The sequence below is a fragment of the Barbus barbus genome (genome assembly GCF_936440315.1).
Source record: "Barbus barbus genome assembly, chromosome: 18".
Taxonomy (NCBI): Eukaryota; Metazoa; Chordata; class Actinopteri; order Cypriniformes; family Cyprinidae; genus Barbus; species Barbus barbus.
Window position 1 is genome coordinate 11,979,937 of NC_136746.1, and position 131,950 is coordinate 12,111,886.

At 37.9% G+C, this 131,950-nt stretch overlaps 6 protein-coding genes across 15 annotated transcripts; 2 read left to right on the forward strand and 4 right to left on the reverse strand.

Moving 5' to 3' along the window:
- Positions 1–1,977: 1,977 nt before the first annotated feature.
- kiaa1109 (KIAA1109) lies at positions 1,978–68,178 on the reverse strand. 10 transcript variants are annotated; one of them, XM_079439775.1, is made up of 86 exons: positions 68,044–68,178; positions 63,017–63,119; positions 61,925–62,041; positions 61,769–61,847; positions 61,550–61,614; positions 61,198–61,372; positions 60,644–60,725; positions 60,284–60,477; positions 58,911–58,990; positions 58,652–58,799; positions 57,822–57,978; positions 57,583–57,661; positions 57,309–57,400; positions 56,593–56,710; positions 56,359–56,514; positions 55,342–55,439; positions 55,022–55,203; positions 54,804–54,910; positions 53,430–53,623; positions 52,997–53,206; positions 52,683–52,820; positions 52,374–52,550; positions 51,480–51,608; positions 51,273–51,392; positions 49,918–50,198; positions 49,582–49,826; positions 49,310–49,505; positions 48,092–48,887; positions 47,451–47,521; positions 47,186–47,359; positions 46,852–46,972; positions 46,624–46,770; positions 46,382–46,503; positions 46,113–46,297; positions 45,714–45,935; positions 45,401–45,612; positions 45,140–45,291; positions 44,592–44,742; positions 44,316–44,468; positions 41,211–41,451; positions 40,969–41,114; positions 40,666–40,891; positions 39,486–39,650; positions 39,142–39,320; positions 38,855–39,030; positions 37,132–37,847; positions 34,651–34,896; positions 34,467–34,560; positions 28,560–28,766; positions 28,245–28,474; positions 27,908–28,137; positions 27,670–27,775; positions 27,241–27,338; positions 26,974–27,159; positions 26,679–26,847; positions 26,369–26,580; positions 25,979–26,177; positions 25,833–25,892; positions 24,988–25,214; positions 24,531–24,749; positions 23,159–23,289; positions 22,945–23,068; positions 22,745–22,860; positions 22,520–22,589; positions 21,820–21,867; positions 20,152–20,384; positions 19,862–20,065; positions 17,675–17,855; positions 17,180–17,363; positions 15,727–15,888; positions 15,470–15,609; positions 15,193–15,385; positions 14,839–15,042; positions 14,555–14,731; positions 13,891–14,028; positions 12,074–12,289; positions 11,841–11,991; positions 11,590–11,747; positions 10,459–10,648; positions 10,155–10,372; positions 9,813–10,064; positions 9,515–9,718; positions 3,805–3,999; positions 3,564–3,698; positions 3,309–3,477; positions 1,978–2,421 (listed from the first exon to the last, which is right to left on the reverse strand). In XM_079439775.1, exons 2-86 carry the CDS (start codon positions 63,105–63,107, stop codon positions 2,202–2,204), a joined length of 14,961 nt encoding a protein of 4,986 aa, XP_079295901.1. In that variant the 5' UTR covers positions 63,108–63,119; positions 68,044–68,178; the 3' UTR covers positions 1,978–2,201. The 10 variants fall into 10 exon arrangements, with proteins under 10 accessions (XP_079295901.1, XP_079295900.1, XP_079295899.1 ...); XM_079439774.1 differs by lacking the exon at positions 24,531–24,749 and having other exon boundaries at positions 14,555–14,725; positions 17,267–17,363; positions 20,152–20,258; positions 61,198–61,387; XM_079439773.1 differs by lacking the exon at positions 24,531–24,749 and having other exon boundaries at positions 14,555–14,725; positions 17,267–17,363; positions 61,198–61,387.
- Positions 68,179–68,894: 716 nt separating this feature from the next.
- On the reverse strand, positions 68,895–76,821 carry LOC306884469 (guanine nucleotide exchange factor C9orf72-like). The gene is made up of 10 exons (XM_079440348.1): positions 76,740–76,821; positions 75,884–76,443; positions 75,699–75,794; positions 74,461–74,525; positions 74,289–74,361; positions 74,096–74,212; positions 73,712–73,947; positions 72,209–72,266; positions 71,992–72,101; positions 68,895–70,071 (listed from the first exon to the last, which is right to left on the reverse strand). The coding sequence occupies exons 2-10, from the start codon at positions 76,328–76,330 to the stop codon at positions 69,885–69,887; spliced, it is 1,389 nt and encodes a 462-aa protein (XP_079296474.1). The 5' UTR covers positions 76,331–76,443; positions 76,740–76,821; the 3' UTR covers positions 68,895–69,884.
- Positions 76,822–87,040: 10,219 nt separating this feature from the next.
- Positions 87,041–88,864, reverse strand: lingo2b (leucine rich repeat and Ig domain containing 2b; the record flags this gene model as incomplete). Its single annotated transcript, XM_079440373.1, has 1 exon — positions 87,041–88,864. The coding sequence occupies one exon, from the start codon at positions 88,862–88,864 to the stop codon at positions 87,041–87,043; it is 1,824 nt and encodes a 607-aa protein (XP_079296499.1).
- Positions 88,865–111,735: 22,871 nt separating this feature from the next.
- Positions 111,736–115,395, reverse strand: LOC306884462 (eukaryotic translation initiation factor 4E-1A-like). The gene is made up of 7 exons (XM_079440334.1): positions 115,262–115,395; positions 114,348–114,463; positions 114,155–114,250; positions 113,985–114,048; positions 113,077–113,190; positions 112,830–112,969; positions 111,736–112,747 (listed from the first exon to the last, which is right to left on the reverse strand). Exons 1-7 carry the CDS (start codon positions 115,277–115,279, stop codon positions 112,633–112,635), a joined length of 663 nt encoding a protein of 220 aa, XP_079296460.1. The 5' UTR covers positions 115,280–115,395; the 3' UTR covers positions 111,736–112,632.
- A 2,506-nt stretch (positions 115,396–117,901) lies between these two features.
- LOC306883884 (alcohol dehydrogenase 1-like) lies at positions 117,902–126,112 on the forward strand. The gene is made up of 10 exons (XM_079439386.1): positions 117,902–117,956; positions 120,553–120,691; positions 121,502–121,603; positions 121,693–121,834; positions 122,052–122,139; positions 123,320–123,539; positions 124,490–124,750; positions 125,173–125,305; positions 125,406–125,544; positions 125,636–126,112. Exons 2-10 carry the CDS (start codon positions 120,674–120,676, stop codon positions 125,664–125,666), a joined length of 1,134 nt encoding a protein of 377 aa, XP_079295512.1. The 5' UTR covers positions 117,902–117,956; positions 120,553–120,673; the 3' UTR covers positions 125,667–126,112.
- fam241a (family with sequence similarity 241 member A) lies at positions 117,914–120,234 on the forward strand. The gene is made up of 2 exons (XM_079439387.1): positions 117,914–118,123; positions 118,665–120,234. The coding sequence occupies exons 1-2, from the start codon at positions 117,995–117,997 to the stop codon at positions 118,938–118,940; spliced, it is 405 nt and encodes a 134-aa protein (XP_079295513.1). The 5' UTR covers positions 117,914–117,994; the 3' UTR covers positions 118,941–120,234.
- Positions 126,113–131,950: the final 5,838 nt, after the last annotated feature.

Sequence of the window (131,950 nt, forward strand, 5' to 3'; positions counted from 1 at the left end):
AAGTTGTCCAGAGTAAAAGCGGACCGTTTCACTGACGTAATGACGCAATAACGTGCACTTGCTAGCCTGCTCCATTTACGTGTTCTCCGAATGCTTAAGAGGAGCCTCGCCTAGCCTCTGAAGGAAGTGACTTGGAAGGACCAGTCCTGCCAAGGACGTATCCTTGACATTGAGAAACACCTGGCTATTGCTCGCCCACTTGTGGGTTTGAATGAAAATGCAAATTCATTCTTTGCCACTAGGTGGCGCTTTTGGAGCGTAAATAGCGGTTTCCCCGGCTGAACACAAAGCAGCACCTCGCTCACAAACCCTGCTTTATCAGGCATTACAAGCATGAGGAAATCAAAATGAGACCAATAGGACCAATCACCACAGATTAGCGTCACACGAAGGAGGGATTTGAAAAAATGAATCGTTCAGCGAATCGTTAGTGTTTTTTTCGACGATCAAATGAATGATTCAGTTAAGACAGTGACTTCCTGCCACTTATTGGCGGTTTCAGTTTAATTTTTAAAGTATAAATTGAGTCGTTTAATATTTCTATATTTAAAACATTAATTTCATAACATTGTTATTATGAAATGCATTAATACCACCTCTGAGTCTTGTCAAAAAGTCTGTAAATATTCATTAATGCCACATTTGTGCTCTTCTGTGCCGTGCAGAGATGAATTGATGCAGATTTCATTTGACTAGTAACTTATTCTTCCTGATTGCATATTATTTTAATTGAATTTATTGTTTAATTAAAATTTTCAATATAGGGTTTATAAATCATTTTTTTTTGGGACAAAAGATGACATTTAATAAAGTTAGAGGCATTACAAAGGTGAAAAAAGGAGTCAAATATCGCTTTGGGGAAGGTTAATTTCTGTCATTGATCAGGTGTTCATTATTTATTTTGTAAGTAGAAAAGAAATGTAAGCGGCGTAGATTCCATAGAATGTAAAGTTACCTTTTAAAAACGAATTGAATGTAAAGTTACCTAATAAAAGCTAAACTATCTTTAATTCGGCCAGAATTGCAGGTGCCTGTCTTAATATCCAAGAAGGTTTAGAGAAAATCCCCCGGTTTCACAGACATGGCTTAACCCTAATGCCAGACTAAAATCTAAGTCTGAGCGGTTTCAACTGAAAGAAACTTGCTCTGACTGATCTTAAAATATATCAGTGCCTCCGTTTTGTCTCAAAATGCACACCAGTAATGTTGTTTTCCATTTCCACAGCAATCAATAAACAAAACAGATTCATCTTGTTTTTTGTGAATAATTAGGAGGAACAAGTCGTCGCCCGCAAATATCATTCATTTTAGTAGTAATGATTTTATTCAGTTAAGAAATCAGCACATTGAACATATTTACCTCTGTATATACAATGGTCTATTGCACATTATGAAAAAGCAAAAAAAAAAGGAAAAACACTATCACCACAGGCCTAACATGGGTAACAGCTTCTGCATTTAAGATATTTACATTTTGTCTATTTAAGTTAGAGCCTTGCTTTATAGGCCAATTCACATTGCACAGCACAATCTGAGGTTCTGATGTATTCACAGGAATATCTGAGGCATTTCTACTATATCATCCCTCAAAATGTGTTGTTAACCAGGCATCAGAAAATTTGGTCACTCTCAAAGGAATAATTAGGCTTAGGGATGTTCACACTTCCTCTGCTGGCTGAAAGAACACTTTACCACCCAGTCAGGGGTGGCCTGTATCGTTTGCTCTTAAAATGTTAAATAAAACCATTTAAAAAGTCTGATTGGCAATAGTCAGCAGTACATTCACCTCAGAGAAAGAACAGAGGATGCTTACCGCTCCTCTGAACTCATGTAAACCGATTTCAAGAGCACACCTGTACACTGTAGCTTAAGATCACTGCTCATTTGTTAGTGTCAGTGACGTGTAAGTGCATTTAATTCATGTTAAAAGTCCAAATGGCCTTCAGCAGCAGGTATTTGACGTCTATGTGATCTGTAAATTAAAATGTAAACAAAAAAAAAAAAAAACACTTTCCGTCGTTCAAGAGCTATGGCCATATGAACCAAGGCAAACATGAATGTTCACACAGTATAGCAATGACTGTAACGTGTTTGTACAGTAGTTTGCAATAAATCCAGTGGTTTCAGACAAGGTAAAAAAATAAGGAAATTCACATGAATGGCTCCAGATAGCGGAAATTAATACATTAAAGTGTTTCGAGTTAATGCTCGTCTTTGTCTCTTTGACCTTTCTTCTCTTTCTCATCTTGTAGTGCCATGCCAAGTTTCTTAATGATAACAGAAAGAACTTTATCCAGAGGGTCCATCACTCCCCTCTGCAGCCACTTGGGAATTGTAGTCCTGGCATGGTGGAATCCCAGCTTCTGCAAGATGTAGTCCACCCCCACCGGATCGATCTTACGGCCCGTCCACGAGATCAACCTGAAACATATCACGTCAAATTAATTCATTACCGGCATCAAATGCATGAAAAGTTTGAACTGTGCTGATGATGGTGAAGCACACATTTTTACGGAGAAATTACACCACAGTTAAACATGTCCTAGCAACACCTAGCAACTATTTTGATTTATAATCAATGTTGGAAACAAAGTTGTGCTGCTTAATATTTTTTGTTTCAGGATTCTTTGATAAATAAGTTAAAAAGAACTGTGTTTATTCAAAATAGAAATGCTGTTTTACAATATACACTACTGTTAAAAAGTTTGGGGGCAGTCATTTTTTTGTCTTTATTAGGACAGGACGCCCAGAGCGCGATGGCACTATATGTCGGCGCACTGCCCACGAGGCTTTTTTTTTTTTAAAGAAATTAATACTTTTATTCAGCAAGGATGTGTTAAATGGATAAAAAAAATGATAGTAAAACCTTATTTATTCAAAATATTTCAATTTTTATCTTTGTATTCATCCAGGAAAAGAATCAAAGAAAAAGTATAACAGGTTTCAAGAAAATATTAAGCAGCACAACCGTTTCAACACTGATAATAAATCATATTAGAATGATTTCTGAAGAATTGGTGACACTGAAGACTGGAGTAATGGCAGCTGAAAATTCAATGCTGTGTCTCAGAAATAAATTACATTTTAAAGTAGATTAAAACAGGAAACCCATTTTAGAAATTGCAATAATATTTCACAATATTACTGTTTTTCTGTATTTTTGATCAAATAAATACAGCCTTGTTGAGCATGAGAGACTCAATTAAAAAAACATTACAAATCTTACTGATCCCAGACTTTTGAACGGCAGTGTAGATGTAACTGAACTTAGAGGTCAGAAGGGCCAGAGGTCATGTGATTGCAGTTACCGTAGTGTGGGCTCCAGGTGCCATGTGTTACAGAGGAACTCTCTCCAGTCCACTGTAGTGTAGTTCACTCCTTCTTCCTTTTCCTCCTTCTCAGACGAGGCCTCATCCTGCTGCACCGTGGGGCTCTTCTGACCGGGTCGAGACGCAAAGATGCGCGGGGCAAAGAGAGCTGGAACACGAGGGACATGCTTCAATACAGTGACAGGACATGTATGAAGAAAGGAAATAGGGCAACTCTTCATTTCATTAGCTCACCTTTCTCCTTTTCTTTCAAGTATGCCGACACTAGGTCATGCAGGAACATGATGAGCTCTGCATCCATGGTGACGCAGATGTGATCGGTGAACTCGGTCACCACACTGCACTCCACTTTGGGCTTACTGCTGGCATCTGCAACACAGCTCAGAGTCAGCGAGGGTCCCATACTCACTTTCAGACTATACAAGCTGCCAGAGGCTGCTAGAATATTAAATTGGGGCAGTTTATAAGTCTGTACCACTGAGAGAAGGTTCCTCAGGGTCTTGTACGTGGATGGATTTGAACTGGAGCTGCATTTTGGGAAGAGCGAAGATGGTCTCGGTTTCATGGTTGTAACTGGAGGCGCCCCTGAAGCTGCTCAGGAGGCTGGAGCTCTTTGCTGCTGCGCTGCTCTCAGAGTTGTTTGCATCCACGTTACGCAACAAGTTCAGCTCTGACAAGAAAAAAAGAACAGAAAATATTGTATATACAGGTGACCGTGTTTAGGCAACAAGATGGCTTTACACTGGCTCTGTTCCAGAACCTAGTGAGCTGCCTCTATAAACCGTTTTTAAGGCATAATAGATGTGCTCACCTAACTCTAACCCATGCAAAGGCTTTTCCACAAGACAGAACATTTTTGATCTTTTGTTTTTCTCAATTCTAAAGCATCATACTGTATGCATTTTGTGGAGAATGCACCCATAATGCACTGCAAAGAGCTAAGTGGAAAACTTTATTCTAAACTGAAAGCAATGTCTATTACAAATATACCGTTCAAATATAATCACTTCTGAAACGTATAAATAAAAGTGGTTTAAATCTAATTAAAAACAGATGTCTACACAATGCTGCTGTATGCTGCGTTTTATGCTTTTGATTTTCAAAATCTTTAAAAAATGGATTTAGAATATAGTCTCCTGCATTAGGATAACATACCTGAAACAGTTAAAATTATTTAGGGAAATTCTGATATTAGAATAGAACTGTTTAGGCATCACATTCTTGTGAAACAACACCAATGAATATTGTAACATCCTAACTGTAAAATACAAGTTTTGCACAAGTTTAAAAAAATTATGAACTTCACATTCCAGTGTAATAAATGATTTTATGATATATTTACATTTACATTAAGTCATTTAGCAAATGCTTTTATCCAAACTTACAAATGAGGATAACGGAATCAATCAAAATCAACAAAAGAGCAATGATATGACAAGTTTCAGTTAGCCTAATGCAGTACATGTAGCTGATTCTTGAAATAAATAAATAAATAAATATATATAATTGGTATAAACAAAAACAGCAGACTGAGCTAAAAAAAACAATGCTAATTCACTGACAGTAAATGGCACTTGTGTAAAAGAAATACATTGGTTACTGTAAACAAAGCAGATGCCTAATAAAGTAGTTTTTTTTAAGCGCATCAGAAAAGTTTCCACGGCATTTTAGGAAGACAGATTATCATGGCCAAACGAAACCATGATGATAATATTGTGATATCTCAAGAAATGTAGGGGGAAAAAATGCTGTCAAATTCGTGTTTACCTAAGAAAAAGATAAAAAGATTGACACAATATGAGTGTAGGGAGATGAAAAGAGATTTTGTAACTACAGCTGTACAAAAACATACAACAAGAACATGTTGACAACAAAAAATGCTGATTGGCAGTTCGTGCAGACTAGGGTGTCTACAGCTTGTCTTTTTTACGGAATCAATGGGGTTATGGGTCGAGTGTCTAGCTTTCGTCTGTCATCTTTGATTGCATGATTTTGTGTGGCAGTAGTAGTAGTCTTTTTTATACCACTTGATATTATGTTGGAGTGTCAATCAGACACATTTACGATACAATTATTTACGATAATTACGGGGGGGCCCTGGGCGGAGAGAGAGAGAGAAATTGCAAGCTCGTAGACAAGAGTGTGTTCGACCAAAGTCCCTTTCTCGGTTCGACTTGAAGCAGCAGAGTGCAGAACGATCGCTGTATGACATCAAAGCACCGCGAGAGCTACAGAGAGCAGACGGCTCCGCACGCTTTCGAATCACTGTCGTGGTACTTTGATGTTAAACGCCGATCGGTCTGCGTGCTGCTGCGTCAAATCGAATACACCACATCTCACGAGCTCGTCACATTTACGCTCACATCCGCATGTAAACATGTCGTTGGTGTAAACTTCTTCATCGTGAGTGAGGCAGACACAAAGTTTGCAATTTGGAATACAATATTTACTGTTTTTGCTCACGTTCGCTGACAAAGTTTCAATCAAAGCCACAGCAGAACTGTTTTGTATCTCCGTGCAACACAGCAGGGTTTCGTTATTGAATGAATCCACGTTTTTGAACGAATCAAATGAGTCAATGATTGAGGAGCATCTGGCTGCAGCCTGCGGTGGACATTCAACCCCGCCCACATCCAAGAGTGACGTCACAAGCCACGCCCGTGTCCAAATACGTCACATTATTATTGTTTTGAACCTGGAAGAAGCATCGATAAGAAGATAAGTCGATTTGTTTGCCAATCGCTAAAATTAAGACGGTTGCTGTGTTGGTAAGTAAAAAAAAAAAACTTTGGTCTTTACGAAGACTTAAGATTTTGACAACTGAATGTGTGCGTCGTTTGTGTGCATGTGTATAAACAGTTCGGCATGCTTAGTATGTGTTTTGAACTGCACACAGGCACATTATTACTTAGCTAGCAGCAACATATAAATATGTATGTATATGTGTGTGTGCCTGTGTGTATGCGCGTGTGCGTGTTATCCAGCAAGACAGTGAAATGATGCGGTTGCTCAACCAAGATACTGTGGAAGGGTTCTGTGATCAGTGTACATCATTAAAATATCATGTGTGTGGAGAGAGATAAATACATATGTGAGAGGGATAAAGTGTGTTTATGAGTAGGTGAGTGTTATGTATTATTAAAAAAAGGGTTATTAAAAAAAATTGCACATTCAGTCAGAGTAAATTTTATGCTATAAGAATCAGTGCACTATACATTTATTAGTGCACTGATTCTTACAACATAAAATGAATGCTGACTGAATGTGCAATTTTCTTTTATAACACTCATCTCACACACTTCATCTCTCTCACACATACATATGTTTTTAATGATATACACTGATCACAGTACCCTTGCATAGTAACTTGGCTGAGCAACCATCATTTCACTATGAATTGCTGGATACCTGTGTTTGTGACAAATTATCTTTGTATCATTCTATATTAATGGAAAGATCACGTAATGATTGTCAATGTTTGTTTTTCGTGTTTTACAGCATTCTACGCATTTTTGGTCCTAGCCTGATGAAGAGCAGTTCTGCCGGGTTGAGGGGTCCCTGCTGCAGTTTCACCAGTAAAGAAAATTACTCATTACAGTTCACTTGGAGGACCACATAAGCCATGCAGTGGTGCATGGAGGTATGGTGGGAGCATTTCTCTAGATATTGATTGATTGATTTTTGTGGTTTAAAACATTCTTGTATTTAGAATGATGAGGTAAATACTATTTAGTGGACAAATGTGCCCCCCCCCCCCCCCCAACACACACGTATTCTCTATTTTTAACAGGAGCGCCAAGAGGACATAAAGTGGGAGTTTGTAAGGGACATTGGTCGTGATGCTGGATACAGAGTCACCATGAGTTATTCTGTGGGCAGGTGAAAGGGCCTGTCTTACTCCAGATGGACTGTAAAAATCAACAGAATGCCATCAAAGACTACCTGGAGTTGAATCGGATGAAGCAAGAGATGTCTTTTTATCCATCTCTCAGGACCTGAAGTGGGACATTCACATTGACTCCATTGTTAGGCCCAGCAGAGGTTGTACTTCCTTCGGCAGCTGAGGAAGTTCAACCTGCCACAGGATCTGCTGGAACAGTTCTGCTCCGCCATCATTGAATCCGTCCTCTGCACGTCAATAACTGCCTGGTTCAGCTCAGCTACCTAAATTTACCTCAGCTAAATCTGACCTCAGAAGACTACGGAGGGTAGTCCGGACTGCTGAGCGAATCATTGGTACAACCCTCCCCACTCTCCAAGAACTGTACTTATCCAGAGTGAGAAAAAGGGCTGGTAAAATCACTCTGGACCCCTTACATCCAGCACACTCCCTCTTTGAAGTGTTACTGTCTGGTCGACGATACAGAGCTCTGAAAATCTAATTGTCCCCTTTAAATTTGATAAATCTAAAAGGTGTCTTAGGTAGTTTAAAATCAATCATAATAAATGTGAATTTATCTCATTACATGAATGAATAAGGTAAGATTTAGAGGATTTATTACAATCAGCCTAATTTAATCAACCAATGCAAGTGTTTTACAGGCTGTTGTGATGATGAAATCAGCTCTGTACATGAGACATATTCAATATATTAGATTTAGGTTGTGCCATTTTAGCCTAGACATTCTCTAAAGAAATAAGAAAACGTGTATTAGTAAAACAAAACAGCATTATTTTGTTTAGATCTCCAAAACAGCACTAAATTGCTTTGACATAACGTTACTTCCGGGTTTCCCCAGTACCAGGATGGGGAATCACAAGAGGTGACGTTAGGATAGGGGCGTGGCTGTATTTGGTATGCGCGTGGTATATGACATCACAATTGGATGTGGGCGGGGTTGGATGTCCACCACAGGATGCAGCGAGCCCTACTTGGACAATGATTTAGTAACCCATTCATAAAGACAGTAGTCACTTGACTCGTTTTTGAATGAATCAGGTGTTTGAATGAATGACTCGCTCATTAAAACCGCCATCTACTGGTGCTTTGGTTTCATATTTAAAAGTATTGCATTTTCCCCAACACTTAACTTGTTCAAAAATATTTAAAACATTAATCTTATAAAATTATTTATGCATCTGAAATTTTGTGGTGTAAATGCATTTATGGCACCTCAGCTTCATCATACAGTCATAATCATACTGTGTAAATACATCTAATGCCACTTCAGATGCAGCTTCTGTTTCCTCTGCAATGAATCGATGTAGTCTGCTGATAGTATGCACACTCTAATGGGAACATTCAAATTTGCAAAAATAAATTACAAAAGAGAAGTATGAACACCGATGACAAGAGAGTTGCACTGTCCAAAACGTTTGTTGTATAAATGTGCTTTTTTTACTTGAAGCATATGTTGTCTTTTTCCTTTATTTTGTTGTCAGAGTGCACCAGAATGCTTCATTTACATGTTAAATTCTCAAAAAATTTCTTCTGACCCCGCTACAAGGGTTAAATTACGAACGATGTCACCTTTTACACCTCCAGAGTGAGGAAAAGGGCTAAGAAAGTCACTCTGGACCCCTCACACCCAGCTCACTCTCTCTTTGTACTGTTGCCCTCTGGCCGGCGCTACAGATCACTGAGCACCAGAACAGCCAGACACAAGAACAGTTTTTTCCCCCAGGCCGTATCCCACCTGAACAACACATAACACACCTCGGTACTGTACATCTGTAAATAACCCATCAAACCTTCATCTGCACATAGGACACATGCACATTCACAGTTCTGTCTATGGTCATGTCTCTTTTCTGTATATTTTTATTACTATTGTTATTCTTAATTATTGTATATTCTCTTCATTAGTGTTCTTTATCACCTTAATTATATGTTGTCTGCACTATGTTTGTACTTTCTGTACTGGAAGCTTATAACACCAAGACAAATTCCTTGTGTGTGCAAACACACTTGGCAATAAAGCTCTTCTGATTCTGATTCTGATTCTGATTCTTTTTGACCTCTTGTGAGTTTGCAGGAATGTAATAAGATGTGTGTAGTGTTAACATGATATCACCTCATATCATGTCATTTCATGGTCAATACATATTGCAACACCCCTACAAGAGAAGCACTGTTTACTTACAGATTTGCTCTGTAACTTCTGAGATTCTGTTTCATGCCTTAGAAATCGGCTGCCTATTGGGCAATAGACAGCAAAGCAGCTCAATGAGTGTGCAATGTTTACCTTCGTTCCTCATGGCAGTGACATAGTTGAACCATTCTTTGACTGTAGCCACCCCATGTGGGGGGTTTTCATGGCGGCGGCGGGTAACCTTAGTGATGGTTGCCATTGGGCTCTCCAGAGCACCGCAAGGCTTGGTTACCATTGTATTATGCCCAAGGTGAAAGTCAAGGGTTTGAACGATGTATGTAGAATCATCACTGGAGCCTAGAAAAATAACAACCTGTAAATCTCAATTTATGAAAGCTCCCTAAAATGATTGGTTGAATGGATGGATGGAAAGTTAGCACTATGTCTGTACCATCCTCCCAGATCTTCTGTGCTTCAGTCCAGAAGGCAATGTTGGGCTCTTCCAGATGGAACAGCACCCAAGACTTGGAACGAAAGTTGGGCCCGTGGAAACAAGCCAGAGTCATGTGATTGCCATGAAGACTCATGGAACCACCTAGCTGCACAGCATCCTCTGGAAGAGGCATCTGGAAGAGGGAAATGTGACATCCTGCCACCATCTTCAACACACTGGGCCAATGCCTGTGATGAGCTGCATCCATATCTAAAAGAAACAGACATTTATTTTGGTCTTTATTGTCATTTTATTAACACAATTTTACGTTAAATCTAGAAGAGTCAAAAGCACACTAACAGAGTTCAGCTGCTCCTTTGTCCGTGTTGATGACCGGGGTTTTGGGAGGCATGTAGGGCCCCGGGCCCCAGGTAGACAGGGCTCGCTTGCTGGTGTCAAACTGCAGTGTGAAGAACTCCTGCAGCTTCATGCCGATCTTTATCAGGTCAGGGGTTGTGGAGCGGGAGATGATCACTTGGAATATGTCCCACTGCAGGTCTCCATGTACAAAGATCTCACTGGAGGAGATACAAATCAGTGAATGTTTGTTACAGTTGTGGTCATCTTTTATATAAACTTCACTAAAATGATTGGCAGTTCTTACCTTTTTTCAGAAAGACTGGCTTCAGCCGTGCAGAGGTTCACCTTCCACTCGTCCTGGAGTTGCAGGTCAGCATTACTGAAGATGCCCATCAATATGCTGGAGCCCATGTAGTCCAGCCGTGCCTCTGTGGAGCCCATGGTGATCTGGATCTTATGACTGGGCTGCTGATTTGGATGTTCTGAAATATGAGCTAAAAGAACAACCAGTTATTAGTCACTGAACAGGATGACAAGACCCCAGCATTGTGTGAAAAGGCCTTTTCATTTCCAATTCAAATTCTGAATATCAATTAAAGTCAAATTAAAATGGAATGAAATGAAATGTATACAGCTACAGTTGTGAAGTATGAGCAGATCTTTTCTTCTGTATTATAACATACATCCAAATGCAACAGATCACTAAGAAAGGAAAAATGTAGGGGAGGGACTTTTATCTATTGGTTGTTGATTTAATGGAGGCAGATCTGTGCTTGCAGTCAAGTAAGAGGTAGGGGTGGTGTTTAAGCAGACTAAATGATTGGAGTCCTGGGGGTAAAGTCCTGCATGTCACCAGTGACATTTTTATACAAAATTGCAAGGTCAATAAAAAAAGAAATATATGCATACAGTAGATGACTCGTCCACAATAAGCATTTAGAAAATTGAGTTGTTTTTTTTTTTTTTTTACACATTACCCATAAACCTGTTATCATACACAAAACATATGCTATTACCATAAATGCCCAGAGATTCACCTATAGAAATAAATACTTAAATTATAAAACAATTATTAAACTATTATACTAATATTGTACCATTATACTATTTAAGTTTATATTAAATCATTGTATGGACCAAGGAGAAACACCATTAAAAGAACGTAATTTACTAAATATATAAAACCAATAGATTCAGTCGATAGCAATATTTACTTTTATAAACTTATCTAAAATCAACAAGGTGGATATTTTTTGTGGTGGTGAATGGGAAAACGAAAGTCTGTTTTGATAGCCATTGCAACTGGTTTAACACTATAACATTATTAGAATTATGTGTAATAATTAGAGAAAATATGTATTCATGAAAAATCAGATTTAGAGGGAGTAACTTCTTTCTCTTAAAAATAAAAGTAAATAAATAAAAGTATACTTACAGACCATCTTGAGTGTGTTGACATCAATGTTGCCACCCACCACTCCTCCTTTGGAATCCAGTTTGGAGCGGCCCAGTCCAACAGACATGCTGATCTCACGATCTCTATTACTGCCCACTGACAGACGGCCCTGACTCTTCAGCCCACTTGTTGTCCAACTGTTCAAACACACATTCATAATTAGACATCAAAGAAATATTTAGCACGTTAACAGCTCCACCAATCAAATCGTTTCTATATGTCTCTCATACGTATTGTTGCCCATGACGTTGCTCATGTTCATCTGGACATTAAGCTGTTTAAGGTTGATGGCGAACACCACCAGCGTCTCCCATGGCGAACCCTGCTGTGCTGCTGCTTTTCCGTTGCGGAATGACGGGGTGGAGGTCTTGGTAACAGAGTCTGTAGAAGCACACAGACACATATATGTGAGCCCCAGAGCAGCACATCATCAACAGAGCTCTAGCAGCATGTACATGTGTACCTCTGCGCGGTGCTGAGGAATCGGACACGCTGCGGGAACGTCCGGTGGCAGGTGATTTGAGGTGTGCGTGGCTTGGAGTGGCATCAGTGAAGACGGAGGAGGAGGGGTGTTGAGTGGACTGGCCATCCCATGTCCTCCAGTATGCTTTACGGCTGGACTCAGGAGACAGGTGCTGCGCGATGCTCTCCACAGAGTCTGGCGTGGCAGGACCTGAGGCTACAACACAAATACTGCTCTTAGTATCAACACTTTGCGGCATTCATCTGGAGATGTAAGATGACTGGAAACAGGTGAGCAGAAATCCATTACTGTTAAAAATTTTCTGAAGCACGTCTTAAAGGCATAATTCACCTAAAAATGAAAATTCTGTCAATCATAACAATCAGAACCAATAAAACTTTGGTTAATCTTCAAAAACATTAACATATAACATATTAACATTAACAAAGATATTTTTAATGAAAGGTTTGTGTCCCTCCATTAAAAGTCCAGGTAACCAAAACCTAGAAGATCTAAAAAGCTTATAAAGGTGTCGTAAAAGTAACCCATTTGAATCTAGTTTCATTGGTTTAATCCAAGTCTTGAGAAGAGATGCTATCACCTTATATGAGGAAGAGATTTAATTTAGGCTTTTATTCATTTAAACCACACATACATAGAGCGCATCACATATGTCAAATATGGAAGCTTGTTTGTGCATCACATCCTAGAACAAATCCCATTGGTTCTCAGTCATCTAACAGCGTTGCATTCCACTCTCCCCCAACGCAGTCTCTCATTGTATCGCAGATTAGTCTCTGCTCTGACAGAGTTTTGGGGAGGCGTGGCTTTGCAGAGTGATTATGCAGGGTGGGTGGGGATATTGCTTTCAAAGCTAACTTGCTATCGCTAGCCTTTCCGAAATCGCCTACCCTAACTTTAATGATCCCTTTATGACCTTTTTGGATTTTTTACGTTTTGCTTATCTTGACTTTCAATGGAGAGACAGAAACCTCTCAGGTTTCATTAAAATATCTTAATTTGTGTTTTAAAGTTTAACCAAAGTTTTATGGGCTTGGAATGGCATGAGGGTGACTACAAGATGGCAATTTTTATTTTCAGGTGATCCATCTCTTTAAACCACTCAATACCTCAAACCTAGATTCATCAATTCATAATGCTATTTTCCTTTTGACTGTTCTACCCTTTTTCTCTTATTTTCTAGTTTTATATGCAGCTTTGACAATGACATTCTGCCTAAAAGGCATCTTTTCACTGCTGCAGATGAAACTGTTGTTTTGGCATGTACGGTTAAATGAAGCTGCCAGCTGAACACCAGTGAGGGGTCTGTTTCTCAAACTAGAAACTCTGATGTGCTTGTTGTTGTCCAGCAGGCATCTGTCATGGTTATATCCAGTTTGCTTTCTTCTTTCCAGACAGCAGTTCATGAAATAGCCTCCATCTCTCCAAAGAACATCTGATGAAGTGTGTTTTTTTGTTTTTTGTTGTTCTTTTTTTTTTGGTTATTTCTGAAACCAAAATTGGACTTCAGAAAAGAAGTGTGCTGAATACTCCACAACTGAAAAAACACACTGTCTTGTGATTGCCACACTTCAGTAGCCCAACTTTTTTCAACTCAGATGATAAGGCTTTATATAAAAAAATATATGAAAATATATAAATAAGAAAATATACACAAAATACATAAGAAAATATATTTTTAAAAAGTATTTAAAGACCTATTTAAAACAATAATTTACAATATTACAATTACTTTTGTGAAGAATCTCTGCATCAACTTAATAGTGATTCCAAAGATAAGAGTGTACGTGTATAACCTGGTAAGTTAATGGTCTGGTCTCCTAAAAACAATCTCCTGGCGATGCTTCTGCGGTACCAAGCACGGGGAAACGCAAGAATCTCACTCAGACGCCTCATGTCATACTTGAAGGATGCAGAACCGATATCACACACCGCTAGTAAAAAAACACACACACATTGTGTCATGAATTAGTTATTGAGACAACAGAGATTCCCTTTCATTGCATTTCATTATTAAACAAACTACTGTTCAAAAGTTTGGTGTTAGAATTTTTTCTTATGCTCACCAAGGCTGCATGTATTTAATCAAACAGTAATACTGTGAAATATTATTCCAATTTAATATTTCTTTGGGGATCAAGCAACATTTATTATTATTATCATCAATGTGGATATGAAAATGTGATAAACTGTTTTAGGATTGTTCCATGAATAGAAAGTTCAAAAGAACAGCATTTATTTGAAATACAAATAAATATCTTTACTGTCACTTTTGATCAATTGAATGTATCCTTACTTCAAAAAAAAGCATATTACTGACCCTAAACGTTTGAACAGCAGTATAACACTTTAGCATTCATGCATAATGCTTAAGTATGAGACCTATAGAAAAAGCTTTAGTAGTGTGAAACAATCAGACATCCTGAAGAAAACCCCAGTACTTTATTTTGAATTCCTCACCTGAGATGTTGATAAGAGTTGTGTCCATCTTCCCACCCTTGCTGGCAATGAAAGTATCAATAAATGCTGGACATCCTGTCCGTCTCATCCGCGAAAGACTGACTTTTACAAACTCCAGGTTGATGGAGAGAGAGTCTTTCCTGCCCGTCACTGAAGAGGCCTCCTCGTCGACTGCTCCTAAACAAACCAAAGTCCTCTTACAATGTTCTTTAGAGTAAACAAGCTGATGTTACATATAAACAGTCTCAATATTTCTGAGTATTGTCTCTGCATGGGGCTCTCACCCAGAGGTCCTGGTCCAGGTGGGAGGCCAGTAACTGCAGACTTCTGTTTGCCGGCTCCATAAGGATGAAACACATACAGTGAAAAATCTGACATACAGGCGGTGAAACTCAGACCTGATGAGTTTAAGGGTGGGCCTGTTAGATCTGACTGGCTGCTGTGGTGGCGACTCCGGCCTAGAGGACTGCCTAACCCTGTGGATGGACCTGAGGGATGGAAGAAGTTTCAGTGGTTCCATTAGTCAATCCACCCCCAAACTAATAAGAACTAAAAGAAACACCCCACCCCAAAAAATGGAATGGTAGTTCATAAGAGATTATTACATAAGAGAGGTTTTCAGTACAGTACATTCATACCTTTGCTTCCAGGCACTCTGTTGACATTGTGTACCGATGGAGGTGTGGAGGACGGTGTGTGTTGTCCCTCAGATGGATGGGTGGTGGGCTCAAGCTCACCCCTATTGGATGAGAACACCAGGTCTAGAGAAGGAAGTTTTAACATGCACTCAACTCGAGACATGGGCAGACAGCTGAACCGGATCTGAGATGGCTGAGAAGCAAACAAGACAAAATTAGCCAACCACTTTGAGATGGTTACTACTAGTGAGTATTGCCTGAAGGAATGCTGGTATACCTGCACCCTGACATAAACTACCACATCCACAGGGAAGGAAGAGTATGAAGATGTAGCAGAAGACACAAGAGACACCTGAGACTCCTCCAGAGGCTCCACAGAATCAAAGTGACCTACATCCTCCTCAGGAACATTCAGAGCTACACAAACACACATGAATATCAGCATAAAATATGCACACAGAAACACCTGACAGAATTGTGTTTTGTTATTTTAGAAAGCAAAGTGACAAATGTTAAATCAAAAAGCACACTGACTTGTGTAGTTCCTGTCGACTGGTGTGATGGGAATGGTCTCCAGCGCTTTCTCCAGGAAGTCTAGCAGACATGGACTGATGACCATTTCCTCTGGCAGTGTCTGCAGGGCTACCCATGCATACAGCTTAGCCGTCTTCACCCCTACATTTGTTTTACCTTTAGCTGCTCACGCAAACACAAAAACACAGAAATAAAGTTAAAAAACAATCCTCCTCTGTTGCCAATTTATACAATTTTCATACATTTAAAGCAACAGATTCCTGTTCAGGATGCAAACATGGCATCTAATGCACCTCTAGCATGCACGCAATATGCATGATGCTCAGTAACGCAGCCAAAACACCCAGAAATTGTTTAACACAAGCATAAGATGCAATGAAATGACAGAAAATGGTTAAAAAGTGCAATCAATGAATAGCAGTGTCCAGAACTATTTACAGCTTGTAGTTTAAACCACCACCCACATTCATTTGTATGGAAAAGAGAAGCTTGAACATTCAACCTAAAAATCTCATTTTGTGTTTCAATGAAACAACATGAGGTGGAGTTATTTTTTTCCTTCATTTTTTGTGAACTATTCCTTGAAACAATTGCTGTGATACTGAATGATATGCATTTAATTACATTTATTAATTTAGAAGATGACTTCAGGGGATTTAATTTAATATATATTGTTGTATTTTTTTACTACTGTTCAAAAGTTCAGGGTTGGTAAATATTTTTAAATAAATAAATACATTTATTCAGCAAGGAATTCAGTTGAAAATGAATAAAAATTAAACATTTTTATTTCAAATATATGCTGTTTTTTAAATTTCTATTCAAAGAATCCTAGAAAAAAATATCAGTTTCTATAAAAAAAATAAATAAATTAAAAAAAAAACTTTAGCAGCACAGCTGTTTTCAAATTCAATAATCAGAAATGTTTCAAAAGAAAAGCATCAAATCAGCATATTAGATTTCTTAAGCATCATGTGATGCTGAAGACTGGAGTGATGACTGTTGAAAATTTAGAAATTTCATTAAATCACAGGAAATTATATAAATACATTTTTAAAATATAAAACAGAGAATATTAGAATATTACTGAAGTATAGTCGTCTCTTTTTACTGTATTTTTTTTTATCAACCAACCCCAAACTTTTTGACAGTATTGTATACACGTTTCAAATTTTAACTGATGTCAGAAAGATGAACAAACGGTGAAAGAGGACAAACAGAAACTGTCGCCAATTATATTATAAAAACAACTAATAACAGAATGACTTGTCTCAACCCAAGCACATAAGCAGCAGAAAAAAGGCCCTGCGGAGGCAACTGTGAACCCTGATCCTAGATAGTCATGCGCTACAGTGGAGCTCAGAGCTGTGGGCCATGCTCCAGTGACAAGAGACGAGGCTGAGCGCATGCAGGAAGCCAGCGGTAGACGACGAGACAGGAAGAGAGAGTGTACCTGAAGGGAGAGGAGGGGGAGGGGGGGGAAGGAGTGTGTTAGTCTTGCCAGGGCCTGAGGCTGGTGGTGCGGGTGCGTCTCTCATACCATACAGCTTGGACTCTTTGGAAAGGTTTCTGGGCAGGGACGATCCACGCGAGGCATTGGGCGACTCCGTCTTCAGCATTTTAGAATTGTAATGCAGCTGTAAAAGAAATAGCGAGGGGGGATGAGGGGATTAACTTTTTTTTTTTTTTTTTTGCAGTGGTTGAGCACTGTAAACCATCAGACTGGTTGCTGATTCAGATGCATTTAAATAGGTCTATAGACCTATGGGTGTATTTGGGTGTTTTACACATCAAAATGAGTGCTGATATAACATCATCTGACACTCAAAAATCTCAAAATATTAGAAAAAAATTGCCAAAAAGTTCTGCGGTGTGAACCTGACTTTTACTTGAACCGCAAGAAAATACACATAGCTGTGTGAAGCATGTCAAAAGACCCACAGCAGACCTTAACATCCACTCCAGGAATGTAGAAAACAGTGGTCTCAATATCACTGCTCTTGCTCTGCAGAGAGGTGGGCACTCGCTTAGCAGTCAGTAGTTGGGAGCTGGAGGCAAAACTGTGCTGCTGCTTTCGCTTCTTAGGAGGAGAGTCCTGATCCAGACTCCTCGAACTCTGCTCACAACTCCTAAACAACAGAACGAGAAGGAGAAAGACATTTTACAGGAGCACTTTGCAGCCCTGACCAAAATCCAAACCAATAGAGTGATTCAGGGATGACGTTTTTGTAGACCAAAACATGGAAAGTTTTTTTGGTTTTGATTAAATATCTGAAATAAGGTCGTTGGTTGACACGAGTATAAGATATTTTCATGTTTTTTTCTATGGCACAAAATACACCAGCAATACCCCCTATTGATTTTTTTTTTAAAGCTCATCTTGAAAAAGGCAGTTGCTAACAAGTGGACATCACACACTTATGTAAATCATTCTAACTCAAACTTCCACAAGATTTATTTATTTATTTTAAATAAAGACTGAAAGAGTTTCTTGAAGCTTAATTGTGGTGTTTCAATAGCCATATGACCGTAGTATAGTTTGTCTTTTTACTTCAGACGATTGTATTTAGGGTTTAAAGTTCACTAAAGTTGTGTTCATTTGTGAAGATTATCATTATGAACATAACGTGCAAGAATCATAAACTTGTTGGTCACAGAGTTTATTTTTTGCATTAATCCAAAAGCCAATGGAAAATCCTATTGAGTTTTTGTCGAGGGAACCAGGGTGATTCTAACTTCCAACAAATTGCATGTTATTGTTTATTTAATACTGTCCTGAATAAGCTATTTCACATAACAGATGTTCATATATTCTTCACAAGACAAAATAACTGAATTTGTAAAAATGTCCCCGTTCAAAAGTTTACAAACCCTTGAATCTCAATACTGTGTCTCGTTTGCTGGATGATCCACGACTGTTTTGAGATAGTAATTCATGAGTCCCTTGTTGGTCCTGAGCAGTTCAACTGCCTGCTGTTCTTTAGAAAAATCGTCCAGCCTCAGCACATTCTTTGGTTTTTCAGCATCTTCTGCATATTTGAACCCTTTCCAACAGTGACTATGATTTTGAGACCCATACTCATACATAACTATTACATAAGGTGAAAACATTTACTGATGCTCAAGACTGCAACACAAAGAGCTTTTTGGGGGGGGGGGGGGGGGGGGGGGGGGCTGTGTATGAGTAGCTGTGTAGTTGTGTATGAGTGTACAATAGCTGTGTATGAGTCCCTCAGTTGCCCTCAGTGTGAAAAGATGGATCTCAAAATCATACAGTCACTGTTGGAAAGGGTTCAAATATGCAGAAGATGCTGGAAAACCAAAGAAAGTGTAGGACATGCAGGATTTTTATGAAGAACAGCAGGCAGCTGAACAGCTCAGGACCAACAAGGGACTTGTGAACAACTATCACAACACAGAAAAACAGTCGTGGATCATCCAGGAAACAACACAGATTATTAAGATTCAGGGGTATGTAAACTTTTGAGCGGGGTCATTTTTTATGAATTAAATTATTATTTTGTCTTATGGAGTATATATAAACATCTGTTATGTAAAATAGCTTATTCAATACAGTAATAAATAAACAGTAACATGCAATTTTCATGATTCCTCTCATCTTATACTCAATGATATTATGCAGCGCCTGAAAGTAGTCCCCAGCTATATCATAACTAGTTACCCAGCTGAGGACTACTTCAGGCACTGCGTAATATCATTGTGCCTGCTGCACCCATGGTACGGCAGCAAAGTTTCTTGATTATTACGCCGGAATGAGAGTATAGTTAATACTCTCATAGTTAATACTCTCATCCTCTCATTATAGTATCATAACTATAATACTATATTTAATACTCCCATAATCAGATTCAATGATCTATGCTATGCTACGCTAAAAGTGCTACCGCCAGACCAGGAGATCGGCTGAATGGATTCAAAAATGATAAAACTCAACTGTTTAACTCTTGGGGAGTTCGAAAACGAGCCTATTTTCAAAAAAAGCAGTGTTCCTTTAACATTTTGCATATTCTGCAAAGGGCATGTAAATATGAGCACAACTGTATGTCATCACTGTAGTGCTTGATTCATTAAAGACAACATGAGATAGTGTGTCCATTTTGTTGCATCTCTTCACCTCCTCAGTGCGAGATCTTCATGCTCGGGCGGCTGGGTACTGGGATGCAGCACACACTTGCCGCTGTCGATCTCAACGCGCACATCCAGCTCAAAGTCAATGTTCCGCTCAGTGGGCGGGGCTAACGCTCCACGCTGAGGGGGTGTGGCAGGCCAGCGCTCGCTGAATAATGCAGACAGCGCAGATGACTTTCTCTGAGAGCCCCTGAGAAACACAAACATAAAGACTGTCAGTTCAGTGGGTGTAATTGTGTTTGTGGAGGGTTTACATGTGCTGTGTGTTCAACACACCCTGGTCTGCGATAATAGCTGTGTGGTCTTTCCCTGTCAAACTCGTCGTCTTTGTCCGAATCCTCTGAAGAAGTGGAGGAGAGGTCGTCACGGCGACTGTCATCAGGCTGGAAGGGAACGGTTGGTGAAAAGACTGTGGGTGTGCCAGGGGCACTGAACACTGAGCATGATGGGTAATGGGCAGGATCATCAATGGTGACAGACAACAGGTCCAACTCTGTCTCCTCCGGGAACTTCAACAACCAGTGAAAGCCAACAGTCAGATGATTGGTCTATATATCTATCCATCTATTCATCGATTTATCTCTCCTAAAGGATTTTCAACTACATGAGTGGATCTAACAAAATCAAAAGAAAAAAAAAAAGAAAAAGGGGGGGGGGGAGAAAAAAAAATCAAGCGTATTTTAAGGATCATGATATTAGTGACTTGTTAAATTTAGCATTATCTCCTAATATTGGATGTTTAACTAACAAATCTCAAAATGAAACTTTCATACTTTCCATTTTTAATGTTAATGTTATGATGCTTACATTTATTTATAGTATTTAAAACAACTACTATTTTAGTAAATTGCATTTTTTGCAAAATAAATATATAATTTTTAACAATCAGATATTTATCAGGTGTCAGCCATCAAAATACGGATATTGGTATTGGACAGAACTTGAATATCAATGCATCACTACCATCATATATCTGGACATTTTACCCTTTTGGGTTTGTAATTACCATTATATTCAATAGTGATCCTTATTACCGTAATACAGAAATGTTTACTTAATTTACTTGCATATCGTTCCAATGCAAATAAATAAATAAATAAACAATAAAGCCTTCATGTTATTGAAGCAAAATGCAATTTCTATTTTTTTTCTTGTGATTTTGTGGTAAAATATAACCCTGGCATGTCTAAAAGCTCAATGGCCACTAAGGTATTATATTGGGTCTGTTAGATTAATTCTCATCAAGATTGCAACTGAAATAGAAGCCCTTTTATCCAGCTGTCTAACATTTACAATTTTCTCCTCAACTGGGCTTCGGTTGAGATAATGGAGTGGAAAAGTGCTACAATATTTCCTATAGTATTATATTATGACACACTTACTTGAAATGTCAGTTTATCTATCCATCCATCATTCCGTCACTCTATCTGTTGATGTACTCAAAACCTAAACTGATCTGATTCTGACTCAGTCAATTCAAACTGTATCTGTTGGCTGATCGCTCATAACCAGTGAGCACTTTTAAGAATGCTTTTCCTTTTCCCAATTCATGCTTTCCACTACGACCCAGCGGAGGAGAGAGGGATGAGAAATTAAAAGATGAAAAGATGGACAGATGACAAGAAAGACGTCATGAGCAATGCAATGGACAAAGATCCAGACATGCTGAAGAAACAAGAGTTGATTAGTTACACCAACACAGCACAAGAGCAGCTTCAACATATGGAGTGAGAGTGTGTTAATGAATGTGTGAGTAGAGAAATCAAAAGAAAATAAGACCACCCTTCAGCCTAAGATCCAAAAAGGCTTAAATCATTCAAGTCGATGATGATTTTTGATTGGATTTTGAACAGCAGATTTAGATTTAGCGATTTCACACCACAAGACTTTCATGCATTCATGAGGTGATTTTAAGATTTGATTTGAACCGTTTTTCTCCAATACCTTAAAAACAGAGTCAGCTGGACTTGGGATTGGGTTTGGGGTTTCCATCTTAAACACAAACAGACTTACTGAGCTATACACTACATGAACATGTCTTCAGTACAGTATGTGTATATACATATGAGTGAAGCACTTGCAGGTGAAACCATAGAACCAATGAGTGCATGTATATGTGCGTATTTGTCCAAGTACAACGCTGTTCAAAAGTTTGGGGTCAGCAAGATATTTAATATTTTTTGAAAAGTCATTCAAAAAGTGCATTTATTTGATCAAAAATACAGTAAAAACAGCAATATTGGTCATAATGCTGTTCAAAACATTTATTATCAAATGTTGCAAATAGTTGTGCTGCTTATTATTTTTGTATAAACTGAAGATAATTTTTTTGTGATTCTTTGATGATTAGAAAGTTTAAAAAATAATGAAATGATCTTTTGCAATGTCTTGACTGTCACTTTTGATCAATTTCATCCTTGCAAAATAGCAAATTTAATTTATAAACAAAATCTTACTGACCCCAAATTTTTGGAATGGGTAATGTAAAAAGCAAAGCTTTATTTAACTTTACAAACATTGTTGACACAGAAACACTGAACATGTAGATGGAACCACAGAATGATGACAAAAAAAGATGCATACAGTATTTTAAATGAACAAATGTATAGACTCAGGCACACACAAATGTACACGTGCACACTACCGTGTCAATGTTGAAGGTAACCCTTGGTGCTGGAGATGCTGCATCCACTTTAATGTCTGGCAGATCTTCCCTTTAGAGAGACAAAAAATAAAAAAAAATATTTAAAAAAATGAATGAACAAACTAAGGGCGTGTAATTGAAATACATTAACCCATCTGTGATTAAATTTGAGTGTGTGTGTGTGTGTGTGTGTGTGTGTGTGTGTGTGTGTGTGTGTGTGTGTACCTGGGTCTATCCGACCTCTTCATTGGTGGTCTGCCTGTTGCCGAAATGCTCTTCGACCTGCTGTTGCTGTAGCTTGGCTTGTACCCTAAGCCCCACTTATCTTTCAATGACGCAGCCTAAACAAAGCACAAACTCAGTTAATGCAACATTTTATCTCCACCACACTTTCAATGTAGTGAGCTGAACCAAGTCTTTCTCACCCGCATGCTGGAGCGCCGTAGCTTCTTGCGCACATCCCGACGGATATCATTGACAGCGACAGATTCCAAATGCTGATAGCGCTGAATTTCCTGGTTTATGGTGCCTTCACTTGCTCCCAGTTTCCTTAGAGAGAAAAAAAGAATTATAGGGATTTCTTTTAGACAAAAAAAACAGATTGAGGTATATTGCTTATTATTGTCAGGTTGACATTACTTGAGATCGTCAATGACTTTGGCTTGCTCATTGAGTTCTCTAATATCCACCAATCGCTTCGAGAACTTCCGTCCACGAGCGTCGATTATCTGATTGCTCATGGCTGCCTGTCTGCGCAGGTCAACAGACTCCTGTAAGAGGGAAAACAACTGTCAAAATAATACATTTAAGATACGAGACACACTTAGGGGTGGGCGGTATGACTAAATCTGATATTTTCTTGTCATTGTATGAGTAATTTAAAAACGGCATATACACCATATTATTTTATTTTACAAATATTAAAATATATATTTACACTGCCATTCAAATTTTTTTATTTTTTTTTAATGATTTTGAAAGAAGACTTGCTCAAAAAGGCCGCTTTTTTTTTTTTTTTTTACTAAAAATACAGTACAAACAGCAATGTGAAATATTATTACAAATTAAAATAAATGTTTTCTAAATTTCAACTTTGTTTTTTTTTTTTTAAATGTAACCTCTTCCCGTAATGGAAAAGCTATTACACAGTCTTCAGTGTCACATGATCCTCCATAAATCATTCTAATATGCTGATTCGATGCTCAGAAAACATTTCCTTTTATTATCATTATGCTGAAAAAAAGCTGGGCTGATTAATATTTTTGTGGAAACTTTCAGGATTCTTTGATGAATAGAAACTTCAAATGAACAGCGTATATTTGAAATTTAATTTTTTTTCACATTGTAAAAGTCTGTACTGTCACATTTGCACTTTTGATCACTTTAATGCGTCCTTGCTGAATCAAAGCATTAATTTCTTTAAAAAAGTTATTTTTATTTTGCAGGAAATTCAATAAAAAATTGGTTATTTGTTATTTTGTTAATTTGATAATACAAATAACCAAGTTAATTTTAAAACAAAAAACATAGCAAAATCACAACATGTTGCCATATTTCAACTGTTGCCCAGTGTGTACCATCATTCCGCCCAGCCCTACGTACATAAGAGTTCCAAAATCACACTGACTGCTGAACAGTCAAAACAAGTGTAGTTCATTCCAACACATCAGAAACACAAAAATCACAACACCACCCCAAAAAATTATTACTGAACACAGCTCGTCCATGAGAAATGCTTCCTTTGGAAACGGGAAATAAGAGAAGTCTAAGATGTCACTGGCCACTCATTTCTCATGGAGAGGAATCAGACAAACTAAAAAGCAGCAAGAAATTGTAGAATTCAGACTCGCTCGACGTGTTTCAGTTCTAGGCAAAATTCAACAAGGTTTTGAGTGATGTGACTGATCTTAAAAGCAACTTCCACCCTGAGAGCATGAACAAGATGGAGAGAAAGAATGTGACAGAGAAACAGAGAGGACTGAAAAGCAAACGGGAGCTCTGAAGTACATACACAGCCCCAGGACAGGGGTCTGGGATGTTTAGTTCGTTCTGCATTGGCTGTGGACGACAGGCGAACACTTCTCGACTTTAGCCGAGTGATTGTGGATGATGGAGAAACATTACGACACTCAGAAGGTGACAGGGGAGGAGGGCTGGGGCTAATGCCCAGAATGCTGTTCACCAGCCGCCTCCTGAACGAAAGTCTGGGACTGAGATCCCCTTCAGGACACTGCAAACATGGGCCGGTTTAAAACAAACACAAACACACACAACTACACAGACAGAGTACAAATGAGCACAAAGACACATTTCCTGCTCTAAACATGAAAATGACATTAATATACATGTACAAAAAAACAAGAAACCAAAGCAGCATGTAAAATTAATTTACAATGTAAATAAAAAAAATTAAAAAATAGCTACAAAGACATTACACCAACATTAAGAAATGTTGCGTGAGCTCTGACCGTGTGTATGGGGGGAGACATGCCGTCGCTCTCGTCCTCGTCTGATAGGTCAGCCATGTTGGCCGAGTTGTGGTCTGTGATGTCATCATTGTCCTCTTCACCAGTCAGAGAGGTGAGCGTGTTACCCAGAGCATTCAGACGCTTGCCGATGTTGGGATCCATGTGTACATCGATACCACACATCTTCCACAAGACATTTAGCGTCCACGTCCCCGCGCTGCTGCTTTCTGGAGTATTGAAAGATTTTGTTATTAAACACAGGCAAAGATCAAATATGAAGTCAGTATGAAATCAAATTGACAATGTTTTCTTCCTTAAATGTTAATAAATTAATGGTCTTGTTTTGTGCATTTCATCAATGTACACTACCAAGATAATTTTATTAAACAAGAAACGATTAAAGCAACTGTTAAGACATTTATATTGTTATTTATAATCCATTTCAAATAAATGTTCTTTTGAATCTTCTTTTATTCAAAGAATCCTGGAGAAAAAAAAAGTATCACAGTTTCCACAAAAAGTGGCACAACTGTTTTCAACAGTAAAATAATGAAATATTACTTAATTATCAAATCAGCATATTCAAATGATTTGTGAAGGATCATGTGACACTGAAGACTGGAGTAATGATGCTGAAAATGTAGCATTGCCATCAGAGAAATAAATTACATTATAAAATATATTGAAATTAAAAACAGCAATATTGTGAAATATTATTACAATTTAAAAGAAATGTTTTTTTTTTCTGTATTTTTGAACAAATAAATGCATCCTTGGAAAGCATAAGAGAGAGAGTCTTCTTTCAAAAACATGAAAATTACTGAAGAACATTGTTTTACTCAAACCTGCAGAGGCCTGGCCTGTCGTTCTGGAGCAAACCTCATAAGTACCATCAGGGACAACACCTAGAAAGCCACATTGAGTATTTCAATAATCATGGAAGCGTTATGGGGCCAAATAAAGACACAAGTTAACTTTGAGTGTTACTCACAGGCATTAATGACCAGGTCACCTCTGACCTCAGGTTTCCAGTCATCCCAAGTTGTCTCAAACCCCTCAGCAAATCGAATGCAAAAGTTCTTGAAATGGCCTTTGCTGACCAGAGATTCGGAGGAGCAGGCTGTGATTAGCGTACTCTCGATGGTTAACACCAGTGCTGAGCCAGTGTCAAAATCAATACTGTGATTGGCCTAATGTACAGCAGAAAGAAGGACACACATTTAACATCAAGCATTCTGACCCACAGAAATGGAAATATTTCATGTGTATAAAGTGGGAAATACAAGCCTACAGTATACAGTTAAAAGCCTGTTCACATCAATCTGATGAGTCTAAACATTAAAAAGAAGGAAAAATAGATTGTGTATCAGTGAGTATCCACCTGTGTGGCGCTGGTGATCGGCAGGCAGATGCCCAGGTCATTGACAGTGAGCTGCAGGAAGAGAGTGCTGAAGGCCTGAACGCTGGTCTGCTGTATGGCTGGCAATTTGTCCACCACCTCTTTGGTGGCCATATGAATGTCTGAGTTGAGAGCCAAGCGCTGTTCCTTCCAGTTATCATAGGCAGCCTTATAGTTCAGCCAGAACAGAACAGCTACAACAGACATACAAATACACAATTACATAAAAAATAAAAAAAAAAATCCACCAATGGATGCACATGAAAAAACAAAAGGCTAAGTGTGGCCTGACCTCTGTCAAATGCTACTGGCTGAGCAAAAACAATAGGACGGTTGAGTGTGATTAGGACAGCCTCTTTATCAGAGCTAACACTGATCTCCTCCTGCAGAGCATTGCGCAAACCGATTCGAGTGCGGAAATACGCCACCTGGTGGAAATCTGACCCCGCCTCCTCATACACCTGCAAGTCACGACAACAGTGATTAATTGATAGTGTGCACCACCCTATCAAAACCTCATGCATCTACACGAAAGTATATTGAGAGCAATGAATAACAGCGCTCTTTATGTTTCTGTGATTAGCTACCTGATGTTTGACTATTTGTCCCAAAGCCAAATTGAGATCCACTTGACATTTCCCAAAGAGCTTCAGGTAGTTACTTCCTGTGGGTGTAGTCTTGCACTGAACCCGATTGGACAGTTCAAGCTCAATCCAGCCCGTCTCAAAGCGCACCGCCCTCATTGAAGGAGTGGTGGCTGTCATTTGAATCCCCTACAACAGAAAAAACATACTGAAGAAGTCTAAAAAGTCTGCAAGATTCACTTAAAATTAATAAATTTTATTAGTACAAACCTTGAAAGTCAGATTAATAGAATAAAGCAGGATTTTAGGTTTGTCGCCATCTGTTGACACATCGTGTTCATTCCACAGTGGGATTGGCTGTTCGCCTCCTATAGAAACATGTACTTAATATTATAATAACAATAAATTATGCATAATTAACATGCAAGTAGCCCTAATCCTAACCCTGCTCATATAGTAAATACATGTAGTTAATTAATATTACTCAGTACTTAAATATAAAATTACACTGTAACAAGGACACCTTAAAATAAAGTGTAACCAAAAGATAAAATGATAGCAAAACAAAATACAAAAAAAGGTAATTAAAAAAAAAGTCAAAAACTAAACAAAATCAAACGAAAAAATCTAAAATAAATAAATAAATAAATAAATTAAAAAGTAATCCATTTATGCTACCTGTTCTTAAATCAAACATACCTGACACCTTCTGGATGACCTCATTGACCTCCTTCATGAAAACCTTCTGAAGGAAGACTAGATGGTTGAGTAAATCTGTGGTCAAGTTGTGTTCGAAAGACCCAATCTAAAAATTAAGAAACCAGTATATTGTATATTAAAACCAATCCATCCATCCATCTGCTGAAACAAACTTGACTGATCTAATAATTAAGCAACCCATTTAGTACAATATCTCATTGCTACATCAATGACACACCTCAGCTACACAGCGCAAGTAGTTTCCCTGAAGATAGTTGCTGTATCCTGGGGCCCAGGCAGTGTCGCTGTGGCCCTCGTGCTCCTGTATGATGTACTGTCCAGACATGGTGACGGGAGGCAGCGTCAGGCTGGCAGAGGGTGGCATGGCCGACACATCCACAGGGGAAACCTTCGACTGGAAACACAGCTTATGATTGGGTAGTTCAAAAGTGAACCGTGTCTGAGCACCTGTGAGAGGGAGACACCAAAACGTTAATCACTTGTTATTGTTGCATCTGTTTTTCCAAGGGGACTGTGAAATAAATGAACAACTGTGCCAGTGGAATTGTGGGTACCTGTCATGCCATGGCTCTTCATGCGACCCATCTTGTATTCTGCTTTGAGAGAGGGCAACAGGGCTGCACCAATAGTGATCCCATCCAGCATAGCGCTGAATTTCAACACGATTGGCTTCTTCTCCAGTCCTTCAGGCAGCTGAGGAAACTCAATGGCCTCCACCGGAGTTTGATTGACATTCACTTCAGAAGGCTGTGGAGTAGGCGTGTCTTCGCGGTTGGGCGGTGGGCTGATAATAAACAGATTTGAATTTAATATGTGCAAAAAAAAAATTATTAAAACTTATGAAAAGAAAGTGCAGAGGTTTTCCTCACATGTTGGAAGGCTGACGGATGAGGTCTGAAATCTGTTTTGAGAGCTGGTGGGAGCTGCGGACCATCATGCTGTGCAGCGTTGCTGGGTGTTGCGGGATGTTGATGAAGATTGCACCAACTTTTAATACGGCAGCGTTATTGGTCTTCAGCCCACGCTGTGCGCTATATAAAGCCTGGGACTTTGCGATGTTACACTTCACCACCGTCCTGAGATACAAATACACACAAACAAAAAGGAACTTACTACAAGTGCTCATTTTGAAATCGCAGCCTGGATTTAATATTGAACAGTAACATAAAACAATGTCTGTGAAATATGTACAGACAGATACTGGCAAAATGTACAAATGAAATGTTCATGTGACTGGAAACGATGCCTTTTTTTAGATGTAGAGAGAACAAATGGAAGGAGAGAGATCTAGATGGATTAATAGAAAAGATGAAAGGGAGAATTTCAGGCGCTGACGGTATGACAATGGACTGTCCATCTGATTCATACTACACACAAAATTGGCAAACACTTGCCAAAATGTCAGGATCAATCAGACTGATTGATGGATATGCAACTTCCAAGAGTCAGGGTGCACCAGAAAACTAGATTACCAAGCTGCTGCAATGAGCGCCTTTCAGGAGGAACTAATCATTGGATTTGACAACTTTTTCCAGGACAGAAGCATCAAGTATTTAAAAGATATTGGATATTTAAAAGATAAGTTGTTGGATAGTCTTCACATATTTTCTGCTATGTTTCTGTAAAACTGCTCTCAAAGACTACTTTGCCATTAAAGATTTTTTTTGTTCATGCAAAATTTTATCATTGATTTTAGATCAATTGTCACTTAAACGGTGTATAAAAGCAAAAGCAAAATTAGTCAGATGGTCTCTTCCAGTCTAAAGATGCAGGGGTGGGGCGATGCACGTCAAATGACAATGAAACTCTTTTTATAATACATATTGTTGATGCAAATATCACGGAGGAAAAAATAACACTGGTAGTTATTAACAATGCTTCATCTATATTTTTGAAAAGGAAACATGACAGTGGGTGGATTTTGGTCAGAATAACCTATAAAAAAGGACTTAACACCGACAGTCCAAAGCTTGTTTCAATTAGACAAGGAAATGGAAAAGTATCCCACTGACAATGCATTAATGAAGTAACTATGACTGTAAAATTAGTGTCACGAGGATGTTATGATTTTACTGACCACTGTTGAAGATACTATACAATGCTGTGAAATGTTTATATGAGAGGGATTTGGAGCATTAGAGAGCAAAATAAATCTTATTATAGTAAGGGTGCACAGTATATGGCATATATGTGAAATATGGAAGGGACTGTGATATACAAATATTATGGAGATGTTATGAATGGTCATGGAGGACTGGACAAAGTTACTGAGGAAACTTAGACATACAGGAACTCCTGCTTGGTTGTGCTGGTAGGTGAGGTTGGAAAATCCTCTAGTCTGCCAGTGAGAGAGGCAGAAAAAAAACAACAAAAGATGACAGATAGAGAGAAGAGAGGAGAGTAGAGAGCAGGAAGGTAGAAGACGGGAAAGTTATCCACCGAGAAAACATTTCAAAACTGTCACATATCGCTGTGATAAATCTGTACTCTTAAAAATACATTTGTGGAAAGAGAGAACACCTGGGAAAAAAAACAGATCCAAGAACGACTTTAAAACAACTTTAAAATATGATAATCGCAGAGAGTAAGCTAGGAATAAAGTGCATTTTAAGTACATTACAAGGGCTGCTTGATTTTTTGTGGCTAGGTTATTGCAGGTCGTTTCCAGGGTGGTGTTATGCAGTTTCTAAACTGTTTGTGTAGTTTTTAGCTTGCTACCATGCGGTTTCTAAAAACAGTGAAGTATCTATGACATGCTGGTCATTAAATACACCATCTTTTAAAAAATATTAAATAGACATTCATTCAAAAATTTGGGTTCAGTGAGATTTTTAAAAGAAATTAATCATTTTATTTGGTAAGTATGCATTAATTTGATCAAAAGTAGCAGTACAGACATTTATAATGTTACCAAAGATTTCTATTTCAAATGAATGCATGATTGATATGAATGTGGCAGTGATAAGAAATAAGAAATGCTTGTTAGTCGCCAAATCAGCATAATAGAATGATTTCTGAAGGAATAACATGATTATCATGTGGAATAACAGGAATAAATTAAATTTTATTATATAATCAAATTTTATATTATTTTATATTATTTTATTATATAATCAAATTTTATATTATTTTATATTATCTCTCAATATATATTATATTATCTCTCAAGATGGCGCCGAGCATGGCTGCTGTGGTGTGGAACGCTCCCGTACTTTTGTTGTTTTTGTTTGTTTGTTCTGTGTTTAGTCATTCTCCTACTGTCAGTTTTACCAGAGACGAACTACTGGACATAAGGCAACACACACCGGACACTTTTTTTCCGGTTTTTGATTATTCAGACGCTTTGTTGGATGTTTTGGTCGGAGGGGCAGCGGTCCTAGTCAAACGCGCGCTCAGACGGAAAAGAGGGAAGGTTAAACTGGTTAAACTCCGCGAACGCGGTTTCCGAACTGCGCTCCCAAGCATTCATCTAGCGAATCTCCGATCCCTTCCTAACAAAATGGATGAACTACTTCTCCTCACCCACACAAATAAGGACTTTTCAAACTCTGCTGCATTGTGCTTCAATGAAACCTGGCTGAGTGAAAACATCCCGGATAACATGCTTCATTTGCCGGGATATCAGCTGTTCAGATCAGACCGCATCACGGAGCTAACGGGGAAAACGAGAGGTGGTGGACTATGTTTCTACATAAATGAAGGTTGGTGTTCAGATGTAACAACTCTGAAGAAGATGTGTTCTCCTAATTTGGAGGCCTTCTTCATAAACTGTAAGCCGTTCTATTCACCCCGAGAGTTTTCCTCCTTCATTCTCGTGAATGTGTACGTGCCTCCGGACGCGTGCGTGAGCGCCGCGATGCAACAGCTGGCTGAACAAATATCTGAAACAGAGCAAAGGTACCCGGACTCTTTTTTAATCATTCTTGGAGATTTTAATAAAGCAAATCTCTCCCGCGAACTGCCAAAATACAGACAGCACGTTACATGTCCCACCAGAGACAGTAGTATATTGGATCATTGTTACACAATAATTAAGGATGCATATCACTCTGTCCCACGGGCAGCTCTGGGGCTCTCTGATCACTGTTTGGTTCATCTCATACCGACCTATAGGCAAAAACTCAAATCTTCTAAGCCTGTATTAAGAACTGTTAAAAGATGGACTAATGAAGCAGAGCAAGATTTAAAAGCTTGTTTTGACCTCACTGATTGGACTGTTTTTGAAGCCGCTGCCACCGATCTTGATGAACTCACAGAGACTGTAACATCATATATCAGTTTCTGTGAGGATATATGCATCCCCACCAGGACATTCTTATCATTCAATAATGATAAACCGTGGTTTACTGGGAAACTCAAACAGCTTCGTCAGGCCAAAGAGGACGCTTACAGAAGTGGGGATAAAATCTTGTATAACCAGGCCAGGAACAGACTAACAAAGGAGATCAGAGTGGCTAAAAATAACTACTCTGAGAAGTTGAAAAAAGAACTTTCAGCCAACGATCCGGCGTCGGTATGGACTGGTCTGAGGAACATCACCATGTACAAGTCACCACCCCCACAGTCTGCAGAGAATCAACAACTGGCTGACGATCTCAATGTGTTTTACTGCAGATTTGAAAAGGCCAGACTGACACCCAACACCCGCTCTGATCTGCACTTCACACATTCAGCTTCCCCCCCTGCAACCCCCCTTACTCCCTCCCCCACCATTCTACCTGCGTTTAAAGTCTGTGTAGAGGATGTGAACCGGGTCTTCAGAAAACAGAAATCTAGGAAAGCTTCAGGACCAGACGGTATTTCACCTGCCTGTCTAAAAGTCTGTGCTGACCAATTGGCCCCCATCTTTACACAAATCTTCAACAGATCTCTGGAGCTGTGTGAAGTTCCCCGCTGCTTCAAACGCTCCACCATCATTCCCGTCCCCAAAAAGCCCAAAATCACTGGACTTAATGACTACAGACCTGTCGCACTCACGTCTGTGGTCATGAAGTCACTTGAGAGACTGGTCCTGGCCTACCTGAAGGACATCACTAGACCCTTGCTGGATCCTCTTCAGTTTGCCTATAGAGCAAACAGGTCTGTGGATGACGCTGTCAATATGGGACTGCATTACATCCTGCAACACCTCGACAAACCTGGGAATTATGCAAGGATCTTATTTGTGGACTTCAGCTCGGCCTTCAATACCATCATACCTGACCTTCTCTCAGACAAACTGAGACAGCTCTCTGTGCCCTCCTCCATCTGTCAGTGGATCACCAGCTTCCTGACAGACAGGCAGCAGCTAGTGAGGCTGGGCAAACTCACATCCAGGACTCTCACCATCAGCACTGGCGCCCCTCAGGGTTGCGTTCTCTCCCCACTGCTCTTCTCCCTCTACACGAATGACTGCACATCAAAGGACCCCTCTGTCAAGCTCCTGAAGTTTGCGGACGACACTACAGTCATAGGCCTCATCAAGGACGGTGACGAGCAGCTGGCTGTATGGTGCAGTCTTAACAACCTGGAGCTTAACACGCTCAAAACTGTGGAGATGATAGTGGACTTCAGGAGAAACCCCCCTGCTCTCCCCCCACTCACCATCATGAACAGCACTGTGACTTCAGTAGAGTCATTCAGATTCCTGGGCACCACCATCTCTCAGGACCTGAAGTGGGACAATCACATTGACTCTATTGCGAAAAAGGCCCAGCAGAGGCTGTATTTCCTCTGCCAGCTAAGGAAGTTCAACCTGCCTCAGGAGCTGCTGAAACAGTTCTACTCTGCAATCATCGAGTCTGTCCTATGTTCTTCTATAACTGTTTGGTTTGGTTCAGCTACCAAAACAGACATCAGAAGACTACAACGGACAGTTAGGACTGCTGAGAGAATTATCGGTGCCCCTCTGCCCAGCCTCCAAGAACTTTACACCTCCAGAGTGAGGAAAAGGGCTAAGAAAGTCACTCTGGACCCCTCACACCCAGCTCACTCTCTCTTTGTACTGTTGCCCTCTGGCCGGCGCTACAGATCACTGAGCACCAGAACAGCCAGACACAAGAACAGTTTTTTCCCCCAGGCCGTATCCCACCTGAACAACACATAACACACCCCGGTACTGTACATCTGTAAATAACCCATCAAACCTTCATCTGTACATAGGACACATGCACATTCACAGTTCTGTCTATGGTCAAGTCTCTTTTCTGTATATTTTTATTACTATTGTTATTCTTAATTATTGTATATTCTCTTCATTAGTGTTCTTTATCACCTTAATTATATGTTGTCTGCACTATGTTTGTACTTTCTGTACTGGTAGCTCATAACACCGAGACAAATTCCTTGTGTGTGCAAACACACTTGGCAATAAAGCTCTTTCTGATTCCGATTCTGATTCTGAATTGTAATAATATTTCACAGTTCACTTGTAATACTGTATTTTTGATCAAATAAATGCAGCCTCGGTGGGCATAAGAGATTTCCTTCTTACTGACTGCAAACTTTAGAAAAGTAATGTATGGATATTAAGTTTTTGCATTGCGGTTCAAGTTATTGTTTAGTCCGTAAGTTGATGTCAGACTGATCAAATAAACAGAGCAAAATATTAAGGCACCACGGAGACAAAGTGTCTACAGTCTTACCTACCAACGGTTTACAGTGTTTAGCATGTGAAACTGGGATTGGATAAATTTATATTATAAATATAATATATTAGAAATTTATATAAAAGTGGATGCTGATAAGTGGTAGAGCACTCAGTGGTTCTTAGGCCTGGTAATAAATGAGTTACTGACTGTATGTCTGGTGTGATTCCTTCCAGAAGCACAATGTTCACACATCCGATATGGGCCGAGGCACAGGTCTCAGTCATCTTCTGATGGAGAATATCTGCATCAAGAGAACAGAAATTATAGGATAAAGTAAGTATACAGGATATTTTAAAATGGTACATTTATTTAAAATTGCTAGTTGATTTACCCTTCATTTTCTCCTTTAGTGTAAAACTGCCGTGTATTTTCTTAAGCTCTGCCTCCATGGTCAGTCCTCCAATGTCTGCTTCCAGATGTGTGCGGTTCACCATGCCAACGCCGAACACGATCAACGTCACATGCTGGGGCTCAGAGCTGACCAAGCTCCGCCTACGACCCAGTCGACTAGGGGGTGTCTCGCCTTCAGATTCAAACACCAATCGACATGGAGGATCCACAGGGCTACGTCCACCCTCTGAAGAGCAAGTGAATAGGCAAATTGAGCCAAAAACAGTGAATATTAGACTATTTTTGTACTATTCGAAAGCAAAAATAAGTTTTGTTTTTTTTGCAATTTGACATTTTCATGACAATTCAGAGATTCCTTTATCCATACAATAAAACAGAATTTCATTACCATAATCTGCAAAATAATAATGACATATTTAAACTGTAAAGTATTTCGAGTACACATCATGGTGCAATAACCTGTTGTATTGACTTTGTCTTTTTAATAACAAACACAGTATACACCATGAATGATGCTCATTACCATATTACAGTACTGAAAATCTATTAAAAATCACTTTTGAGAATAATGTAAAATTAAAATAAAAATAAAAATATCTGGACATTAATTAATCACCACTAATTTTCTTTTTTTTTTTTTTTTGGCCTGTCAGTAACACAGATAACACATGACAGTACGTATGTGTAGTTATGCTATCATCATTCACAGCCTTTTTTTTTTTTTTTTTTTTTTATATTATTTTTTTTTTATTAATTAATTAATTAAATTTTATATACCCTTTTATTTAACCATACTATGACCGACAAGACCAGGGGACAGAGAAAACAAGAGAGAGAAAAAAAATAAAAATAAATAATAATAATAAAAAAATAATAATTATAATGATAATAATAAAAATAATAATAATAAAAAAAATAAATAAAAAAAAAGGAATTAGAAAAAAAAAAAAAAAAAAAAAAAAAATTGTGGATAAAGTCAACAGAGAAGGGGGAGAGAGAGAGAGGAAAAAAAAGAGAATGGGGGATAGAGAGAGAGAGGAAAAAACAGAACAAAAAAAAAAAGACAATTTGCTTCGATACCTGCTGACAAAAAGAGAAAACAACAGAAGACACAACAGAAGACACAACATCAGAGAAACTGCAGCAACAACCAACATCTGTATGAATCACAATAAATTCTAAATGTTAAATGTTATTGAGCAACACGCATAACTAATATTACAAAATAAGTTTTGAAGCTACAGCAGATCAGAACAATGTGTGTCTGTGAGCACCCGTTTTTACACCAATGTGAATGCTTGAGTGTACACCTGTGTGTGTGAGCGCGCTTGTGTTCATAAGGTTCCTCCATGTAAATGTTTAATAGTGTGTGTGTGGGGAACAACAGCCCCATCCCGCAAGGCATGAAGCAGGCATGGAAGAGACCCAGGCCCCAAACATCCGGAGGCCCCCCAGGGCACGGGACCCCCAGGGGAACCACCGTCCCTGCGGCCCCCACCCAGAAAAGGGCAGAGGAGAGCCCGAAGGTGGGACATCCGACAGCCACAGTGTAGACACCCCAGGGTGCCGTGGCGGCAAGCCCGCAGGCTCCGCCGGCAGCCGACCACACCAGGGCAGACCGAGCCCTGGGCCCGGAGATCCAAGGGCCCCCCACCCCCCAACCGGGGCCCAGCAAGGCCAGTAGGGCCAGGCCCCGCCAAGCGACCGCCGAGAGTGGGCCAGCGCTCACCCGAGCATCCTGCCCCGGCGCGAGAAACCACCAATGCACCGGCGGCATCCTCCACCGGCAGGGCATGGTGGTGGGGTGGGGGTCGACTGAGATGATGAGTGAGGTGGAGTCTAAGGCCCGACCTGACACATAGACGTAGACGAACAAGCACACATATACACAAGCATACGTTCCCACCCTCATGCACGCAACGAATATTCTCACCCTCGCCCCACATGTAGACACACAAAAATGGACATGGTACCCACACTCACACTCCCTATATGCACTCTATACTCCTAGATCCAGGCACCACCACCCCCAGAGGGGTAATCAGCGCCCGATCCCGGAGCTGAACCCCCTTCGCTCTGGCGTGGGGACAGGAAGACCACCCCGGTCCCCGCAGCAGCAGAGAAGACCACCAGCCCAGACCCCGACCGGGCGGCCAGCTCATCCTCGCAGCCCCCGGCCCCGGACAGAGAACAGAGAACAGGGGTGTGAGATAAAAAAAAAAAAAAAAGAGACCCCATGCTTCACCTCACCCGCTCAAATGTAGTGTTGGTGTGTGTTGTTCTAAGGTGCTTTATCACCACTAATTTTCACATAAATAATGTTGCAATGGAAAAAAAATATTGGGTCTAAAAATATACTTTCTTTTCTTATAAAATTCTTATTATATTTTTGAATTATTTCACTTAAAAAAAGTGAATCAAAAGAATTCATATTAACAGAAAAATGCAGAGCAAGTTCTACCTGAGGGGGCATTATCTTGGTTCTTCTCCAGGATGCCTGTGGGGTCTGATATGAGCGAGTAGAAATTAAGAAGTTTGTACATGTTCTGCCAGCACTCGGCAGACTGCTCGCTCTGTTCTGACACTGTGATGGAGTCCGAGTCATCCATCTGAATGGTCATGTGGTCCGCCACGTCACGTGAACCTTTCCGAGATACTTTCGACGTCCTTCGCTCAGAACGTCCCAGCGTCCCCCTTCCACGAGGCTCTCGATTCCTGGTCAGCGTGTCTAGGCCCGGCCCCACCACGGTCCGCTTGCCCTTCTGAGTGCCCAGTCGAGCAGCTCCATTCAGGCTCCCACGCGAGCTACGGCTGAAGTCAGAAGAGCGAAATTCCCGATACGGTCGCGCCTTGGTGGGTGTTGGGGAAGAGGAGCCGGCAGTGTAGCGGTTGAGCTTGATGTCGGTCTGTGTAGCTTTGATGTCATCGATCATCGTGCTGAACTGGTGAATGAGGCGGACCAGGGCCATGTCCACGTGCTGGCGAATTGATTGGCAAGCGAGGGTAAAATGGCAGTGCACACTGGCCTGGGGTCTCCGGCTCAGCTCGTGGAAAGAAAGCGCGCTGGCAGAGGGAGGGGTTGACATGCACTTCTCCAGGATGACTGCGTTCAAACTGAACGTCTCAATCATCAGGGCAGGCTTGAAATCGAGTGGGGGGAGGTTCACCATGCCCTGCCTGAACACAAGGACACAAGATTAAATCAGGGATATGCAACATTTTGACTGCAAGTTCAGGGTGGGACAGTTTCTGACTGGACTGTGTGTTAAGTGCTGTTCTATGTATATATCTATATTTCTTTCTTTTGATGTTTGCACCCATGCGAGTCCCAGTTTGACACAGTGTCAAGTTAAAACCGTTCCACTAAAAATGCTTCTCAATGCATTTTGTTCCATTCAGCTTTGTTTTTAAACACAAGGCATACAAACAGTGTTACCAGTGTAGTCTGAAACAACAAACGTCATGGCTGAATCTTTTAATGAATTATATAAAAAGACTCATGAATTCAGAAGTTACCAGTCTGATGAATCCTTCATCGAATTAACTCACTGAATCTGTCAAGCAGCTACTGAATCAGCACCTGAACCACTTGCTGAATTTCTAGTTATTACTATCAGACAGGGTCAACTTGAAATGAAGAAAGAATTTTGTTTTTGCAATTTCTTTTGTAAAAATGTATTATTCATTTCATTGAATAGTTTAGTCATTTAATTTAGTATTTACTGATATTTTGATTTAACCTTTATTGTAATATTTTCAGTTTTCATTTAAAATTTTAGTCAAGTTATTTGTTTTTGTCATTTTCATTGGTTTTTGTTTTTTATACTTATACTTTTATTTCAGTTTTAATCATTTTAGTACTTCAACTTATTTCAGTTAGTTGCCAAGCAACAGATGTTCTAATTTTTATTATTTTTTTAATATTTATATTTTATTGCTTTATCTATATATTTTTTATTTTATTTCAATTACCAAAATTATTTGTAAAAGTTTTAGTTAACAACACCAGCACTGTAGTTATTTAATTATTGTGCACTTCTGAAAACCCATCCTTACATAAAATGAAATTTGTAACAGGGAACAAATAAATCAATCAATCAATAATTCAATTTTTAAAAATAAGTACGGTTTCTAGAATCTCTCTAGACAGCTGAACAAAAGCTAGCTTGGCAAAACTGTGTTACCTGTGTGCACGTTTGTTCTTCCCGTCTTTGCTGGTGTCAGAGTCGACAATGTCGGCTCTCAAACACTCAAGAGTGCCGCTGAAGGACAGGTGCTCCCCAAAATACATCTTGTAACTAAGCGGAGGAGCATCCTGGGGCTGGATACCAATGTGACTCAACAAAGGCTTAAAAACAACCTGTATAGACAATCCCATGACACACACACAAACAGAATGAGAGGAAGCAATAACATATGTATGGTCATTAATAAATGACAACAAAATATTAAGTATTCCTGGTGCACACACCTGTGCATCGGCTAGCTGCACAGCTGCAGGGCAGAGATTTGTCTCATCTTGACCAAGAAGGTCATCCTGACTCGTGCTGTGCTGGGAGTGTGTGTGCTGAGAGTGTGTGTCCAGTGTGTTCTGATCACTGGACAGTACAGTGTTAAAATCTGATGCAGAAGGAATGGTGGGGAGGACTCCTGCACACAAAGAGTTTATGAAGATTTTCAGTGCAAATGAACGCACTCTAAATCACAGAACACAGTTGAGTCTCTAATCACAGTCACATGGACAGAAACAGACTGCTTGTTTACACACAGTCAACAGACTACTCATATTTATCTGTCAAAGCACTAATCGCTCACCTCCGGTCTGCAGGCTGTTGTGCTGAGAGCGGTTGAGAGGCGAGTCTTGGACGTTGCCACCTGTGCGGTTGCCAACAGCGTTTGACATCCAGTTGTAGAAGCTGACGGAAAATGGCTCCGATAGAAGAGGATGTTCTGTTAACACGTCTGCACCAACATTATTGCCTACCAAAAAACAACAAACATTTAACATTATTTAGATTTTTACTTGAAGAAATTGAGTGTTGTGCTTTCTGCGCCGAAGTCACCATGATGCTCTGTTCTGAGGGGATGTTAGCACACTGCTAAAGTTTTTGACATATTCTGTCAAGTTGAAGTTCTAAAATTGCTATAAAAATGACAAAAGCACAAAGTTTCTAAAACAAATGAAAATAAACTGAAAATTTAACAATGAAAGCATTCAAAATATTAATACATCAACAAATAATAAATAATACTTAGTGACAGAAGAGATTTTTTTATTATTCATTGGTATCAGATACTGGATATTTAATTCTGCATGCTCATTTTCCCTATTTTACCATTGCCGCCTTCTAACAATCAACTAAATCAAACAACTTTATCTTTAATAATATTAACAATTTAATAACTGTTTAAATGTAACCTTAAAATGAGTAAATCTCAAAATTTCTGTTTTTCCAGTACATTAAAATGTTGTGATGCCAAAATTCACTTGTAGGAATTAAATCAATTGAATATTGGTTTGCAGTGTTTTGTTTTTCATTTATTCAATAAAACCGTATAGAATTTTAATATTGACAATTTTGTATTTTCAGTACATCCCTATTCTTTAAGTCACACGCTACCATCTGGAGTACTGAAAAACAAAATGACTTCCTTTACGATCTATACGGATTTGTAAGTTACTAGCAAAAAAAGGACAATTTTATTTCTTTTATTGTGCCTAGTGTGACATATCTACGTGCTGCCCTGAGCAATGGATGGGATTTAGGACTATCCAACCCAGTATGGTGCCTAGGCACTTTAATGGTTTCTGACATTTTCTGTGCACAAAAATAACACAAAAAAAAAAAAGAAAAATCAAACACAATAGGGTTAGTAACCTGCTCTCATCGGAAAACCATATATCAAGAAAATGCATTTGTCTTTCGGATTCACATTTTCCCCCTTCTAATATTAGATTGCAAAAGCAATAAACTCTGAATGAAGAACATCATACCTGTACGTGTCAGGGAGCTGTTCTTGGCTGTGGTTTGTTCGTTTGCTCGATGGGGCGTGGCTTCTAGGAGGTTGTGCAGACTGTGGATGCTTCCTGTTAGATAGCTTAGCAATGACTCTTTCCGAGGGCTGTGATTGGACTGCAGCCCTGTCCGACTAACATGAGCGGGCGAATCGGCTGCTGTATCTCCACTCGTGTAGCTCAGGGACTGGTAAGGGTGGGAACCCTAAAAAAATAAATAAATGAATAAATAAATAGCATTCAGCTTCATGATTTATTATACACATTCAGACCCACACAAACCTTGATTCTGAGGGCAGACTCGCTGTGTGTGTGAGATTTGGAGAGTTTTCTCATGATCTCGACTCCAGTCACAGGGGCTGAGTTACCGGTAGGAGCAGGACGACTACATACTCCTTCTAACAGCATTGTATGTTCACTTACAGTACCTAAAAAGGCACATGAACAACACAAAACAGATAAACCTCCCAAAATCACATGAAATCTGCTGTATATGTTATGTAAAAGGTATTTAAGACAACTACCTGCATCAAACTCAAACTCGGCTCCATCAGCACTGGTGTCACTCTGCAAGGCAGCACCACAGTCTGGCCCCTGTGTCTGATCAGGCTCGATGGGGTCCTGCTCTTTGGGCTTAGGAAGCGGATTGGGTCGTGGCAAACCAACCGCCTTAAAGCCCTGTGTGACAACAATGAACTTCATCCACTGACGAGCAAGCGCCACCAAACCCTTCCTCAAGGTGACCAGAGCAGGCAGTCCATCGTTCTGAAAGATAAAGATGAATAAGTAGTACAAGATTAGTGAGGATAATTAATGACAGATTGTTAAAAGTAATATATGCAAAGTAAGTGTTTATTCTGCTTAAACTGCAGTTTACACATTTATTTTAATACATGGTTCATTGTATCTTGCCCAAGAAGAGTCCAGGATGCAATTGCTAGTACTATCCAGAAGAACATGCAGGGCTCCAGACAAAAAAAAACTAACAAAAAAATTAAGGAGCCACTGACTCCCATAAGAAACAAAAGCGCCAAATTATTTTTTAGGGGCCACAGAATAAATATGATTCATTTCATTTTTTTACACTATAACATTTCAGTCATACTGTCATGTCTTTATGTCTCATCTTTTCTGGTCTTTGACAGCATTTTAATCCATCTTGAAGATGTCCTGGGAACTGCGGTTCACTTAAAGTGGAACGTAAACATATTTTCCAACTTGAGAACTTTATAAAGTCACAAATAATTGTTTATTATACAGAATCTGTGCCAATATCATGGACCATAACTATGTCAGCATCACCTGGCCGCAAAGTGTGGTTTGGGCTCCTCCTCAATGCGTCCTATAAATGTTGTCATAAACTAAAAATCTTACTGTTCAAAAACTTTTGATTGGTGATGTTTTTTTAAAGAATTGTCTTCTGCTCACCAAGCCTGCATTTATTTGATCCGAAATACAGCAAAAGCAGTAATAGTGTGAAATCTGCTAAATGACTAAATGTAATGTAAAATAACTGCTTTAAATATAATTAATTTTAAAATGTAATTTATTCCTGTGATCAAAGCTAAATTTTCAGCATCATTACTCCAGTCTTCAGTGTCAAATGATCCTTCAGAAATCATTCTAATATGCTGATTTGCTGTACAAGAAACATTTCTTCTTATTATTATCATTATTATCAATGGAGGACATTTTTTTCAGGATACTTTGATTAATATAACGATCCAAATATCAGCATTTATCTGAAATAAAAAGCTTTTGTAACCTTATACACTATACCATTCAAAAGCTGGGGGGGGATTATAGAAATTAATACATTTATTTAGCAAGGATGCTTTAAATTGATCAAAAGTGATGATAAATACATTTATAATGTTACAAAAGACTTCCATTTCAGATAAGTGTTGTTCTCCTGAATATTCTATATGTCAAAGAAACCTAAAAAATATATATTCCGCTGTTTTCAACACAATAATAATAATAAATGTTTTTTGAGCAGCAAATCAGAATATTAGAACGACTTCTAAAGGATTATGTGACTGGAGTAATGATGCTAAAAATTCAGCTTTGAAATCACAGGAATAAATTACATTTTAAAATATATTCAATTAGAAAACAGTTATTTTAAATAGTAAAAACATTTTTTAAAGGTTTTTGCCGTACTTTGGATCAAATAAATGCAGGCTCGGTGAGCAGAAGAAACTTCTTTAAAAAACCATTAAAAATCTTACTGTTTAAAAACTTTTGACTGGTACTGTATGTTTTCACACTTCCAGTCTGTTTTTCTTAAAGGGATAGAGTTCACCCAAAAATGAAAATTCTGTCATTAATTACTCACCCTCATGTCGTTCCAAACCTGCAAGACCTTTGTTCATCTTTGGAACATTAAATCCGAGACCTCACTGACCTCACTTTGCACACAAAAAGTATTCTCGTAGCATCGTAAACTTACAGTTGAAACACTGATGTCACATGGATTATTTTAGCGATGTCCATGCTACGTTTCTGTGCCTTGACCGTGGTAGTTCCCTTGCTGTCTATGGGAGGGTCAGAGAGGTCTTGGATTTAATCAAAAATATCTTAATTTGGTTTCCGAAGATGAACGAAGGTCTTACGGGTTTGGAACAACATGAGGGTAAGTAATTAATGACAGAATTTTTGGGTGAACTAACCCTTTAATTAGTAACATGGCATTTTAAAGGAGGTGTGGAATTTTATCGTTAGCCCTTTGCATTGTTTCTTATGTAGACAACAGGTTAAGTAAAACTATGATTATGCAATAAATTTCATAGTTATTTTTTTTTTCTAGCTGACTGATGAGCTTATGGATACCGAATGGTTATCCTGACGTAAATGTATTGTTACATGGCACTGTTTACACGCTCATGTGCCGCACTTAAGCTTTCGCTCATGTCACATTAAAGAGCGCCAAAACAGTATTTACTGTTTGAATTTCATTATGAATCTGGCAGAATTTTAAAGCTAATACTTTAAAATGTAACAGAGCTTATTGTGATTATTGGACAACAAGCACACTACAAATAAAATGAAGTTCAAGCACTAACAGAACACAGCATATAGACTAAAGATCTTGAGAACAAGAAACAATAATAGTATTTTATTATAAACAAGAATTGTTAACGATTTTGCTAATATCCACACATGCTGACAGCTTTACCTGTTGTAGCTTGTTCAAGTTGTGCACAAAATAGACACTGCTTTTCTGCACTTTTACTTCACACATCTCCATCATTTTCGATTTCTCTCATGCTTCCACAACTGAAGCTGCTTTTAGCAGACGTGTCGTAAAACTTTGATGCGTATCCTCTCAGTTTATTACATAAACATAAAAGATGTGATTGCAAAAAAAGCAGGAAAAAAGCCATTACATGCAAATTTTTAAATCATAATATAAATGTATACAGTCGCCAGTGGCAATCTCAACTAAAGCTTCACTCGGAAATTTATATTTTTGGTCGCAAATGTGACCATTTTAGTCGCAGCCTGGAACCCTGACATGTTGAAGTAATTTCAGATTTTACAGTGGCCAATGAAGAATTCAACAACGCAGCAGTATAAGAAAATCTAATACATGTGCAATCATGTGTTCTGCAAGCATACAGACTTACCATGGTGGCCTCTTCGATGACGCTGTAATCAGCCTGCTGCAGGTAACGATGTAGAATATTACACAGTAAACAGGACGGGTTCTCATGAAGATATCGGGCTCGCTTTGTAACACGGTTATACTTGCTGCGAAATGGAATGTGAATACTCTTTTTCTGTTGGGTTAAAGCACACATACACATGCCCATAATATTAGACCAGTTAAATTAGGTCCGCAGTTCTGCTGAATTACACTGCAAATCCAGGGATGTCTAACGTTAAGTATTAACAAGTCTGACCTCCAGGGCCTCAGTCATTATGCAGCCCATTACCGCACACACACGCAGTGTGGCCTCCATGTCCAGTTTCTGCAGGGAGGATTTCAGCTGGTCAATGGGAACCAACCATGCACCGACCGCAGGGGTCGCAGTACTCAACAGATTCAGCTGCCTGCAGACACATTCAATAATACAGACCTCATTAGCCATATAAACGCTGAGCCATGATTCCCTCGAATCAAAGACTTTGCAGCCAAATATATACAATATACATTCCCTGAAAACAACTATATATATGTGAGCCTGGACCACAAAACCAGTCTTAAGTAGCACGGGTATATTTTGTAGCAATAACCAAAAATATATTGTATGGGTCAAAATTATTGATTTTTCTTTTATTCCAAAAATCATTAGGATATTAAGTAAAGATAATATTACATTAATATATTTAGTAAATTTCCTACCATAAATATATCAAAACGTATTTTTTTATTAGTAATACGCATTGCTAAGGACATCATTTGGACAGCTTTAAAGTCGATTTTCTCAGTATTTTGATTTTTTTAGACCTTGACATGGTTGGAGCATGAGAACGGATGTTGGTTGGCGCAGCAAAGCTGAACCAGATCTCTTTTATCGTCAGCTTCATACTGCTGGAGTCAGGGGGAGGAGGCAAGAGGGGCAGATCCTTTTTCAGATCATCTGACTCCACTCCCTCATCCTGCACAGACAAACATGAGTGAAAAACAATACGAGAAACAAAGACCCAAACAAAACTTATAAGATCTCAAATGACCATTAACTATACATTAAGAACAACAACTAAGAACCTGTTCGTCAGAGTCTGAATTGTTGTTGGGTTCAGAAGCAGGGCTCTGCGCATCATTGGGCAGGTTATCATCAGATACATCAGTGCTGTAGCCACTTCCGGTCTGAGAACCACTAGAACCGTTTGATTTTGAGACTCCATCCCTGACACCGCTGTCAGCCCCACCCATCACCCCAAAAGCACTGTAGAGCACGGCTCCTGACTGCCGCCCACCTGAGGAAGAGTCAGACATGCATTTCACACTCCTGAAATACAAATGTTGTTCAGATAATGGTTCAGATAATGCTCTCTGAAATTCAGCACGTGTATAATACCTTTGACAGTGAGGTTCTCAATCCCACATTCAAACATAATCCAACCCCATTTCTCAGGACTGGCGCCAGAGCGAGCGTGGTCAGGGGTGTGTTCTGGGACATGTTCAGTGGAGATAGAGGGCTCAGTCTCATCCACTAAAACAAAGTCATCAGTCTCCTCCAAACTGAAGAGAACCTTGGACTTCTCAAAGGGAATGGCAGTGATGGCACAAGCTCCAAGGTCTGTTACAAACAACAAATATTGAAAAAACAATTACAATTCTAAATAGCACTCAAGGAAAACAATACAATAAAAAAAATAAAACCAATTAATATTTTGTTCAATTAAATATCATATGAACTTATATAATGCGCATAATAAATAAACATATGGATATAAACTTGAGTGTCTGTGTGTACCAGATGAGTCCAGGCCACGAAGTTGGCTGTGTATGCGGTGTATGTTGAGTCTGGCTGCGATCTCCTTGCCCTTCTCAATCCCAGCATTAGAACGGAGAGAACCGCTGGACTGAGGTGCCATCTTAGATGCAGACGAGAACTTCTCCATCATAACAGAGGGCTTTTCTGTGTCCTCCACTATGCCCCTACACATCACACATTAAAATAATAAAAAAATTAAATAATAAAAATATGATATTATATTACATTACACAAATGTTTGCAATTACCTATTCATGCGCAACTGAGTTGCAATCCGGTCAAAACACAAGGCCACTAGAGAGACATGTGTGACACTCTTATTTGATGGTGAACCTTCTTCTACAGACGCCTGGAGTAAACAAAGGTTTACCTGCGGACACATGCACATACAATTACTTTCATGTTTCATTTTTTTTTTTCAATTTCAATGAAAAGATTTCTCTTTCATATACACACACACACACACACACACACACACACACACAGGTACCTTTGGGATAGTCACATTAGCTTGCAAACCCTTTATCTTCACATTGTCAGGTTTGATTGACAGATCAGTTTGTCCATGCGGTGTGCTCAGAGACCCAGGGGTGGTTTCCTCCGTTTTAGATATTTTGTGCTCGAGCTTTGCTGTGCTCTGGAAAACGCAACATTCATCATGATCACATTAAGGTCTAAGTGTGCTGTCACGTCTCTGTGTGTTGTATTGATTACTTACAGACTCAGAGACAGTGGATTTGCTAATCTGATACACTTCATTAAGCACTTTCCCATGCAGGTCATCCAGGATTGATGCAGGGTGGCGAATACTGGCAAAGTGAACCATCGACTCAATGTACCTGGAACAAAAAACAAAGAATTTCACAAACACTGTGGCAGTTATGAAAGACAAATTTTCTTTCCGTTTCCTGTTTTAGAAGACACACTGAAAGGCTTGGGCGTTTCTTTTCTGATCAAATTTTTAGGAGTGCACTAGCAAATAAATGATCCGAAACATTTTGGTGTCATGGCACCATAAGATGGGTGATGTGAGAGTTGCTGTGATGTCTGACCTGTCTAGTGCTTCAGCTACTAAAGGAGTCAGAACCACATTGACCGCCCCTTTGACCTCTACGATGGCTGTGGTTCTCGTCTGAGCAAGAGGCTGATCAACAGTCCAGTCCTCTGTCACTGTTTCCTCATCCGTGTTGTCCATTGCCTGCTTGTCAAGTGGTGTGTAAGGTGTGCTGGAGATACACAAATACACATCAAAATGCATACTTGAAATTATGTTTCATGATAATGAAACCACTGTTGATTTATGATTTCTCATTTTACCTGTTTATATCGCCCATGAGCTGAACTCCTCTGTCCAATAGCGAGGTGGCAGACAAACCACCCTTCACCATCTGTAAAAGAGCAATTAGTAACAACAAATAACGAATGAACAGGCAACATTCTTACACTAACAACATGTCCAGGTCATGTTTTACCCAAAAGTTACTCTCTACATAGAGAAAAATCAATCTCATGACAATTAAGCAAATCCTCAGTAGCCTAATGTAATGTAAAAATACAAATGTATATATACACATATACACACACACACACTTTACAATATATATAATAAGTTACAATTATATATTTATATTAATTTAAGGAGAGTGCTTGATGCTTCATAAAAATATTTTTTATATTTATACAATACGTTTAATATATAGTTCATTCATTTTCATTTACATTCATAAATTACTATTAATTTGGGAAGGGTTCATTAATATAAAAAAAATGATATTTATAATAATATTTACTGTCTATTTATAAACAGACCATTTTATTTATACAAATCATATTTCTTTTTTCCTTGATATTGTTGCTGAAATATGACCTGGACATTTCTTTATAAGATTCATCTAGCTCGGACTCACAACTGCATAAAAAATATATAACAATAAAGAATTTTTTTTTTTAATATAAACCTTAAAAGACGGGATGGACAAGTGGTCAAAGGAGGCGGAGCTCTCCTCACTTGTAGGCGTGTCAAGGTCAAGTGGGCGATGCAGCGATGACTTAGATGTTCTCTTATTGGTCGGCTGCTTAACAGCCCAGTTTGAAACATGATAATGTGCAAGGTAATTTTGGTATAAAGCCATTAAATGTGGTTGAATTGTCAGAAGGCCAGTCTCCGCCTTCTCGGTTTCAATAGAGCCCTCCTCCTCCAATCCAAGTGCAGAGACAAATGAGGCTTGGGAAGTGTGGCTAGGCAGCACAGGTGGGCGGGTCTCAGCGATTGACAGAGGTCCTTCCACACTGTGGTATATAGATGTACGACTGTGTTCTGTGTGAGGCTGACCCTGTTGTCTCCGTCTGCGTTTCCTCCCTGGATAGGTACCTGGACCTTCATCGCTACTGATTGGCTCAAACTCCTCGTTAGCGCTAAAGTAGGCTTCACTGTCAGCCACAGACATGGAGGAGTCAACTGAGCGGTACTGATGGAATGTGCTAGAATCAGCTGATGGAGTGAAAGGAAATGACCCGTAGCTTCTTCTCTGCCTTGGTGAGTCCAGAACATTTTCGTCGCTACGGGAAACCTCGCTGCTAAACTGCACACCAGTAGGAGGCGTGGCTTTCTCTGCGAAGACAGCAGCCGATAGGCTCTTGGTGCTGCCGAGGCGAGCTGATTGGACAGATGACTGGCGCTTGAGAGGAGAGCGGAGTGGAGAGCGCAAGGGCAGACCCTCAGGGATTGGACCATCAGTGGTTACATTCATTAACCTGTAAAACACACAAAGTAAAATACACATTCAAACACTAGAGCAAAAGAAAGTGTAGAGTTGGGTCAAGAACCTGTTTTTATTCAAAACCGGGCCAAGTTAATGTTACCGGGACAGATACATGCAGCCTTGGTGAGCATAAGAGACTTCTCCCAAAAACATTTTTAAAAAATACTAACGACCACAAACTATTGAACAATAGTGTATTTAATGATTGATTGTTCATGTGACAGGTTGGCTTACGGAAGCCCATTTCTGCCATATATTAAAAAAAGTGAGATGAAGTTTAAAATAAGAAATAAAAGTGAAATTGTGAGATATAAAAATGTCTTATTGCAAGCCCTAAACTCACGATTGAGATATAAATTGGTTATGGGAGTGAAATTGTCTTATATAATACAGGAGCACTTGTGTCTGACTCACTCTGTAGAGGGGGAGGGACTCTCTCTTTCTCCAGCTAATAGAGGCAGGGCAGCACTGGAGGAAGAGTTTTCCTCAGACGAAGAGGCAGAGCTGTGAGAGCGCTGAGGTACGTGCAGACTGAGGTGCTGGCCACGTCTCTCCAAGTCCACCATCGGAGCAGGGGAACAGGTTTCTCTCCGCATAGCAACACCTTTAGCTTCAATTAAATCAATCGATAAGTACAATTCACTTGATAACCAACCAACTTCCTAATAGCCACAAACAAAACTTACCATCAGAGAGTTTGGGAGTTTCCTTCGTGACAATCCATTCTCCTGGATGTAATAATGATTGGCCGTAGGACATGTCACTCTCTGCACTGACGTTAGAGAAGGCAGAGCTTGATGAGGGTGTGATTTCCTCCAAGCGGAAGAAGTCCAGGCCGCCAACCGAGCCACCGAAAAACCGACAACCACCAAGACAACCACAACGATTACGGCTTCGCTTGTATTTCTCCTCAGGCCAAAGAAACCAAAGTCTAAAACACACATATACACACACACACAGAAAATATGACTGCCTGCACATTAAGCAATAGAAAAAATAAATCATATAGAATATGCATGAACCTTTTTGTTTTCATGTCATGAAGCTCCAGGAACTGCCTCTGGATTTCATATTTGGCTGGATGGTCAGCGGCCAATGCCACATCAGCCGTGATGAGGTTAAAGGTCACCGAACCCGCTTCAAGCCAATGAGAACGCCGAAGGAGGGGTGGAGGCAGGCCAAGCCTTGCAACTTCCTGTTGCTCGATGAACTGAGCGATCACTACGTCTTGCAAAACGGCACTAATGCCTTCGCCGACAGCAGCTGTGTGCAGATTACATGTGGCCAACCGCAAGGCTCCGGTCTGATGGGCAAATATGCATACACTACTGGTCAAAAGTTTGGAATAATTAAAATTATTTAATAGAGTTGTAACGGTACATGTCGGTACAGGTCTTTCTGTTCGGTACGCATGTGTGCCAAACAAATCATTCCATTTTTCAGGAAATTCAAACAATAAATGCCGTTTTGGCACTCTTTGATGTGGTGTGACATATCGCCGTATAGAAGCCTCAGTTCTAATGGTAGCTTGGAGCGCGAGTGAACGTGATCATCCCTTCCTCTTTACTACTAGTTTTAACGCAAAATATACATAAATGAACAAATATTGCCTTGTGTAATCACTCAATTAGTGTTTTAATTGCAGAAAGACGTCAATAAACCAGCACGTAAACAAAATGTCACATAGTATTTCCTTTACCTCAGGCAAGTCTTAAGTGTCCACAGCTCGTCATTTTCTAGAGAAATTAAGTCTAGAGAAGAGAATTTCACGAAATATTAGACTATATACTCATATTTTACTATACCTGTTAGTGATGTCACAATTATTTAATGCATGTTTAAAATCTTTTATGAAACAAGTTTAAGGTCATTGCACACGGAATCCAAAATTTTTGCACGTTAAAAAATAAATACGACCTTGCGTTGTGTCAATCACATTTACACACTGCCTCCGAAACTCAGTTTAGAGCAGAAGCTGAGGTAGATTTTTAACCCTACGTAAATTTTAATTGTAATTTAATTTATTTAAAGAAAGAGTAATTTGTTCAGTAAATTCAGTTCCATTGTTTAATTAAAAAAAAAAATTGTTTTAGTTTTTTCCTCCTGCTGTACCGAAAACATACTGAACAATCACGTCAAAACCGAGGTACGTACCAAACCATCATGTTTGTGTACCGTTACACTCCTATTATTTAATGTTTTTGAAATAAGTGCATTTATTTGATCAAAAATACAGCAAAAACTATATTTCTATTCGAATATTTTAAAATGCAATTTTATAAAGCTAAATTAGTCTTTAGTCATGCATGCTCATTCAGAAATCACTCTATAAATAAATCAGTAGCAGTATTGTCACCTGATCAATCGCTAGTCATACCTTAATATTGGCTGCACAGCCGTGTTCAACAATGAAAACCTGGGCTCCGTCAACCGTTAGTCGAGTCATGGTGTACTTCAGATCCTCTGATGTGCGACAGGGACCAGGCAGGGCAGCATGCTACACGTACAGGCACACAGTCAGTTGTGTAGTCGTTTTAAAAATGATGTGAATATGACAGTGCAGATGTGCGTGTTTCTGTAATACCTTGGCATCACAGACTCTACGATCAACTCCATGTTGGCAGGTGACAGATGGTTTTGGCTGCTCGAGCTGGAACTCTCGGGACACTACATGAAACACAAAGCTCTCGCCCCACTCCAGAAGAGACGCACACTGAAACACAAACACTACCAGATCACATCTGCTGCACCAAACGCATACAAACAGTAATTAATGCTGTCAGTAGATTAAAATAAATGTGACTAATGTTAATGTTAAATCATCTTGACTAATCCCTTTTGGTGACACATTCAGGAGCATTTTAAAGATAAAAAAAAAAGGTTCGCTACTTGTTAGGATTGCATTTTTAGATGAATATAAAATATTAATATCACACTGGCAAATGCATTTGTAGCACCATATCAGCATCAGTTATATGTATAGCAAATAATTAACAAAATGAAACAATTTTTTTTTTTACAACATTACAAAAACAACTATAATTTAAGAGATCTTTTGGTTTGACATTTCAAAAAAAATTTTGATTGGTAGTTGACGCTTACTGATGGATTGTGAAGGTAAACAAGACAATAATTTTTAATGTCTATGTATTATTTGCTCACTTTTAAATTGAATTAACTAAAGGAAGATGTTTAAGATGACTACTATGCTTAACAATATATAAATCTCATAGATAGGATTTTTTCTATAGATTTTTTTCCAAGCGCTTTAACAAAAATCCAACCTTCACATTCTCCAGTCCACATGCCTGCTATGCTTCTATTAAAAGTGTAATTACTGAGAACATTTTCATTCAAACACATTTTCATGAGTGATGCGTCAAAATATTTGTGCGAGGTCATCATGCCACAGACATTACTAGAAAAGTTCCTTTACAAAAGTCACATCCCTTTTGTAGTGTCAAAATAAATGAGTCACCTGTGGCACACTGACTCTTCCTGTAAGAGCTCCAGCTTGAACGTCGATGAGCCAAGCATATTCGAGTGCGTCACTGCCCACTGGTAAGCCCTCCACTGAGAACATAGCGTGGGCTCTCATCTGCATCCCCGAGAGGCTCAGATGCCCATCTCTCAACACAGCATCAACAGCAGGCCGCTACACACACACACACACACACACACACATACACACACACGGGAATAAATTACACAAAACAGAAACATCACAAGAACTTTAAATACCAGCACCTGAGAGAACATGAACAAGGTCACCTCCTCCCACTCCCACCTGATAGTTATCACTGACAAACACATGTAGAGGCGAGAGAATGAGCTGTAGCATGGTCTCCTTATAACCCTTTTTCATCTCAAAACACAGGCGCTCCAGGAAGCCTGTAGGACCCTCTGGGCCATCACTGCTACAGTGCTGTAAAGAGAGAACAAATAAGATTTACAACCACACTCGCGATTCCTGAAGGAAAATATCAGTGCCTGCAAGGCATCAAAAAGTGGAGGCTCACAATCACGATTGCGAATATGCTCATTTAACAATGATGTCTTCACTTTGGCTCCTATGAATGAAATTTCTGAAGCGGTACTGACCGTTGGAAGTCGTCCATGGATTTTGTGCATATTGATGAGTACAGTGATGTCCCAGGGCCGTAGGGAGAGAGGGTGGGGTGTGCCTTTAGAGCGGTTCTGCTCCAGACCCAGCCCGGTCCAACCAGGCGGAGAAGAGCAGGAGCTCAGCACAGGGCTGGAGAGAGACTCCTCAAAGTCTGTGTACATGTCGTCCTCTCCAAAGTAGTTCTCCTGCACAGATAAACACAACAACCATTTTAATGGGATACTGCAGTGCCATTTATTTAGTCGCCCTCATTTTAATCTGCCATTATAAGGAAAAGAGGAGTGTGTTGTGAAGGACACAAGTTTGTTTAAATAAACATAATAAACGAGTTGGAGGTTTTAGTGATGCATCTGCTCAGTTTAAGAATCCTGGACTCATTTGGAAGCATACATGCATATACATGTGTACCTTGATGGACACCAGCGCTCTGAGGAGGGGGCCATAAAGGGTGATGTGGGAGTCTGGGCTCAGCTCCATCTCCACATGTAAGCGGTCAGGGGGCAGCAAGCTGGGGTCAGAGGAAATTCGAGGTGGAGTAGGCACAGGTGGAGCGTGTTCTGGCGGTCGCAGTGCTGACAGCATGGACTCCTCTATTTCTGATACTGCACGCAAAGTGAAGTGTAAAAAGGTCAGATTAATAAATGTACTTTGCAAGTAAAAACAGCAACAGAGATTTCATAAGTAAACATATACTAAGGTTTTGACACACTTGACTGAACCAATGCATCTAACGATCAAAATATTTTGCTTAAATGCTTGAAATTTTTTTATGGACAAATATAAGTGGTGCCTACATATGAACAAAACTAAAATTTTAATTAAATGTTTTGGTGAATGTTTAATTAACTGCACAGTTTTCTGTAACTAACCGTGATTATTCGAATATATCTTTCACAATTAATCTCCAAATGAATGCAGAACAACAGAAAGATATTATTTCAAATAGTTGCTATTTTAAACACTTGTATTATAAATGAAGACCAGTATCAATGATACTAGCACTGAAACTCATGCCTCTGTTACATGGATTTTATTTTCAATTTCTTGGGTAAAATGAGTAATATAATGTCATTCAACATTACAGTATAACTGAAAGCCAGGTCTAAACTGCAAATGATCTGATTGTTTTATTTATTAACAATTATAGAACTTTAAATATTTCAAATTTAAATGAACTTATGACAGCATTCACAAACATTTCTAGTTAAAACATTTGGTACACTGCAAAAATACTTCTTTTTGCAATCCTTTTTTTGTCTTGTTTCCAGTTTGGGGTAAGCAAAATAATCTTGTTTTCTGTTTGAAATAAGATTATTTTGCTTACCCCATTGATAGATTATTTTGTTCTTCTAAGCATAAACTCTAAGCAAAAAATTGACTTGTTTTTTTCTGAAAACAAGACAATTTTTACTTGTCTAGCAAATCCTTCTTGATTTAAGAATTTTTAGATCCAAGTAAGAAAAGCATTTTTTGCAGTGTATCAGTAGTTTATATGAAGATCTGTCACAAGTATTCATATTTACTTCCACATTTACACACGTCTGTCTTATTTATTGAGATAAACATGTTACATGTGACAAGATTAAAAACAGGCAGCGAGATGTATGTAGCTTGGGCTACATGCAGTCCCCCAAAATGTACTTTGATTTGCTCAATTAAATATTTCCACTTGATTTGATGGAGAATGCAGACCTATCAATAAAGTAGTAAGCGTGTCTAAAGAATCTTTATGATATCTATATAATACGTTTATTATTTGTATTGTTTTATTCAAACGCTTACATGATTGTTTGAGCTGCTGGTCAGTTTTCTGAGGGTAGATGGGATGCCAAGTATAGTCTATAATCAGCATGAAGTTCGGCACACTCCAGCAGTCCACCCAACCAGCCCTGGAAACAATAATACACACCCATAAACACAACAGAAGTGTCAAAGAGCAGTGCAAGTGAGAGGAAGCAGAAAAGAAGAGGGACAGAAATAGATCAATGGTACGCTCTTACTCTACATGAGTCATGTTCCTCCAGCGGGGTTTGTTGTTTTTGGGAGGTGCTCCTTGCCCTTCTGCTGGCATATTGCCGTCTGGAGGGGTCTTACAGTGCTGGTAATCCTTAGTGAGGGTGAGCAGTGGGTACCGGCTGGGGTGACAGTCAGGCAGACACAAACGCATATCTGTGTCCTCAGCCTAAATGAGAGTGATCATTCAGAGGAGATTTAGGTGGCCGCTTATGTTTTAATGTCATATAAGGTTGTAATGCTTGATCATACATCATTCAGCACAACAGACAAGTGCGTGTAAATGTTTGCAAGGGTGTACACTCACTCTCAAACAGAAACGTGTGTTACAGGTGACCGGGACAAAATCGTGAAATGGCAAAGTGAAGTCAATATTCAGCGTTTCCCCACAGGCAGCGAGATAAACTACAGACAAAGAGCATGAATAGGTTAGAAGTTATTAAGAAAGCAAGAAAAAAGTCAAACTGATTCCATCCATTATGTTTAGAAGTGCTTGATGCTTTGTTTTACAGTCTAAAATCCTTTCATTTGGCACTAATATAACAAAGTATTAAAATAACTAACAGGCTTTGTTCAGACTGTTTAGATCTTTATAGCTTGAACAGAGAATCAATTTAAAAATGAAAAAAATAAGCTAAATATTTGAAAAAGAAAGCTAAAAATTGATCTTTTTAGTTTGGCACTAAGAATAACTTCTCTGAAACTTTCTTTGTAGTATATTTTCTTTTATTATTACTTAGTAATAAGAATCCTGGACCCATATGTGATCATATATATATGTATGTACTTTGACAGACAAATACATTTTTTTGTTATGCATTTTATGTATACTACCTTTATCTTTTATTATCAAGTGTGTTCCATCTTTTATCTTATGTTATATTAATTATGGAAATTTGATTTGTTCTCATGTGAAGCTCTTGGTACTTATTGTAATGTTTTGCTTTGTAAAGCAATTTGACCTGCATTTCCTAAAATTTTCATAACAGGTAGAAGACCTATGAAGTTTATAAATAATATTTAATATTCAATCAACCAGCAAGTATGCAAATAAATAAACATTACATATACAAAATCTAATTTAATCTAATCTAACAAATCCAATCCAAACTCCCATCATTCAGGATATTATGTGTATGCAGCATCACATCAGTTTTGTCTTTTACATCTTCCTTAATCACTATCAAAATGACAGACTGTCAAAACTGTGTGTGGTGTGTATACAAAGCCTTATTAATTTGTTAGATTTCCTACAGTGTTCACATTTCACAAACACCATATTAGTTTTTTCCAGTGTGACATCCATTATGAAAGTCTCTCTCACCATTCTCCTGCTGTTTGGTGGAGCAGTCAATCCAGTTGTGTTGATTGGCAGCCCAAATCATTTCAAACTGGTGAAAGAGTACCTTAAACTTCCACGAATATGGAACGAACGAGTAGATGTCCGGTTCACTGTCGCTGGCCCAGTCCTCGATCAGATCTGCAGGTCACAACAGAAGGAAGTCAACCGGAGGATGGACTTTAGACACATTAGTTACAGGTAAGAGAGAAATGTCACCTGTGAAGAAGTTCTTCTGTGCATAGATGAAGTGGTACGTGGCTTTGTAAACCTCAATCTCACACTGCCAGGACTGGGGCATGTTCCACACGCGTGGATAGCTGGCTATAACGTGGAACTGAGGAGTTCAAGGACAGCTGTTAGCATTCAGTATGGTTTATCCAGCTTAGCTTTAGGGCAGAATAATTAAGACATTTACAAGGACATTTAAGCAATTGTTTTCATTATACATATCATTACAATTATCATTAAAATAATTCAGAATTTATATTCATCACTTGTTTCAACAGCCCAATACACTTCTATTCTGACACTACAGCCCTCCCAAAAGTGCTGCGTGGGTGAATGTCAGCAAAGTGGGAAAGGGCCTCGCAATATGCAAAATCTGAATTATTACAAATATTACTACTCTAAATTCATGTTTGCAACAAATTTCCCATCTTCAACAATAAATTTCAATACAATTACTGTCAGATCTCAAATCGCCTGCAGCAAGCAATGTTCCAATTTTCTGAAGATTATCAGCTCTGTGCACTAAAAGTTTCAAGTTACTCAGCATATTGAAGAACTACGCATGGAGTCTGTCTGATCAGGTCTGGTAAACATGACCTTAAACCAGCCTAATTATGCAGGGCATCTTTAAGCCAGACTAGTCCATTTTGAAAACACAGTTTTGCATAACACTTATAAACAATAAAATCATGTGCTGCACTCACAGCCAGCATTTCAGCCTCTAGCAGTGTCCTGTACAGCATACTGCTGGTTGCATCTACATGTAATAACTGGCCTTTAACAGTGGGAGAATAACCTAAACGGAAATAGAAAGGCAAAAATGGGTTACAAATAGTATGATATAAAACTGGGGAGGGCAAAACTGCAGTTCGTAATAATAATAATGAGTCAAGTTAATTTACATTAAACAAACAAAACCTGTCAAATGTCACCCTCATTAACTACTCCTGTTATTTTTCATAAAAGTTTGGAAGTTACCATTCTCCCCAACAGCCATGGGTATGTTGACCTCAAGGTAAGAACCTGCTCCTACATTCACATGAACCGCATTAGTTTCCTGTCAAGACAAATGGATTATGGGTTAGTGAGTAAACAAAGACAAAAGAGGGTACAAATTGTTCCTATGAATGCAAGCAAACTTTGCCCTAGCAAACATTTATGCATAGGAGTGTGCCACTCAGAAATGAATCATTAGATGTGTATGTGTGTGTAAATACCCTGTTCTTTGTAAATAGCAGGTCTATTGTTGCATCAGCTATGATGTTCATACGCAGCTCAAAGGCAAGGATCTGTCGGGGTTTGCCTGGTGTGGCAACATCGCTCACTTTCATTGGCTGATAGTCTGCAGGCAGGAAGAACTTCCACAGGCTGTCTCTGTAGGAGTCAAATCACAATGTAATGAATCTAAGTTTTTCTCTGTTTTTGAAAGAAAGAAATACTTGTATTCAGCAAGAATGACAATAGAGACATTTACAATGTTACAAAAGTTTTCTATTTTAAATAAATGGTGTTCTTTTGAACTTTCTATTCAAAGAAACCTGAAAAAATTAAGTAGCACAACTGTTTTCAATAAAAAGAAATGTTTCTTGAGCACCAAACCAGCAGAATGATTTCTGAAGGATCATGTGACACTGAAGACTGGAGTAATGATGCTGAAAATTCAGCTTTGCCATGACAGCAATACAATTTATTTTAAAATATATATAAAAACTGGAAACATTTAATTTTATATAGTAATATTATTTTATAATTTCACTGTTACTACTGTAATTTTGATCAAATAAATGCAGCCTTGGTAAGCATTAAAGACTTCCTACTGACCTCAAACCTTTAAAAAGTAGTGAACCAATAGAAAATTACTAAAATGTAAACAGCTGAGACAAAAAGGTCTATTCCTGCTGCTGTCTATTACAATAGTAATAATAATCAAACAGCAATACAGACCAGAAAAACAGAATGTCACTTAAATGTAGTAGCTTTAATAAGCCTTCCACAACCGGAACAAAACCACAAACCAAACTACAACCATGTGAGCGTGTGCCTGTACCTCTGTCTGTCGGCCCATGGGCCATAGTTAAAGTCTGTTCCTTTGCCACACACAATGTCCAAACCCCAGCACGGAGGCAAGTCCTGTAGCTTGGCATCTTCAGAGCAGACTTCTGTATCTCCATTCTCCAGTTCCTCTGGGACCAAACCTAAATAAAAACAGCAAACATTTGCTAAAACACTCTCATCACTGTTTATCACGCAGACCTTTATTCACAAAATAATGAAAGACAAAAAAATGAACCAGTCACAATGATTACCTGGTTCATCCTGGTAGTAGTAGATGTCAACATCATTCGACTGCATGACCACAAAGCCCTCTCCCATGAGCCTGGGAGGTCTAGAGACAGGAATTCACTTTTTAAACAACATCTACATCACTCTAACAGATCATTAATCATTAGCAATCGAGCAGATGACAATCAAGACTAATCTTCTTGCATACCAATTCATTACATCAATGAAAATTAACTTGTGCTTACTTTCAGATAAACCATAATTGACATGGCAAAGAGCTTATCTATACAAAAAGCAATTCATGTTCAGGTCATTATGTTAATATTACTTTCAATCTAAATTAAATTACACAGATCAGTGAGTATAATTGTTGTAACTAATGGAACAAATGAACAGCTCTGATTACTTAAACCCTCTACTTAAAAAATCCTCATTAATAATCTTTGATAATTATATTTACATAATACACACACATACTGTAGAGTAAATTCATGTCTCATGATGCAGTGAAAGACTACCGTATTCTCACTATACAACTCAATATTTGTGTGTATAAGCAAAAATGTCTTCCTAGTATTTCCCTGTGGGTATTATAAAAGCGCATTTTATAAATAAAAGCATATTATAAAAACTGTAGTGGTGATTTGACATTTATTCTAGCCTATTATCCTGCATCAATCCAGATATTTTGCCATATTCTCCTATTTTCTATTTATACACCATGTCATATGCACTGTAATGGTCAACGGCCACATATACCTCATTATCACTTGTACACAGCACCTTCTCTATTTATACTACATGCCATTTGCGCTGAACTGGTCATTGGCCATCTATACTTCATACCATCTGCACTTAATATTATTTAAAGACTTTATTAAATCAGCTTTGCAGCTGTTATCCAAATTCCAGTTTCACTTCAAAAGTTGACAGATTAACTTTTCAGAAATATAAGCAATTTAAATGTAAAGTCTATAAACAGAAAATCACAAAGAGATATTAATGACATGACTCATGAACCTATCCGAATTTCTGTCTTAAGATGCCGTTATAACAATAAAATGTCTTAATAAATACTTTTGTTTTGCCATTTCTATTAATCAAAGAGCCATAGAAAATTTTGATCAAATGAAAGCAGCCTTGGTGAGCATAAAAGACTTCTTTCAAAACCCTAAAAAAAATCTTATCAACCGCACACTTTTTAATGATAGTGTAAACAAAAGGCTATTTACAAAGAACAAATCAAGGGCTTGTCAACACAATAAATTGAAATGTATTCAAAAGATTTCACGCTCTCTCTAAATAATATACAGTATGCCTATTTGCACATCAGTTTAGATTATAGCTATTTCATTGGCTCTGTACTTGCACAAAGACTAGAGATTATTAGACTCACTCATCATTCTGAAGGCCCAGGTATCGCGGGCTGGGCACCAACATTACACGGACGTTCTCCAGAGACCCCTTCACAATGTGCATGAACTGATCCAAGTGGCTGCTAGGTGGTTTGGTGGCATATGTCAAGAAGGCATCATCAAAATTCATGCAGAGGGTCTGGGGAAGATGGTGATTACCGAATGCAACACGACCCTGAGGGCAAAACCAGCGAGAGTTATACAAGTTGAGGCATGGCCAGGTAAATATTAAGTAGATTTAATTCTTTGTTACAGTATGGAGTATGAATGACGCAGGTAGCAGTGTGCTGATGTCAGACAGGAAACGGGTGAATGGGAGAAATGTGGACTGCAGAACTCACTGTACTGATGTTGACTTTGATGACGGGGATGAGAGACCTCCAGGAAGATGACGGGTCCTGAGTCTCAGCTTTAATGTGAACACTTCAAAAACAACAAAAACACATCGTCATTCATGAGCACATTCGGATATGAAGTACTGCACCATTACGGTCTAAAGAGAAAAAAACAACGCGAATGCCTCCAAATCATTGTTTACATTCCATTTAGAAAATTCGATGAACAATAAATCAATGGTTTTGTAGCCATCACAAATACTGCCTACATGTGGAAATGCTCAAACAACATGAAGCTAGACAAAAAAAAAAAAAAAAAAACACTTCCTGTTGCTAATTACTCAGCAAACAGATGGATGGTTGGGCCAATGCTTCTATGTTGGGATGGTCAATGTTTACACTGAGGAAATCAGTCTATAAATAGCTTATTTGTAGTCGTTTCTGCATATTAAAAGCTGGTCCAAGCATTTCAACACTCAAAAAAAAAAAAAATCACTTCACCTTTAATCTTATGTACCAGAATCGAAGCCATTTTTTTCTCGTATTAGTGCAATGTTTACCTCTCCAGGGATTTATCCCTCTGCTCTCGCCCTTTCTCCTCATCCTCGTGGGGCGGGATAAGGGTGGGCTCTAGGCCAAATATTTCCTGAAGCCGAGTGTACAGATCCGTGCGATTATACACGTGGAACTCAAATCCGTTAACCGTGACATAGAGCCGTGTCTCAGCCTTTGGGTCTAGAAACAGCAGAACTAACAATATATCAATACACATGCATTTCACCCACAATTCATGGAGAATTGTCATTGAAAATAAAAGACATGTACAAAATTTGTGGGATTTATGTTATGATTAAACATGTCCCTGAAATAACAACATAAATCTGTCACAATTTGTTATGCTTTTGCACTGACCATGCTGTTTCTGTTTGGGGTTGTACATCTTCCACCAACGAAATATAAGTAACCCATCTTGAATTCTGGAAAAAAAGTTACCAATAGAGTAGACATAACCAATAAATAATGAGAAAATGCACAGAGACAACAGGAATAAGTAGAGTGTCAAAAAAGCAATGGAGCATAAAAAGGACTTCGATAAAAAGGACAGAGTTTGAATTATTCTGTGTTGTGTACCTGATCGACATGTCTTCATTGATGAAATAGACATCTCGGAACATGACCTTGCCAGACAGCACAGAGAATGAAAATGAACCTGGAAAATAAATAAATAAATAAATGAAACAAAAATCAATCAAACGAGCAAAAACAACAATATTGAGGCTAACTCACCGATGTGTATGTATCCATTCTTATAGAGACGGTTAATGATGAGGGTGAGGATGAGTCCAATATTACGGGAATTATAGTATGTCAGGTATATGATCCATCCACATGACATAATAGTGGCTGTGTAAAACATAAATCCAAACACAACATACACATAAACCACCATCTTTAATAACCGAGTAGGCTATTAGCCTTATCGAGCAAATAACACAAGCTAAACTAGTCACCTGCAAGAGATCTACACTACTGTTTAAAAGTTTGGGGTTGGTAAGATTTTTTTAAGGTTTCTTAAACAAGTCTCTTACACTCACCAAGGCTGCATTTATTTATTCAAAAATACAGTAAACACAGTAATAATGTGAAATATTATTACAATTTCATAGAACAGTGTTCTATTTAAATGAGTTTTAAAATGCAATTTAATTCCTGTGATGGCAAGACTGAATTCTCAGCATCATTACTCCAGTCTTCAGTGTCACATGATTTTTCAGAAATCATTCTAATATGATAATTTGATGCTTTATTATTATTAGCGTTGAAACCGTTATGCAGCTTAATTTTTTTGTGGATGATTGAATACCTTTGACACAGAATACATGATTCTTTGAATAGAAAACAGCATTTTTTTAACCAGAAATCTTTTTTAACATTGGATATATCTTAAAAGTATAAAAGAATAAAAGCATTAACTTCATATGAGAAATACTGAATCCCAACTTTTGAACAGTAGTGTATAATACAGTAATACAGTGTCTGTGCCGAACATTGTGTCATGTCAACTTGAGGCTGTGTACTCTGAAAGCAGTGAGTCGGTAAGTAAACGGAGTTATACGAATATACATTTACAAACTATTTAAATTAGGCCACAAGCATCACAAGCTTGCTTTGATGCATCGGTTAAATGATGTTTACATATAGATAAAAAAAAAATCATAAATGATATTTGTTAAGAAAATCATTTTATTTTAGACAGATGGTGGAAATAAAGTAGTCTAAAACGGAAGTGGTGCACTAGGTACCTTAGGTCTAGACATTTTTCTAATTATGATCTGCAGAACAAAAACAATTTCTAAATCCCATTAGCTGCCCACTTACCCACAAGGAGCCACACAAAAGTGGAGTTGCGTCTGGTGAGGTAGTCATCTAATTCATTATAACTGGGGAAACTGGTGTTGGTTTTCTCCATGGTTACACCCCACTGCAGATAAGCAGAATAGACATCAAATTACACAGGGTTTGCATCAACCTCTGACTTATGACGACGACTGCCAATGCTCAATCAGCAGACTATTCATAAACACAGTGTGCAAAAAGCGAGGTTCTTTGACTAAAGACACAGAACTAGCTCATTAACTTTCCTAAAGTGATCCAGCATCTTAGAAAACATTCACATAATTAGGACTCCATGTTGTGTACGGCACAATGTTTTTAATAAACTGTTGGTAATGTAATCTGATTGCATTTTCAGCCATGTGAATCAGTTTTGAGCCTCTTATAGTGAAGCGCTTTTGCTATAGTGTTGGCAAATAAGACAGCATTATATCTCTTCTGAATTTAGCTCTCGTGGAACAGTGGGAGAAAATATTTGAGGAATAGTTTACCAAAAATGAAAATTTGCTGAAAATTTACTCAGACCATCCAAGATGCACGATTTAGTTTCTTTGTCAGAACAGATTTGTAGAAATTTAGCCTAGCATTACATCAATGGATCACCTGCAGTGAATGGGTGCCGTCATCAAACATCACAATAATCCACAAATAATGCAAGTAATCCACAAACTGTGTTTGTAATAAACAAATCCAATTGTTAAGACTTTTTAATTTCAAACTGTTTCCTCCCCACAAAAAATCCTCTAATTATAATATTGCTTTCTCCAGTAAAAATTCAACTTGTCAAACAGGAGAGAAATATGTACACATCAAGCATCATTTACAATAACTTTTTCATTGGATGAAGTGTTATTATGGATAACGGACTATTATTTTGGCCAGAAGTGACAGTAATGTTGAAATTATGAATTTTATTTCATAACACAGCTTTTTGCTTCACAGACACTAACTGATGGACTGGAGACATGTAGTTTACTTTGGAATTATTGTAATGTTTTTCTCAGCTGTTTGGACTCTCATTCTGACGGCACCCATTCGCTGCAGAGGATACAGTGGTGAGCAAGTGACGTAATGCTACATTTCTCTGTTCCGATGAAGAAACAAACTCATCTACATCTTGGATGGCCTAAGGGCGAGTACATTTTTTTCATTTTTGGGTGAACTATTCCTTTTGGTTGGACAACAGAAATAAAGCTGTAAGGGAAATGTGATGGACATATATTTGAAATTCTTAAGAAAGAAACAGCTACAGTAGAGAAAACCAACACAAAAGTGCCATTGCTGGCAAATGCTGGTTGATTAATTATTACCAATCACAGACTACTTACTGTGACTGTGAATTGTGCCTTTATCTGGTATGTTATGAGGTTTGAAAAGGGAGAAGCAAATCTGCATGTAATCCACCTTAAATCCAAAATAACTCAAATAAACCTTAAACCTGCAACTGTAAGACATTTGTAAACAGAACCACTTAAACAACGTAAGCTCTATCCATTCAGCTGTAAACACTTATTCACACACTCTACTCTTTACTTCGGCACATACCCGCAGATCATTTATCATATAAAATTTAATTTTACTAAATCCAGCAGCACTAAATTCGGCTGAAAATCAGTCTGCCAAATGCATGAATGTAAAACAGCTCATCCAGGCAATTAAAAAAAGCAGTCACAGGCACAATGTTCAGCATACGATTCTTGTATTATTTGCATGCAACTCTTCTAACACTTGGCATGAACACATCTGTGTGACCGTGAAACCAGAAGCTGTGTTATTTGTAAAGATATATTGCTTTTGATAATGTGATTATGTGATATGTGAATGTGATAATCTGTGATTCTATGATGAAAACAGCATATAATCTACAACTGAACATTACATGGTGAGCTGAATTTAGTATGAACAACTTGAAATATTAAATAGTATATTTAATATTTATAATGCCAAGTTTGAAGGTGCAGGTAGAACTGACAGGCTGATACCCAAAATCCCTTGCACTTGACTCATTTAATTTTGTGTATTTGGTCAAAACATTTGGAAATAAAAGAATATTTGGATTTATTTATTTGTTATTATTGTTATTTGTTGTAGAATTATTTAGAAAGGATAAAATTTCTTTAATGAGGATTTTATGTTTTCAGTCCTTTAATCCACTCAACCACCAATTGCTTAGCAGTTTTGTGTTCACTGGGCATCAATGCCACACAGTTGTGTAAACTAGTTTCTTAAAGTTAGACTCGTAGTTCATTCACCCCCCCTATTTAACTTTCAGCAATGACTATTCTTATGCACTTTCTAAGTTAAAATGAATGAACATCCAGTCTACCATTAAAAAAAAAAAAAAAAAAAGAGATGACAAAAAAACTACTGAAGGTGGGAAAAGCTGGATGCCTTTTTTTTAACTATTCAACCCCCCCCCCCCCCCCTCTCTCTTTGCTCTAAAATGCTTTGCTATAAACTGCAGATTGGCTATTGAGTCAGCCCCCCTCCCTCCTCAATAAAAGCATTTTTACCAAGCCTGCATTACATAAACACAGAATTAACTAAACAATCCACACTGAATCCCACACAAGCTGTTAAGAATTATCATAGACCTTGCTAAACACAATCCAAAACAACTTGCAGTGTGTAGGTGCTACACACAGTAAAAACAGGAGGTCTGGAGGAATTTTTTTACACCCTTTACTTTTTGGGTCCCACTATTATAGTTTTTAACAACTATGTACTTATGTCAAAAATTAATTGTTAGGTTCAATGCACTTATTGTTTCCATGCTGTATTGCAAACACTTTTGATGCTATTAAGGTGGGATATGGTTAGGTTTAGGTACAGGTTTGGTGCTATGATTAGATTTAAGGGTGGGTTAAGGAGCAGAAGTAGGGTCGGTCAGTGTAATTATATACGCATTACGTAACTACAGAACTTAATTACATATGTAACTACATGCAGGTATCTTTTAAAGGGGTCATGAACTGCCTTGTACTGTTCTCTGAGGTCCACCTACATCAAAAAACATTGTAATTTAGAAGTAATAAGCTATTTTCTGTCCTGTTTTTAACCCCCCCTCATCAGAACGCTCTGTTTTAATAGGTGTGGTGTATTGTAGACTCAGAAGTAAACGCGTACTGCTATGATTGGCTAACAGCTGTGTATGTTTGACAGCTGCTGTGATTTAAGTCAAAAACGTATAAATATCTCAATATAGCAGTAAAATTAAGAGAACAAAGGACCGAGTTCTTACTGACACGGTCTGGATCATTCAAGTTCATTCAATCTTTTCTAACGCTGGAATCGGAAGGTAGGCAACGCAAACACTGTTTTTCCACAACTAAGCACTGCACTGTCTTCAGAGCCATCTTTACCATTTGGTTTCTGCACAGACTTGCGCGTTCACCTCTCTTGGAAACTACATGCATGAGTCGGTGGACGGAGCTAAACAGACAGTGACGTGGAAGCAGGCATTGATCATCATGTTTTTGTAGAGCAAAATATTCCAAAATCTGTCATTTTGGAAGACTGGCTTCAATATAAGCCGTTTTTAGTATAACAAGAAAGTTTAGCGTTCTGAAACTTGCAGGATATTTTTATAACAGAATGACCTCTTATATGTCAAAAGATCAAGGGAATTTTGGTTTCTCAGTTCATGACCCCCTTAAATAACAGTAAACTATAGAAAGCATGCGTGTACACAATAAGTACATTGTATATACTGATAAATTTAAATTAATTAAATTTGATATAAAGTGGGTCCAACTTTTCTTTAATCTTTAGCGGTGTCACGGTTATAAACATATCCACCAAACTAATGTTTAAGCAAAATAGCATTAGCTCAGGTTTGCATTCTTTTAGTTTGATGTGAATGCCTGATAACAAATAATGCAGTACTGTTCAGTAGAATTCCTTAGATCAGTTGTGGCATGTTCTGCTCTGAACTAATATTGCTAAAAAGAAGTTACACAAAAACAAATCATTCAAACACATCAAGTACTGCATTTGGACTAGTTATTACATGGTCAATCACAGCATGTTTCCAACTTAGCTAGGTGTGCTTGTCTGTACACCATAAAAAAAACAATTTTATGTCCATGTATGTACTTCATTTATTAATTAACAGCATAATAAGCGATATAATGTATAGTTAACCGGCCATTACAGCGAAATAAACTGACCGGGATCATGACAGAAAACAGCATTTTAATCAAATAAGTAAGCAAATTTACTGTTCAGCACGTCATACAAATGTGCCTGAGCAAAGATTAGCAACCCTGTACCCAATTTAAAATAATTGGCAGAAAATTAACTATTAATGTGAGCGTCAAAATGAAACAGAGATGCTAACACCTGTGCAACTCTAGAGTCCAGTGTCTTAATTACTCGGTTATCCAGTGCAATGCATTAACATGACAGGATCACAGCAGCTCACTGTGATGTATGACAGCTAGTGCTGCTCTAACAAACATACAGAATTAATTCCACCCCAAAAACAGAAACTACATCTTATACAACGCATTCTATCCCATAAACGGCTTTGGCAAAAGGTGAGGCGTGTTACACAATAATAGAGCTCATTATTTCTATATGTAACAACTAAACCATTGTGCGTCCACGTCCTACAGGCACCAAAGCGTTTCTGAATAATAAACTGTAGAATAATGAAACTCAAATGTGTAAGTTACAATTCACCCAGATTAAAGGTAAAAAATAAAACGGGATAACATTAACCCGTGCAAAACAAGCGACACGATGATAATGATGAAGATGATTTTGAAAAAGTATTACGCATTCGCTCTTGGCATGTCAAACACAACCTTTTGATGATTGTAAACAGCAAGATCAGATATAACTGAGCATTAGTACTTGGAAATATGATCATATTTAATGCAACGGACAGATGGCTGTGTGTGTGACAGCAGCGCTTGGGCTCAGCAGGTGATCCAGGATCAAATCCAGACAATCTAGGCCGCAGTCCGTGATCACACATACGACCTGTTTGGGACACGCAGCGTACCCACCTCGCCTTGTAGAGTGTGGAATTACATGATCCTTAAAGCTGTTCTCTCATACTCCTCTCAGGCGACGGGACCCATTTCTCAAACGAGTTCTTTTCCGGAGTATTTACATGGACAACGCTTGTGCTTCCTGTTTTGTGGTCATGTGCCAGGTGTAACCAATCACAGATCTGTTGTGGACGGCAGAGCCAATCAGAGGGCGAGGTCATAGAACCTTGGCGTGAGTGACATGGAGAGCAGCCAATAAAATGTAAGTTATTTGTGTCAGGTTGAACGCAAGACTCGAATCAGTAGATTAATGAACTGTCAAGGAGGGGGAAAGAAAACGCTAATACAGTAATTAAGATTTTTACCAAATTAAATAAAGTTAAATTGGTCTTCAAAAAAGTAATATAATTAAAAATACTTTTCTTAAGGTATTGACTATCTGTGGTACGTTACAAATAATATGGTTATCTAAAAATGTAAGATATGGTTAATGCATTCAATGCACTATAACCATTTATTTATTATAGGAAATATATAACATTGAACAGTGCTATCAATGCTGGAAAATATTTTACTGAATATTAAAATGTGGGAATATATTAGTATATTTAAGCCTTTTTGTAAAAATCCTTTTGACAGAACTGACTTCACCTACTTTTGCCACTGTACTGCAAATAAAATCAATAATAGACTGTTCTTTCTTATGCTTTTCTGTCCAGCCCAACCCTTCAAGACTACAGAAATAAAGTGTACTATTGTCTCATCAAACCATAATAAGGTATAATAATAATATAATCCCCATATAAGCCTCAAAACTATTTTTTCTTTATTTAGAACAGTGAATAATTAAAGGATTTTAACAGGTGCATGTTTCACAAACAAAAGGCACACTTTATTAAGCCAACACATTTACAACTTGAAATATATCAATATACATGTCAGTTTAAAATAAACTTATGATTATGATTTCATAAATAGTCCAAAATATTCAGAAAAAACATTAGGAAACTACCATTAATGCAATGTTTGTTTGATATATAACATACATAGCAATGGAGTAATATCTTGTGGAAGAACACTTCAAAATGAAAGCAAGATGTCTATGGGGCCCTTCCTGTTATTTGCTGACTTCCTTGCACATTTTACACCAGAGATTTGGCCTTATGAGTCAAGTTGCACTTCGCTTTTCCCACATTTCCACCAGCTTTCCTATATTCATGCCCCAAGCCAGATGCAAAAGTATGAGCCATTTAATTACCCATTAGTTTAGTTTGTTAGACTCAAGTAAAGGAATAAAGAAAATTCTCCCAGTAAATGGGGTTCTGCAAAGTAACACATCCATCATCTGTAAAGTCCACAGACAATCATAAGTAAAAGGCCAGGGAAAGTTCTTACAGTGTAAAGGTTACATTAATTAAACCGTATTTTAAATGACTTTATGGTGTTCCAATTTAAATGAGAGGTAAATCATGTCCATAGAAGACAAACTTAGAGTGGGATTAAAATGACTTCATCTTTGTTCCGTTCATCAATTTATTGTGCAGTGAATGAAGGTATATGTTAGTTAGCCATTAACCAAAAAGCCATTAAGTGTGAGATCCAAACAGTGTCCCATATGTCCCAATTAAGTGTCTCATATGGCCATTCATGGCAGCACAATTTTCTTCACACAAATATGAATTAATCAGCATCACTAAACAGGTTATCATTATTTTAAAGCACAAGTGAATCAGTCGATATTTCAGCAGCAGGTGTTGTTCAGAAGGCTGTAAACAAAAAAGTGCATAATAAATATGCTAAAATAAACATCAGGATGCAAGAGTGTCCTATGGTGTGATGAGCACAGGGTTCAGAGGTCAGAAGTTAATGAGGAGGTCACGTTCCTGCACACTGGTAAGGAAAGACTTCCCAAAAACAAAGGAGTGAAGGCCTGCCCGCAGCTTCTCCGCCATCGCCATGATGATATTCAAGTCACCCTCCACCATTAAGTCCAAATCAGTTTTCAAGTTGCGTAGAGATCTGAAAGGTTTTTTGCCCTTCTGCCTATAATTAATAATAATTAAAAACACAATGAGTCTACCGTAAAATAAACAACATAATCGTAACTTAAAAATGCAGCCAGGTATGTTGAAGTAATAGTGGAATTCATGTTTAGCAAGTTTAACTTAAAAAAATAGACCTTTTTTAATTAATTAAAATTAAATTTTAATTTTAAAAAGGAGAGCTTTTTTAATTAATTAAAATTTGATTTGAATTTAAAAAGAAGTTTTTAGTTTTTTGCTTGGATTGAAATAAGCAATGCAGAGCAGCTAAAACTGTTATATTAAATAATTTTCTATTTATTGATAAAATTTCATTGCAATATTAATGACTTGTATTAAATAAAAAATAAAAACCAACCTAAAATTTTTAATCATGCTAAAAAAAAATAGTTTACACTACCAAAATTTTCCTAAAAATAACTTTATTCAGCAAGAATGCATTCAATTGATTAAAACGGTCAGTAAAGACACCAATCATGTTACAAAAGATTTCTATTTCAAATAAATAACTTTGTAATCAAAGAATCCTGAAAAAGATGTATCAAGTTAAATGTACCACAAATATATTAAGCAGCACACAACTGTTTTCAGCACTGATAATAATAAGAAATATTTCTTGAGCACCAAATCGGCATATCAGACTGATTTCTGAAGGACCATGTGACACTAAAAACTGGAGTAATGATGCTGAAAATTCACAGGAATAAATTCAATTAAAACAGAAAGCAGTTACTTCCAATTATAGTAATATTTCACATTACTGCGTTTTCAATCAAATAAATGCATTCTTGATGAATAAAATAGACTTCTTTCAATAATGTTTAAAAATCTTCCCAACTCCAAACTTCTGAATGACCCTTTTTTCTGTTAGTAAACATAGTGACGTTTTTCTGTGGGCGGAGCTTAGGTGGAGGCAGAAAGATTCCCCTGACCGCTTCACTAACGCTAGCTATGAAGTTTGTTAGCTTGTTTTTTTAACAATAACTGGAGAAAATCCGATTTTACCTGCATATGGAAGGTCGCTCGCTTTCCGGAACCACGATTGTTATTTGAAAAGGTTCATTTTAACAGACGAAACCAGATTGGCCGACCCGCACACGCATTAACTCAAAGCTTGGTCGATCTGACAGGATTCCCTCTGGTTGAGTGACTCACATCTAACATGTATAGACAAATTCACAGTGACTATCTAGTCATGAAGATGTATATACATTTCAGCAGGCAACTATCACAGCTACATTATTATTCCAGCCACAATTAATCACAACAATGTACAATTACAAATGATTAAGCATAATAATCGTCAATTTGTTGTTTTACACACATGCACGCAGACATTATTTCACGCCATAGTCGTGAGATGCATAAGAAATCTTTAGATGCACTCATAACAACAAAAAACAATACTTTATTGAACCTTTCTGATAAGAAGTGTGTGCTGCAAAAGCGAGCATTTTTGACGATCGTTTCTGTCCAGTCCGCTTGTTTTATCGCGTTTTAACCACAGTTGTCGGTTTTTGTCTGGCAGTGGCAGCAGGTAAAGCCATAAAATTTCAAATTGGAGCCTGTACTATGTCGATTCTGGCACCCAACATCACAACAAGACGATATTTTAAGCTCCTTAAGTAAACGAATATGCGCTGGTTTGAATTGGCCGCCTCTAGTTTTCCCTTTGTTTTGCCTCCAGCTGGCGCTGTGACGTAATCGTGACGTCAACAAAAAAGGGTCTATATCATCCACCTTTACAGTACATAATAGTACAAAAATTGAGCTTGATGTTACTGAAAATTGTTGTCATTCACTGCATGAGTGCATGAATTATTTACAGTAAGCAGATGATACTTCATTTCTAGTTCAAATATGTCCAATAAATGACACGTAGCGTCTGTAGAAGATGTGAGCTCAAAGCTGCTGTACTTACGTCTCATCCTCAATATATCTGAGCAGTGTCAGGGCCTTCCTGTGCAGCAAAAGAAGGAAGTGGGACAAATACACACTCCGCAGAGACAGACCGGGTTTCAACAGAAACACCTAGAGATCGACAAAGATGCAAACATACACGTTATCAAGGTCAAAGCGGAGAATGTTATTATAAAGCTCAGAAGAAAGGGAGTCAAAAGGGAGTCGCGCAGACTTGCCTCATCTATGAAAGACTTCACAAGTGTGTCTTTGTGCATCACATCTTGAAATATATTTCTAGGAAAAGCCATAAAGTTTAGTTAGTGATTCAGAAGGTAAAGAAACCTCTCATTTCCTCTTGAGAAACTGCTTTTAACTCTCTAAAACAAAGATTCAAAAGTTGACTACTTGACATGTGACGCTGATTACATTGTTTTTATATGTGTACACAGCGTATCGAGCGAATGATCATGGTGAGTGCCCTCAAATGAGATGTAAAATGTCTCTGTTTCCCTTCTCAGCAACTTTTAATGGAAAAATTCTCGGCCAAACAGTCTCTGACAGTGCTTGAAAACAAATCAATGATGCAGCTCTATGCTGGCCACAGCCCTGAACCATGACATTAACAGAGAGTGGGGAGTATTCACAATTTCAAGGACACACATCCATATACACAAGCATCTCAGAGCTCATTTCTTCATACAGAGAACTCAGATCAAAATATATTTACATTAGCAGTTTACATTACTTAAAGCAACAGTAACACTGAATAAGAATTTTACAGCTCATAAAGGCTGCATTTATTTGATCAAAAATACAGTAAACAGTAAGATTATATTATTATAATTTAAAATAACTTCTATTTTAATGTATTATTAAATGTAATTTATTCCTGTGATGGCAAAGCAAAATTTTCAGCAGTCATTATTCCAGTTTTGGTGTCACATGATCCTTAAAAAAAATTCTCATTATTATTATTAATGTTGAAACTGTTACACAGCTTTTTTTATGATTTTATTTTCAGGATTCTTTGATGAATAGAAAGTTAAAAAGAAGAGCATTTATTTGTAATGGTATAAATGTATTTACTGTCATTCTTGATCAATTTTAAAGCATTCTTGCTGAATAAAAGTATTTCTTTCTTTCAAAAAATTCTTACTGACCCCTTTGAACAGTAGTCTGTTTTAGGAAAGAACATAAATTAAAAACAATTATTAGCATATTTATGAATAAATTAAGATTAATTTATTCCTAATGCATGAACTAATTTGTGAACATTATTGGAAAGCATTACCATATATTTTAACAGGTCCTAAGAGCAATTCATATTTATAGGTTTTTTTAATCAAAAAATAACATTTTAATATTTTTATTCAATGACTACTAAACTATCCTTCATCCCTGCTAGTTGATACATCTTTTATCGCTCTGCAATCTCTTTCTTCTCACATTTAATCTCTTTGTAAATTTGGTAAGTAGTCATATAATAAGCAGGATAATGTATAGTCAGTAGGTCATTAATCACCAGCAGTCAGAATTAATCCAAAAAAAAAAAAAAAACCTTCGGGACGAAACAAGCTCCCTTCACTCTGCAATAATAACCAACTCACTGTACATTATCCCTTAAATATAGATTGTGTATTTGAATAAAAGAGATCTTGTTAACCTGTCAATAAGAATTAATCAGCCAATCGTGATACAGTTTCCAGACTAAGAAGGTATATAGAAGTCAAAGGTCATACAAGTCTGGTGTGTAGGAGTCCTGGGCATTGATGAGGTTGTCAGAACTGATGTCATCCTCGCTGGCAGCCTTCCAGAGGGCACTGAGCTCAGCACGCATGTAGCGTCGCTGATGATATGTGTGCTCGTGGCAGGGTGGCATCTGCTTGACCGTGTTAATGTCTACGTCGATGTGGGTGGTGGGGTATGGGGAGTAGAGCACTTGCCGGTAGGGCAACACAAAGCTGCCCGTGGAGTCCTAGGCAAGAGAAAAGAGGGTCATTTATAACATTACAGCAAAGCCACCAGGAGTCTTTAATGGTTATGGACCCAAGTAATTTAGAACTGGACATTCTGTGCAAATGGGCAGTGGTTATGAGTTTCCCGTGGAGGGACACTCTGGATACCTTAAGGAGGCCTTGAACAAAGAGGCCGGTGTCATATTTAAACGAGCCATTGGGGTGACACAGCCGAGAGCACTTCCTCTCCGCAGGAGTGAGGAAGAGGCACAGCGTGAGCACAATCTACAAAAGGAAACATAATTATTTGACTTTCATACTCCGATATGAATTTTGAGAATGTACATGTGGGAATGAGCACCTTATTGACTTTCTCAGGATTGCTGCCAACCACCATGGAACAGCCACAGGTCTGAAGATGAGAGCTGATAGCCCTATGATAGAGAAGGATGACAAACATCACAACCTAAACAATGAAAACAAGCAACTCAATTCAGATCATTGACTTCTACTAAAGATGCGATATGTCTTACTTGTGTAAAAAGTCTTCGTGACAGCTGTCTCCAATATCATCATCATTGAGCACAGTGTCCTTTAGCTGTAACGAGGAAAAGTATTTCTTTATGTGCTTCAATGAGAGTGAGGAAAAACATTCAAAACATTTAATATTTCAAAATTGTCAGAAAAAGATCTAATGTAATTGTCACTGAGTGAGGATCTCTTCCAGCTAGATACATATTGTACACCCTTAGGAACTAACCACCGTTTTGTTTGTACAATGGTATTTATTTATAAATTAGAATTAATATAGTACGCCAAATTTAATAAATAATACATTTATAAGTATTTACTATGTTCATTAATGAGTTAATGACGATGCAAATTGTTTTGTTCTGGTTATTAATATATTCAAAAATATATATAAAAAATACCATTCATACATACAATGACTTGAATACATTTCTTTCATGCTGTGATGCATGATTTTTTCTGAATTAAAATTAATTGTGATTTTTGGGGGCACAAAAATGTTAGCGTGAAACTTTCCTAATTTTTATAATGAAGAAAAAACCTAATTAATTCCTTTAATTAACATAGTAAGTAGTTTGGCATAATCTTTATTATTATTTCAGTTCTGCTCACTGCTTGCAGAAAAAATGGCAAAAAATTATATGATCAATAGGTTACCTGCACTTATTTATTAATTTCTTTTCATTTCATTACTCATTTGTCTTTTTATTAATTATTGCATTAGTACTATTTTTTTTTATAACTATTGTAGTATTTTATTTGGGTGTACAGCAATACACAAAGCACTATATAAATGCAAATGTAAATGCAAAAAAAAATGTATTTAGCTACCACTTGAACCCATCTTTCGTACACTAGTACACTCAAGTGTACTACAAGTGGTAGCTAAATACATTTTTTAAATACAAAGATAGTATGCTAAAAGTGCATTTTAGTTCATATTCATGGTGTCTCAAAATAGCACAGTTGAGTACACTTAAATGATCTTAAGTTTATCTTAAGAAGTACTAAAGGATAATTTTTAGTGTATTAAGTACAAAATTAGTGCGCGAAAATAGAGCACTTTAAGTGCATTATGGAAGTGTACTTGTTTTTCACCTGGGTAAATATGACAGAAGCAAGTTTGAGTCTGGCTCGCATACAAATCTTCTTCTCTATCCTCATCATTTCCTATGTCCTCTAAATTCCCACTGTAAACAAAAAGTGTCCAGAAGCCCCTAAAATATGTCAAAATACTCACATCCACTTCCTCTGGTACACTGTGTTTCTTCATGGAGGTAAGAAGCTCCATTATGGGAACAATCTCAGATGACAACACAGAGATTATGTTGTAACCCTACATGATAAAACACACACAGCACATGCATTACGAAAACAAACAACAGCTGGATCACAAGTAGAAGATGCACAACTCTGAGCAAAGACCTTCTGCATACAGATGCGTCCCTTGCGGATGATGTGTTTGAGCCTCTCTACACACACACTGTGTAGTGGCAGGTAAAAGCTTAGCTCTGACTGTGGCAGCATGATTGACAGCGCGCAAGTATTCTTATCACCCTTGAGTTCTCCGTCAAAAATCAGCGAGACTATGATGACTCCCTTTTCTGCCAAGACGAAGAACTTCACATCCACTGCGCCGCTCTCTGCGCTTCGCAAAATCTCGCCATTTAGCGTGTGATTGGCCAGAAACGTGACCTCTTCATCACTGAGCAGTGACAACCCCTGCCCTTCGGGGGCCCAGATGTGCTGTACACGAGGTCCTAGGATGTTGTCCCAGTAAGCAAAGGTTGCAGCCAACACGGGACACCAGTCCTCTACCAGCACTTCAGGCTTAACCACACCAGGAGACTGCGGGGGACAGGCTGCAGACATGACGGCCACTCACACAGACCTACAGTCACTCTTTTGTCAGTCTCACAAAGCAGAAGTCAGTGATGACAAACAGATTGCAACATCCTCCTTCTGTTACACTGCACCCATGCAATCTGTTGGAGAGGAACAGAAAAAATACAGTGAACTAGAAAGTGAAAACAGTGTCATGACATGTCAGCTAGGACAATGTTATAAAATTGCATTGCTATAAAAAGCACGAGCTTTTCGAATAAGAATAAATCATTGGTGTGAAAATATGTTAGAGCCTTTACAGAGATTCATGTAACGTTATCTGACAAACATCGAGCTAATCACTACACCTCGACATCCATCTATAAAACACGTCTGCATTAGCTTGAATAGTCATGGTACATTTTGTTGCCAGTATGTTACACATAAACAATCCTACCTGTTTTGGCTCAAAACAACAACACATTTCGTCCACCCTTCTCCTGGTTTCCTGCAGTCATTAGGCTGAAGGCTGCGAAGAAGAGCGCTGCTGAAGAGCAGGGCACAGCAGCACCCTCTGGCGGCTGAAGATTACCCGAGACCAGAGACGAGGGAGAAATTCAGTTACCTCTCGAGTCGTGTTGTATTGAGGAAGATATCGCTATTATATTATAGTATCGAACTGTGTTGCAGACTATTTACAATTATATTAAATGGATTTTTTTGTTTACCATGACCTACCTAAATGGGGTTTCATAGCTACTTCAATATGTTATTTAATAACTCGCGACTGAATCTTTCGATAATTTTTAAAGAATCAGACTGCACTCGGGACACTAGCATACTATTCTAACTGTTTTTGTCATAGTAAATGAAGTAGTAGCATATGCTAGTGTGTGGGTCAGAATACAGCGTTCGCTAAATAGTCTGAATAAATCAACCGTAGAGTTCACCAACGGACTGAATACTTTATAACAACACAAAGAGCTACAAGAACATTAGATGAAGAGGATTTTTCACCTACAATCTACTGAAACAAACCTATCGTTTGACATCGACCGATGTCTTTATTAAGTTAGACATCTGCGAGAGTCACTGCAGGTAAAGACATTTTCCAACCGGTACATAAATACAATAATCCTTTAGTACTACATGATACCATCATTGTACAATGCTACTAGAACAGCAGGCTAAACTATACTTTGAGTTTGCTAAATGTACAGTATGGACAAATATACACTTAAGAAAATTAACCATGGTTTTATTTAATTTCTTTATTTTCTTAAATATGTGGGTAGATAGTATTTATAGAGTTGTAACTTTTTAGTTTTAGTTACTTTTTCTTATTTGTAAGTCGCTTTGGACAAAAGCGTCTGCTAAATGACAAAAGTAAAAAAGTAAAGAGTGTAAAGACCATCGACTCTACCGTGCGACTCCACCGGGCAGGGACACCGGCAAGGGATAGTAGTAGCTTTTTATTTAATTTTTTCATTGATATGTTTATTATTGAAATGTTGTTGTTATATGCATGTGTTAATTTTATTTAATTTCTTTATTTTCTTAAATATGTGGGTAGATAGTATTTATAGAGTTGTAACTTTTTAGTTTTAGTTACTTTTTCTTATTTGTAAGTCGCTTTGGACAAAAGCGTCTGCTAAATGACAAAAGTAAAGTAAAGTAAAGTAATTAAAGTAAAAGTGTAGTAACCATGGTTTTTGTCTTATTGACTTACATTTGTATAGTTTTGCTACAAATTCCATGCTTAAACTAAGGTTAGTAAACCATGGTTATTTTGTAGTTACCCTGGTTTAACTATAGAACCCTTTTTTAGGTAAAACCATGGTTAATTTTCCCAAGGTTAGTGGGATAGATGTAGAAAGTATCCTTTTTTTTCAAGGGCCAATGAGAAGGTGAACGTTAGGATGTAAAATTAAGTGCAGATATGAAATTGAGCAAGTGAAATCACCTCAGAGTTCAATTCCCAAATGTACTGATGAAATTTCTCTTGTGGTCACTCTTGGTCAGCTGCAGTATCATCCTCACTCTTGACTCCTGATTGGCACATCATCCTTCTACCTCTCAGTTTGTAATACACACCATCGGGCCTCGCTGAACTGTTCCACTGATCTCAATTTTGTGGTTCAATACACCACTTGACCCTCACCACCTCGAACCACTATTGTTAGGTGATATATATTGTGCTCTCAGCTTTCCATTACAATGCCACAAACCTTGTTGAGTTATTGTGATGGCAGAGAGCGGAGAGAGACGAAGGCATTTCAGGTTGCCTTGGCAACAATAGTGAGAACGTTAGCGACACTTTTAGGTGGTGCCTAGCAACTGTATCCATGTATCCAAGGCCAGGTTACAAGACAGCACGGGAGGGAAATCATTTGCGCAGGCTTTTGTTAGAGCTGTTGCCTTCTGCTTGATTTGCTTGGCTACATAATGTATTGGAAATATAGCAACAAATTATTTGCAGTTCAGTACGGATGAGTGTGCAGCTTTGGTATTAGCGTGATGAGAAGCTGATTATGGGCTAGTCTTGATGAGTTTGTGTGTATGTGTGTGCGTTTCTAAATGTAACCTTCGTGCTCACACGCTCTCTTCGCTGATTAGCAGTTGTCATGTCTTCTCTTTACAGAGTCATTACATCGGCCAGAGTGATTTCCCTCCACCCCATTCCTCATTCCATCATTCTGTGGTGTGGAAGAGTGGAGATGCATGGCTCCTGCTCGCCCCAGCCCGCACATAGATGGGTAATGGGTTATTATTTCCAGAACAGTCCTACTAATGCCATGGGTCTGAAAAGATCACATATGCAACATGACCGTCATGTTAGCGGGCTGAAGCTCAAATCGAGCATGCTTTTAGCCGCGAAAAAGTCAGAACAGAAGGACAAATCTGGCAAACAAACCCATGGGGGATGGTTGTGTTGTGTGATGGTGGAACTGAAGCCACTTTAAAATATGAGAGAGGCTCAGAGATTTATGACTGGGGTTCCGCTGGTGACATGTTGTTCCCCTTTGTTTCTTATTTTGCTTATTTGACAGGCAGATAGGCACCGCTGGCAAACCTTTAGTCCAAACTCATCCTCCTTCCCCATCAGTCAGAGTGAAATATATGGGGGAGATGAACCCCATCTTGGTAATCATTAGCCAACATCCATTTTCCAGTGATGTTAATCCACAGGGTAAAGATCTGAAAGTGTTTTGGGCGGAGCATTTTATTCCCTCAAAATCAGGACCTTGTGGAAATATTGATTCGTTGTCGTTTATCAGGTGCTTTTTATCTGAAGTGATTTACAGTACACTAACTGCAGGAACAGCTTCCCTGGAGCTTTGTCTGGGAACTGAGTGGGTGAAGGAAATCTCGTTGAAATAACTGCTGAACTGGGACTGTTCACAGCAGGGGTTCCCAAACTTTTTCAAGCTATGACCCTAGTAGAGGGGCATAATCCAAGAACCACTAAAAAGATTTTATAGTGAAGTATGAGGGGAAAAGACCCATTTGCTCTCTCATTTTGCTCTCGGTTTTTGTTTTCTATTTTATAATGTTGAATTTGGTAGGCTGAGAATTTCATTGCATTACCATAAACTATAAAAATGGGAATAATTATCAACAAAGACATGAATATGAGAAAGTGAGAGAATATATTTTTTCTTTTTTGGTGGCACAGCATGTAAGAGCAGCCTAATGGCTTTAGTGGACTAATGATTCAGTTCAGTAGGTGAGTCTTTTGTTGATTTAGTAGCTGCTTGAGTTCATTCTGTGAAGGATTCATGAGACTGATTCAGACCCCTGAGTTTGTGAGTCATACAGAACGATTCAGTAAAACAACCAGCTCATAATGCTTGTGAATCGGACTGCATGGCTTTGTATTTTTGTTAAATGCTTGATACAGTATATGTATCATCAAGTGTCACCATTTCCAAGTCCAATTGCTCTATCAGATCACAAACGCAAACAACAAGCAGTTTTAGTGATTTATCTTTAAAGTTTTTTGATGAAATTTTGATGTCTGGGATACTCTGATTCAGAGACACAGTGCTATAAATAAATAGCACTCATATACAGCTCTTCAGATAGTATTCTCAATTGTCACAAACATGAAATGCATGAGAAGCAGCACCACTGAAAAACGGCACAAGAAATACTGCTGTGGTGTGCGATGCACTTGTGGTGCTTTGTGAAAAATACGTGTGGTAAGTTATCCCCAATTCAGATTTGAATTTCAGTACTTATATTATTCATTTTCCTGACATGGTATGAACAAACCATCATTTTTACTCTCTATGATCCACAGGTTGAACTAGGTTATCGACATGATTCATTTTACCATAATAAATTCAAGGTATGTCTGAATAATTAAAGTGTTTGTAGTAATATTTGATTTTATGAATTATTGTTCTTGAGATTACTGATGTGCTAAAGTCCTTCTAATATGTTTGTCTCTCTCTTGCATTTTCTTTTGGGTAGCAGGTGGTTCCCCAGGTCCATCTTGAAGTAAGCCTTTTATCCATCAGTTCCTGATACTTTAATGTGTCTCTGAGGAAGACTCATTCACATAGAAAAGTGGCCCCTGCTCATATTTTCACCCCAAATGCGTCCTGACAGAACCCTGCAAGGTCAAGCACTCACCACAGAACACCATAGTCGTATGATGATGACGCACACTCACACACTCATGTAAAAGCAACTCAGTTTGTTTCAGTTTGTGAGTCATAGACATGGACATGATTAGTTCAGGTATATTTAGATGCTTTTGATTGTGTGAAAAACAAGCTCATAAAGACCAGCAAACCTTCAGGGAATTTTAAGGTACTGGTAGTGTAGCACATAGATGTTAATAGTGTCCAGTTGGCCTGCAGTTTCTTTAATACAGCTGGACTGCTTTTGGCACCAATGACAAAAAGTAGTAACCTGAGGCACATTGTCTTGATGGAAAACTCTGCCCTTGCTCTTTTGTGTAACACGATCAATCTAAAGCAGTTTAAGTGGAGGAAAGACTTTAAAATAATAATCTGTTTGGATAGGCTAAATTTAATTCAGTGCAGTGCTTATATCAAGTACAATGTTTAGCCATCCGTCTTTCCTTTTTAAAATTGAGTTAAGATAGAGTCAGGAAGAAATATAGTATATAGCTTCAAGTTGCAATATACGAGGTCCAACCTGAACAGCATGAAGTAGGTAATTAAATGCTAAGATGTAACACAACTGACATCAAGACTTGGAATAAGTATTTTAAAAATGACACTTTTAGACGTTGTATAACAAGGGATCATATCGCATATGACACTAGAGAATCAAATCAAACCAACACAGCTTAAGCCTTTATATATTAAAAAGATATCAAACACCTATCAAAAGATGAGGAGTCCTTTGTATTCAGTACAGCAAAAGAAATATAATATGAATGTACTACAGATAATTAGACAGATGAGTGTGAGTTTCACCTATAATTTGTTTGAAATTAATGAACATGAACACACTCAGAGAAGCAATGTAAAATATTCCAAGAATATTGTAAGTAATCCTGCCTGACCAATTTAGATTAACTGTATTAAGTAAAAATCAATAGAGCTTCAGCAGCTTTGTGCTTGTACACCTAAATCAAGGAGGTCAATAATACACAGAGAAAGCTATCAGTTAGGGTTCCTATTCATTTCAATGGCAAGTGCTTGCCTGGCATGTGACCACCTGGTAGTCTGCAATTTGAAGTCTGCCATCTTTGCTCATGGAAACTCAGTTCTGGACAGTGTTGGGTGTAACGCGTTACTGTAATTAAATTACTTATCCACTGAAAAAGTAAAGTAAGGGATTACTGTTCATTTTTAGGTAATTTAAAAAGTCGTGACGTATTGTCAAGTATGGTGACCCATACTCGAAATTGGTGCTCTGCGTTTAACCCATCCAAGTGCACACACACAGCAGTGAGTAGTGAACAAATGCACACACACACACACACACCGTGAACACACACCCGGAGCAGTGGGCAGCCATGCTGCGGCGCCCGGGGAGCAGTTGTGGGTTCGGTGCCTTGCTCAAGGGCACCTCAGTCGTGGTATTGAGGGTGGAGAGAGCGCTGGACATTCACTCCCCCCACCTACAATCCCTGCCGGCCCGAGACTCGAACCCGCAACCTTTCGATTACGAGTCCGACTCTCTAACCATTAGGCCACGACTTCCTTAATTACAGTTACTTATAAAGTACTTGTGTTACATACAGTAAATAATTTCAACAGTTCTAAAATCAATATTGAATTTGAAATGTAAATTTACCGTCTAAAGATAAAATTGAATGCAGCGGCTTTAACCCTCCGTGCGCCGGCTCGTTCACTTTCAGATTTTCCTGATTCACAGAGAAACCTTAAATACTCGGATACATATAAGACAAAAATCAATTGAATCTAAAAAGCTTGAATTTTTAAATGAACAAATTCAAATCAAAAACGAATATTATCTGATTATGTAGGCCTAATCCGTATGAAATTGAGGTAGGCTACAGTCTTTCCCGTATCTGAGCTCATTATATGCAGTCACCTGCGCGCAAACACCCTCACTTGGATACAAAAAAAAAAAATTAAAGATTCATCTAATTTTCATCATATTTGAAAGAAGATTCATCTTGTGATGAATTTACCTCATAAGAACAGCGCGATCTGACATGGCTTTATTCAGCAGAGAAGATCATTTCTGTAATTTATTCTTACCTACATTAACTTGTTATTTTTACATAAACCTGTACGGATTTTACTAGTTTGATTTTTTCTTAACATCTTTTCAAACTGAAATGTACTGTTTAACATTTAAGCGTATTTCTATTTGTTAACCAAAGGAGGTTACATTTTTATAAAGTTTAAGTATTACAGTTGTTTTAAAGCTAAAAGGCTAAACTATTCTATGTTTGACTCAAATTTAAAGAATAAAGAGTTTAATTTCTATTAAGGTTTATAGGGATTTTAGGGATTTTAAGATGTAGCCTAATTAGCTATTTTAATAATTAAGTTACTTATTGAGTAACTAAGTTACTTTTCAGACAGAGTAATTAGTAAAGTAATTTAAATACAATATTGATGAAGTAATTAGTAACTAATTAATTACTTTTTGAAAGTAACTTACCCAACACTGGTTCTGGATACCGTTTTTTGAGCCAGGTTTTTTTTTCACCCTGGAGAAGTAGAAAATGACATCATGACAACATTGATTTGTTGATCACACCAGAAGTACATGCACAATCCCAAATCCTTCAAGTGTCTATCCTGAGCTGTGACGTCAAAGGAAACAGACAGGGACAAATATAAGTCCATTTCATGCTTTTAAGAGCCCTAAAAAAGGTCACTGCCAAGGCATCTACTATACTATAATGGAATATTTGCTATTTATGTTTGCTTGAAGACATTTTCTCACAACTACTTGAGCTGTCCTTTTTACTTGTCCTTTGCAATTTAGTGAGATGGAAAATTTTACAAAAAAATATAAAACAAAGACAATTTATGCTTCATGAGAAGCTGGATATGTATGTGAAATTTCAATTGACCAACAGTAGTGAGCTTTTATATTTTACATTTTTATATTTTATATGCCTGTTGCTAAGCAACCACAGTGATAATCTAGCCCATAATTGAGATTATTGGAAAATTTAGCAACAGAAATATCCTGCATGCAAAATGGTGACTTTCCACCATAAAGAAATTGTTATGAATATATATATATATATATATATATATATATATATATATATATATATATATATATATATATATATATATATATATATATACTGTATATATGTGTGTGTGTGTGTGTGTGTGTGTGTGTTTATGTATATATACAGTGCCCTCCAAATGTATTGGAACAGTAAAGACAAAATTGCTCTGTTGGCTGTGGAGTCAAGACATTTACAAATATGATTAAAAGATGAATATGAGACAAAACTACAGAATGTCACATTTTATTATTGGGTGATTCGACACATAGATGTTTTACCAGCTAAGAAGATCAGCACTTTTAGAGCTTCATCCCTCTATCTGATGTGAGCATAAGTATTGGAACAGTTGCCTCACAGGACTTTCTAAGTGATCAGCTGTGTCCTGTTGCATTAATTCTTCAGATATTAAAAGCAAGGAATATGTTGTATCAGTTATATCCATTACTTCTGCATTCTGAATCTTGCATTCGATGATGACACACACAAACCAGGATGAAGATGAGGGAGCTGACTTGGAGAGAAAAGCAAGCAATTTGGATACTAAAAGAAAAGAGGAAGTCAATTAGAGCTCTAGTAAAAACAAAGGGCATGGAGAAATCAAGAGTTTGGAAACCACCAGCAACCAACAACGACCTGATCGGCTGAGAAAACAACAGTAGTTGATGACAGACAAATCATAAAAGCTGTGAAAATGAACCCTAAAAGACGTGTCTGTAAAATCACCAACAACTTCCAGAAAACTGGGCTGATGCTCTGACAATCTACTGTCCTCAGGAGACTTTGACACAGAATTACAGATGCTACACAGCAAGATGCAAACCTCTGACCAGCACCAAAAATAGAAAGGCAAGATTAGAGTTTGCAAAAAAGCACAAAGGTGAGCCAGAAGAGTTTTGGAACTGTGTTTATGGACCAATGAGACAAAGATGAACCTTTATCTAAGTGATGGGAAATCAAAAATGTGGAGAAAAAAGGGAACTGTAAATGATCCCAAGCACACAGCCTCATCTTTAAAGCATGGTGGAGGTGGTGTCGTGGCATGGGCATGCATCTGTCTCTGGAACAGGCCCTCTCAACTTTACTGATGACTTAATGTATGATGACAGTAGCAGAATGAATTTGGAAGGGTACAAAACCATCTTGCCTACCGATATTCAAGAAAAATGCCACCAGGGAAGTGCTTCATATTGTATTAGGACCATGACCCAATACACCCTGCCAGTTCAGTCAAGGAATTTATAAGGGCAAAGAAATGGAAAGTCTTAGATTGCCCAAGTCAATCTCCAGATTTAAATCTGACTGAACATGAATTTCACCAGCTGAAGAGGAGAGTAAAGGCAGAAACTCCCCAAAACAAGCAACAATTGGAATTGGCTGCATTAAAGGCTGGGAAAAGCATTTCAAAGGATGAGACCAAGAGTCTGGTGATGTCTATGGGTCACAGACTCACTGCTGTGATTGAGCGCAAGGGATCTGCAACTAAATAATAGCTTTTAATCTTTTATATCTGCCTAATGTTCAACTGCCCCAATACTTATGCTCACATCAATGAGTGGGATGAACCCTAAACGTGCAGTTCTTTTTATAAAACATGTATGTGTTGAAATGGCTAATAATAAAATGTGACATTCTGTAGTTTTGTCTCATATTCATCTTTTAATCATATTTACAAATGTCTTGACTCCACAGCCAACAGAGCAATTTTGTCTTTACTGTTCCAGGGGACTGTATATGTAAGTATATATATGTATGTATGTATGTGTATGTATATATGTGACCCTGGACCACAAAATCTCAATTTGGAAATTGAGATTTCTACATCATCTGAAATAAATAAGCTTTCCATTGATGGATGGTTTGTTAGGATCGGACAATATTTGGCTGAGATACAAGTATTTGAAAATCTTGAGTCTGAGGGTGAAAAAATCAAAATACTGAAAAAATCACCTTTAAAGTTGTCCAAATAAAGTTCTTAGCAATGCATATTACTAATCAAAAATGAAGTTTTGATATATTTATGGTAGGAAATTCACTAAATATCTTCATGGAACATGATCTTTACTTACTTATGTCCTAATGATTTTTGGCATAAAAGAAAAATCAATAATTTTGACCCATACAATGTATTTTTGGATATTGCTACAAATATACCCCAGCATCTTAAGACTGGTTTTGTGGTCCAGGGTCACATATTTATATATATATATATATAACAAGCACCAAAAGCAATAAGGCTAACAAGGTGTAGGTTCATATCTGTTTTGTGCTACAGGGAACACTTGAGACAGGAAAGAATACGATTTGAGATGACAGTAACACTTATCAAGCTGTACGATTTATATTTATTTTCTTTGGAAAATATAACCAGATATTTAGTATGTAAAAACATTTGAGCAGCATTTGACAGAACATAAGAAAAGAAAAGAATATTTTCACACAGTTCCACAGACTTCCACTGAGTCACAAATACAGCCCCTGGAACCCAACATGTCAAACGGCTTCTTGCATTTTAACTTCTTTACAACAAAATGGCTGGAAACTCTCCGGTTCCCCCGGAGGTTCTGCTAAGAAGAGGATGTCCCAGGAGAACAGGAATTCTGAGCAAAACCAAACACTTCACAACACAGCACTGCCGAGGCTTTTTCCAGTAGATACTTTGCTTATTGGGGAAGACAACTTGAGTTTTTGCAGCGTTTTGAAAGGTAATTTTAATGTATCTGTAAATAGATATATTCGTATATATATATATATATAGAAATATACCATTCTTTCCCACAAATATGAAATATATACAACAACTTGAACTTAATCACGTCTGCACTGTCCAAATAATGCTTTCCACAGATGAAGCATCGCAGAAGACGTGCATTATATGGTTTGGCGTTTTTCTTTTTCTTTCTTTTTTTCATTGGGATACCACATGTAAACTCTCATGATTAAATACATCCTTTGCATCTTTTGCAGCACATATATACCCAAAGACTCACAAAGTCCAACAGACACGCATACGCAACCATGCAACTCATTAAATCCTCGGCCATATAAAAAGTTTAGATCATCTTCATGTTGACTCGTCTGGGCCCACTTGTTTCTGTAAGTTCTGAGTTTGCGCCTTTCCGCTTTCGTGGGACATACTGAATGTCCACGCTACCTCTGTGCTTCCCTTTGCCACGGCTCCATGCAAACAACAACAAGAAACAGAACAAGACGACACCCAGGAAGCTGAGGCAGCCCATTGCTGTGGAGACCAGGATGGTGGTGAAGTCCAGCACCACCCTTATGGTGTACTCCTCCGTGCCATTAATCAGGGAACTGTTGTAGTCGGAGTCAAACAGAAAGCTGCGGTTGGCGTAAAGGGCTCTATCCCTGATTCCTGAGCTTCTAACAGCAACAGTGATGGACAGAGTGGCATTGCCCGCTGGGTTCGACGCCACACACACGTACATGCCGCTATCCTGAGGCTCTGCCATGCGGAACTCCAGCGAGCCATTAGTGTGGACCACCATTCTTCCCGTGCTCTTTGTGGTAATGTGTCGCCTATGTGGTGTCAGCCATGACACAGAAGGTGGTGGAGCCCCATCTGCACTGCAGTATAGCCAAGCTCTCTGTCCTTCTTCTGCCTGTGCTGGGTAAGTTGCCATTGAGACAACCCTGGGCTTGGTGCAGATAACGTAGCGAGACATTTGAGGTTCCACCAGGTCCCTAAGAAGCTTCCCAGCCAAGGGAGCAGGAGCACTACATTCAGGTTGAACATCGCCATACAGCAAAGGTGGAGTCCTCTCCAAGAGCCAGCGTAGACGACAATCGCACACTAATGGGTTCTGGCCAATCAGAAGAGTCTGTAGGGCCTCAGAAGCAGGAAAAACACTCCTCTCAAGCGTGGAGAGACGGTTGTAACAAAGGTCAAGAAGGCGCAGCGAGGAGGCTCCTTGAAAGGCTTGAGGTTCCACACTGAGCAGGTTAGACTGTCGCACACGTACAACTTCCAGCCGGTTCATTCCCCTCAACCACCCTGCTGGCAGGACACGTATACGACTGTAAGAGAGGTTGAGATGCATTAGATACAACAGATTTGTCACCACTGGCACGGACGTCAAGTTGGTGTGGGTAATGGAGAGTGTGCTGAGGTTCAGCCCCTGCAAAGCGGAGGTCGGAAACCCTTCCAACAAAGGCCAGCGGTCCACTTCAAGGTGTTTCAGTCGTGGTAGACCCTTAAATGCGTGTGCCTGAAGCTCCGCGATGCCCAAGTCCCGCAATCGCAGGCTGGTTAGACCATGTAGATGTGCGAGAGCATGTGTGGGCACTGTGCTCAGGTTGCATCGCTGCAGTGTTAGAGAGCGCAGGGACGCCAGGCCGCTGAAGGCCCGTGGGGCGATAAACACTAGCTCATTATCACTCAGCTCTAGTACCCGCAGCCTCCGCTGCTCCTCAAAACCATAGTCCAGCAGAATAACAAGACGGTTTTGACTGACATCCAGCAGAGTGAGCTCGCTGAGGCCAGACAACGCTCCACGCGGCAGCAGAGTCAGCTGATTGCTGCGCAGTCGGAGCGAGCGTAGCCGCGGCTGAGTGCGGAAGCTGCCAGGTTCCACAGAAGACAACAGGTTGTTGCTGAGGTCCAGCTCCTCCAGCAACAGCAGTGAGGAGAAGTTCTGTGGCGTCACAATGCGCAGACGGTTTTTACTGAGGTCCAATGCCCTTGTCTCTATAGGGATGCCTTCAGGCACCTGCACTAACCGCCTGCGATGGCATGACACAGAACGCGTGGGCACAGAGCACTCACAGCGGGCAGGGCAGGCGTGGGCGGGGCACTGAAACAGGAGGAGTGGCAGGAGGGAGAGCCCCAGAGCACAAGAAAACAGAGAGAACAGCATGGCCACCTACAGAGAGAAAACAGAGACAAAGAAATATGATATAGATGAGAGAGATGGCTGCATGATTAGTGACTTAAGGTAATGTAAACAACCACATACATATATGAGAGACTATAGCTCATTGTACAAGATCATTTTAAATTAAAATTATCAGCTGTGGTATAGGCTTGTTTTCAAATGTATTTATTTTTATATATTTATTTATTTATTTAGAGAAACTAGATGTTGATTTAATAAAATGAGCACAGTTCAATTTGCGATTCCAGAAATTTCCAGAACTTTTTGTTCTTCACTAAAAACAATAGTTACTGAGAGGGACAAAACTAAATATGATTTCAGTTAACATCCAGATTTTTCTCTTTTCCTTAACCATTGACCTAGTGACACAGTCTTTTATGATATACATAAATGAAACTCTAAAAAAAATTTTTTTTAGTTTTGTTTATAAAAAATGTTTGATAGTAAAAGTTGGCATTTATTTCTATACAGGCAGTATGTAAACAGCATGAGGGACACAAATAATCCTGTGTTTTGTAGAATGACCCCTGTAATGCTCATACATGCACGTCATGTCCTTTGTTCCATCCCAATTTCCCAACACCTCCTCTGTGCAAGACCTCTGCTGATTCTAGCTGATAGGAACCCTGTGGTGCATCGATCGTCTCTTTCTCCGTCTCTCATAAGCACACACACACACACCCACACACACACACACACACAACCTGCTTTCAGAAAGACATCTCCAAACATGCCATAACCATGGAAACCCCATGCTCCCTTGGCACAAGTCCTGCTTTGCCAATCGAAATCAATAATGGAGGAAAGCAAAAGGCAGGCATTCCACAGGTATGTTAGACTCAGATCACAAATGTGTCATTTAGATTAGATACGAAGACTGATTTTAACCATGTCTGTCTAAATGTTTTATGTCTATGTGAAATCACCAGGTAATTAGGGAAGATGAGGGAGCTTACACTATTAACTACGACAATAAAATATGCATACAATATAAAATCAGAAAAAGGCACATCAATATTAGAGACAAAAAGGAGTTTTTTTAATTTTTTTTTAATTGTGTATTTTTATATAATGACACTTTACCTTTGGATATCTTATCTATTATTATCTATTGATTGACTTTCCTACCAACATGAAATGGGTTGAAATACACCTCTTATTTCAGACAATATAAAAATCGAACAGACAGCCTCTCAGATAAGAATCACCAGCAAGGGAGCTTTTACATTTTCTGAGGTATCTATCTTGCGTGAGAATGCATCATTTAAACCTGCATCTAAACTACTGCCATTTAGGCTTGTAATTAAAAATGAATGTCTCCATCGTGAAATCCGAAGTCGTCTTTGGAATGTATAATTACATCTTACAACATCCCAGCAGCTGATTATATACATCTCTTTATGTTTCTCACTTCTAGGCTGTTCTTTAATATTTTAAATACCTTAGACATGATGCACACTGTTGCATACGAAAATATGATGCGTTTCTCGTTATTATGAAAGATACATGAGTGTAGTAACTGCTTTGAAAACATAATTATCAAAGGGCATAATTTGTGGAAAGGTTACATGCACATATTCTCAATGAATTATTAATAGAATAGAACCATAAAGGCATCTGTTTCCATTATTGCTCTAAAATGATCATAAAGAGAAATGGTTATAATCTTGGGCTGAAAATGGGGCAGACAATTTTCAGTGAACTGGCAAGCCAACATGGAGCGCTCTCATAACCGATATAGCAACAGATTGACCTGCATGCACGTTATAAACCTTGTGCCTAGATTCCTTCTAATGTATAATTTAAATATGTGGCTTCACTACGTCAATAATAATCTACCATGCATTTTTACAACAGTTTTCCTATAAACCTAATGCAAATCACATTTATAAATGTACCTAATGCATTTAAATACCAGAACTCGTTAAAATCACAAAGACAAAGTTCGAGGTGCAAATTCTTTCAAAATCTATTTCACCTCACACTGGCCTAAATGACTCAAACCCTGTATGACGAGCACAGGTTGCCTCATTCGAACGATGATTAGTAAGAGCCAGGCTATGCTTTCCTTTCAAATCAATATCAATACATGTACAAAATCTGATGCCACATTTTGACATCGAAGTCATCAGGGTTGTGCACTATTCATGCCTTTTGAATTCATTCTATTACTGACTCTGAATTGAGAGAGCAAACATGAAGAACTGCAGTTTGAATTCAAACTTTGAATGGAAACAGAATTAAAGGGCTAGTTCACCCAGAAATGAAAATTGTCATAATTTCTGTCTCACCCACACATTGTTCCAAACCTGAATGAGTTTCTTTCTTCTGTCTGCTTTTCAAGGAGTGTGACAGCAAATGTCCTTGCTTGTACAAGAGAAGCATTTCTCAACCTTGGCGGTGCTCAGTTTCATTCACAACTCCATCAGGTTTGTCACAACGCAACACGTCAAATGTTTGCCTGCCAGCGTGAGTGTCAGAATGAAGACAGAGGACGCGTCTGGGTGGAACATCAGGGGGCAGCGCTAAGCCTGTGGTTCGTTATGGGGAGCAGCTCACTGACAGGAGAAGTTTATTAAGTTTTAATGAGTTAATAATTCAATTTATCCCAGCCGATCTGATGACAGTATCAGCAGCAGGGGAGAACATGAGCGTTGATGTAATTCTCGCTAAAGGTGTCTGGATTAGAGATGCATTTCTAAGGCAAAGTTTATCAATTAATCATTACAAAGTCCTCTTTTTGGGAATGGAGATAAGCCATTATTTGAGAGGATATGTTGTCACATAGCAGGGAGCAGATTTTCCTCTGTCTTTCACAAAATCTTTTATCTCACAAAAGCAATCTGTCGCTCTCTCTACAGCACACAGACAAGGCAGCTGAGCTTTACCACTCAGAAATATGCTGAATGATCATCACTTTCACATTGGGAATAAATGGGGATTTTGGAGGCAGGGGAAGCCTACAATCTGCTGGTAATTCCAAATCCTTATACTATCAGAAAAAAAAAAATGTTCAACTCTTGTCATCTTTCAGAAGGTACTAATAGTCTATGTACCATTCATACTTTAGGGGTAAATAAGGTAAAAAGATTTAGCTATTGGTACCATCCCAGTGGCAGCTTTTGTACCTTTTTTTCTGTGTAAGATGACTCTCAAAAACGACCTGTTCAAACCCTTCACCAAAACATTGTAAAAAAAAAAAAATTAATTAAGAATAAAATATTAATTAAAAAATAAATTATAATAATGTTTAAAGAAAATAATAAATAAAATGTATTTACATTTAAGTTATTGTACTGTTATAAGTTTTATGTTTGGCTTCAATTTGAATAATTTAACTACTAATGTACAGTGTAATATAAATATACACAATAATATAATACACAAAATATACAGTGACAGTCCTGCTTAAAATGTGTTTTTGTAAGTACACTAGCTCAGTGTAATGCAGATGGAAATGTGTTTACTGAACTGGAACATAAAAGAAATGGAATGTATTGACAAACTGACAAAATATTTTTTCTTGTTTCAAATCAAAGATTCCAGAACTTCCAATTTAACCTTAGCTAACACTCCATACAGACATCAAACAATAGCGGTGCCCAGAGATCACACTGTAGTATCACTCGCTGATTTTTGTTGTGAGAATGTATCAAAAAACCTTCTGTTCTCTTCTAGCGTATCAAAGTAAAGATCAGAGCATTTCCATACTTTGCAGGTGAGCTGTGGAAAACAATCCGGCCGTGTCTCCTCATTGCTCTCTTCATCATCTCGCTTCCACAGACAGCGATTGTGAAGCCTGCAGTTTCTCTTACTTTGAGGACATTCTGCAGATTAACTTGGTCTAATTTTAGTTTATCTAATTTTAGTCTCATCCATTTTTCATTGAGTGAAACCACCACAGCCACTGAGAGGGCAGTGTCCCATCTCCCACTGGGTGCATGTGCGTATAGGCTGAGTGTCTGAGCTATTTGAGACCGAACGGGAAAAGGCTAAAGTTAGTTGTTGGGAATGTTTGTGAAGCATGCATATGTACATATATCAGCTTGCATATGGTAGGTAGAGAGCGCGTGTGTGCTGACCTTGATCCTTCGGGGTCTTTGGATCTCATGTTTAATTCAGCGCTACAGTGCGAGCTTGAACTACATTTGGTGATCATTTCATACAGAAGTGTCTAAATGTAGGTGCCACGGGCTGTGTGTGTTCCCAGCGTGTCGCTTTCAGATGGCATGCTGTAGTATCTCTACGATGCTCTGATCCAGCCCAGTGGAGCTCTATTGACTACTGCTATTGATCTCTGTGTTATTACACATTCACTTCTTCACACGTCTTTCACATTGCACAAGACTGAAACCCCGTGTAGCTCTGCACCCATGGCAACCGAGCTGTCAATCAAATCCTTATCTCTTAATGTTTCATATCCCTAGAGCTCAGGTGAGAATGCACTGAATATACTTTAATAATACCCAAATGATTTTGCCGGAGCGCGTTGCTTCACTCATTTGAGTTTCTGTGCTATTAAGATGACCGTTTCCCCCAAGAGAAAGAAGTATGGGGGAATACGGTATTTCCTGCATGTTTGGATGCTGTCAGCTATTCTTATTGGTATAAATGAGCATGTTTATGTGTGCGTGCGTGTTTGTGTACGTCTGTGGCTGTCTCGCTGGCAGCACTGATGCAATGTGTTTGTTTAACGGATATTCAGTACACCATCAGTAGGGTGTCTGGGCTCAGCTGCTAATGCTTTAATTTAGGGTGCATTTGTCAAGCCCGTCAGCATTTGTTCTTCAAATGACAGGACTTTTAACTTAGATATTAAGAAGCGTAAAATACAAGCAGACAAACATTCAAAAACCCAAAGCTCATTTGTAGCTCAATATTTACTCAATATTTGCCATTTTGAGATAAATAACCCTGTCTACCTGGAGGATTAGCAGAAGTGTTACCTCCCTCTTGTTACTTTTAAAATCTATATAAAATTCTAATCAATACAGGGCTGTAACCACCATAGACATGGAAGGGGACAAGTCTCCCCCCATATTTGAAATTTTTGCACTGCTCTGCTGCACTGTGTTACACATCGCTCTGTTTGTTGTTAGGATGACAAAAAAGATTTAAAAGTTACATTTTAGACTGGTCTGCCATAATGTCAAAATGATTGAGATGGCCAATCATATCAAAGGTTGGGCCTGACCTACCCAATCAGGAGCTTGGTCCACCCTGGCCCCATAACAGCCAATCCCAAAATTGTAGCGATATTCAATAAATTTTTATTTTTTTAATAATTTTTTTTTTTTTTTTTTTTTTACCACCCGCTTCTGCAATACGTGTTACACTCCCTCCCATACCCGCAAACATTATAATATTGTATATAATTTTTGTGCATCATGGGCCGCTATCAATATGCGCGTCATTGAAATCGCTTTTGAATTATTATACCATTATACCATTCAAAAGCTTGGAGTCAGGGGAGGGGAATTTTTAATTTTTAAATTTTTAATTAGAAATTAATACTTTTATTTAACAAGGATGCTTTAAATTAATCAAAAGTGATGATAAAGACATTTATAATGTTACAAAAGTTTTCTAGTTCCGATAAATGCTGTTCTTTCAACATAATACTAATAATAATAATAAATGTTTTTGAGCAGCAAATCAGAATATTAGAATGATTTCTGAAGGATCATGTGACTGGAGTAATGATGCTAAAAATTAAGCTTTGAAATCACAGGAATAAATTAAGTGTTCATTTGCAAAAACAGATTTTTAACAATACTCAAAAATCATGTTTTTTCTTTGTGCTTTCCAATTAATTTCAATCAAACTGCAGTTGGGTTATTTTGACTAGGTTAAATAAATACTTTTAAAAAACAGCTAACTAACACAAAATCATGATAACATAATAAAAAATATGATTTTGAAAAATTTGCAAATAAACAAATGACATTTTAAAATATATTCAAATAGAAAGGAGTTATTTTAAATAATAAAAATTTCACAATATTACTTTATTAAAAATACAATGTAAATCTTGAAGAGAGAAGCTCAAAACGCCCTCAGAGGGAACACAGATATTATGTAAGGGAAGAGAAAACAATTGAAGATACAACAGGAAAAAAAGAATCCGATATAATAGAAAGGAGATGGTGAGAAGAATAGAAGAGGTAATTTAGAAAGAGGAACATGTTGCAGTGCATAAGAGAAAAACAACAAGACAAGAAATCAGGCATACTGATTCATCTTTCCACCTGCGCGCCTGGGTAATAACATTAATGTGTGTGCAGTCACGTTTATTTGGCCAACAGGTTTCCTCCTCCCTTTGGCATTTGTCTGTGTGTGTGCTCATCACCACCATACTGTGTAGTGGAAGCTCAATTTATGCTTTCTTGTTGGTTTCTCTTCTGCATACACAATATTCTCAGTGTACACAATTACACACACACACAAAAGAAAGGGATGCGAGAGATGGAGAAAAGGCGAGATTTGATGAACCGACTGCCTCCAGGCATCGCTTCTGCAATGCTAATTAACCCTGCAGTCAAAATCCACCACCAAGACACTAACCCTTAAACATAAACACACAAACCCTCCCACACACAGGACCTCAATGCTAACCGCGTATGAAAGTTTTACTTAGATGCTGCCGAGTTATTTCCTTTCGCATTTATTTTCTTTTATAATTATTTTCCGTCTAATCTAAAATGTGATCTGATCACTTAATAATTATGCTTAATTAGGTATTTTCAAACACAACAGAGAGCTAGACTTTACATTTCTTGCAGAAAATATATGTAGTGGCTAGGTGTTTGCGTACTGCTAGTCAAAACCCAAAACTCTGAGAGTGGGATTTTTCCAAAAAGTCATAAATCTGGTTGATTTAAAGCACACTTCTCCTCAACAAGTAACACAATTTGCAGCATTGTTCTTGCCCATGCAGCAGGGTTGTGTAAAATTGTAAATTTGAATTTAATTGACCACAGCTCAAAGGAATTTAAACTGAAATTTTAAGAAGTGGAATTTTTCCACCATGGTTAAAAAAAAATTGCTAATTGGCTAATTTTAATACAATATAAATAACATATATAAATTAAGTATAGATTTGTATTGGGGACATCTAAAAAAAAAAATTATAATTTTAAAATGCCTTCAAGCCAAGTTTTGTTTTGACAAAATTTCCTTTTTGTTAAAAATGACATATATTTGGGTTATATTTAACTTTTTTTCAATTTCAATTCATTGCCATATACATTTTGTCTGTTCTAAAGAATGCGTGAACAGTTTGTAATCTCTAAACTATCAGAAAATAAAAATACAATGTAAATCTTGAAGAGAGAAGCTCAAAACGCCCTCAGAGGGAACACACATTATGTAAGGGAAGAGAAAACAATTGAAGATACAACAGGAAAAAAAGAATCCAAAGATATAATAGAAAGGAGATGGTGAGAAGAATAGAAGAGGTAAGAGGGTTGTGCAAAATTGTGAATTTGATTTGATCTGCTACACACCACAGGAAGTTGAGTTGGAATTTGCAATTACTGGAAGTGAAATTTACTGAAAATTCAGAGAAAGTCAGGTTTATGTTTGTTTGTTTTTCCCCCCACAGTGGTCCAAACAAAATTGGTAATATAAATAAATATAAAGTACAGATTTCTATAGCTACAGATTTTTCAACTTTTGCTGTCAAGCCAAGTTTTATCTTTGTGTCAGGGTTATATATTTCAGGTCATTTTAAATCTACTTCCTAATTCAGTGTTTTAAGTCTATGCAATTCTAGTTGCTGTTTGCAACCTCAATTCAAATCAAATTCAGGAATATAAGTGGATTTTAAAAAGCAAATACCACTAATTGGCATGGGTTGATAAGATCTTTGGGTCATGGCAACCACAAAACATCTTCTTCATGAGGAGTTTGGTGGTGATCACACTCTAGTGCACACTTTTTTCTTGGAGGTGAGACAAAACATCTACCCTTACTTGGCATTTCCAGGGAATTGAATCAGGATTATGTCAGCTGCTGTAAGAAGCAGAGCTCTTAAAAGCAGTCTGTTTCTGATTCCATAGAGTGCATTACCATTATGAGTCCAAACCATCTCTAGCATAAAATCTTGGCACTTAGATGGATAATGATAAGGCTAACGCAAGAACCACTGCCACCAACAAAATGTATGAGTTGATTTGCATACAAGTAGATTAAACAAACACATCTTCCCCTTAAATAGCATTGCTTCACCCAAGTAATTTTTCTAAATAACCGTAGCATACTTAATTGAAAGCACTGGTCAAGCAATTTCATTTAAAATAAGTGAAGTGGGACACTAAGTGAAATTACTTTGGCAATGACCGCATAAGTTTCACAGCAACTTGACGGAACTACCAAAAGCTCACAAAATCTCACATACAGACATGACTGACACAGCCCACATGCATATTTAGTTTGTTGCCTGATATATGCTAATTAATGCACATAGTGCAGATTACTGAGATAGTTATCAGGCTTCAGCTCTTCGAGTACTGTTTGTCCCCAAACAAGCTAACAAGTAAGCTGGAGGAACAAATATATGACCTCATTATCTCATGCAGCATTGTGTTAAGCAACAACGGTCAGAGAAACAAATATATTAACAGCAAGAACTACCCTAGTAGTTGGTGGCACCGAGGGTGTGAATTGCATGCAGATGTAAGACTGAACCACAGAAAGCCTTGTTACAGTTCATTCAGGTGCAAATACGCTGGAACTGGCCACTCCTGAATATGAAAATTAAAAAATCCCTTTAGAAATAGTGAAGAAAGGAGTTATTTAAAACCAGTTATTCAAAGATGACTCATAGCATTAACGGAGGGAATAAATTTAGTAAAAAAAAAAAAAATCTGCTAGTGTGCTGTCTCCCTGGAGGACGCTCAGGAAGCTCCTGGAGGCCATCAGGGCCAGTGGAGTTGAAGCAGAGCAATCGGCACTTTGAAAGGAAGCCTAATTAAAACGCAAAAACACTTGCTTAGTCAGACAGGATTCAGAGCAGGACATTTTTTTCTTCATGTCTCACTTCTGATAATATAATGAATCTGTCTAATTGTGAATATTAGATGGCTTAGTATGTATACGTGAGCTGCTCTGTGAGGCTTCTACAAACTCTCATAAAACTATTGTCATAGCACAATTTACAGTGATAATACCTCCAGTGAGACAGGTTGCTAATATTTGGGTCAGTGGGCCCTTATGCTATAATATTGATAAAAGAAACTCAAACTAGCCCAACACAAAATCAGTCTTGTAGCTTAATATCTAATCTCTTTCCACGCAAAGAGTTCTGTAACTGTTCCCTTAGTACCTAAGGGAAATCAGGGAACATATCATTTATATGATAGCATATATATATATTTCTATATATGGGCAAACCAATATTATACTGATATGTTGCATGCTGATTAGTATAATGAAATGATTGTTCAATAGACTAAAAAGTGTTGAGAAAGTTACGTATTAACCACTCTTACATTTTATTTCCATATTTGGAAAAAATTATTATTTGATATTTTCTGATTTTTTTTTATACTGCATGTTCATTTTCATTTTCAAAATCATGAATTTTCATTAAATGTTTTGTATTTTTAACAATTGCTTTCCAATAATATTTAACAAATTCCATTTCATTCTGACTGCTAATTGTCTATTAACAGTGTTTAATATAAATTCTTAATGGTGAATTCTTGCTGACATGCAGCTGCATTATGCTTGTACTGGACTGATCTTGGAGTAAGAGAGAACACAGATTTTTCTTAACTTTAAAAAACTAACAAACAAAGAACTGCAGGTAAAATCTGGTTCACTTCAGTAAAAATACTGCTCTGATAGACGACATCTGCATATCCTCCCCATATGCCCCTGGTATATACTACAGATTGTTAACACTAGCGTGTCTAAATTGTAACCCTGTTGGCTTCCCTCAAAGTTCCTTAATGAACCCAGCTCAACTGTCAGACTTATTAGGCTTGGCTCTGGAGAAACAGATTTGTGATTTACAAATCCCCAGGGGAAGTAGGGTTTACATTACTTGCCACTAGTTCTCAATTGCTTCAATATCTTAGTACATCTGTGCTAGTTTGCTGTGACTAAGCTGCGTTTCTCTACAGGGAGAGGTGCACCATTCTGCATTTAGAAACGTCTTTACACTTAGTTGGCTTAGAAACTAACTGCTTTTAATCGAAAAATCAAAGTGTTTGACGAATCATTAAGAGATTAAGATAAATGGTGAAACAGGCAATTAAAGCAAAACAGTAAACCAACTTCAGACCAAACCTCCTATTAAGCAGTGTAAAAAAATTATACATCCAATTAACTGTAAACTAAATAAATAAATAAGAAAGTACACTCATTATTAACCACATCTACTAACTAAATCTGGATCAGAAATCGTTTCTTCAGACAGCACTATATTTTCAGTGCCACTTTCTTGTTGCCACTTTCTAAATTGCCACTCTGGCTTTATTCTTGATTCATATCTTTTGCGTTCTGCTGAAGAGTAATTTTAACAATACAATATATGCACATTCTAATAAGTCACTGGCAGTGTAAGACACGGTGTACAAAAAGTATACAAGAAAAATGTATTTATGTTAATGTAAATGCTTTTCTGCATGCCTCATGAAAGCATTTCAAACAGTAGCAGAATGTTATGTCATCAGTGTTTGCATTTACATTTAAAACAAGTTGATTTAATTCACTGAGCAATCATTTAAAATTCCATTCAGTTGTTGCATCATTTGTGAATTTCTGTAAAAGCAGTCTAGAGGCTTTCCTGAAATACGGCAGCACTAATCTAGGTAAACCATTTTGCTCTGCTTTAAAAAAAAAAAAAAAAAAGACAAACACTTTATTTCATGGTCCAGTTAGTACAAAGTGTCAGCAAAAAAAACAGCAGTATGCACATAATGTCAATACAGACCTGTTGGTGTAGCTTACAAGGAGAATAAAGAAGAGATTAAACCTATTAAACACTGTGAAATTTGTGCTATGTTTGTTTGTTACATAATAATTAGATGGTAATTACCATGTAATATACCACATTAAAGAACATTTCCCCCAGAGCCTACGTTAAAGAGGTAGAACACATTTGTTTCTGAATGTAAAGAATTGTCGTTTCTCTGGGGGGGGGTGCGACACACGATGCTGTGATTTAATTAGGTTGGACATAAAGGATAATACAATACATCAGAAGGTGTTAGGGTGTAGACAGCAACATGATCTTAGGGTTAGTTATACTTGACTTCCTGATATGGAATATGAAGACATCTCGAGTCTTTTGGTTAAAGCTGTTACAAACTTTTCAACACCAATTCACACTTTAAAAACACAGTATGTTCTCTCCGGTTACAGCCTACACACTCATCTCATTCATGGATGTAATAATTCACAGCAAGTTCAAAAAGTTACGTTTTTTAAACAGGGAACAGATTACCCAATGTTCCCTACATCGCTCCTACAATACAGAAGCTTATCTCGCTATACACCTCAAAATAGCCTCGTATCAACTTGCCAGGTCCATTTTCTCAATCCCTCTTTTTTTCCCCTCTTCCTTCAGCCCCTAATGGATGTGAAAATGGAATTGCATATCCCGGAGATCTACTGAGTTTATATTTTGTCTTAACGTGATTTAAACCAAATAATCGTGCTCTCGCCACATGTGACGACACACTTTGATAAGATGAAAATGCAAATGGGTGAATCACACATTCATGACACATTCATCCTGTAAGTTACTTACTTATTCAGTCAGTCAGCCAGTCAAAAGCTCTCCCAAAGGCAGGTCTTCTTTATTGCCCCAAACCTGTCCTTCTCCACCCCCTGAAATCCACACTTTTTGCTCTTTACTTATGAACAGCATCCATCACTGTCCGGAGCCCTTCTGGTCTATCAGCGCGTGAGATCGGAAGCGTTGAACGGGGAATCGCAGTGGTTGCCGTCTGCCAAAGGAGCTCCGCTAAGACCGAGCGCATTAACGACACCTGACCGTCCGTCACAGACAAAGTGAACTAGTGACACACTTACGTGCACCGCGCTGATGAAATATCACAGTGATGTCTCCCTCGCTCCTGTGCCTCTCTCTTTTTCCCACCTCTCCACTAAAGCGCAGGCTGTGGAAATTCGCAGCAGCACTCACTGAAACCCCTGGCAGAATACATCACCACTTTCCCCTTTATGAGTCACAATGCACACACATTCACACCTCTGATCCGTTCCTACCTGCCACATGCGGAGCATCTCAAACCAACGCACACTTTCTTTTACCTTTACCTCCATGCACTATAGTTCAAATAGTCTCAACTCTATCACAAGCACGCTTCACGCCATAGGTAGGCTTATGTGCTCAACGCGTGCTGCTGGTTACCTGTGGCTGCTATTCTAGATGCCATAAGGATCAGCGTTCCTGTGATCAGCGTCTGAGTGATCAGCTAAGAGGAAGAGGGAACAGCCAGCACTCTGTCTCCACGACAACGCCCGGCAGATGCCACACCTCCAGTTCAGGCTCCTCAAGAACAATAGGCGTTGATCACCACCCTCCCTCTCTCTCTTCTTCCCTCTCCATCCGCCGATTCCCGCTGTAAAGCCGCGCTCACTCGGAGAGAGTGACGCGCTTGTGTGTGACGTCTTCCCAAAAGCAGGGATTCTGTATGTGTGTCTGTTAGACTGAGTTCCACAAGGGGATTAGGCACTTTTCATCTTCATGACGCACACTAGAAAGAGAGAGAGAGAGAGGGAGAAAGAGACTGGAGATGGAGAGACAGAGGATGGGGTCGTCATGGAGATATTCGCCCATTAAGGGAGTGTAGGGTGAATGACATGAGATAGCGATAGAAAGAAAGAAGTGGCGTTAGTGAAGCCCTACAACACAACCATACGGCACTTTGATTCAGTTTGGCATGAAAGAGAAGAACCGTCTCGCTAAAAGAGGGACTCGTGCTGATTTGCATGCACATATTCTCGCTTTCTCCTCCTGAGCTTTACTCGTGTAACCGGCTAGCCCTCAGGGAGGCCTTTCTACTGCTCTATCGTGCATTTGACTTAATGCTCCAGCCTTCAGATTAAAATAGCTGCAGCCAAATGCCTTAAACCCGCCGCCTTTTCTAAGATTACAAAGCACTCGCTTGTCCAGCAATGTGAGCTTCAATACGAAACCCTGCTGAGGGGACACAGTGAGGGCAGATTCCCTGATGGTACTTTAGGTAACACAAAATGCCATGTCTAATTCCTATTAACATGGTGTAGATGGCAATCTGCCATTGGGAGTATGACAGGCTCTTCATTCTACATACTAAACAAAGGGTGCTACAGCCAGTAATTGTGCACAGTGTAGAGGGTGTTATAATTAAGCCACTCCCCATCAGGTTTAAGCCTCGCTAACAAGAGAATAATTGACTGAGGAGGTTGTCGGCCATACAGATGGAGCCTTGATGTATATGATCTGATAGTAACGAGTTAGTCGACAGTATCTGGGGGGTCAATGTATGCAGCATGTGCTCTGCCGAATGCCAAATGTGTTTTCAAAGGTGCAGCTGTAATTGTAGAGCTCTATCATCTGATTCTGTCATGCTGATCTGATATCAAAGAGATGAAAGCTTACTGTGATTGCACATTCCATGAGCAGGAATCCCACACATGCAAAGCCGGATACACCCAGAGACAATTACAGTGAAGCCTGGGCAGGCTAGGCTTCACCACATAACAGTAATACCAAGAAAATCACATTCTGTTTGATGCAAGCAAAAGTGCAATCTCTGTTGCTTTTAGGTGTCTGTAAAAGTGTTAGCTTTTGAACATACAAACACATGTGAAGTAAACTTTACGTTTACACTGGAGCTTAATCCAGAGTTACTCCTAGTTTGACTGCTTAAACTTGTTCTGTACACTCTAAATTTGGTTATTTATGAGAGGGACAACTGCATTCTACAACCAAATTTACTCGAAAAATACAGGTTCAAAAAAAAAAAACAGCATATGCTGGTTAGGTATCAGCATAGCAGCTGGTTTGAGCTGGTTTAAACTGGTCCTTAGTTGGTCCTGAGCTGGTTATAAGCTGGTTATGGGTTCTGAGCAGGAGCTAGTTGTTTAGGACCAGCTCGGGACCAGTTTAAACCAGCTGCCATACCTAACCAGCATATGCTGTTTTTTTTCAACAGGGACTAAACCAAATTAATACTGTGTACAGAACCAAACTGAATGACTAGTTGTTAATTCAGTAATACTTCTCTCTCTTTTGGACACTGACAGCTCGTCGATGTGCGTCTTTCTTCACCTTGAGCAGTGCTGGCAAATTACAGAGACTGAGGTACGTGTCTTAACTTATTCGCAAATTTTGACATCCACCTGTCTCTCTCTACCAGCCCTGTGGTCTAATGGTGATCCGTTACTGTCCAAAGAGAGCAAGCAGTTTAAAAAGAGCAGCTTAATGAAAAGAAGAACTTTCCAGATGATGAGACACCTCAGTTTGCTAATATTACTTCGCTCACAAAAAGCTAAACAGGATAATCTGTTAGCGTCCATGTTTATTGTTAACACCCTAGTAAAAATGATTTATTTCATGGTAAGTATACTTAAAATCTATTAACATATTTACTGATATATCACTCAAAACTTGCTGATATAAAAATTATACTTAATCTTTATTTAGAGTACTGCTTGTGCACAATGCACATTTTTGTGTTTTAATGTCACTATTGATGAGGATTGTATGATTTTTGAATAATAAAGGTGAAGTGTACCTGAAGTATACTTGCAATAGTTCCACTTTAGCACATACAGATATATTTCAGTATATCTTTAGTTGGACCTCACCAATACTTCCACACAATTAAAGTGCATTAAGCACAAAATTAGTTGTTAAGATTTACCAAACTTTTTATACCAGTGTAGTATACACTTACAAAAGCACAATTGCAGGGCATTTTTTTATTAAGTACATAAATATGTAAATGTATTTGTAGTATACTTAGCATGAAATAAATGTATTTCAAATACATTTTAACATTTTTGTTTTTCACTAGGGAAGCCAGATGGTTCAGAAGTGACTGCTGTAGTCTGTTCACACATAAGTTGAACATTAAGTGCATTCACTCCCAAAACTGACATATTGCTTAGCTATACATAATGCCTTCTGGCTGAACCAATAGTGAATGGTTGGAACAAGAGCAAAAATTATTTTTCCCATTCCACTATATATATTGTATACAATTCTGTTTTGTTCTGCTTGTGGCGCAGAAAGGACATGTCACCTAATAAAAAACATGTGCCCAAATAAACATGACTGAATTCACCAATAAAAAGGCTTGAGGCACTGAACTGACAACATTTGAAGAGACAATTGTTTTACTTCTTGGTTATGAATAAAGGATGAAACATTCTAAAGCAAACAAATGTAAAAACAACCAATTTAATTATGCAGGAGACGCTTTGATGTTTTTTTGCATGTTTGATCATTTCAGCCGTCTTTGTTTGAAAGCAACAAACCGAGATGCAGAGACACAATGGGTCACTTTGATGTGAAAAAAGGAGCCCAGAGTGAGATACATTCATTAATGTCTCTTCACACATATGCCGTGCAAAAAAAAGCACCAGTGAGAATCGTGCAGCATCGTGTGTCAGAGTTTAAGTGTGAACAGAACACATTTCCTCAACTCTCACACACACTCCATACGTAGCTGTTCACTGGCCAGTCGGTTGCTATGGGAAACCATCAGAGCACATCAAAACGAGCCCTCGAGGGACTCCTGCCGCGAGCAATCCTATCCACTGAAACACACTTAACAGTGTGTGTGACAGAATGCCGTTTCCAAGATGCGGACAATTCGGTTTCTCACACCTTGCCTCATAAAAGAAATAGAAACTCATCTGTCAGCAGTCTAATAACGGCTGGGAAAGCATTTAGGGGTCATGCTGTGCTCGGGTATTGAGCGAGACATTTTAGAAAATGGAATAATTATTGGGCAGTACAAATATAAATCTAAAGATCAAGGCAAATAGATACAAATCTATACATTAATCACCCTTCAGTGAGATCTGGACTGTGATTTATGTAGCATTTATAAATAGGCATAGCATTTATACCTGAACAAGGCATGATGAATTCAGTTAAAAAATACATGTATGCATAACATTTTAACATTTATTTTAATACAAGCAAATGCTGTGCTAAATTTCATCATAAAAAAGTAAATCGAACAAAAACATACAATTCCTCAAACAAACAGAGAAGTCATGTGAACTCAGTGGCAGTGATCTCAGGCTGTAGACCTATAGGCCTCAACTCCTCAAGTCAGTGAGGGGGTGACTAATTGGCAGAGACAAAGTGAAGGTTGAGTCTCCATCTTGTGGCCATTAATCATAATATTCATAGATGTGTATCTAACAATCTTCCCTCCCAAACGCTCTTCAAGTATATTACTTTCACATTTAGGTTATTGGCAGATGAAAATGCTGCACAGGAAAGTGCATATTGTGTAAGTTGTTCAAGCATAATTATCGAAGCATGTAAATGAGGATACCACTAATTCTAAAAGTTGTGCAATCAAAATCTTACATTAAGGTTACATTTATATGTGCGTGTGTGTGTGTGTGTGAATGTGTGTGTATATGTATATATATATATATATATATATATATATACATATACATACACACACATACATACACACACACACACACACGCACATATAAACAAACTTTTTTGTGTGTGTGTGTGTATTAGTGCTGTCAAGCATCCAAAAATAAGTTTTTATGTAATATGTGTGTGTACTGTATATATGTATAATGTATATGTAAATACACACACATACAGAATATATACTGAAAAAATGTACATGTATTTGCATGTATATATTTAAATAATTATATATAAATATATACAGTGGGTACGGAAAGTATTCAGACCCCCTTAAAATTTTCACTCTTTGTTATATTGCAGCCATTTGCTAAAATCATTTAAGTTCATTTTTTTTTTTTCCTCAATGTACACACAGCACCCCATATTGACAGAAAAACACAGAATTGTTGACATTTTTGGAGATTTATTAAAAAAGAAAAACTAAAATATCACAAGGTCCTAAGTATTCAGACCCTTTGCTCAGTATTTAGCACCCTTTTGATCTAATACAGCCATGAGTCTTTTAGGGAAAGATGCAACAAGTTTTTCACGCCTGGATTTGGGGATCCTCTGCCATTCCTCCTTGCAGATCCTCTCCAGTTCTGTCAGGTTGGATGGTAAACGTTGGTGGACAGCCATTTTTAGGTCTCTCCAGAGATGCTCAATTGGGTTTAAGTCAGGGCTCTGGCTGGGCCATTCAAGAACAGTCACAGAGTTGTTGTGAAGCCACTCCTTCGTTATTTTAGCTGTGTGCTTAGGGTCATTGTCTTGTTGGAAGGTGAACCTTCGGCCCAGTCTGAGGTCCTGAGCACTCTGGAGAAGGTTTTTGTCCAGGATATCCCTGTACTTGGCCGCATTCATCTGTCCCTCGATTGCAACCAGTCGTCCTGTCCCTGCAGCTGAAAAACACCCCCACAGCATGATGCTGCCACCACCATGCTTCACTGTTGGGACTGTATTGGACAGGTGATGAGCAGTGCCTGGTTTTCTCCACACATACCGCTTAGAATTAAGGCCAAAAAGTTCTATCTCGGTCTCATCAGACCAGAGAATCTTATTTCTCACCATCTTGTGGTCTTTCAGGTGTTTTTTTGTGTCTTGCACTGAGGAGAGGCTTCCGTCAGGCCACTCTGCCATAAAGCCCCGACTGGTGGAGGGCTGCAGTGATGGTTGACTTTCTACAACTTTCTCCCATCTCCCGACTGCATCTCTGGAGGTCAGCCACAGTGATCTTTGGGTTCTTCTTTACCTCTCTCACCAAGGCTCTTATCCCCCGATAGCTCAGTTTGGCCGGACGGCCAGCTCTAGGAAGGGTTCTGGTCGTCCCAAACGTCTTTCATTTAAGGATTATGGAGGCCACTGTGCTCTTAGGAACCTTAAGTGCAGCAGAAATGTTTTTGTAACCTTGGCCAGATCTGTGCCTTGCCACAATTCTGTCTCTGAGCTCTTCAGACAGTTCCTTTGACCTCATGATTCTCATTTGCTCTGACATGCACTGTGAGCTGTAAGGTCTTATATAGACAGGTGTGTGGCTTTCCTAATTAAGTCCAGTCAGTATAATCAAACACAACTGGACTCAAATGAAGGTGTAGAACCATCTCTCCCTTCAGCACAATCACAGCAGTGAGTCTGTGACCCATAGACATCACCAGACTCTTGGTCTCATCCTTTGAAATACTGTTCCCAGCCTTTAATGCAGCCAATTCCAATTGTTGCTTCTTTTGGGGAGTTTCTGCCTTTACTCTCCTCTTCAGCTGGTGAAATTCATGTTCAATCAGATTTAAATCTGGAGATTGACTTGGCAAATCTAAGACTTTCCATTTCTTTGCCCTTATAAATTCCTTGACTGAACTGGCAGGGTGTTTTGGGTCATTGTCCTGATGCAATATGAAGCACTTCCCAATGAATCTGGTGGCATTTTCTTGAATATATTACTTGCCTACATGCAAATACATGTAGGCAAGATGGTTTTGTACCCTTCCAAATTCATTCTGCTACTGTCACCATACATTAAGTCATCAGTAAAGTTGAGAGGGCCTGTTCCAGAGACAGCCGTGCATGCCCATGCCACGACACCACCTCCACCATGCTTTACAGATGAGGCTGTCTTGGGATCATTGCAGTTCCCTTTTTTTCTCCACATTTTTGCTTTCCCATCACTTAGATAAAGGTTCATCTTTGTCTCATCGGTCCATAAACACAGTTCCAAAACTCTTCTGGCTCACCTTTGTGCTTTTTTGCAAACTCTAATCTTGCCTTTCTATTTTTGGTGCTGGTCAGAGGTTTGCATCTTGCTCTGTAGCATCTGTAATTCTGTGTCAAAGTCTCCTGAGGACAGTAGATTGTCAGAGCATCACCCCAGCTTTCTGGAAGTTGTTGGTGATTTTACAGACACGTCTTTTAGGGTTCATTTTCACCGCTTTTATGATTTGTCTGTCATCAACTACTGTTTTTTCTCAGCCGATCAGGTGGTTGTTGGTTGCTGGTGGTTTCCAAACTCCTGATTTCTCCATGCCCTTTGTTTTTGCTATAGCTCTAATTGACTTCCTCTTTTCTTTTAGCATCCAAATTGCTTGCTTTTCTCTCAAAGTCAGCTCCCTTGTCTTCATCCTGGTGTGTGTGCGTCGTCATCATCGAATGCAAGATTCAGAATACAGAAGTAATGGATATAACGGATACGACACATTCCCTGCTTTTAATATCTGAAGAATGAATGCAACAGGACACAGTTGATCACTTAGAAAGACCTGTGAGGCAACTGTTCCAATACTTATGCTCACATCAGATAGAGGGATGAAACTCTAAAAGTGCTGAACTTCTTAGTTGGTAAAACATCTGTGTCGAATCACCCAATAATAAAATGTGACATTCTGTAGTTTTGTCTCATATTCATCTTTTAATCATATTTGTAAATGTCTTGACTCCACAGCCAACAGAGCAATTTTGTCTTTACTGTTCCAATACTTTTGGAGGGCACTGTATATATATATATATATATATATATATATATACACACACACACACATACACACTTTATTTTTTATTGTAATAGTATTTTCACAGTATTACTGTTTTTGTTGTAATTTTGTTCAAATACCTTCAGCTTTACTGAGCATAAAAGATTACAATGCTGAAACATCTTAATGATCCCAAACTTTTGAATGGTAGTGTAAAATACATAAATGCATATGTGTGCACAAAGATTGAGAGGAAACATACTGAATAAACAGTACATAAAATATAAATATATAATATATAAATACACACACTGCATGCTAAAAATCCATCTAAAACTATTTTCAAAGGTATCCTGCCACTTTTTGAATAAACACTTTGCTTGCATCTTTTATGAGTTCATATTAATTGAGCAACATTAAATATTTATACTTTTAAAAATTAATTTGACACTGGGCCATTTGAAATGCACTAGTAAAGGCCAAAAGAGCCAGTTACAATACCAAAGATATGAACCTTTGCATGTATTTCACCTAAAATCACATAATATACTTATGAGAACATATTTAGAGAAATTCCGAAAGTCATTGTTATGGTGATAATATATATGCTCTCTCCATGCATGCTTATCTCACTGCCATCCACTGTCAAAATACTGAAAATGTTTGGCAAAAACCCCAAGCCACATGTCAGGGTTGCTGCAACAATGAAGATGCTTTCGTGCTCTCTGGTAGCTAGAGGCAAGAACAAACATGTAAAGTAATAAGACATGACTTAGCCTAAGAGCATCCTGCCTAGTGAAAAACCATTTATACTATGGTACTCAGAGGTCGGACGGGGTTTAATGTCAAAGATATGCCTAGTGGCTCTTTTCCTTTTTAGAGCGGTTGTATAATACCCTCACTGCCCAGCTTAGTCTCATCTCAGTTCAGAGGTCTGACTATTATTAGCTTTTCCTTCCAATGAGTCCTCCATTTTCAAAAACCAAACTTTCATCTCAGATTATGTATCTATGCACACATAAGTATTCACACTATATGCAAAACAGCCATCTAAATTAAGATTTCAGCACTGCATATCTCCATCTGCTTGAAGCCGGTAATTGGTGAACAAACTGTGTGCTCCTCATTAGAGTTTTGTAAGGGTCACTAAGACTGATTCAAGGGTCTCTCATTAGGGATGCTAGAGGTGTGAAGCGAGGAAGCTCAAACAGCATATCAGACTGTCATCTCATTATCCTGATGTCCAGTACCACATAAACAACCAGAGGACATCAAAATGATATTACAGACTATTGACACCTGCATGCATTTCTTTTTGCCATTATTAGGGACCCTGGATCTCAGCCATTAAATAAATCTTAATCTTTAATGGCAAATAATCTTTAATGGCAAAATGAGATTTGAAGTCATCAAAGTTGATTTGTCACAGCTCCTCCCGTGTTGTTTGTTTAAATATTAAAGCATCTGTTCATCCACTGATCAACAGTGTTGGGGAAAGTTACTTTTAAAAGTAATGCATTACAATAATACTCCATAAAAGATAACTAATTACATTACTTTTTATGGAAAGCAATGCATTACGTTACTTTTGAGTTACTTTTTAAATCTGGGCGGGGCTTGCTTTCTTTTGCAAACGTAAAAGCCCTTTTCACAAAAGTGAAGTGAATATGCCTTAGGCCGAAAGAAAATTGGTTAATAAAATGGGATTAAATACATAAATGATATTGGTCTTGTTTAACATTGAATTATTGCAGGTTTGTATAATATTCTGAGTTTGCATTTGACTGTTTTTATTCATTTTGAGACTACTGTTTTTGTGCAGGTGAGATGAGAAAATGCATGTTCATTTGAAGTCATATTAAGAATTACAGTAAGCATCATGTTCACACAGCAAATGCAACGCCTCTGCACTTACTCCCGATTTCTCTCAACATGGCAACACGAGAGCTGTCAGTCCAGACATGAGAAACAAAGTAACTGGCGTTACTTATTTGAAAAAAGTAACTCATATTTCCTTTAAATTCTAAATGCAAGGGGTCATTTCATTGATCAAAGTGACAGTAAAGACATTTCTAATGTTTTTCTAAAAAGATTTCAGTTTCATATAAATACTATTCTGTTAAACTTTTCAACTTTTTCAAAGCACCCTGAAAAAAGTATCATGATTTTCACAAACAAAATGCAGCACCACTTATTTCTACATTGATAACAATAAATGTTTTTAAGCACCAAATACATTAAAAATATATTAAAATATATTATTTTAAATTGCAATATTTCATGTTTTCACTATTTTTGATCAAATGCAGCCTGGGTAAGCATTAGAGAGGTCTTTTTCAAAATCTTAGGGGGGAAAAAAGCACGGAACCACAAAAATGCCCGTATTGATCTCCTGTCCTTGAGATAAAAAGAACATTTCAGATTGAACACCAGTTTGATTCTGAACAAAGTCGTCTCTACTAAATCATTATTTATTTTCTTTTTATGTACTTGCAGTAACCCTTCGTCCTTGCTCTAGCAACCAGTATCAGGTGACATTCTGGTGCGATAATACAGCACTGTTCAAAGTCTACTGCATGATACCTTTAACTTATTCTGAGCTCTATGAATTTAGTTAAACAGATACCAATATTGGATTTACAACATAATGTGGCTGTGTGAACACAATCAAGTTTTGCCCTGAAGAGTGTGGAATAGTGTACTGCAAACCTCCATTCAAAGACACTGAAAACAAGAAGCTTTATGTCTCTAAAAAAAACTAACTCAATGGTGACTCGTTTATTGAATGTGAGTTTTAAAATCTAAATCTTAAGGATGGAGTGAACTACAAAAAGTTAAGTCAGGTGTTACGAATTGCAGAAAATTGTGGATAAACGTCCGATTCCACCTGAAAAATGCAGATACATAACTTTATTAATAACCATATGTTTTTCTGCTACTCCTCAAGATACACTATATTGCCAAAAGTATTGGGTCACCCCCTTCTAATGAACATGTTTGACTACTTTAGTAATTATATGTTGCTATAAAATTAGAAGCACACAATTCCGTAGAATATCATTATATGCTTAAACATTAAGATTTGTACTCATAGAAATTACTAGTCAAACATGTTCATTAGAAGGGGGTGACCCAATACTTTTGACAATATAGTGCATGTATGCTACCTCTTTGATCTACTACGGTGAGATTTTATGTTCTGAATAATTAATTGCTCATTAATATCCTGCAACACTGTGGTGATATACAGAGATGCCTTTAGAAATAAATTGAATCAACATAAATCTATTTTATTTTCAGGGCCTATTTGATAATGCTGCTATCTTATTGAAGAGCCAACTCAAGCCAATGACATTCAGACAAGCACAATTCATCCGTTACAGCACTGCAAAACAAATCCCACAGTTTACTATTCTAACAAGGAATGTAAACTTATGATGCATCAAAAATTCACAATATAAAAACACTTATCTTGAATTGCAAACCCCCAAATTTAATCAAGTTAATGCTTAAAAGACGTAAGGCAGCTCTATGAAGATTAGCTTGATTACATTCACTCAATGGCCAGATACCATCTCAATGAATTGTTGACAATTAATCTGAATAAATTAAAATGTTTATGTTCATTAGGCACTGAAGCAGCAAAGCTACTGGATAAAAGAACAGACATTTCCTTTCCTCTGCCATTAAATAAATTGACAATTTCTTCCAAAAAAAAAAAAAAAAACTATATTAAATACTTTACAAACTCTGAACAAGACTTGCCAGGGGTAAACATTGAACGTGACTTCATTATGCGCATGTTTTTTTTGTTGTTGTTTTTTTGCTCAGGGTGAAAACTATGTAGTGATGTGTGAATGTTTGGTGGGTTAAAGCGAGAACGTGTAGTGTAGCATGATACAGAAATAATACTTAAAATGTGTGTGAATGTAACAAGCAGCAGAGATTGTGTTATTTTCAAATTTTGTCTGTGCTGCAAACCTCATTGATTGTGCAAGTTGAAGTCCAGGAGTGTGTTTGTGAAGGGCTTTTGGGAAAAGTGTACTTGAAAGGGGGTTTCATGGCAGTTCAGTCCAGTCTGTTTTTGTTGCTTTGGTTTTAAGAGGCGGAGAAAGAGACAGGAGAGAGAGATTGAGAGAGAAGATTCAGGCCCTTGAAGATATTCAGACCACAAACTTGTTCTTAGTGGTGGAGCCACTCTTAGTGGCTGTGTCAGCATGAGACTGGTAGCCAATGGTCATATTCATAGGGATGCCTAATCGTTCCTTGTACACCTTCCTGCCAAACAAACACAAAAACACATTGTAACCAGTGGAGTATGTTTTCATTTAAATGTCGCGTGAATGCATGAGAGTCTCACCCTATGTGCGTTATAGCCTCTTTGTTCTCATAGTCAGTTGTCCAGACGGCGATTTTATCTCCTTTTGTTCGGATGTTGACTACAGCCCCACATACACCATCGCTGTAGTCGTCAAAGGCCTCACCGATGAGGCACAGCAGCTGTAGGTATGACACAGGTGAATGTTAGAGAGCCAGGGCTACAGAAGTACATGAATTACTTGTGTGTATGTTGAGGGGGCGTTCAGTGACTAACTCAGAACTCTTACAGTTTCCAACCAAAAGCGGTCCAGGTCATACTTCCTCTGCTGCTTATTGAGAGTGATGAGCCAGCGGCCTCCTCTTTTATTCCTCTCATCCTCCCACATAGGCTCAATACCATCCTGCAACCCAAGCACAAAGCAAAGTCCACAGTAATCTAAAGAATCTCGTACACTACCTCTAAAAAGCAGCAAGCAACAGTAGACAAGCAAAAAGAAACTACCAAAAAGAAGCAGAAATGCACAAATGTTATGTTTTCCAAATGCTACGCTTTTGGCAACTGATCCTTCACTATACTACTCTGCCCTCCTTTATAACATCCCAGTAGAGATTTCCATAAATAGGACAACAAAGTAATAAAAAGGTAAATGCTAATATTATATTATGATGCGAGTTATAAGGATTAGTGAAATTTGAGAGCATTTTATTTTTTTTTAAATACAGAACTCGAGTGAAATTTATTTTAAAAATAATCTGAATACTCAATATAAATTATATTAAATAAGTAACATTAACTTGACACCATGAACTTCTTGACATTTTTTTCTTATTGTTTATTTCCTGTAGCTCAAACGGTAAAGCATGCCACTAGCATAGCCAAGTTCATGAGTTCAAATCCTAGTTAAAGAACTGATATAAGATTTGCAAAAGAGACATGCATACAGCATGCTGTCACTTCTGTGAGCTATCTGGCAACATTTCACCATATTTTTGGATAATTTCTGTAAAATTAGTCCTAACACATTGACTTACATTAGAAAAGAGCAACAGCTTATCTGATAATATGGCAAACTGCAACAGATGCTTCAGTATGATTGGTCAGTTGTGTTTTTGTGCAGCTTTGCTCAGGGTCAATTTGTTCTTGAAGTCATGGTAATTTGTGTTTATGGCAGCAGCAGTTGTGATGGAAGCCTACCTTGAAAAGTGAGTAGTCACATCCTGACATCAAATGACTGGAGAGCTGAATGTGGTTATAAAGCCTATAAAGAAGAGATTCATAAAATCAATTAGACTAGTCAACTAATTTGGGGGGGGAAACAGTGTTTTAATATATGCTTATCTCTTGGAAAACAAAATCAATCTTACGCCCAGAAATCCTCTACTGTGTCAAATTTGGAGATCAGTCTGAGATTGGCCTGCCATGTTTTGCTCTTGTCATTTTTGAAGAACCATAAAGACCATCTTTAAGAAAAAAATAAATAAAGACAACCTCTAAACAAACTAAAAACTACATTTAGAAGCTAGCACATTATTTGAAAAGTGCATTCATTCACTCGACCTGTTCTGTAGGGGGTGTTTGATGTAGCTCTCAGGGCTGACAATCTCCTGATTGGTCTCTTCTGAGTTCTCCTCTTCACTCTTACAAGAATTTGAGTTTAATTCCTGCACAGGAACCTTTAAACCCAAAACATTGGAGTTCATATCACAGCAGCCAGTACACACTCACAGAGACAGAAGAGAAAGACTGGAGGCAATGTCCCTTTATTGTCCTCATTTATTTATTTAACTCAACAGCTGAGACCAGTGCAATACCTGGCAGTTAAATGTGATTGTGTTGTATCTGATGTTAGTCTGAAGACTACAGTGACTGTTAGTTTTGCTTAACTTGAAGCTAACATGAGCTTTGTGTTTACAGTCACTCATTATTATGAGCGCGAGGGTCTTTCGTGTGAGCAGTTTAGAAAAATGTAGATACAAATTTATACACTTAAAATTAATTTAAAGTATCAATCTTAAACGTATTCGCAGATTGTAACAGCTGTGAATAAACGGTGGTTTGGCACATCTTTCATAGTTTGATCCAGCATGGTGTCGTTACAATTCACTTCACTTTCCTCCTTCGCTGTCTTAGTTTTTGACAGCTGTGCTGTGATGAGGACGCCTTGTTCTCGAAAGAAAATTTAAAAAAGTGTGACTGAATGCATATAGGGTAGTGGTGACGAACAGACATCTGGAAAAGTAATTAAGTGCCCTACGCGACTGGAACAAGCCTTGCCAACTTTCAACCAAACTTGTTCATCCACCCCATTCAAACATGCCAAAAAACTTTTTCAAAGTTCACAGAGGACGACATTTAAACGTAATGTTCGCCTAAAAAGAAGTATAAACGTATTGTTAGGGGCATGTAGTTTGTAGCGTAGCGCTGAAGGACTGGAAAGTGTAAAATAATTTTTGAGAAGTTTATGGACTCACCGGCTCCGCCGTCGCCATTTTACGTGAGTTTACGCAGGCCTCATAAGGGACGTTCACGCTTCACTACAGTGCTGCGCTCTGATTGGCTGACGCAGTGCTGAGAGCGAATCACAAGCTGTGCGAATCACACTCCCATATATATCTATGCACACTCCTACCAGAGAAGATTCGAACACTGTTTAGCTGTGAACGAATCATTCATTTGAATCGGCTCTTAAATATGAACAATAACAGTCACGAATCGTAGTTCTCAAATCACCGATTCTTTGAAATAATAAAACCCAGATATGTTGAATATTTATTATTTATATGATGGAATCACACAGTGCATCTACAAAAGAAGGTTTAATATAACAACTAAATATATATATTCGATTTTATTAAAAATTATAACTTGAATATCAGAAAAGTATTTTCAGCCAAGTGATGTATATTAAATTTAGTACTGTGTAATGTAAATGCCAATTATATTAGTTTTTTTATGAGCTGAATGAGGGATGCAATAAAGTCAACTAAATAAAATTATACAATTGTAATAAACATAAACAGTAATAAATAGGCATAAGTAACGATATGTGAATTTACTCGAGCGTTTTGACCATTACAGACCGAAATGTGATTACTTGAGACATAAAAGGCAGCTGAATCGTTTTTAACCGGTTCTTTGAAATGAACGGTTCAAAAGAACCGATTCGCGGAAACGACGCCCCCAAATGTTGTCTTTTTTTTTTTTTTCATTTTATTAAATGCCATAAAGAACATAAAAAAATAATAATAATCAATGCCAGGGGTGAGTGCAATTAGGAATACAGTTATTAGTTACAAAATCGTGAAAATATTATGAAAATGACACAATGAGACAGTTTTAAGAGCTTTGGAATTGTTGGATGTAAAAAGAGTGTCCAGGTAAGATTTAAGGTCCTTACTGAAAACAGGAAAGTAAGGTTTAGCACCTTGAAACTTACATTTGTTTAAAAAGAATTTTGCAAGAAAAAAATAATAAGTTTATCAGATAATATCTGTCCTTGTCTTCTTTAGTAAAGTTATGACAACCAAATAAGACATCCTTATATAATAAAAAGAAGCTCTGTGAAGAAAAAGCATGTACAAAAATCCTTCCAAAATAAATTAGTATATGTAAATCCCAAAAGAGATGGGACATAGATTCATCTTCAGCCTCACAAAAGGAGCATAAAGAGTCAATATCTGGAAAAAAAAATCATATAAAGCTTAACAGGGTAAAAAAGATGAAGTAATTTGTAAGAAACCTCCTTAACCTTATTAGTTATTAAATATTTAGATGACAAAGTCCACACTTTCTTCCATGGAATATTATCATATAAACCATTCCAGTGGGATAAAATATATGGGAGAGAAGCTATCTCAGCCTGAAACAATTGTCTAATTATTTTGTTCCGACTGGAAGAGGGAGATAAAAAGCAAATCTTCCCAATCACTGTATCAAAAGGATACATCTCTGACAAAGAAAACTGGGATCTAGCGAAGCCCTTGAGAAGGATTATGGCCCCACAGGGAATGACGTCCATTACAATGGCGAACTCTCGAGGAGTGACAGGAATATTATATTTATTTAGAAATTCAGAATAAGAATATAAATAACCATCAGAGTTTAATAACTGAGAAACTAGAATAATATTATTATTATAAAAATAAAGATTTATTTTTAAAAAGAATATCACCATTATTCCAAATAAAATAGCTGTGAGGACTAAAATTATGTTTATAAATCAGATGCCACGCCAAAAGCACTTGTTTATGAAAATTTGATAGTTTAAGGGGTAATTTAGCGATATTGTAATTACATAACAATAAGAAAGGAAGATCTCCCATCTTAGAGAAAACAATATTAGGAAGAATATTCCAAAATGAATCAGGATTTGTTAAATACTACCAATTTATCTTAAAGGTATTATTTAAAGAAGCAAAATCTAAAAAATTTAAGCCACCATATTCATATTTATTTATAACAACAGATTTCTTGACATAATGTCTTCTATGTTTCCACAGAAAGTCAAATAACATTCTATGGATGTCTGCACATACAGGTTTATCTACGTATAGCCTAAAGAAAGAGCGGGGTAAGCCACTCTTGAAATACCCTCAGCTTTAGCAATGAGGGTCCGGCCTCTTAATGATAAATCTCTCTGTAACCATGAACTGAATTTCCTTTTAGCTTTTCCAACAACTGGGTCAAAGTTTAACCTGCATCTGGCTTTATCATCCTTACATATAGACACACCGAGATAGGTCCCCTGTGATTTAACTTGGATAGTACCATGCCCCCAAATGTTTTCTGAGTTGGTGGCTCATTAGGTTTTGACACACAGCCTTGCCTTTCAATAACTGTATACATTTCCAGTGCATATTTATAAATTAATAATTATACTATGAAATAGGCTAGAAAATTAAACCTCGCAAAAATAAAGAAAATGTTTTTGTTTATGGCTGCTTTTATCAATCCTACGTAATCGTTAATTCTGTTAAATTCAGTCATGTTTTCCAATTATGAAGGTTATAATAAACATATTGCAATTATTCCCACTATTTTGGATGATAAATCTTTTATTTTGCCCGCACTGTGACTCATGACGTCAAGATGGCCCTTCTGTTGACAGTCAAGACCGGAAGTAACGCCAGCAGCCATCTGGTTCCCAGCCCTTCGGCCGTATCTCAGGTCAGAAGTAATCATTTTGCGTTTCCCAAAAATAAACGATGTCAAGAACTAATCGGATCGTAAATGATACGGAGGCACGTAATCGTGATGCCTTAAACGGGACGCGAGAACGAAGCGGATGTTGTTGCCAACACGAGGCTGCTGTCAAACCCGCACACAGTGAGCAGGTAAGACTGCCAAATCTGATCCAGCTCTACTCAACATTTAGCTGGGATTTATTTGATTTAATATTCAATATAACAAAACAACAAATAGAGTTGCATGAGTGTATTTGGCGTCATTTCTTTAACTTTTTGCTCGGAAATGGCGAAGCACTCGTTTAGTTTTATCTGTAACGTTAACTTCATACTCTGCCCTTCCTCTCCCTTTCTTTATCAAACTATTTCTACATCAAACAGCAGCCTGCTCTATAAATAGCTGTGTTTTCACATTTATTAGCTTTAAGGTATTCAGTGTAATCTGTTATGTCTCAACAATATCTCTTTATAGCTTACTTTAGCTAAATAATGAAACCCAAGTATACCAACCTTTTGTTTTGTTTTTTGCCTGCCTATATTTAGCATGAGTATATGCAAACATATAATCACACTCCCACAGATACTCATGCCACTGTCATGTGGTGTCATCTTGTACAGTATTTTCCTCTTTCTGATTTGTGTGACTTAAAAAAAGCATTGTGTAATCTCGTCAAACTGTCTTTGCTCTCAGACTGACCTCAGGGGAAGAGAAAGACCACACAGTCACTCTGTAGCAGAGCCACAGCCAGAGGCTTCATTGGTGGACGACTGCGAGAGGCTGGGCACTCTTTTCGGGGAGCTCAATAAGTGTTTGAGGGGCATTGGTTTTACTCAGCTTTACTTCGGAGAGAAGATCGTGGAGCCCGTGGTTGTGCTGGTGTTTTGGACGCTGCTCTGGTTCCTGGGTATCCAAGCCCTTGGTCTTGTGGGAACTCTATGCATTGTTATCATTTATATCCAGAAATAACAGACGTAAAGATAGACAGACACTTGAAGGTTCATTTGCCACCCATAGCCAGTGCCAGTGAAAGAGAGGAGAGACTCCTTTCTATAAAAGATGAGCTTCGTGAATGTCATTTGAAAGTTTTACCCGATCCTTATATTTGGGTCTGTGTTATTTGCCTTCTTTTTATGTGGGTACGTTAAGAGGGTGAGTTAATGAAGATAATCAGAGGATTTACTTTAACTACTGAAATGATTCCTCTGGTCTATGTGAACTGTGTTAGCTGCGAAAGGTACTTGTGAAAAGCATGCTTCCCTTCAATATTTGCATTGACAAAATGGGTGCATATTCATATGCTGACTAAAGACAGCTGTACATATCAGTTATACGGTCATTACAGTTGTTGAATGTATTACTCTTATTCGCCCAGGTGTCAGTCTTGCATTCTCCACACAATTGCACAAGAGGGCAACCTTCCTCATTTTCCCCTAAACACGTCTTGGGAAATACACCAGGGAATAATAATCATTGTAATACTACTGCATGTGAATGTTTTGGGGCTGCTGGGATTGCAAGTATGAATTAAATAAAATGCTCAGTCTGAACTATTAAAATCAAACCTTTTATGATAAAAGACCTATATTATGTGCTGTAAATTCCTATTTGGTATTTTTATTATGTTGATTTTACTGTAATCTGCTCATGTTGTCTGTTCTTTTCAAAGATTCATGTTGCAATATCAGTATCAATGAAATCAAAGGATTATTTCATAACAGGGAAATATTTAGTATGCAAATTTTGCTACAGTAGAATGTGTTGTATGACCCATATTCAGGAAAAGGTCTGTTTTTATTGCACTTAAGCATTTTCTTTATGAATGATTATATTTGAAAATTATTGAACGAATTCTAACTTTTTTAAGCAAGATTAAGCTGCTCTTTATGTAACTGTGAATATTTTTGCAAGATGACATCACTTCATATTCATGCAAATCATGTTTGATTATGATTATTTTTGGTGCTGATTTAAAAGCTTTATTTGGTATGTAATACTTCAATTCATATTTGCAGATACAATGACAAAACTTTGCGTTTCTGTTTCTTTTCAATGTTAATTAGCATCTTCTGTGCCATAATTTCATTTCAACCAACATATCATTTTCTGTATGCCACAATGCTGTATTTTTGGGTGGTGGTGGGTTGTTAGGACTTTGATTGGTTAATTTATTTTGAAAGAATTTATATTTTAAAGCACTCTGCAATGTAATTGAACTTTAAATCTGAGTAATCAAAATAAAAACAGTCATTGTTTTAAATAATTTTTTGTTATACAGTTTATTTATTGCCACAGAATTACATCAAATTCATCTGGGTTGTGTTTCCCAAAAGCACTGTAAGCCTATAGATCATAATCATATCTATTATGATCTACATTAAAAAAATGCTTTCAGGAAATGCAGCCCTGGCCAATATTGTCTAAGTACATTTAGTACTTCTAAATCATATGCAGTATCTCTGAATGTATGTCCTGTTTGACCCAAAGTAAAATGTGAAGAAGACATAAATGCTTAAAATACGAAATCCTTAATAATCTTAATATATATTTACTATATTAATAAGTTGCGGTCTTATTTCAGTAAAAGAAAGGGAGAGGCGAGAGAGAGAGGAGGGAGATTGCTTCATCCACGTATAAAAACCAGCACCAAAGAATCTCTGTCTCTCTTTGCATTCATCTCAGCAATACAACTACATTGGGAAATGGCCACTGCAGGAAAGGTTCGTAAACTTGTCTTTTGGTCTCTTTTCATTTGTGCTATACAGAGCAGTTAATGCATTTTTAATACGACTCCAGTCCCTTTAAACATTTAAGCTTATTTCAATTTATCTACTGATGAGGAACAGTTTACAGTGCAAAGACACCTTAAAAATAAGATTCTATCTGAGCAATATAATGCTAATACTTAAATGAGACTCTCATAAGAATGTTATGAATGCTTTAAGCTGTCCAGTATAACTTATGCTTAAAAAACCATAAGCCAAAAAAACTTGTGCGTAAGAAAAATATGCAAGATAAATGTCTTGTATCAAATGTGACATATGTAATTATTGCAATGCACAACTGACTTACTGCATTTCTAATTAAAATGCAATATATAAAGAATTACTGTGTATATAAAGGCTGCATAATATATACAAAGACACCATAAAGAAGTCTACATGTCATGTAAAAATGAAGTGACAATTGTAAGATTTTTTTAACCTTTTTTTCTGTTGTTTTTATTGGTCATTCTGCCAGTTTACTGCCAAATGGAAACTATTAAACTAAGCTACAGCTACAAAAAATGTGCTCTGGCAATTTCATCGGGTTAATATTTACCTTTGATTGTGAAATCACAGTTATTTGTGGCTCTAAAAACAGATGTTTAATGTTTCCATTGGCTTAATCCAAACTGCTGGACCACCTCCAACTATGGTTAGAGAGCGTAGATCGTGCAACCTTTCAAGCACAGCAGTTATATAAACATCTGTAGTCAACCATTAAATATCTATAAAACATACTGAACCAAGTTCTTCTGTGTGCTGAAGGTGATTAAATGTCGGGCTGCTGTTGCCTGGGAGCCCAATGTGCCCCTGATGATGGAGGAAATAGAAGTCGCCCCACCTCAGGAAGGAGAAATACGAATTAAGGTGGGAAATGTCCCACATGAAAGTTGTCAAATCGCATTGATATTGTTAATCATTATTATTGGTTAACGTGTTTTTCTCCTGTTTTCAAGGTTGTAGCTACAGGTGTTTGTCACACCGACCTTTACCACCTGTTTGAAGGCAAGGACAAGCGGGGTTTTCCCACTGTCCTGGGACATGAGGGCGCTGGTGTGGTGGAGAGTGTGGGACCTGGAGTCACTGATTTCAAACCAGGTCACAAAATAAAACTACATATTCATACACATCTCCAAGTCTTTATTTCTTATTGAAAGGGATAGTTCACTCAAAAATAAAAATTACATCATCAATTTCTCACCCTCATGTCTTCTGAATTGAATCTTTTCATGAACCTTGTTATCTGGTTACCTAACTGATTTGTTCATGAATGAAACACTACTTAAAAAATAAGTCTATGTATTCTGGTGAACAGGTGATAAGGTCATTCCACTCTTCCTCTCTCAGTGTGGAGAATGCAGGTTCTGCAAGTGTCCAAAAACAAACCTGTGTGACCGCAACTGGTAAGAAATACAAACAACGGAACAACTTTTCACATTATATGTGACCCCGGACCACAAAACCAATCTTAAGTAGCATGGGTGTATTTGTACTAATAGCCAACAATACACTGTACAGGTCAAAAGGATCGATTTTTCTTTAATGCCAAAAATCATTAGGATTTTAAGTAAAGATCATGTTCCATGGAGATATTTTGTAAATTTCTTACTGTAAATATGTCAAAACTTCATTTTTGATTAGTAATATGCATTGTTAAGGACTTTATATGGACAACTTTAAAGGCGATTTTTTTCAATATTTTGATTTTTTTTTTGCACCCTCAGATTCCAGATTTCCTAATAGTTGTATCTTGGCCAGTGTTGGGCAGTAACTAGTTACTAGTAACTTAGTTACTGTAATAATATTACTTTTGCAGTAACTAGTAGTGTACATAATTACTAATAAGATTTCAGTAATAATATTAGTTACCATCCATAAAACAGTTACTTTTGATGCCTCAACCCTGCTGATTTAAAATCCAACAATCAAATAATTCCTAGATTTATTTTCATAATTTTCATGACTCGCACATGCATGTGATGTCCTCAGTGCAGCAGGCAAGCTTGGAATATGGAAAAGCATACATTCAGCAGATAGAAATATCGCATTATATTGATTTTGTCAGGAAAAAAGATGATCTGAACACTGTTGTGTAAGTTGTGGCTTTACTTTTACTCTGGCATTACATCCCACCCATCCCTCTGATCAGCATGCGGTACATATATAACTATAATTAAAAATCTTTTTGGAAAATTAAACAGTTTCTTACAAACGTATGTGATTTGATAAAATACATAATGAAATATAATCGTATATAGGAAATCGTAAAAGAGAAATTACAATTAGCTTCAAACATGACAATTAATGAGATTAATACAACGCTTCTACTTGAATGTCACTATCAATCACGATTGAGTGTTTGTAATAACTTCTAACTGTGATCCAATGTGCATTTTGGTCAAATGATGAGGCAGAAATATGTTGTTAGTCTCGGCCAAATATTGTCCTATCCTACTTCAGTGGAAAGCTTAATTATTCAGCTTGATGTACATTAAAAAAACAACAACTTATGACTGGTTTTGTGGTCCAGGGTCACATATTTCATCCACTTGCATTTGGGAATGTATCTTTTTATTCTGGCAGGTCAAGTAAATATCATGACATTATGTCTGATCCTACAACACGTTTCACCTGCCGTGGTCGGCCTATTCTGCAGTTCATGGGCACCAGTACCTTCTCTGAGTACACTGTCATCAACCAGATTGCTGTGGTCAAGATTCATGATGATGCCCCACTCGAGCGCGTATGTCTGCTCGGCTGCGGCATCTCTACCGGTTATGGAGCTGCTGTCAACACAGCTGGGGTGTGTAAAGATGTTGTGTGCACTCCAGAAGTATCTGGACACTTAAGCCACCCTTGAATTAATGTTTTTACTTCATATAACAAAATGTTGAATCAAGGGCCATTCATTTTAAAGAAAGAGAGCACAAGGACACTTTAAGAAAAAGATTTGACAAAATTAAAGGCTAAATCTCAGCTGTGATATTCAACCGATAAATAAACAAGAAGTTAATATTGAGGAACTTACATTTTTAAGACAAGATTTACTTTAGACTTTAAGTTCGTATTCCAATAATTTATCAACATATTCCAATATCCACGGTGCTCTGATGTCAGTTAATGGTCACAAGACATGCAGGTAAAGTGTTTTATTTTGATCATTTTAATCATTGTTATTTTAATTGTTATGATTTAATAAATTATTAGCTTATCATTAACTCACTAACCCCCAGACACTCGCAAACCCCAGTGTGTTATAGAATGAATCAGTGTGTTCAAACAATTTGGTTGAGTGAATAATTCAATGGCTCATTTATAGAAGATTCTCATTTCCCATTATAAAAGTCTCATTTCAAAGGCAGTGGCCTCAGTAGATCGCATTTGTTTTTGCACTCATATGTTATTGAAGCTGTTCCATTTCAGAAAAGCAACCATTATATTCAAGAGTAAGAAATTACATGAATTACATTGATTAAGCCTCACAAGAAAAAAAAACAGTTGCACAGTTGGAACATTGCTCTACCAATTAGATTTGAACAAACTTTTATACTGTTATATAAAAGGATTTGGATTCTTTGTTTGTGTGTGTGTGTGTGTGGTGTGTGTGTGTTTGTGTGTGCGTGCGTGCGTGCATGCATGATCATGCAAAGAAATACATGCATTTTTGTGTGACTAAATGTCCAAATGGCTTTGTGGCTTGAAAGGTGAATGTTAAGGTGCTTTACACTAGTAATTGATTGTGTTTGTGTGAAGGTCACACCAGGCTCAGTGTGTGCAGTGTTTGGACTGGGTGCAGTAGGTCTGGCTGCAGTCATGGGCTGTAAAAACGCCGGAGCCTCCCGCATCTTTGCTGTGGATATTAATGAGCAGAAGTTTGAGAAGGCAAAGGTCTTTGGTGCCACTGATTTTCTGAATCCGAAGGCATTTAACAAACCCATCTCTGAAGTTCTGGCAGAACTTACCAATGGAGGAGTGGATTTCTCACTCGAGTGTGTGGGCAACACTGAAGTAATGGTAAGACCTGCCTGACACATTTGTGAAAGGTGCATTTATTTACTAACTCATTTATAAGCTTTTAGTCCTTGAAATCTGTGTGTGCATGTTTATGTGGTTTATGAGGACACAAATTTGTATAATGACATGGGTATGACAGAGGTATTACAATATGAAGGTGGTTTATGAGGACACTGCCTCAATGTCCCCGTAATTCAAAAGGTTTAAAAAACATACTAAAAGGTGTTTTTTGAAAATCTAAAAATGCACAAAGTCTCCTGTGAGGGCTAAGTTTAGGTGTAGGGTTGGTGTAGGGCAATAGCACACACAGCTTGTTCAGTATAAAAACCATTACGCCTATGGAGAGTCCCCATAAACCACAAAAACCAACATATGTGTGTGTGTGTGTGTGTGAGAGAGAATTAACGCATCTTTGACCTCAGAGGTCTGCGCTGGAGTCATGTGTTAAAGGTTGGGGTGTGAGTGTTTTGGTTGGCTGGACTGATGTGAAGGAATTCTCTGCAAAGCCAATTCAGCTCATATCTGGGAAAACCTGGAAAGGATCTCTGTTTGGAGGTAATCAAGCTGTCAGTTAATGCTTTCTATGACTTTCAGAGAAGGAACTTGAGTATATTCTTGTGCATACAGTGCATTCATTTCTGGTTATGTATATAAGGTTTTAAAAGCAAGGACTCTGTTCCAAACCTGGTTAATGACTACATGACCGGCAAAATAAAGCTTGACGAGTTCATAACCCACAAAATGAGTCTGGAGCAGGTCAATGATGCCATCAACCTCATGAAGACTGGAGACTGGTACATTTGTCACTCACATCTTTCTGTATTTGAGGTTAATATTGTAAAAAAAATAAAAATAAAGTCCTAATTTTTGTTTCCTATCTTACAGCATTCGATGCATCCTGAATATATCCAAATGAGAAGCAAATCCTCTTCACCCAACCAGTTTGTAGGCCAGTTATATTCAGCTTATTCACTTCGCCGTCTTTGCAGTATTTGAGTAACAGCTGGGTGCATTCAAGGAGCCCTCTGCTTTATTAAGTGATTCACAAGTGCATGTAAACGTTAATATTTAACATTCCAAAACGGTTCTATTCATCTGCAAGGCAAAATGCTTCTGAAAAGTTTTGCAAGAAAATGCTATCTGCGCCAAATAAAAAGAGACAAGCATGTAAATCATTTCAAGTGGTTTTGTATAACCAATTTATGATGCCGTCAACATAGTTTATTTCTCTCCTCTGAGCCAGACTCTCCAGCATTTGTCTTGCTTACATAACCATCATGGGAATGTTGGGAAGCACCAGAAAATATCCAGCTGCACCCTGCAGCTTGAAACCAAACACTGATAAACACGCTAAATACTTTACATCATGTCTTTCTCAAATGCTTTCTTTATATCTGTCTGTCTTGACTGGTCAATTCGGTCTCAACTTGCAGAAACATTTTTCCAGACTCTTCTAAAAAATGTTTAAGATGAACTGATGGAAACAGATTGCTCAGCCCTAATGCAGACATATTCAATGCCAGTTTAAAATGCTGAAACTATTTCTGAAAGATGCAGATACAACTAAAGGTATGAATCTTGTACTCCAGTTCTGTCTGGCTAAAAGATAAATGGTGTGAAAAGCAGCAAAAATAATTCAGTACAGATGAACCTCTTGGATGACTGCAAAAATAGGCCCAATAGGCCAAAATAAAGGAGAAAATATGCTTTAATTCAGCTTGCAAACTGTAATAAAAACATTACATTTATTTCATGAGATGCATTAAACCAACAAAGAGCACCAGTGACAACGTCTGCAACTGAAGGCTTTCGCAGTGCTCTTTAAGTGGCAATGATCAGAAAATAATTAAACCATTTGTAGCCTACTTAACCTAATGTTTCCCTTAGGTGTTCACAGACCATTCTCTCTCAAACAAGATCGATTTAATTGAACCTTATAAAGGCTGGTAGAAGTTCATGAAAAACATTTGTACAATGTTCAATAACGTTACAAGGTTACACTGTTTTAGCTGTGAAGACCTTTCATATATCAATCTTGATTTGATACGATTTGGAGAGTTTGTACCAAACAAACACGGTACACTACAATGAGCCAGGCATACAAACTCTCTTTCAATGTGTTTGTATGCCTGGCTCGTTTTAGTGTACCGTGTTTGTTTGGTACAAACTCTCCAAATCTCAAAGCACATAGCAGACCTCACACAGCCGACATGCTTGATATTTCTAAACAGTATGATGATTACTTGTGGTCACATATTCATGGAAATCAATATGTATGTCAGGCCAAAAATCCACAAGAACTCTATCACAGACACTTGTTTTGGTGTTGCCAACCCTCACAGTCCTCATGTCACCTCTTTTTCACAAAATAATTACATTTCTAGACCCGCCATTGCTATTACTACTTTATTCTCTGTAAAAATACATAAAATAAGGACAGTTCAAGCTTTAATGGTGTTTGCACTCTCTGCAGTTTCAATTACATCACAGTGTGTAATGCTTGCATCATTCAGACTGTGTCATTTTGACAAGATGTTACTCACTGGCATAGTGCGGCACGTTTGGTGCCGTGTGGAACAGTTTGTGAATGCCGTGGCCACAGTAGCTCCGTACCACAGAGAAACCGTTAGCCTGCGCGTGTTTCTGGATGATGTTTCCCAGCTCACGACAGCGGATACCAGGCTTCACTAGACACAAGACAGAAGCAAGCTTCTTCAAATCACTGCACACAGCCCTCTGTGTAAGCCTGCCCTCTAAAGATCATTAGTGTGCATCACATCAGACATACTGTACACCAGAGCTGCCATGTTTTGAGTTCAACTTGGACTTGTTAGCAGAGTTTTGTCTGACATCTAGACATACCTAGTAGCCTATTTAAAGTCATGATAACTAGGACTGTGTTTTTATCATAAAATTGCAGTGGTGCCGTTCTTTCACCACAGCAAAAATAGCAATGCACAGAGAGAGAATTACGAGATTTGAAAGTCATAACTTTTTACAAATAAATTCTAATAATTATTGCAAATAACTGATATGGAAAAAAATCATTTTCTATTAATCTATAGCCTGTATATGCATTGCTCAGTGCACATCTGTTTAGACAAATTATAGGGGAGAGCAGGGTGAGTAGAGCCAGTTTTTACTTAGCCTACAGCGTGCTTAAAGCAAGCACATAACAATAATGAGTCAAACTTAAATATGTAAATACATTTTAGGATGTGGTGCATCCTTTAGTCACTTTTGATCTAAAATGAGCCTTGTGATGGACTGGTCATTCATCCAAACCTTCTATGGCCAATTTTCAAAAACAATGCCTATTAAAAATTTTCAGTTCATGACAATGAACAATCAAAAATGTTTGACCTAACATTAATGAAATGTAATGTAGAATTACAGTAAAATACTTTATGATCATAAGAAGAGGTGAGCCACTGGCTCAACTTACCCCAGGACTTTTGGCACAAATTACCCCCTCCTACCCTCTGCTCCTACCACTTAAAAAACTTGCATCATCCCGCAGTTTACATTTTGCTGACAGCCTGATATTATAACTTCCTAAAGCACAAACGTGTATGTGATATTTTTTCAGATTTGTCTTTAATTGTTCAGACACAACTTAAATGTAGTTACCAATTATACCATGGGCCTCTCTCCATCACAGGGTGAGTAAAATGGATAACTCTTTATATATTTGTGGTCACATGACCAATTTTGGTCAAGGTTGCCAAGAAACAAGGGGTGGCTCAACTTCCCCCACAAGCTCAAATCAATCCGCTCTCCCCTATTTCCCATTCATTACTATAGTATGTCAATCATTGCAATTTTGAAAATGAATCAGGCATTTATTTGAGATATGAGGGATTTATGTCACTCCCTAAACTTTGCTGCATTTAGGGTATGTTCGTTGGTCCTCTTAGCAGCAAAAACAACAAGCTTTTATTCAGTTTCTGAATTGATTATATGTAGCCTAGAGACTGTGCAAATAATGCTTCCTTTATAACAAAAACTGTCACTTTATTAAGTTCATCGCAATCTCACAAAGTTTTGTTATAATCATCTCTAAGCTGCACAATTAATCTTTTATTTACATGTCTATACTTTCTTTGTTACAATGTGACGGACACAATGGCCAATCAGAGGTGTGCAAGAAGTCAACATCTATGTCTGTGATTGGCTACATTGCTCAATGCCACGAATCACGTTGTAAATAGAAACTTTTGACATGCTCTAGAGAGTAAACACAAATGGGCTCTGAGGAAGTTGCCAAATGTGCTTAAACTGAGAGTGCTTAACATGTGAAAAAATGGACGTGTGAGCATGAGAACAGGGTCAATTTCGTGAGTTTCACCCTGAATGCTTGAGAGTTGACAGCCATCATTGTACACTGTGTACATCATCCAGCCAAAGTATAATGTCAAATTCACATCACATGTGGTCTATTGAATTTTTTAGTTTGTGCTTGCATGTGCTTTAATTCTCACCAGAGTCGATGGCTTGCATAAGACATCAATAATTGGTCTGAATGTCTTGGCTCACACACTACAAAATTCATTCACATCTCCATGGATTTGAATTGTGTTTAAAAGTTTAGCTAAATTTGTTATAGGCACGGTTTCACAAACGGGGCTTAGCTTAAGCCAGGACTAGGCCTTAGTTAAATTAAGATATTCAAGCAACTTTTGCAAAAATGCCTTAGAAGAAAAATTAAGGTGTGCATCTTGACACAAAACAATGACACTGACATATTTTAAGATATGTCAGAGCAAGATATTTTCAGTTGAGACAGCTCAAACATGCATTTTAGTCTGGGACTAGCTTAAGCCTCATCTGTGAAACCGGGGGATAGTGTTCTCAATTAAACAAATATTTAAATTGAGAAGATATCAGTTATACAGTAATTTGACATGAGGTGTGCAATGGTTAAATGCATTAGAGTCTATGGGAAGTTGGTATCTAGGAAGGTTGGATATAGAGTTGGAATGTCATGTATCATCAATTCACGTAGGTCTGATTAAGATGTAAATTCTGCAAGTAAATTTGCAAAATTGGCTCTAATTCTACAAAATGATAAAGAATTTGTATCAGCTGTGTGTTCGATTTTTTTTTATATAATTAACATTTTGAATTAGCTATTTTTTATATTTTAAGCTTTTTAATTTTACATTTTATTAGTTTGTTTGTTGTTTTTATATTTTTATTTAGCTTTGATTCAGTTCTAGTTTTAGTAATTTTAGTACTTATTTCAGTTAGTTGCCCCAACAATATTTTAATTTATTTCCAATTTATGTTTTTTAACTAATACTGTATGTATATTTTAATTTATTTCAGCTTTAATTCAATTTTTCAGATTTAGTACAAAAAAACAACACTGTGTGAATATATATATATACATACAGTGCCCTCCAAAAGTATTGGAACAGTAAAGACAAAATTGCTCTGTTGGCTGTGGAGTCAAGACATTTACAAATATGATTAAAAGATGAATATGAGACAAAACTACAGAAAGTCACATTTAATTATTGGGTGATTCAACACATAGATGTTTTACCAGCTAAGAAGATCAGCACTTCTAGAGTTTCATCCCTCTATCTGATGTGAGCATAAGTATTGGAACAGTTGCCTCACAGGACTTTCTAAGTGATCAGCTGTGTCCTGTTGCATTAATTCTTCAGATATTAAAAGCAGGGAATGTGTCGTATCAGTTATATCCATTACTTCTGTATTCTGAATCCTGCATTCGATGATGACACACACAAACCAGGATGAAGACGAGGGAGCTGACTTTGAGAGAAAAGCAAGCAATTTGGATGCTAAAAGAGAAGAGGAAGTCAATTAGAGCTCTAGCAAAAACAAAGGGCATGGAGAAATCAAGAGTTTGGAAACCACCAGCGACACCAGCAACCAACAACTACCTGATCGGCTGAGAAAACAACAGTAGTTGATGACAGACAAATCATAAAAGCTGTGAAAATGAACCCTAAAAGACGTGTCTGTAAAATCACCAACAACTTCCAGAAAGCTGGGCTGATGCTCTGACAATCTACTGTCCTCAGGAGACTTTGACACAGAATTACAGATGCTACACAGCAAGATGCAAACCTCTGACCAGCACCAAAAATAGAAAGGCAAGATTAGAGTTTGCAAAAAAGCACAAAGGTGAGCCAGAAGAGTTTTGGAACTGTGTTTATGGACCGATGAGACAAAGATGAACCTTTATCTAAGTGATGGGAAAGCAAAAATGTGGAGAAAAAAAGGGAACTGCAAATGATCCCAAGCATACAGCCTCATCTGTAAAGCATGGTGGAGGTGGTGTCATGGCATGGGCATGCATCTGCCTCTGGAACAGGCCCTCTCAACTTTACTGATGACTTAATGTATGATGACAGTAGCAGAATGAATTTGGAAGGGTACAAAACCATCTTGCCTACCAATATTCAAGAAAATGCCACCAGATTATGCTTCATATTGCACCAGGCCAACAGAGCAATTTTGTCTTTACTGCTCCAATACTTATGGAGGGGACTGTATATGTATATGTATATGTATATATATATATATATATATATATATATATATATATATATATATACATACATATATATATACATATATACATCATTTACTTATCCTTATGTTGTTCCAAACCAAAGGCTTATGATATATATATATCATAAGCCTTTGGTTTGGAACAACATAAGGATAAGTAAATGATGACAAAGTTTTTTTTTTTTTTAAATACCCTATTAATGAAATGTATGTCTTAAAAACAACAAAAAAAAACATCATCAACAACAAAAAATATATCTGTGTATTGTGGTGAACAAGTGATAAGGTCATTCCAGTCTCGGTCACTCAGTGTGGAGAATGCAGGTTCTGCAAGAATCCAAAAACAAATTTGTGTGACCGCAACTGGTGAGAAATACAAATACAACTTTTCACATATTTCATTCATCCTTCTGTTTTTGAAACCTAATAGTTTTTTTTGTTTGTTTTTGCTCATGATAAATTATCACCTCGATTTGATGTCGTATCCCACAACACGTTTCACTTACCGTGGTCAGCCCATCCTGCAGTTCACAAACACCTTCTCTGAATACATCGTCATCAACCAGATTTATGTGGTCAAGATTCATGATGATGCCCCACTCGAGCTCGTGTGTCTGCTCGGCTGCGGCATCTCTACTGGTTATGGAGCTGCTG

Coding starts and splice junctions, on each gene's coding strand:
- LOC306884469 (XM_079440348.1), bottom strand. CDS start 76,330: ATGTCTGCAGCCTGTCCCCCGCAGTCTCCTGGTGTGGTTAAGCCTGAA. Junction 74,213..74,288: donor ATCCTGAGAAAGTCAATAAG/GTGCTCATTCCC, acceptor TTCCTTTTGTAG/ATTGTGCTCACGCTGTGCCT. Junction 70,072..71,991: donor AGATATATTGAGGATGAGAC/GTAAGTACAGCA, acceptor TATTAATTATAG/GCAGAAGGGCAAAAAACCTT.
- kiaa1109 (XM_079439775.1), bottom strand. CDS start 63,107: ATGGAGAAAACCAACACCAGTTTCCCCAGTTATAATGAATTAGATGAC. Junction 27,160..27,240: donor CTATTAATCTGACTTTCAAG/GTTTGTACTAAT, acceptor TTTCTGTTGTAG/GGGATTCAAATGACAGCCAC. Junction 24,750..24,987: donor TGTCTCCCCCCATACACACG/GTCAGAGCTCAC, acceptor CCATGTTTGCAG/TGTCCTGAAGGGGATCTCAG.
- LOC306884462 (XM_079440334.1), bottom strand. Junction 112,970..113,076: donor ACCGCTTTTGGTTGGAAACT/GTAAGAGTTCTG, acceptor TCATACCTACAG/CTGCTGTGCCTCATCGGTGA. Junction 112,748..112,829: donor GAGGCTATAACGCACATAGG/GTGAGACTCTCA, acceptor TTTGTTTGGCAG/GAAGGTGTACAAGGAACGAT.
- fam241a (XM_079439387.1), top strand. CDS start 117,995: ATGTCAAGAACTAATCGGATCGTAAATGATACGGAGGCACGTAATCGT. Junction 118,124..118,664: donor AACCCGCACACAGTGAGCAG/GTAAGACTGCCA, acceptor CTTTGCTCTCAG/ACTGACCTCAGGGGAAGAGA.
- LOC306883884 (XM_079439386.1), top strand. Junction 122,140..123,319: donor AACCTGTGTGACCGCAACTG/GTAAGAAATACA, acceptor TTATTCTGGCAG/GTCAAGTAAATATCATGACA. Junction 125,545..125,635: donor CTCATGAAGACTGGAGACTG/GTACATTTGTCA, acceptor CCTATCTTACAG/CATTCGATGCATCCTGAATA.